This window comes from Panthera leo, chromosome A1, assembly GCF_018350215.1.
Source record: "Panthera leo isolate Ple1 chromosome A1, P.leo_Ple1_pat1.1, whole genome shotgun sequence".
Taxonomy (NCBI): domain Eukaryota; kingdom Metazoa; phylum Chordata; class Mammalia; order Carnivora; family Felidae; genus Panthera; species Panthera leo.
The window spans coordinates 150,314,702-150,458,880 of NC_056679.1; positions in this window are offsets into that span (position 1 = coordinate 150,314,702).

A 144,179-nucleotide genomic window follows, 5' to 3' on the forward strand; every position below is an offset into this window, starting at 1 on the left:
ACAATGCACTGCCCTAAGTATTTAATCTGTGACTGAGGTCGAGTAGTTCAAGCCCAGAGTAAGAGCACAACCTCCATCAGCTTCATAACTTTTAGCTTTTCATCAGTTTTCAGCTATGTTTCCACTTCTACTGAGTACAATAGTCAACAAATAAAACAAAGCAAAACAAAACCACAGATAGTTGAATAATGTTGGGCCCCTCTATTTGTTTACACCAAGACTAGTATGTCACTTTGCTCCTTTTCTGATTTGCTGACTGAATGAATTGTTTACAAAACATGTAACATTCTGAGATGAACTGGGGAGGGAACAGAATGAGAGAGAGAGAGAGGGAAAGAGACAGAAAGAGAGAGAGAGTGAAAGGGAGATGAAGGAAGAAAAGGTTCAGTTCAACTGGAATCTAGAAATCTAAGCAGGAAATACAGTATGAAGGCCTATCATTCTTCCAGTGGTTCACTTGAGTTAACAACGTACAACTTCGTAAAACACTTTTCTCTGCCTCGGTCTCTATGTCTTTCTCTCTCATATATAGACAGGTGTGCACACATACACTCAAACAGACCTCTACTCCAAACTGAAATAAAGGGGGACGTGTGCTGCCAATCTTTATGAATGACCATTTGCACCTGGCATTGGCGATAGCAACAAATGCCAACTGCTTTTTCAGTTATTTTCCATGTTAAAATGCCACCAAGAAGAGGCTCACATGAAATAAAAACACACCCTGATCCTGAAGAAGACTGAAGGTAACCAGGCCCACACAAACCTTTGCCCCAGTTTGACTGAAACCCCAAATGCATAAATGTAAATCTGCAGCTGAGTGGGCTCAGACGAAATAGAAAAACAGCCGGAAGCATAGAAACATCATGTGGAAAAGAATATGAGCAATTAACCCGGTAGAAATTTGAGATACATTTTGAAGTCACCAAGATGTTTTCCAGTTTTTGTTATCAGTTCTCCAAATCCCCAGTGTTTATTAAATGATCACATGAGAGGCCAAGTATATAACATGTGGATATATTGTTGCAACCACTTTTGCCACTTTCCAGAAAGAGAGAGAGAGAAATGAAAATACTTGCTAATAACTTCACCAGGCATCCAATGGCTTAGGTAGAATTAGAATTCAAGACATCAAAAACCTCAATACCCAATTTAATCCTTTAACCACCAGTCCACACTCTCTTTCAAAATTGTTAATAGAAACAACATTGCCCTTTTTGTACAGCTGTAGATGCCCTATTGATCTGTATCACATACCATTTAACACTGGATGATTTGGCTAGGAAAAGCAATGTTCACTGTTCCATGGCAAATCAGACAACAATGCTAAGATAGGCTATAGAACCAGGAAAATAGTATAGGAGATGGGGAAACAAACAACCACAAAGAACAAACCTCATCTGCATGGTTTTCACAGCTATTTTTTACTCAGCAAGACAGCAAAGTGGTCGAGTGCAAGTGTATTAAAAGTAAAACTATTTTTGCCTAACGCAGATGTGGATCATGGGAATGGAAACCTAATAAACCAACAGCTGAGGGCCACATTATTGCCCTATCCTCCTCCCCTAGCTCATTTAGAAAATGACATGTTTTTCTTCACAATGTTTTCCCCCTCCTCTCTCTTTAGTGGCAGTAATGCTGAATGCTCTTGACATAATTCTTCGCTCACCCCTGACAGTCATTTTTTTGAATACTATCCCAGTAATAAAACACCTGACCTCAACTCTTTCAAACGGCCATTGGCTTGGGTTACCCCAATTAGCTAGGCTCATTTGGAAATATCCCGAGGAGTCGGGTGTCTCACTCTTCTCTAAACTCAGCATTAAGAGAGAATACATTGTTTTATTCAGGTCAATTTCTGTTTCTAGTGGATTTCTTTATTCTTCTATGATCTAAACATAGCAAAATAACAAATTTAAAAAATAATCTACAAGTATGTAGAATTCTGATACTAAATATTTCTGCCTTGGAAGTCACACAGGACAACATTTCTCGTTCTCCAAGTGTTACTTTTCAATATTCAAAGATAATTGAAAGAACTGTGTGTAAAAGGTTCGATGAAGAGCTCTTTTATTTACATATAAGGTAGCTACAATTCTGCATAACTCAATGAAAATACATATGCACTGCTTGCAGAGGGCACATCTGTGAATATGTGAGTATCTAGGTCAATATATTTGGGGGTACACAGCACCCAAATCAATAGCTCTTTATAAAAAAAACCCATAAATGGAGAAGAAAAAAGAAAACATGTACCTCTAGAGATAAAAGTATGTTTATTACATGTTTGTGGGTTAACTAAATTTAAGATTTTTGCCTCAAGAATAAAGTTGGGAGTTACTGTAAATAATAACACTGAGGTTTCTCAGAGAACTTTGATAAAGGAATATGGGCATTTTCAACATAAATGAGACATAAAGGAAATCAAAAGAGTATATTTAAATTATACACTAAAGTAAGGGCCCTTTAATTTTTAAATTATTGTGAACTAAAATGCATCTTTGTGTATCTTATATAACAATCTCTTGGCCCCCTTTATTTCATATTTAATATTTACCAGTAAGTGTAAGGCTTCTCAACAATGGTACAATTTTTCTTCACAAATCCTAACAGGTTTGTGTGTGCTATAAATTTTATCGCGGGTTCCATTTTTATTCCTTCCTAAACAGGGCAAACTCTAGGATTTCTTGATAGACAATACTTGAAATAGACTATGAAGTGCACACAACTGAAGGCGAACAAATAATGCACACTGAAATGAGTGCACGTGTCTTCCAAAGACTACAAGCCTCCTTTTGACATTCAAGCGACTCAGTAAGGAGGGAAGAAGAAATTGAATTTAGCTGATGCAAATGAAATTAAAACTAAATTGGTTGTCACATCAAACTGATGTTAACTATGTAAATGTTTTCTGTTTATAAAACTACAGTTTAGAGTGTCTCGTGCTGTAAAAATAAGAATATTTTCATGTTCGTTTAAAATAAAAATTACAAAACAGAGTGGGAAATTGTTTCAAATCTTTTCCACTTACCCATGTACTATTTAAGGGACTATGAACCATGAAAACTGTGTTCATGGAGGATTGAGGTAAATGTGCACATACACACATACACACGTCAATGCACATGCATGCTTTCCTGGCCAGGCAGTATCCCATTACATCATTGCTTCAGATGCATTCATTCTCCTCAATATTGTTGGCTGTTTCAGGTTAACTACCAAAATCATTTGCCTGAGAAGCGAGATTTAATTGTCTTACAACTACCTCTGTGAGGTACAATAGGGATTACAAGTACCCATTGATTATACTATTGGGTAGAATAAGGGACTCTTATTCTAGCATTTCTCATTCATTTTGTCATTGCATTCTCTTTGAAAGAGACCAAATGGGTCCCAGCAGGTGAAAGCAAAGAAACCTGAAAGGCCCCCTTTGATGAATGACAATACCACAACCACCCTCCCCCACCATTTTTGGAGATTATAAAACCTTATTAAATCATGCCCTGTTAGATATTGATTGAGAGGGAGCTAAACTAAAACCAACAATAGCAGCATGGATCACAGAACACTGCTTTCATCAATGGGCACTAAACACAGCTAAGCTTTCCAATCCTTTGGGGGGGGGGGGGGGGCTTTTGGTTTTTTTTTTGTTTTTTTTTTTTTTGTTTTTTTTTTTTTTACTATTTACTTTTGTTTAAACCATTATCCCAGAAAGTCATACAATTACAGCAGCTTTGTCAGTCAAGAATAGATCGTAGTTGTCGAGCACTTCATCTTTTTTAATGTAGTAGTGTATTGCACAAACAATGTTATACTTGGTTAAGATTCAGGATTATTATTATGATTATTGGGGGGGTGCAATTCTGAGTAATTATCATAATTATTCTTGACTCTGGGACCCCTGTGATGACAAGGCTGCTTTAAAGTAAACCACTTGGACATAACAACCCAAGATATTTGAAAAGAGGCTGCTGCCAGGATCAGAGTTGAAAACTCACCCATATTTTAAGGCTATCGTGATTATCAGGCTGTTTGCGTTCCTGGGCTGTCTTTTCTGCCATCTGTGAGCGCCACAGCAAACAACCCCTTTATGACAATCACCTCAGTATAAGTTGAATATGTCTGCTTTAGAGGAGACTTCTGCAATAAGACTCTGTGCTAATTAACTGTCAGCTTTTTTTTTTTTAATCAGCATAGTGCATTTCAGAAAGTAAAGACATTTCACCAAAAACTCCTAAACAAGAATTAAGCTTATGTGCTAGACTCCGACAACTTCTCCTTGTTCTCAGGCCTTATTCTACGTAAATCTGCTTGCTTTAATGACTTCTCCTGTGATAAAGATTTTCATTTGTCTTGCCAGTTGACTATGGGTAATAACATTTGCTCCTTCTAGACAGCTACTTGATTCAATAACTTCAACGAAAGAAAGAAAGAAAGGAAGAAAGAAAGAAAGAAAGAAAGAAAGAAAGAAAGAAAAGAAAGAAAAGAAAAGAAAAGAAAAGAAAAGAAAAGGAGAATAAAAGGAAAGGAGAGGAAAAGGAGAGGAGAGTGAGAGGAGAGGGAGAGGGAGTGAAGAAGAAGAGGGAGAGGGGGAGGGAGAAGGAGTAGACAGAAGAGGAGGGGAGAGGAAAGGAGGGGAGGGGAGAGAAGAGGAGAAGAGGGTGTAGGGAAGGGAGGGAAGGGGAGAGAGAAAATATGCAGGCGTAAAGGCAACTTTTTTGTGCTGGAAATAGTAGTTACACGGTTAGGAAAAAGGCAGCTAGTATTGCTATTGAAAATCATAGTTAAAAGCACTAGATACTGAAATTGTTAGTGTGCTGTCAAAGATGAGTAATTTCCTATTCAAGAGAAATAATTATTTGTAGAAACAGCATCATATGCCATGAAAATGACATCTGAAAAAAATATCGCTAGTAACTATCATTGTCTTAGAAGACTAGAAATCAAGGTTTGTGCAAAATGAAAACAAATTTAAAAACAAATTTATTTTGGTGAATTCTTTTCTAGTTGATGGATAATAACAGTAGTAACTATTTGAAATAAAGCATTAATAACATTTCCTTTAAAAATAAAACTTAGGAATTTATGCAAAGGTTTTTATTTTGTTAAAATCACCTCTGAATTATGGATTTCCAAAATAAACACAGGAATTTTACATTTTAATTTGGTACAATAACCATAGAAAATGAGAACGGTATGAAATTAATTTGTTTTAGGCAAATTTTTGTTTCTTTTCACACAATTTGCAAAATTTTAATTTGCATTTATAAATTAAATTTTTATTGAATGATTTAAAATCTACTCAAACTTCTTCTTATTGCTAATCAGTATTTTCCATTTCTGGAGTCCCCTGGATTAGTTAGCTTAAACTTTGAAATTAGGCATTACATTCTTTTAAAATGTTTAAACATTTGGCATCAAATATTATAATTCATAAATTTTATTTTCCTATTTTTATTTCTACACCTTTCTAAGGCTATACTCTAAATAAAAAAAATTAAAGTATTAACTATGCCTAACACTTTGAAATCAATATGTCTAATGAGTATTTTAAAACATTTTTTAAAAGAATAGTTAACAAACAAAAAAGTTGCCAAGCTATAAAATGGACCATAGTCTCTTTTTAAAGCATTATGGTGTGTATACATTGTTATAAATGCTGTAAGCCAGTTTAAAAACTTTGAAGTTCCATGTGGTAACTGATACAGATAATTAAATGACAAAATCTGTTGCTAATATTATTTCCATTAGATTTGATTTTCTTCAAGTGAGTGTTACCTGTGTTATGCTGATTAGTTCAGTTCCTTTGCTGATTTCTATTTCCTAAAAGAAACCTGAGAATTATTCTTTTAATGTACAATAAAGTTTTAATTCAGTCATCAGTTAGCAATCTTAGATTGCCCTCTATCATAGGCAAGTCGCTAGAAGGTAAAATAACTGACCATTTAAGTTGCAATAATAGGACTTTTTAAATGCTCGTAAAGTACCTTTTTATTTTCCATTTTTTTAATGCCATAATTTTAACTCTTCTTTAAGTTGTCTGGGAAAATTACACTGAAACAATTCTATTTAATAATAAATCATTATAGTAAGAAAATTACCAAAATTTTGTTCAGTACTCTCCATACGTGACAAATAGTGATAATACTGATAATATTTAGCTTGCAAAAAATTCATATTGTCATTTTTTAGAGGTACCTTTCCTGAGTTTTTTCTCTTCCATCACATTTAAAGATTGCAAGCAAGATTGCAAAGACTGTGCCCCCCAAAAATAACTTATTTAACAGTTTTAACAGTACTGTAAAATTATTTCAATCTGTATTAGAACTGTAGCTAAAAAAAGAAATGTGCCACATATTTTGCTTAAGTTCTTTTTAACTGTTAAGAACACAGAAAGAAGTCTATTTCATACCATTTTACTCTTTTATGCAGGATCACATATACTTTTTTTTCTAAAATATTTATCGAAGTGTCAGAGAAAAATAAGAGATTTTTTCATATACCTTCTAAAGATTCTCCTAAAGCCAGGATTATATTGATGTATAGACAAAACAGTACTCCCTTCTACCTTACAAAAACATTACCTCAAACAGTCCCATGCACCTGACGTACAGCAAAAATTGAATAAATTGTTTAAAAGAATAACTGTGCTGAAAATATCCTAAATGCTGCAGCACATACCCTGCAAAACAGTTTCTTCTGTTGGGTCAAATACGATATATTTTTCCTAGTGAGAAGTGTCATACTCACTTTATTATTGGGGGAAGGGTAGCAGAGCTAATTTTCACTTAAGTTGAACAACATTGTTACTATGAGAAAGAACAGCTCAATGAAATAGACATTGGATTTTTAAAATTAAGTTGGTAGGGACCTTTTAATTATTTTTTGTTTCAGACACATCTAACTCATGGTGATGTTTATTTGTGGTAGATTCAGTGGAATGAACTTTGTCCAAATGTTTCAGCTGTCATTTCTGAAGTGGGTAAGTACCTGACAGTGCTTTCTACACATGAAGATTCTTCCCTTTCAGAATCTTAAATTTTCTCTATATTTGATTACTGAAAAACTCAAGTAAATTTAATTTCCCAGGACAGGAAATTATATAGTATTTTTCACACAGAACTTTGTAAAACTATAAGATTGCATGCCTTTTTTCCTGGAGCTTTCACATAAAGGTATTTGGATGGACTCTGCTATAGTTTTCTTTCGATCTATTGGGGGTGAAAATACTATCACTAGCACTTTCTTCAATTTCAGCAGGATAGCCAAGAGATGTTTGCATATAGAAGCTAAAGGCTTTCTTTTGACCTGACAGAGGCCTTCCAGTCCATGCTCAGCGCATATTCACAAAGTACATGCATTAATTTTCTCATTCAGCATAGGGAACTTGGAAACATCTGTAAAGACAATGCTTAGAAGCCAAACTCCTTCGAGGGCAAATCTAAGAAGCAAAGTCAAGTCTCCTTACTTTCAGGCTAAATGTTTAAGTCCCAGGTCCCATTGGGAGGTTTCATTGGAAAGTCAGTCAGCAAAACTCTTGTTTTGTCTCTTCTTACCAAGTATGACTATTATGATCCAAGGAGACATTTGGCTTGTCTTTACAGCAGCTACCCCGAGAGTCTATATACATGTTTCATGTAAGCCAGTACCCTCCCCACTCCCCATTGCTCAAACCATTTATCAAACACTTCTTTTGGAATTGTTCGACTATCAGCTACTAGAAAAATATTCTTATATATTCTTATATATTTCTCATATATTCTTAATAGTGAGATTGCACGTTTAAACCCAAGGTATAGATATCTATGTTTACCACACTTGACTCCATATAAGTTTCCCAAAGTCAGTCTTCTTTTATTGGAGAAAGATTTTCCATTATGAAAAATGTTCAAAGGGGTGGGCAGTAGCCTCTAAAGGCAATTATCAAGAGAACATCCAATACTGGTTTCAGCAATGGTAGCATCACTGAAATGAGTATTTAATACCTACAAGATGACCACTTTGAAGCATTTGATTTTGATGAATGTTTGGTTATATTAATTAAAATCATCAGTCATCTGCCCTCAAATATCTGCCTGTCACTCCTTTACAAGATCACAGTCTCTTAGAGCTCTGCACAAAGCATGACTTGAAAACATACACTTCATAGTCACAGTCCCTTTGGATGTAAGCCTTCTGAGTGACAAGCCTTCTTTGTTTATTTGTACAGTGGGTAAAAATTTAAGACAAATCTTAACATATAGTCTAGTATTTAACATACTTTAAGACACCACTGAATCACCACACATGTAAATTTGTTAATTTGGGTAAGTTTAAATTAAAAAATATATATATATTGGATCCGAAAAGACACAAATTTAGAATATAGTAATATGAGCATTTAGTTAATGCACCAATACATATGTAGCCAAATTTAAAATTTTGTTTTTAAAATAAAGTATACATACCAGTGCTTAAATGTTTCCAAAGGGTTTGATAAAAACCACATGATAATTTTAATAACAGTTGTTTTACATATGTATTTTTTAAATTAAGAACATTTTCAATTATGTAGAATTATGTGTCAAATTATGAATTTCTAATTTTCTTTTATAGTTACCTTCTCTATTTTCAACAAAGACCATATATACATGATATACACTTTTCTGTTCTGAAAACTCTGTTACTGTTTTGTGAGTGCAATTTACCACTAAAAAATAGCTATATGATGTACTTGATATGTGAGAATTCCTAGTCATGCCTAGCAGTGTAGGTGGACTCTAGTATCTTTGTGTAACTTGGTGTTTCTGGCCACTATCAACTAATTATTCCAGTAAAAAAAAGATGAAAGTGAATTCAGGTTTCTCTATCTTAATTCAGCAATGGAACCTTCTCAGTGTTAAGTTGGATGCAATTTCTTAAATTTCGGCAACATTTACCACTCCCACCTCTAGAAGATGCCAAAAGAGAAATCATAAACATCGTGACCATGAGACCCTATATTAAACACATGGTGGGAACTTTATTGTCTCTGGCTGATGAATGCGTTGTCTTTTGTGTGGCCAATTCATTGTTTTCTGGTATGTCATACTATGTTATTAAGGATTTTTAAGATGGGCTAAAGGCTTTTATTCACTCACTCATTTTCTGTCTTAGGAGAAATCATTATTTTTTTTTTATTTATGTGGCTCTAAAATTATTCTTTGAGATTTTTTTTTTACGACCTAGTTAGTATGTAGCACTTTATTTGTATATATCGTGGTTTAGAAGTTAGAAATCAATCCTTCTGGGGCACCTGGCTGGCTCAGCAGTTAAGCAGCTGACTTCGGCTGAGGTCATGGTTTCATAGTTTGTGGGTTTGAACCCCACATCGAGATTTTTGCTGTCAGCACAGAGCCCACCTTGGATCCTCTGTCTTGTCTCTTTCTCTGCCCCTCCCCCACTGGCATGCACACTCTCTCTCAAAAAATAAAAAATAAACGTAAAAAACAAAACAAAAATAAAGCAATCAATCCTTCCTAGCCTTGCTAGTTAAACAATGAGTTTCATGAGCTCCTCCTTCAGTTTTGACTCTAAGAAACCATGCCATCCTCTTAAGTTACTTTATTTCTCTGTTGACTTAGATAAGAATCTAATGCTGAATCTTTTTAATAGCTTAGGGAAAAAATCATAAAACTTCATTTTTATTACTGCAATTTATAGGTTTCTGTGACACATTCAGTTTAGAAAAAGAAAGCTGGATCATTTGAGAAAATGTTCAAAATCAAAATGAGATAGATCTAGATAACTGCTTTGGTAAAATACTGAAATAGCAGGCACACTTACTTAGTGATTAAGACAAAACATGAGAACAAGGAGTAAGAATCTGGAAACATATTTCCCTTAGTATAATGGAATTACCCTGGGGGCAATTATCCTTACATCCTCACCCAATCCTCTGTGGTTCTTCTGCAGGCTGTGTAGAGAGCAATTTCCTATGCTTCTCATAGGTCTGATCTTAGTTTCTCTACTTACCCACTTTTGGCTTCCTTTACTTTTTCCTTCTCATTCATTGGTCGGTTTCTTATTTTTACAATAGTTTAGGAACTATTTTTGCAATAGTTTAGGAACATCATTACATTGAAATATGGCTTGTCGTATTGTATGTTGGTGTTGGGTGGGTTCTTAGAGCCAAGGGCTGGATGATCTTTCTGATATTATGGCTCTGAAGCTATTATTTCCGATAAAGTAAGAAATTTTCAGCTCCAGCATCTAACATCTGTTATTAGTTCTCAGCTTCCACTACATGCAGTACTGCTTTCTTCATAAGTATTAGATTTTAAATTTCTGGAGGGCAGAGATGCTTTCATTTGCTTTTCCTCTTAATTATCCTTTCCTTGTGGCTAATGGAAATTTGGTTTTGCATAAAGTAGGTGCTAAGAAACTTACTGAAGGACTTGTCTGCCATTAATACTTCCTCTGAAGTGAAACTTGTATAGTCTATGAGAAAATCCAATTAAGGTATCAAATGAACACAAGACAGTTGCTTGCAGAGTAGTTGGTGAAAATCTTCTCTTTTTCACCATCAGGGTACTTCTGAGCATATTTTTGAGACTTCCAGACTCTTTCCAGAGATCGAGTCATTTGATTGTACCTGTAACTTCCTGGTCCAGTCTGAACCAAGAGGTGGAAAATGGAGTGGATTCAAGAAGTTTCAGCTCACTCCTCTGGCAACTCACATTTGCCATACCAGCTCTGACCTTCAACCCCAGTTTAGTGAAGTGGCTTCTGCCTTATTTCTTTTGCCTGGACAATTATCTTTGTCATTGCCCATAGCATTTTTTTTTTCTAGAGCCAGACCATTCCTTGTTCTTATTAATGCCCCTTGAGGCTGGAGTCAGTCTGTGAACAAATGTCAAAATTCACCTCATGCAGACGGACTGTATACCCTTTGAGGATAAATGCCAAGATACAGAATTTCCTGGCAGACTTAGCCGTTGTGCTTTTTAAGACCACACTCATCTTTTGCTAGATTCCCTATCCAGACCTCCTCTCATGAATAGAGACCCATCACTACATCATAGTGGGTCTGTGCCACGTGCTGCAGAGGAGACAGCTTGCAGGTTTTCTGTTGAGTCAGTGCCCAACCATGGCTACCCTGGTCCAGGTAAAGGTATAGTACAAAGCCCAGGCCCTGCAAGTCTGCTCTGTCTCACCATTGCTATTGTTAACCTGTCTCTGTAGGCCTCTATCTACAATGAAGTTGGGTCACTAGCTGCCTGTATTTCTATCAGAGCTAAACTCAAGAGTTTAGGGTATAAAAGATTAGGAAATTCTGATTTTTACCTACACCTCAATCTAGTAACAGGCAAAGTGATAGCAAAAACCTCAATGAGTAAAAGCCAACAGACTTTCTTAAAATAATGATTCCAGGATCATAATCACACAAGCAGATTTGAATATATTCTACATCTTGCCATTACATATAAGCATGTTGAAGCAGTAATGAGCAACACAAATGATGGTGTTTTGTCTCTTTATGCCTCCATGCATGAATATATAAAATCGTTATTGAAAAAAGTAGATGTGAGTCACCTGGGTGGCTCAGTCAGTTAAGTGTCCGACTTCGGCTCAAGTCATGATCTCGCAGTTCGTGGGTTCCAGCCCTGCATTGGGCTTTGTGCTGGCAGCTCAGAGCCTGGGAGTCTGTTTTGGATTCTGTCTCCCTCTCTCTCTGTCGTTCCCCCACTTGTGCTCTCTCTCTCTCAAAAATAAATAAACATTTTTTAAAAAGTAGATGTCTTTTTTTAAAAGAAATGAGGCACAGGGCACCTGAGTGGCTCAGTCGGTTAAGCATCCGACTTCTGCTCGGGTCATGATCTCATGGTTTGTGAGTTTGAGCCCTACATCGGGCTCTGGGCTGACAGCTCAGAGCCTGGAGCCTGCTTCAGATTCCGCATCTCCCTCTGTCTGCCCTTCTGCTGCTTACACTCTGTCTCTCACATTTTCTCAAAAATAAATAAACGTTAAAAATGTTTTTAAATAAAATAAAAAAGAAATGAGGCACAAAACACATCTTTATATGCCAATCATTGATTATGTTACCAATAATAACTTTAAGCACCTGGACACTTGAGAGCGATTTACATCAAACTGGTGGTTTTCTGGAGAAACATTTACCATCTGCGTAATGTAGGATGAGATTTCCAGCTAATACCTAGTTCATATTTGGGGGACATAGTAAGAATGAAAAAGATGTTGCTTACAAAAGGCCTGTTTCTTGACAGTATATGAATAGTGTAACCATTAGTTTGTGTTCCATTGAAATGATCAATAGAGAGCCAAATTTTTTCTACTTATAATTGCCAGCAAGCAGAAATTATGGGCATTATTATTTCTGTCTGAAAATAAAACCTATTTCTGCTGTTCTGTGATTCTGGTTTCTTCATGCTATGTATTAAGTGCTTCCAATCACAACACATAAAAAGGACCATCTTATATCTTATGTTTTCCAAATAAAGTTTGTGTTTGATACAAAATGGACCTTATCAAGAAAATATAGATGTCAGAGATTTTTCCAATGGGACAATGTTTGATCAGAGGCTTCAAAGCAATTTCATGTGATGTGGGAAATTATTATACAAAATGGCAAAGTACTAAGCTATTAATGGCTCAAACAATAATTTTTATTGACTCCACACGAGTAAAACCTATCACCGTGACTGCCACCTGAACCTAAGTTTTCACCCGGCACTCTTTATCTCAGACAAATTTAAAGCATGTTATGTAAGTCGGTCCTGTCTTAGCTTAGTGAGTGTTTTCCAAAATGGTGAACTGACACTAGTATTTGTTTCGTGACCAGGAGAGTCATGCTCACTCACTTCATCATTACGTTTCTCCAGATGGTTTTAATTTTTTTTACTTTTTTTAACGTTTATTTATTTTTGAGACAGAGAGAGACAGAGCATGAATGGGGGAGGGGCAGAGAGAGAGGGAGACACAGAATCTGAAACAGGCTCCAGGCTCTGAGCTGTCAGCACAGAGCCCGACGGGGGGCTCGAACTCATGGACCGCGAGATCGTGACCTGAGCTGAAGTCAGACGCTTAACTGACTGAGCCACCCAGGTGCCCCTCCAGATGGTTTTAAACAGAAAAACTCTGGTGAAGAAAGAGACAAGCTACCAGGGTCCATCTGCTTTGGTTCCCAGCTCGCTTATTTTTATTGATTTTACATTATGACCAATTAATGTGTTTCGTTTATAATGTTCTCTTTTTTATTCAGGAGGATGCCTGTACCCATTGTAGCTTCTCTGGCACTCACACTCCAAATGACAGCAGCTGGTAGGGGGTCACCAAAGCAACGTGCTAATTCCAATTGTCATGATGCGTTGAGTTCTTAGAGCTTCAAGCCAGTTCCCCTTTTCCTCAGGAGGAGAAAGAAAGAATGAAAGAGAGAAAGAGAGAAAGACAGACACAGAGTTCCTTTTCCTTGAACTGTTGTTATGCCAAAATAGGAAGTTAAGAACAAGGGAGGCTTCTGGGTTCATGCTGTGATTTAAGAAAAGGAAATAGTTCCCACAGGAAAATCACATACTATTATGTTTGGGCATTGCATGTTAGGAAACAAAGAGGCTAGATATTTTTTTTCCAGAGAGGCAAATGGAACAGTAAAGGGATACAGCTATAGTTTCTATTCTCTAGTCTCTTCAGAGAGAAAAGAACTGTGTGTAGTTTTGTGAGTGTTCACATGTATTTGTATCTTCTTAGTGGCACTGACATGCACACTTCTAGTTTTTGTATTTAATTTCTGTATTTGTGTCCAAAACTGATTTTTTTTGAAAGATCAGTTAGTTGTTAAATAAAGCTTAGAATAATTTACTTGTTTATTGTGATGGCTATGGAGTGTAGTTTTCAAGTTTGGGTATTTGAATTCATTTTAGAAAAAATTTACAAAATATTGTTATCAAGCGTAGCTATTTAATCTAGTTGTTTTAAAGGGTTAACTGTGTACCAAAAAAATGTCTTTTACTTTATTTTTTTTCATCAGTCATTAACATAGCTGCCATGCTGTGATTTTCTCCTTTATGACTTTCTTTAAATAGACGTACCAAAAGAAATGTTATGTGAGTCAGTCAGTCGAAAGCCTTCTTTCTTGTTCCATAATTAAACAATGCCATTCTTAAAGACAGAAAAATATCTATTTTAGGAATTTGCTCTTAAAAAAAATACCTTTTATTTGAACAAAATGCAATCAATGCAAAAAATGGCAGTTTGAGACTTTATTGTATGGATGATTGTCTCTTTTTTTTTTATTTCCTTAGTGTAAGAGTGGCTTCTTTCACTGATCTACCTCAAAATCCTGAATAAAACATAACCTGTTTTATTTTTCTAATCTCTAAATAAAGATAATACTTATCATATAGGCTATTTTGAAGAATAAAATGTTAATGATATTCAATTATTTCAATTAAAGTACAGCGGCTCTCTGAAATAAGGATATTCACATATCAGCTGTTCTGCACTCCAAATCATGTTTTGTCTTGCTTTTCAATTATTTACTCTGTTTTTGATAAAAATGAAGAGTCCGTGATGATTTACTAGATGCAAAGATCCAATTATTAGTTCACTGTAATAGAAATGTCTGGATGTACTAAATTCTTATGTAAGTGACTTGAAATTTTTTCATTGTACTGATATTGTAAAAGCTCATTTAAAAACAAATATTGACAAATGTTTCTAAGCAATAGAAACAACACACCTAAAGAGTAGAATTTAAAACTCTAATAGGAAAAGCTGGCCAAGCCCCATTCATGTAGCAGTTAGAGATTTGTCCTGATCTTTTCTGTCCTATATTCAATTCTGTCTTTTCAAACTCACCCTCACCTAAACTGACTTGCCTGTCTTAGATCATACACATGAACAATTATTCAAGAGTGGGTCTGTGTTGATACCTTCACCATGTAGTGAAGGATGAAGGTGGGATAGAAAAAGAGCTGTAATAATCCCCATAATTAAAAAACCAGACTCCATCTCCTTCTTACCACCCCTGACGGTGTCATCTGAATAACACAAGCACCTCCCCACTCCCACTCCCCCATCTAGGCTTCCTTTCTTGACTCTTCTGGAAAGTTATAAGAAAAGAATATAGGGGCGCCTGGGTGGCTCAGTCGGTTAAGCATCCGACTTCGGCTCAGGTCATGATCTCGTGGTCCGTGAGTTCGAGCCCCGCGTCGGGCTCTGGGCTGATGGCTCAGAGCCTGGAGCCTTCTTCTGATTCTGTGTCTCCCTCTCTCTCTGCCCCTCTCCCATTCATGCTCTGTCTCTCTCTGTCTCAAAAATAAATAAACGTTAAAAAAAATTAAAAAAAAAAAGAAAAGAATATAAAGGACAATAAGAAAATGAGAAGAAAAGTAGAGCAGAGAATTAAGGCAAAAGATGGAAAGCTGTCTCTTGAGGAGTTCTTACCCACTGGAAGTGTGGGCAGCAGAATGAGGACAACCAAAAGAATTCAAAGGTGGCTTTGTCACTGTAGCTACAGAGACCAGGTGTAGAGGCAGACCACATGGTTTCTAACCCTGGATTTACCGCTCCAGCTCTGCCACCTCCAGCAAATTATCTAACCTCATCCGCAAATTAGTGACAATAATAGTCCGACCTCAGAGAGCTGCGAGGCTTAAATGAGATAATATATATAAAGCACCTATCAGAGCGCAATTAGTAAATGCTACCCTTATTATTGTACCTCAGTCCACAAGCATTGTACAAATCACAAAACTACCTATCTCCAAATATTGATGACTTCCCTCAAAAGCCTAAGTTACCAAAGGAGAGCCTGACTCCAAAAGTAAAAACCTGTTTTCATCATGTTTCAATGGCGACTGCATCTCAAAAGGCCACAATAAGCCAACTCGGACATATCACTGGCACAAGGTTAGTCTTTCAACCTAAGGTAACAGTGGTAGCCATCTAGAGGCAAGGATTCTTATTCTGAGGTTCAGAGACCTTCCAACACTCAGGCCTTCAGGAACTTGTGATTTTCTTCGAGAGAGGGGCGTTAGCCTTTAACCAATTTCCAATGATATCCAGAATGTTAATAAATTTGTCTGCCATCTTTACTTTAAAGAATTTACAAAGGAAATTAGCTATGTTACCATATCCAATAGGCAGGCATGAATACCAGTTGGTACATGCAGCAGGGTTTCTCTGGCCGCACTCCAGGTTCCCACCTTGATTCTGAAAACCCTAGAGTTAGCTAGGGAGGTAAGAACAGGTGATCTGCTCTGGTTTGAATAGGTCTGATCTTGGAATGTTTCTTTTTCCCTCAAATAACCCTTTCCATCTACAGCGTCTATATCTTTCTCCCTGGGATTAACTGTTCAAATTTGCCCTTGAGTTTCCACTAATAGACCAGCATCTCCAGGCCTAAACGTGCTTTTTACAGGTTCCCTTGATAAAGGAGTTCTGGCCACTGTGTTATGGGTACTCACATAGCGTAGGTATCCAGGCATAGGTATTCAGGCCCCATGCAAAATCTGCATGCTCCAGCTGTGAAATGGGCTGTGCGACTTGCCAGGTCCACCACAGGTACAAAGAAGTATAGGGCCAGCTACCCAAATGCCTGATTTGCCATTTTAAGAAAGAGCTAGTATAATTTAATCCATAATTACTACCTAGGATTCAGAAAAGGGTTTCTCCACTTGCCACCTGCTTTTTGATCCTGGAACAATTGTCATATAGTTTTCCAAGTACTTCATCCTGAAGTAAAAGCCAGTCATGTCTAAATTTACATATGTTGGATTATTTGCAAATGGCACCTCAAGAAATCCTATTTTATAAGCTATTTGAGATGTAAGAATCCCTTCACTCTTTGGTATAATCTCTTCGAAGCCATTTTTTTTTCTTCTTAAAATAAGGATGTTTTCTTCTTAAAAAAGAAAAATCTGAAAAGAAATTAAACTCCTTCACATTGAATCCAGTACTATCACCCAAGAGATTTAAATAAATCCTGAATTTGACAAAATTCATTTTTACTATTATCAGTGATCATCATGTAAAACGTGGCAGCGAACCCAGTGCTGGGACTAGTTAAAACATTTTCTTAAATAAGTTTTTGCTATACTTCCTATATATTTTTCTGGTAGCAAGTTACAAAGGTTTTGATTAAAAAGTATTTCCAGGCTTTCGTATAACACAGAAGTTATTAAAATTACACATTTGTCTGGGTACTTCCTAAAGTTAACGTATATGTGCACAAGAGCATCATATGGAATATGTGTATTTTTAAATACAAGACAATTCCATTAAAAGGTGAGAGGAATATGTAACATCTGGGATACAACAAAGCGCAGGACATGTGCGCGCTATTTCTGGTGCTCCCGCTTCTAAAAGTATAACGTGAGGGCTGCAGTTAGACTACGTCAATCTCAGTTTCATTCACGACCTCCAGGACCATAACCTCATCCCTATCTTTCCAATTGGCTTCACTGACCTGAGCTCAGATACGCTGTCGGAAATCGGGGCATGCCGATGCTGAGTGAGCTGTGTGTGGGGTCTACAATTTATCCAAACCAGGTGACTTAGGAAATTTGGATTCTTTAACAAATGCAAAAGTCCAGTTCATTCTCTTTTTCCTCTTTGATTGTTTAGTGTTTTGTTAATAGTGCTTGACACAGTAAGATCTACACTACACCTTCACGTTATTTTCTCTTGCAAGTCTTCAGCCCCTACTGTTTCGTCTGTCAGCTAATTAAACACATGAACCTGTGAGGAAGCTACTGTGAAATCCACCCTGCTCACAAAGAGGATTTCTCAATAGGCCTGATGTCGAATGCGTTTAAGGTGCACAGCATAACATCCTCAGGAAGAAAAATACATCTACTCACAAGCTGCCAACTGATATTCATGATTGCTTCCAACTGGACGCTGGCATTTTAATCATTTATCACAGACATTTGTGGGGAAAAAAGCTTGGGTTTCCCAGAACAGGTTGAACAATCCACTAAAATATTGTATCCCCGAAAGATGTGTGCATGGGTTTTTATTTTTAATTTTTTTAATGTTTTATTATTTATTTTTGAGAGTGAGAGAGACAGAGCACAAGCAGGAGAGGGGCAGAAAGAGAGGGAGACGCAGAATCCAAAGTGGGCTCCAGGCTCTGAGCTGTCAGCACAGAGCCCGACATGGGGCATTAACTCGTGAACCGTGAGATCGTGATCTGAGCTGAAGTCGGCCACTTAACTGCCTGAGCCACCCAGGTCCCCCTGAGCATAAGTTTTTTTAAAGTGGGAACTGACTTCTTAATACAAACAAACAAACAAACAAAAACAACTAAACTAAAAATGCTACTATGTAAAATTGAAGCAGAAAATATATATTCAAATTATATCTTTAACATAAATATTTATTTATATCTTTAACATAAATACTTGTTTTTCATGTCTTTCCAAAAAACGTATGTGGTTAACTCCATGACCTAACTTTATTAACAGTGTCCTTTTTGGCTCTGCTATTAAAACCAATCTATGTGCTTTCAGGTGTAAGAGTGAAAGTATGATTAGTATGTACATAAATATTTACTCTCTGCTACAAATGTAATTAATTAGATCTAGTACACAAATTTTTTTGCATGCTATAAATCACCTTTGATTTCAACACACTGTACTACACAAACCTTAGTAAACTAAATGCTATTTGACTTATCATTGCTAAATAATTGAATAAAGAGAAGAGCTAGGTAAATGGTGTGGAAAAAATATCTAACATCACTCTTATCAAAATGAAAGTTGTTTTGAAAATGAAACACAATTTCAGCTTTTGTAGCTAGTGCAATCATTTTCTTACCTTTATTTCAGTAAAACACTTTCCCCCTACAATCTACACATATACACAATCTGCAGTGTAACTGTCCTTGTGATGCCTCAATTCCCACAAATGATTTTTTTTTCTTTTAATTATCTAGCTTTACTTTTGGACATAGAACAATTGATTCTACATGTCATCAGCCAAGCTCAAAGCACATGTGCATGTCTTATTATATAATATCATGAATTTGGGAAGTGCCTGGGAGTTAAGTACTAAAAGGTAAAATTACTCTTGTTGATACTAATAACAAATCTATCATTGAAAATTACAAGTATATAGTACTGTGTTTTGGGTCTTGGGGCATCAGATCTATGAGGGTTTTTGTAATACCTTATTTTACTCAATAATATATCCTGAATATGCTTCAGTATAGATCGGAAAGCTTTCAGATCTGGGGCGTAGAGTGAATCTTTCATTTGTTTGTGTTGGAAACAGTTAAGACACTGTTAGGGATTATAAATTTTGAGTTTTCGTTTTCAGTTTCTTGGACATTTGGGAGATGTACTGTCCTTTTTAATTGAAATTCCCATCATGTCTCATGCAGAGTTGAACTACACCCTGCAAGATCTCAATACATTCTAGAGGAGTGGTTATTAATGAAAGAAATCACTCCCCAGGCATACATATTATGGGAAAATCATAAAGAAATAGGGGGGAATCTCCTTGTTTGTATTACATTTCACAGTGAATATTTTCACTGTTGAATAGTCTTACCTTGTGAATTGATTGATTTTTAGGTGATCATGGGATTTTTCCCACTTCTATTACTGACCTATATTACCTGGTACGTTATGAAAATAAAGTGTGACTTGACTAGAGTCTGTTAATAGGAACCTAATATCCCAGATGAGCTTTTAGGGACTTGTACCTTAAGTTCACCCGAGGCATTTTTTACAGAATTATAACTTAATACGGCAAGCAAAGATTCCTAGTTAAGTATAGGAAAACTAGCTCTTTCCTAATACTAATATTCCCGCACCTCTCTATCTGCTATTAACCAAGCTTTGGCGCCATCCAAGGAAATGAAAGGAAATAAGATGAGTTATAAGTGCCTAGGTGCCTACAGAAAAGATTCACTCGAGTCTCACAATATTATGAAGAAATCTTCTAAACTGAACACCCCCAAGTGACTCATTTTCTTGACGAAAATACTTTGTATGACTCCTGTAGTTAAACTCAGCCCACTTTCCAGTTATTCTCACTTGCCTATCTTTCCATTGTGATTCTAATCCCCAATTACTTACATTTACATCTGCTAATAGAAAACTTCTAATTTCCTAAACTCTTAGTAATTTAACAGTCATTAGAGATGACTCTGGGTTAAGGTAACAGGAAATTCTAGAGAGGAGGTATAAATTATCACTGTGTAAAGGCAAGCAACAAATTGTCTTTTGTGTGCATGTATATCTCGCCTCAAGAAAATATATTTTACATAATATTTATAATATTTAAGCATCCACTATATGTAACTACTGAATTACATGCTTTGAATGCATTATTTCATTGAGTCTCATACAACCCAGTGAGTTAAGAATAACCATTTTTCCCATTTTGCAGACGAGGAAACTGATACTCTACATTTACCTGTGGATTAATCCCAGTAGAATCATCTGGAGGGCAATGATGGAATCCAGAATCTCTTAGGTACAAGCCAGCTTCCCAGATGATTGTGATACATACTAAATTAAGAATCACCCATGTAATGGATTTTAAATTTAATATCTTATTATAGGGGCGCCTGGGTGGCGCAGTCGGTTAAGCGTCCGACTTCAGCCGGGTCACGATCTCGCGGTCCGTGAGTTCGAGCCCCGCGTCAGGCTCTGGGCTGATGGCTCGGAGCCTGGAGCCTGTTTCCGATTCTGTGTCTCCCTCTCTCTCTGCCCCTCCCCCGTTCATGCTCTGTCTCTCTCTGTCCCAAAAATAAAAAAAAAATGTTAAAAAAAAAAAATATTATATATCTATACATATCTTCATACTAATTCCAATACATATTTATAGTGACCTGTATTGCCATCATTGAAAGCTGAGTAAATAGCGCTCATCTGGTGATCTTTTAAAGCCAACACATCATTGGAGATGATTTGATATTCTCCTTGTGAAAAGCAATGATACCAAAGCCAGTGCTTGGTTTATAAGGCATTCTATGAGGCTAGGAGGCACAGATGTTCCATGAATGACTCACTCAAGTGGAAAGCCTCCAATTTGTGGCAAGCGCAGAAACTCTTTAACTAAAATAAATAGATTAGATAGATAGATAGGTGATAGATAGATAGATAGATAGATAGATAGATAGATAGATAATAGATCTACTTCCCACAGAACCGCCTATGTTTCAGATACTGTACTAGATCTAGATCTCAGGAGTACATGTTGATAAGAACAATCCCTGGGAGAAGCAGGTTGAGTGCAGTGGACTCCATGAGTTGACAATGTGCTGCTGACAATCTGGGAAGACCAATGAGGCTAGATTATGAAAGACAGAATACCAGAGAGGAAAAAGCTTCACAGAGAAATTACTCAAAAGATCTTCAGAGGGCCCCCCTTGAGTATTAACTGGAGGACTAATCGCCACTTGTATGTAAAGAAACTGCCCAAGGTTAAAGAGAGACCCACCTGAAAGGATTAGAGGAAGCAATATTCAGCACTCACACCAGGCCAGAAATAGTGCCTGTTCTTACCAGTCAAATGGGAAAGCTTCATAATTCATGAAGTGTTGAATGGACACTATTGTCTCAATCGTGAGGAATAAAGAGCACTAAGCTTGCTTTAATTATGAATCTTAAACTAGACCCAAAAGACCAAACTGGCTCCAAGTAATATCAGCACATGCAATAGCAAAGCTCTAGAATACAGGGCTGTTGTATTCTATAGGAATACAACAATATTCAGCACTCAGCAAGGTCGAATTCACAATGTCTGGAACTGATTAAACATTTCCAGGTATGCAAAGAAGTAGGCAAATATAATCCATAATATGGAGGAAAATAAATCAATCCAAACTGAACAAGAACTGACACAGACGTTAGAATTACCAGACAAAGACATTGAACAGTTGTGTCTTACATTACTGTACCATAGCTGTATCCCATAACTGGAATACCATACAGTTACCATGACTGTATTCCATGTATTCGATAGCTAGAGGAACACGTGCGTGGTTAAATACAAACATAGAAGAAACAAAAGGAGATCCAAACTGAACTTATAGACATGAAAATTCAATATGTACAATGAAAACCATACTGAACAGAATAACAGCAGATGATACACTACAGAAGGAAAAACTAGTATGCTTAGTGCATACAGAAACTGTCCAAACTGAAGCAGAGAGAGGAAAAAAAAGACTAAGAAAAATTTAACAGACCACTGGTGGCCTGTGGAAAAAAATAAAGCACCCTAATAAACATTCAATCGGAGTTCTCAAAGGAGGGAAGGAGAATGGTAAGTAATATTAAAAGAAACAATAGCTGTTCCAAAAAACTGTTCCAAATTTGATGAAAATTATAAGATAGCAGATTAGAAAGCTCAATGAACTCCAAGCAAAAGAAACATGAAGATAACTACAGCAGGGTACATCATAATCAAACAGCTCAAGATCAGTGATAAAAAACCAGAGAGAAAAGATATATACAAAGGAACAAACATAAGATGGCAGATTTCTTGTCAGAAACAATGTAAACAAGAAGATAATGGAGCTATATCATCAAAGCGATGAGAAAAAACTTTAAAAAAAATTTTTGTGCACGTTTATTTATTTTTGAGAGACAGAGAAACAGAGCGTGAGCAGGGGAGGGGCAGAGACAGAGAGTGACACAGAATCTGAAGCAGGTTCCAGGCTCCAAGCTGTCAGCACAGAGCCTGAACCAGGGCTTGAGCTCATGAACCGTGAGATCATGACCTGAGCTGAAGTCAGCTGCTTTACTGACTGAGACACGCAGTTGCCCCAGAAAAAAACTTTTAATGTCAATCTAGAATTCTACACCCAGTGAAACTGTCTTTCAAAAAAGAAGGTAGAATAAAGATTGTTTTCAGTTATACAAAAGCTAAAAAATTCATCGGCAGCAGATATGCACCACAAGAAATGTTAAAGGAAGTCTTTCAGACAAAAGGAAAAGAGTTTTACAGTATAGGAAGCAGAAAACTAATAGAACTACAAGAAATAGACTAATCCATAATTATAGTCAGAAATTTAAACATCCCTCTGTGAATAATTGTAAGGTGAGGAAGCAGTAAATCAATAAAGATTTAGAAGACTTGAAATATACTGTCAGTGAGCTTGACCTATGGATATTTATAAAATACTCCACTCAAAAACAACAGAATACACATTATTTTCTAATGAACACATAACATTTACCAAGATAGAGCATTTTCTAGGCCATAAGACAAGTCTCAATAAATTTTATTTTATTTTTAATTTTTTAAATGTTTATTTATTTTTGAGAGTGATAGAGCATGAACAGGGTAGGGACAAACAGAGGGGGAGACACAGAATCTGAAGCAGGCTCTAGGCTCTGAGCCATCAGCACAAAGCCCGACACGGGACTTGAACCCACAAACAACGAGATCATGACCTGAACCGAAGTTGGATGCTTAACCGAATGAGCCAATCAGGTGCCCATCAATAAATTTTAAATAATTCAAATGAAAGTATTTGTCTGACCACAATGGAATTAATTTAGATATCAATAGCTAAAAGATATCTTTAAAATCTCGAAACATTTGAAAACTAAATAACACACTTTTAACAAAACCATGGAGGGCCAAAGAAAACATGAAAAGTAAAATTAGCATTTCTAACTACAAAGGAAAACATGCCATATCAAAACCTATGGGATGCAGCTAGAGTAGTTGGCAAACTATAGTTTGTGAGCCAAATTCTGCCCATCAGCTAAATTTGTGAATAAAGTTTTACTGGAACACTACACTAAATTTACAACTACACTAAATTTTTACATACTATCTATGGCCACTTAAGCTACAGTGGAAGAATTGAGTAAATGAGGTTGAGACCATAGAGCATGCAATGGCTAAAATACTGACTATCCAATATTATTATGAAAAAAAATTGCTGAATCCTGACTTAGAGAAAATTTATAGAATTAAATGTCTATATGGGGACAGTCTCGTAGACCAGAAATGAACTTTGTGAACATTTTCATACAGGGCGCCTGGGTGGCTCAGTTGATTAAGTGTCAGACTCTTGATTTCAATTCAGATTTCTCGTGATTTGTGAGATCAAGGTCTGTGTCAGGCTCTGTGCTGACAGTGCACAGCCTGCTTGGGATTCTCTCTCAGATATAGATATAGATATAGATATAGATATAGATATAGATATAGATATAGATATAGATATAGATATAGATATAGATATAGATATAGATGATATAGATGATATAGATAGACATAGACATAGACATATATGTCTATCTATATGTCCCTCTCTCTCTCTCTCTCACTATATATATATATATATATATATGTGTCTCTCTCTCTTTCTGCCCCTCCCTCAGTCATGTGCTCCCTCTCTCTCTCTCAAAATAAATAAATAAACATTTAAACAAACGCCATTTCCTCTACACTATATTGGTCATTTTTGGTACATATATTATTTTTACAAAATTGGAATCACACTATACATATGTATGTACATACATATATATTTTTGAAATGTTTACTTTGAAATGTTTTTTGAAAGCTATATAGAATTCCATCATATAGATGTATCATTGCATTTTTTAATTCCTTATTCTTGATTATAACCTCCACTGAAGACAACAATGATCTTTTGATGATAGTTTGGAATTGTGATAAAATCAAACGTCATTCATGGTCAAAACTGAACTAAGAAACATCAAACAAATAAATTCTTTTGTATGTGAAACAGTGTGGTCTATCTGAAAGAGCACTAGACTAAGAAAAGGTAAATCCAGATTTTATTTCTAATTTTGACAGCCAGCATCTCCCTGCATGTATCTGGTATCTGAAAGCCACTTTCCCTAACCAAAATATAGTCAATGTCTCCTCATCAGAATCCCTTTTGTCAGAGATATCTGGGCCATACCCTACAGATTCTGATTCAATTACTCTAAGGCAGGTGAGTCTCAGGAGTTTGCATTTTCAATGTCCTCTATGTTTTAAATGTTTTGTGGCAATAAACTTGTGGGCAGGTATTGGGTACAATTGGAATAAGTAGTCTTCAGGATTATTTCTAAGTCTGAAGTCCTATGATTCTGTAAAGGCAATGAAGAAAAATGAATATTCCACATCACTTCTAATCAGTTTCTAATGATTACAGCTACAGCTGATTAGAGTAAAAAGATTCATTTCAAATTAAGAAATAATTGAAATAATGAAAATAAGAGTCCTCAATATCAAGTAGTTAGTGCAAGCAGCAATAAATAAAAGAGAATTCCATTGTCCACTGCTCTACAATTCTTTAGAATATAGATAATTTTCCATTCTTTCCTTTAGGAAAGAAGAAAAAGAAAAAGATGAACTTGTTCGGAATTCTGTGTACTTTGCCCTTTAGAACTAGATGGTGTTACTGAAAGTAATAGGGATCCCAGCACATTACAATATATAAATATCAGAACCTGAATATAAATGTGCAGCGTATCTTTGGCCTTTGGGATATTAAAATGCTTGATGAGCCATGGACACACATTAAGTTAAAAAAAAAAAAGGTGGCCCTTCTAAGTTATGTTATGAAACCACCAAGAAAGAACAATGTCTTATTTGATGTTCTCTATAGCACATAGTATACGTTGAAGTTCAATAGTCATCCAATAAAAAACGCTAATAACATTTATGATCATGAATTAAATTATGCTGAAAGCTAATACTTCAGTGGTAGGTAATAATAGGAAAGTAGACATAACTTTGATAATATACAATATTCTGTATAAATCTTTTTGCATCTCATGTTTTTATTTGTACTTTATGTTATATAATGAACTCATTTAATCTGCGAAATGAGTTTTTATCTATATTTTCTTTAACTTGCTAAACTTATACATCAGTTCATGTACAAACTCATTTGTTCATGCATTTATTTAGTAATCACTATGTGAAAAGTACTTCCAGACACACACACATCAAAAAAACAAGCCTACCCTTTTCCCACAGATTGTCTTCACTTCTTTTTTCTCTTTCCTTCAAACATCCAAAATGTTTTTAAAAAATGTACTTCCCACCCCTTGTCCCATTGGCCATTTTTCTATACATGCTAAGAAACTTCTACATCTCCAGGCCACAAGGCATTGCTTTCACTATCTTACCTGTGACCATCACACTTCCATCTTCTTTCCCAAAACAGTTTTATTATCTCCTGCTACAGACCTGTCTACTCTGACGTCCAAGATAATCCCCATGGACATTCACCCTTTCCCTGGTGTCAGGCTTCTCATAAACTAGTATTCTGTTATGGACAGCCTTATTTATCCCCACTTCCTTTTATTCAACGCTCACTTCCATCAAGAAAACTTCCCCAAGTGGACACTTGCAAATGCAGTCACATCTCTTCCAGGTCTTTCTCCACTCTGACAGATTGGTGTGTCCTATAGCCTTCAGTAAGTGCGATAATGATATGGATATGACCATGCTTATTAATACATTGAGAGCCTACTTTGTATAGGACGTCATGAGAATCTTAGGATATCAAGAGGTAAAACACAACCTTTGAGAAAAACCTCAAAATCTACTTGGGGGGTATGACAAGAGATGGATAACAATACTACAGCTAAGTCCAATATAGTAGAATAGAAAGAAATGCACAGGAGAGTCAAAATTTACTCAGATACACTGCACTGTGCATTCATGTGCAGACACACACACGCACACATCTTTTCTTTAGCTGATTTCATCATGTTCTAGTACTTCTGTTTTCACTCAGTAGCAAAAATGTTTTTCTTTTTTTTTTTTAATTTTTTTTTAAACGTTTTTATTTATTTTTGAGACAGAGAGAGACAGAGCATGAACGGGGGAGGGTCACAGAGAGAGGGAGACACAGAATCTGAAACAGGCTCCAGGCTCTGAGCTGTCAGCACAGAGCCCGACGCGGGGCTCGAACTCACGGACTGTGAGATCATGACCTGAGCCGAAGTCAGACACTCAACCGACCGAGCCACCCAGGCGCCCCCAAAAATGTTTTTCAAAATTAACTTGCCAATTTAATGTAACTCAGTCTTTTCCGATTTCACACTAGGTAAGCGTTGTTCGGGTAGACTTACTATTCAGATGCGAGAGTGTTGTCTTCTTTTCATGCCTCCCCCATGGTATCTGATCACAGAAGAAGGTTTTGCAATCCCTCGGCAGCAGGAGAGGGGCTCATGCTTCCATGTAAATGTCACGCCTGGCTTTCTGACCTATCGCTGAGCTCAGCTTCTGGTTTAGAGGACTTGGCCTGGCTCCTGTGGCAGTGACTAAGAGCAACATTGCCATGGAGTGGGCAATGCTAACAATTGGTTCTAGAGAGCTGGTTTCTTCTTCCTCACTGACGAGACACCCACCCTGACTCATGATGACACAGCTGACACTGAGACTCATCAAAGTCCTCCTTCTGTCCCCCACTTTAAGTGGTTGCCTTAAGGTTTCTTAAGGTCTTTCACCCTGAGGTGATCCCTTCATAGGGACCCTGATTCAATATCAGATTCCTTTTGCTCACCCTATGGTGTCACAAACAAAATCCTGGGAAGCAATTACATTTACACAGGCCATGGACAGACAAGAGAGGAATCAAGGGGGAAGAGTTGGGGGAGAAAGCGGGAGGCTGACTGGGAGGTAATTAAGTTTGATTATTGTGGGGTTAGAAGAAGGAAGTTACAAGATTTAAGTAGGGGCCACATCATAAATAGCCCTGTATTCTTTGCTAAGGAGTTTAGAATTTATCCTAAATACCATGATTTCCAACAAAAAAGTAACCTGGCCCACAAGCACAAGGGGAAACTGAAGCTCAGGGTGAAAATTACAGGTTGTTAGTTAGTGAGAGAGGAGAGGCTGAAATGACACAGACAGGGAGATCCCTTGCTCCAGGACAGGACTAAGGTCGCATTACTCAATGGCCATTTACTTTATGGCCATTTTTCTATACATGCTAAGAAACTTCTATATCTCTGTAGAGATTATCACTGTATTATCAATACTTGAAACAGCAGATTTTTTTTTAATTTTCTTGAATGAGTGTCATAAGCGATGGAGGCAAAAAATTCCATCAAAAATCCTAAAGAGATTGCTCCTTCAGCCTTTCCCTGGGAAATCGGCTCTAGATCAGAGAAACAATGAACTTTATGAAAACAGGAATAAACTCAGATTCATGTTAAAGACTTATTAATTCTTCAATTCTTTCTATACTCCTTTCCAGTGTAAAAAGTCACATCATGGGGGCGCCTGGGTAGCTCAGTCGGTTAAACATCCCATGCTTGATTTTGGGTCAGGTCATGATCTCACAGTGGTGAGATGGAGCCCTGCACCAGGCTCCACACTGAGCTGAGTGTGGAGCCTGCTTAAGCTTCCCTCTCTCCCTCTCTCTCTCTCTCTCACTCCCTTTCTCTCTCTCTCTCAAAAAAAAAGTCACATCCTGTAATACTCTGGGTTTTCTGATTAAAGACCCGAATGGTTGCAGCACTAAGGAAAAAGGGCTTTATTCCACTGGTAGTTTTAGTCCTTTGGAAGATCCTTTGAATTGTTTGCTGTCAGCACATGTAACCTGTTGAAGCCACTTCAGAACACAGCTGCCTTGCTCAAGGATGGAATCAAACCTCTCTCCTCCTAAAGTATAATTTTAATTGTGTAGCAAGTGGAGCTTTCCAAAATGAGTGTGCAGAGAAGTCCCTCTACTGCCCATTAAGTCATGTTATTCTTAGTATCATCAGTTTTCATGCTGAGGGATTACAGGTTGAAACAACCTTATGAAACACTTTGGTTATTTTAGTAACAATGCACAGGGTCATGTAATTTCATTTGAATTTCTTTTGGGGCTTAATCATTAAATTTCAAATATTAAAAACATCTAGGGAAAATGTATGCTGAATCTCAGTGTCATCATTTAACCATTGAGGTATCTAAATCATGGTAGTGAAGTTTAGAGCTTAAACACTCCCCAAAATATTCCAAACTCCCTTTCTTCCTGAAACCAAATGTCTGGCGTTTTAGACACATCTTTTTGTTTCATTGTTGCAAGAGCCTATATGGTAGCTATTGTTAACTCCATTTTACAAGCAAGGAAGGCAAGGAAACAGTCTCAGAAGGTTTCCATAACCTATCCAAAGTAGCAGCCTCTAAGAAAACCCCCAGCATCACTGTTTTGGCAGCTCCACTATCCTGTGGAATAAATGGCACTTTATTGCTTACTTATTGTTATGAGCACTGCTGTTTTTCTGCTCTGAGCATCTATGCCCCAATGGGCATATTCTGTTTTACAGATGTGAATATGAAATGCTTCAAGAATGAGAGAAGATATACAGAGGAATAGAATTGGAGTGTGCATTCTTTGTCTTTGGGCAGGAGACCAATATTGCACTGGAGTATTTTTCCCTCAGCAGATTTCTTCTGGTATTTCCCTCAGACGTGAAACTCTGGTCCAAGGGTCAAGTGTTGAGATTTTTGTTGTCTCTGTATTATTGGATCAAAGTGATTCACAAAGACAGGTCAATCTTCTCCAAGCTCTTTCAAGTTGTTGCTCTGTGGGGGTAAAAAAAACCCACTAATTTTCAGAGGGTACAAATAAATAAACAAAATGGGATTGAAGAAAGGGAAACAGGCTAATAAACCACACCAAAAAAAGTCACCCTTCTCAGAGTTGAGTTGTAAATTTCACTGAATGTTCTGTGCTGGGCTGAATTCCCTATAAAAGCCATTAGATATGTAGGGGCAGCAAGGGCCCTCCAAATAAAATACGCCGGGAGTCTTTTACCCTTACAAAATCTTCTGAGTACCATTATCTTGGGGCATTCTCTACCTTAGTTAGAGACTATATATTTGCCCAGGAAAAAAAAAAAAAAAAAAAAAAACAGAACAAACACTTAGGCTGAATGGATAGTTTATCGGAGAGAACTGGGGATAGACCATAGAGCCTGCTATGGTTCTGACCAGGATAGAAACAGAACACCCATCTGAGCCAAAGTGTTCTCTCTTCCTTCTTTCTCTCTCTCCCTTTTCTCTGTTGCATTCTCCCATAGGCCAAATAGAGTCACCACAGGCCTGGCTGTCAGTCACTTTACACTTGAGGAATCCATCGCGTTCACCAGCCTCCCCCACATCCATTTCCAAATGCCAGAGAGAAGGAATCTGATTGGTCCAGTCCTCATCCAGTCAGCGGTGAGATGGTGGGCGGGGCCAGAACTGGCCACCCTGAGAAGAAGCATGACTCTTCCCATCAGGCTGGGGTGGCAGGGCACTTGCCCTAGACCTGAGGGTCCCTTCCTCCTCCCAACAGTCAGAGTACATCAAGCGTATTTCCTTTATCAGTGCATTCTGATTACAATGTTATAATTAATTTCCAATGTGCAGAGAGACTAGTTTTACCATCATATTTAACCAAATCCCTCACAACCACTACAAAGGAAAAGGATTTGTTTTGGCTTAGTTCCTCAAAACCTGCAAAGAACCTTTCAGTCCGCTCCTACCACCATCACTCATACGCCATCTCCCCATCTTCCCTTCCCATCTGCCACCTCCCCTGCAGCATACATCAGAGAGAACTGTAAACACAAAGAACATATTATTGGCCTGATAGCAAAGAGGATTAATAATGATTCCCTCTAGCTTTCTTCAAAAGGATGTTGTTGACAGCCAATATACTACTGTTTGTTGAGTCCTTTGAGTTTCTCAGAAGACAGTCATTGTATAAATCCAATGTACTATTACTATTATTACCACATTTAACATTCGGTTAATAGTGAGAAAGTTCTTTTACAGTCCTAGCTGTAAACTATAGCTGTAAATTCTTTCCTGCTTCTTTAAAGCTCTTCCAGACGCTTTGAACAACGATACCAAAGTAACAATTCAAGTACATCACTGTGCCTAATGAATAAAAGCACTCTTGATTAATGGCACTTGTTCAACATCACACTGACAGAAGTATGAAGTGTTAAAAAAATGGAGTTTCTGCCTACTGTGATTTTTTTCGCTATTAAAAAAAAACAGGCATCATCAGAGCTGATTTTTTTTAGAGCTAGATTTTTTTTTCTATTACCTTTTCGTCTATTCAACTGCTGTTGTATTTTTCATTCGACAAGTACTGTGCTTTTGTCTCATGCTGGTGCTTGCTATCAGAGTGTTATCACTCGAGAGGCCTGCTGCAGGATCCCCTAAGCATCTTCGCAATCAGCAAGCCTACCGCTACCCTAGCACCAGACCTCTGCCCAGGGTGGAAAAGGAGGGTGAGGGAGGGAAGGAGGATGGGCGTTGCTAAAAGGCATACACTGGTCAGAGCTGACAAGGAGCAGCCAGGTGCTGGGAATATCTATCATGAAGTCATTGGTGAATTGCAGGTGACTAGAGGCATACTTCACAGTGCTGTATCAGAGTTTATGTATTTTACTAACCTTATTTCATAGGGTTGAAGCTATACAGTTTTATGAGCCCCCCAATCCTCTACTAGTTGGAAATAAATTCCTCCTCAGTTATATATCAGAGGATGACATTGGCTGTTGGCCCATCTCTCCAGGCAAATGCTCTGCCTGTATTTCTTCTTTTTTCTTTCAGCCTGGGGATACGGTGCAGGGGTGCGGAGGTGGGAGTGTTTCTGTGTGACATGCCAGGAAGGAAAAAGCATGCAGTTCAAGGTGAGGGAGGTGGTGCAACCTGAATGCCAGCTTTAGCCTCTTGTTACATCCCTCTTGTTACATCCTGGTCTTGCAGATTGTTCAATCCGCTGGTGATTTGAATGGTTAGCACGATTGTCAGCTATCTCTGCACTCCAGCTTTTCTCTCTCCTGGCAGGAACATCTGGGACACAGACTTTACAAACAGTAATAATAACCCTACTTTAGCTTTCACATTTCTGCAGTTGTTATTATGTCATCATGGCAAATGACCATAATTGACCCCAGGATGAAATGTTGCCAACATTCGTATGAATAGCAACTGCAATCACACAGGCTAGCAGGCATGGGCTTTGCAAATAAAAATTTTGCTGAATAGCCGAAATCTCAGGTTCGTTTGGGGACCTGGGTATTTCTAGATTGTAATAGAAAACGATTTGTTTCTGAAACAGAAGAGTGCTGCATACAGGAACCTAAATAGGACAGGGGGATGTAAGCATTAGAGAAAGATTTCCAGGATTTGCAGGAACCCCTGTGTCTTTGGGAGCTGATTTGGATACAGAGGGATGAGTCATGAGACTCCACCTGAGCACAGAGATCATGTAATTCTGTTTCTCAGCTCCAGGGTGCATGCATGCGCACACGTGCTCATGCAAAATTCCACCATCTGTATCATCCCAAAGTTAACACTGACCTTTCCTGACTCTCTCCAGAACTGGCATGAAACAAGGCTATAACAAAACAGTGAAGAAAGAAACGACAAAGTCAAAACACATATCAATTCTCTTGACTATAACTGTGTGTTTTACTATTGTGCTCAGGAGGCAATTTCGGCTAAGTTAGCCTTGAAAATTTTCAGCTGATTTGGTTTAGAAATTAAGATCATCTCAGGGTGGTTGTTTCAATAAATTCATATTGAAACCTACATGCCCCTATTTTCTAAGGAACCTCTTTCTCTCAGAATGCCTATTTTTTATTGAACTTGTTTTCCCAAACTGGGCATGTTGCCCTAAAATAAAAAAACACCCAACCCAAGAAGCAAAGACCTTGAATTTAATTGAGTTCATTTAAAGGGACTCGTACAGGATTTTGAAACCTGCCCCCACAGTCTTCTCTCAATTCTTTCTCATGGTCCCAAACCAAGCTTCTCTCCAGTTCCACTTCTCTGCTTAATGAGAACACCTTTGGGGAGAATAACCAGCAGTCTCGCACCAGAAATTATAGAAGGTGTAGAAGGTATAGAATTTAAAGAAGATCATGAAGGGCGCCTGGGTGGCTCAGTCGGTTAAGCGGCCGACTTCGGCTCAGGTCATGATCTCGCGGTCCGTGAGTTCGAGCCCCACGTCGGGCTCTATGCTGACAGCTCAGAGCCTGGAGCCTGTTTCAGATTCTGTGTCTCCCTCTCTCTGTGACCCTCCCCCGTTCATGCTCTGTCTCTCCCTGTCTCAAAAATAAATAAACGTTAAAAAAAAAAAAAAAAGATCATGAATCTCTTATTATAAACAGAAGATAATGGAATTTCCTCAGTTATTCCTATGACTTCCATATTATAGGGAAACTGAGAAAGAACTTTGCCTGGGCAGTTTCTAGCATTTTAGATAAACTATTTGCAAGAGTGTTTTCTGTGGATTCCTGTGACGTAAAGAGTTATCTGCCTGCAGATGGCCCAGGACAACCACTGAATAGAGCCCAATTGTCTTTGGACCACTTCACCCTCCCTAAAAATTCTCCTGTCTCCTAGTTCTCCTACTGACCAATAGCTCCACTGGATCAGTGACCCCTAGGAGCAGGTCAAAGCCCCATAATATCCACCACTCCTCCCTACTCCCCACCACAAACAGATATATTCCTTTATTCCTATCTATCACCTCAATCAAAATTCTCCCATTATGCTAGTGTAGCAACGCTAGATATCACCAGAAAACATATTAGTCTCATGCTTTTTTTTAAGGTCAGTGAACATGTGTAATTCTCCTAATAAATATTTTCTATGTTTAAAATGATCTTATTGTTTTAATGTTTATTTATTTTTGAGAGAGAGAGAGAGAGAGAGAGAGAGAGCATAAGCAGGTGGGAGGGGCAGAGAGAGAGACACACAGAATCTGAAGCAGGCTCCAGGCTCCTAGCTGTCAGCACAGAGCTCGACGCAGGGCTCGAACCCATGAACGCTGAGATCATGACCTGAGCCAAAGTCAGATGCTCAACTGACTGAGTCACCCAGGCGCACCTGAAAGGAGCTTATTAACACAAATGAATCTCTTATTTGTGAAATGGAGAGGCAGATTTTGTTTAGGGAGAATTTCTCTACAGTACTCTCCTGATTCTGCTCTGACATGCTAAAAGTCAGCAACTTGATACCCTATTTCTGAAAAGTTCTCTGATTTGGATTTGAATTTCAAAGATCAAATTCAAGTGTCTTAACCTTCTTCTTAGTTTTACTCTAAGACAAGTTAAACACAAGCAGAATAAAGACAGAGATTATAACTTTTCCTAAATTGTGTTTATTGTTTGTTTCTTTCCCTTCTTATTTTTACCATAACAGAAGAGAGCTAGGTAAAAACTATAAGACATTAAGACACAAACTATAAGACATAAAACCATAAGATGAAAGAAACTGAAGATGATACAAATAACTGAAAAGATATTCCAATGCTCATGGGTTGGGAGAATTAATATTGTTAAAATGTTCATTGGACCCCAAGTGATCTATAAATTCAATACAATTCCTATAAAAATACCAAGAGCATTTTTCACAGAACTGGAATAATCCCAAAATCTGTACAGAATCAGAAAAGACTTCAAATAGTCAAAGCAATCTTGACAAAGAACAAAGCTGGAGGTATTATAATCTCAGACTTCAAGATATAGTCTAAAGCTATACTAATCAAAACTGTATGGAACTGGCACAAAAATAGACACAAAGATCAACAGAACAGAATAGAGATCCCAGAAACAAACCCACGCTTATATGGTCAACTTATATGATCAACTGCAACAAGGAAAGCAGTATACAATGGGGAAAAGACAGTCTCTTCAATAAATAGTGCTGGAGAAACTGGAGAGCTATATGCAAAGAATGAAATTGGACCATTTTTAAACCATACACAAAAGTAAACCCAAAATAGATGACTTAAATGTGAGACCTGAAACTATAATACTCCTAACAGAAAAGATAGGCAGTAATCTCTTGGACATTGGCCTCAGCAACATATTTATGGGTGTGCCCCCCCAGGCAAGCAAAACAAAAGCAAAATTAAACTATTGTCACTACAACAAACTAAAAAGCTTTTACAAAGCAAAGGAAACCATCAACAACAACAAAAAGGCAACATAGTGAACGGGAGAAGATATTGCAAATGATATATCTGATAAGGAGTTAATTATCCAAAATATATAAAGAATAATATAATAAACTCAACATCAAAAGAAAAAGCTGATTAAAAAAATGGACAGATAGGGGCGCCTGGGTGGCTCAGTCGGTTAAGCGGCCAACTTCGGCTCAGGTCATGATCTCGCGGTCCGTGAGTTCGAGCCCCGCGTCGGGCTCTGTGCTGACAGCTCAGAGCCTGGCGCCTGCTTCAGATTCTGTGTCTCCCTCTCTCTCTGACCCTCCCCCATTCATGCTCTGTCTCTCTCTGTCTCAAAAATAAACATTAAAAAAAAAAATTTAAAAAAAAATGGACAGAGAACCTGAATAGACATTTTCCCAAAGAAGACATACAGATGACCAACAGTCACATGAAAACCTGTTCATCATCACTAAACGTTAAAGAAATGCAAATTCGAACCACAATAAGATATCACCTCACACCAGCTGGAATGTCTAGTATTTGTTTAACTATTTTTTAAATGTTTATTTATTTATTTTGAGAGAAAGAAAGAGTGTGCACACACAAGTGAGGGAGGAGCAGAGGGAGAGAAAGAATCCCAAACAGGCTCTACGCTCAGCAAGGAGCACACGTGGGACTCCATCTCATGACCTCAGGATCACAACCTCGGAATCATGACCTGAGCTGAAATCGAGTTAGACCCTTAACTGACCGGGCCACCCAGGTGCCCCTGGAAGGGCTAGAATTAAAACAATCAGAAATAACAAGGGATTGGCGAGGATGTGAAGAAAAAGAAAGCCTTGTGCACTGTTGGTAAGAATGTAAGTTGGTGCAACCATTGTGGGAAACAGTTTGGAGTTGTCTCCAAAATTTAAAATTAGAAATACCATACAATCCAATAATTCTAGGTATTTAGCCAAAGAAAACAAAGACACTAATTCAAAAAGGTATGCACTTCTATGTTTATTGCAGGATTATTTACAATAGCCGAGATATGGAAGCAACCTTAGTGTCCCCTAATGGATGATGATGGACAAGGAAGATGTGGTAAATACATACAATGACTGATTATTCAGCCATAAAAAAGAATGAAATCTTAGCATTTATGACAACATAGATATCCCTTGAGAGCAAAATGCTAAGTGAAGTTAGAGAAAGACAAGTACCATATGATTTCACTCATATGTGATGTCTAAAAACAAAAAACAAAATAAATGAACAAACAAAGAAAAACTCAAGCAAGCCAACTCCTAAATATAGAGAACAACCTGGTGGTTGTGAGAGGGGAAGCAGGTTAGGAGATGGGCGAAGTAGGTGAAGGAGATTAAGAGGTAAAAGCTTCCAGTAATAAAATAAATAAGTCACACAGATGAGAAGTGCAACATAGGGAATATAGTCCATAATATTGTAATAACCTTGTATGGTGACAAATGTTGACTATGCTTATCATGGTGAGCAGGGAGTAATGTATAGAGTTGTCAACTGAATATAAGCCGAAACTAACATAACACTGTATGTCAATTATAGTTCAATAATAAAAATTAAATTAAAAATAATAATTAAAAAAATAAATACACAAAAAAGAAGGGAGCTAGAAGTGAGGCAGGGGGCAGACAACCACTTGCTGGTTTGGGACTGACTTACTGTTGTCGTTGATCATGCAAAGCCTGGATCATCTCCAGCTGGATTAGTTGGCCACTGAGAGCAGCAGAGATGCTCCTCATGCGTGGAATCTGCAAGTGGAGAGAAGTAGATGACACTGTTGCTTATACGAATTTTTTGAAGTTTGTGGATTCCATTATTAATTCACCTGGGTGTAGTTTTTTTTTTTTAATTTTTTTTTTTTAACGTTTATTTATTTTTGAGACAGAGAGAGACATAGCATGAACAGGGGAGGGTCACAGAGAGAGGGAGACACAGAATCTGAAACAGGCTCCAGGCTCTGAGCTGTCAGCACAGAGCCTGACGCGGGGCTGGAACCCACGGACCGTGAGATCATGACCTGAGCCGAAGTCAGACGCTTAACCGACCGAGCCACCCAGGCGCCCCTGTAGTTTTTTTTTTAAAGCATAATATTATGGGCACCTGGGTGGCTCAGTCAGTTAGGTATCCGACTTCAGCTTGAGTCATGATCTCACCATTCCTGAGTTTGAGCCCCACGTTGGCTCCGTGCTCACACCTCCGAGCCTGGAGCCCATTTCGGATTCTTTGTCTCCCTCTCTCTCTACTCCTCCCCCATTCGCACTCTGTCTCTCTCTCAAAAATAAATAAACATTAAAAAAAAAAGCATATTATGGATGTGTTTGGTTTAAATACTTCCTTTCACATAAATTAAGTCACACCACATATGTTGTTTTGTACTTCGCTTTTTCCACTTACTATATTGTGCACATTTTCACATATCAATATATATAATTGGATGTCATTTTGACCAGTAACATATTAGCCACAAGCGTGGACCATCAGTGTCTGTGGTCACCTGGCATTCCAAGTGGAAAGACTTCCCTTTCTCATTATTTGTCCATGGGCTATCCTGTCCTCCTTCTCTGTGTTCTGAGTCTCCTTCCTTGACTAGTGTCTTTTACTTAATAGATAGGTACAAATGCACAAAGAAAGTTAAATTTTTCATTTTATGTGTTTAAAAGATGCTCATTAACCCAAATGACTAATGTATTTTTGATATGTATAGTCATTTTCCATAATTGAGTAAATCTTACTTTTGAACACCCACCCCGTTAAGTTAAATATGTGAGAAATCGTATCTCTTACTATCTTCCTGTTTAACACTGTCTCTCATTTTAATGTGGTCTATTTGAGGAAACATGCTCAGGCTTTCAGAGTTCTTTTTTTATGCCTGAATCATCCCAGGGTAGAACTAGGGTATATATAAAGTAAATTAGGTTCCTTTGTGGGGATTGGGGAAGAGAGGGGAAAGTAATGGATTTGCTCTTATGGGCCCCTGTGCTGTACTCTGGATCTTGAAAGGATTCAGTTAAGAAGTGGCTTATCTGGGGTAATCTGGTTGAGTTTATAGGGTCCTTTGCAGTATCTCCTGAGGCACAGGAAACATCATGTTCCCAAGGGTGATATTTACGGTCCTATCCATTTGCTTCAGGTGTCAAATACTCTATACTTTATTACCTCTTCTTTCAAGCCCCACATCTCTCCTCACCAAGGCCCACGGATACTTCTGAATTACCTACATGCTATGTGCAGCTATGAGAAACCTGGACTGAATCTACTGTCTTTTTAAATAAATATGCCTTCTACCATGCCTGTGGTTGAAAATGGTTCTGAATCAATGTTTGGCTTCTAAAGCTCTGTACCTTCTCCTTGGCCAGTTCTAAGAAAACAGGCCACTAGTACAGATATACGGAGATGTCTTCATTTCTCTCTGGATGTTTCCAGCTCCCCACCCCACTCAATGTTGCTCCCAAAGTTTGGTCTGGAGTGGAGAGCCTGGATGCATGTATCCCCCTGCGTGCTTCAATTTCTCTCTCTCGTAGCCTTTCCAATTATCTGTGAGCTGGATTTTCACCTTGTATCAGTACCTTTTCTTACATCATATTAATGGCACATGGTAAAGCTGGGAGCTCAATGAATTTAGAAAATCTTTTTTTTTCCTCCCAAGGCTTTTCTGGCCTTTAAGGTTGTTTTTGCAACTAGTTGCTCACAAGTTCTTCTTTGACGGAGAAAATCTGAATGTTGGCTCTTTATTTCTCTTCACATTCTGCATATTTCATGCCTAATATTTCCAATAAAAATCCGTGTTTCTGGATGACTAGAAGGATAGTCTTATATATGAAAATGCAAATGAGGAAAAATGCAGTGATACTTTAAAACAATATTATCCCTGTTACATAGGCTTAACATTTCTAGCTAAGGCCTTTTCTGCCATCCTTTCAGGTTGCTTTTCAGTGGTGATATCCTTACAAAATAGGATGAATAAGAATTTTCCCCTACCCATCTCTGAGTCATAGTTCCTGACCTAAGTTTTAGAATACTTTTATTGAGTTAGAGAACAGCTTGACACTTTTGTCTTGTCTTTAGACTGTAAGTTCCCAAAATACTGGGACATCTCTTGTTCATATTGAATCTTCAGGATCTAGCATAAACATTAGTTATGGCTGAAATTTACTGGATTGGAGTCAATAGGATGCAAGTGGCAATGATGTATATAAATTCTAAATTGTTTCTGAGTTGAAGACAAGCTGCTTTCTTGGACTTTGGTTTGTATTTCCACAAGCAGGACTGTTTATAAGCCAGCAACCCAGACTTCACCTTTGTAAATGACGGTGGGATTTCATCCTAAAGTGAAAGGAATCTAAGTTTCTAAAAGTTTGTGGAACACAGCTACCCCACTGTTGTAACCCGGCCTGTTACATTAGAGATTAAGCTTCTATTTATTTAAGATTGTTGGATAGGAACTTGGCGCTCACCCTAATTAATATGTTCAGTTTTCTGAGGTACAATGAGAGCAGCATTAACTGGGCACATGTAGAATTTTAATCTATCTATTTTTATCTATCATTTTATCATTTTCTACCTAACTATCTATGCATCTGGGGAGCTCTTTGTCAATCAGGTTCTTGCCTCTACCTTCTGTCTTCAATTCCCACCCCAGCTGAAGAAAAGTGGTATTCACGGTGATATTATCAGTTGTAGGCACAGCACATGACGCATGATGCATCTAGCACATTCCAATAATGATCACTGTTAACAGTTTTATCACTCAATTTCTAGAGCAAAGCTACGTATTCCAACTTTTCCATTAATTTTCATTCTCTCATCCCAACTATGAAAAGTGGACTACAGTTTGCCAGTCAGTGCTTACAGCCCTCACTAATAAAGGATATTTTTGCCTCATTAGCTTTCTCTCTTTGTTCCTCTTGTGCTATGTTGCAAAGAACAACCTGTGATAAGTTGCTCCCACTTCACGACCAAAAATAAAACCTTCTTTTAAAATTAAATACTTTCATTTCAACTTTGATAAGGCCGGATTTGGCACAAAACTATAATAATTTAACTATTTCAACCTCAAAATCTCTCAAAAGCAGTGGATTCAAAAAGAATGCTTAAAATCCAGGCAACAATCTTCTAGGGAAAACATTCATAGAGTTAGGAAGACCCTAACAAGTAGGGAGTTAGAGCCCCCTTTCCCATCTCTACGGCTACCACCCCACTCTCAATGCCTAATCACCCCAGCTCTCAGCAATCTGTCCTTCCATGACTTTTCATAGCTCTTATTAGCCTTATTCATTTGCAACTCAGCATGTGATTACATTATAGTTGTTTATCTTTCTTGCACGTAGGCTGTCTCCATATTTTGCTTATAAGACGGGAGCTATGGCATTTAATCTGATGGAGCTCCAGCTTTTAGCATAGCTACTGCATGAAAAAAGTGTGCTCAGAAAAAACGGGCTGGTGATGATGCATGTAAATGCTGTTTTTCTACTGGAGCCCAGTGTTTCCAAGAGGCAGGGGTGGGAAGGGAGATTTGAAAGAGGAAAACTTTTTCCACTAAATGTATATACACAAACACATACATATATACATAAATTCATTATTTAGTGATTAATAAAAGTTAAGGAGGCCCACAATAGTTTGTTTTTTCTGATGAACCAGTGTTTAAATTTATGCTGGTCCCCGTGGGACATCTCTTGAATCGTAATTCTCAATTGAATAGGCAGTACTTGAATATAATGATCTCAAGAGGATCAATACCCAATATCTAATAAGGTATGAGGAGTATTTTATGAGTATTAGCATAGATAAGGTTCTCATTTCTACCTATTTTTTAAGGTTATTTATTTATTTTTGAGAGAGACAGAGACAGCATGAGCAGGGGAGGGGCAGAATGCCAAGCAGGCGCCATGCTGTCAGCACAGAGCCCTACGTGGGGCCCCATATCACGAAACCATGAGATCATGACCTGAACCAAGAGTTAGAGGCTTAAATGACTGAGCCACCCAGATGTCCCCCATTTCTACCTATGTTTAGGCAGAAAATATTTTAAAACTTCTTTTCCCATGTACTTTGCTGATAATTAATTGTCAGGTTTATTATTATTTTTTGGTTTATTTTGTCAAAAGTCTTTTTATGGTATTCATCTCTGTGAAAAATATGGCAAATGATAATAACACAATGCATCTCTAAGAACTTGGAAAGGGCATGTATCAACACGACATTGTCAACAGATGTCAATTTTATGTAAATATCATTGTAGAGGCAGAAGTGAAAAGAATTCAAACAAACAAAAAATAAATCTGCAATTAAAAACCCATCCGAAGGACATTTTTTAATTTTAGTGTAGTGGTTCAGAGCAGTCTCTTTAAAGTTCTCAGAAAGGCAACATGGCAAATGGGTTAAGGAAATAGACTAAGGGACCAGACTGCCTGCATTTGGATCCCAGGTCTACCACTCAGCTATTAAAACTAGGGCATATCATTTCTCTGTGTTTCTATTCCTTCAACTGAGAAAAATTAGAGAGGAATAGCATCTATCTCACAGGGAAGTTCTGAGGATTGAGCAAATAAACACACACAAAACATGGAGCACATGGCCCAACACATGATAAGTATTCAAAGGATATTAGCTGTTATTTGTAGATAGCAAGTATTCTAAATACATAAGTGCTGAAATCTCCATTCAACTTTTCATTTTCTGATGAGAGGATGTAAACCAACATTTTCTACATATTTAATTCCCTCTTGTCCTCTCCAGGTGAGTTCCACTTTAAGAGGAAAATAACCTCAATAAGCAAAAATACACTGAAAGATAGAAAAAAAAACTTCAGTAATTCTTCTTTTTATAAAAGTATTCACCAAGGGTTTAAAAAATATATCCATACCTAATATTGTATTGAATTGCCTACACCTTCATAGTTTTCAGGAGGACTAAATCCAGGAAAAATCCTAGGGTTAATTGTAAAACAGGAAAAATAGTCCTATCTCCTATAGGGACAACACCTCCCCTTTTCTGGGTGTCCATCCTGGGTCTTATTTCCACTGTCTCAAAGTTTATCCAAGCCTGAAGAGGGCCCATTAAAATGTCAAGTTAGTGTTACTCCTTTAAGTATGGTCTCATTTAACAGAAAACCCTTAAAAGGCAAAATGCTGGACTGGCTTAGTAGGAACCTACTGTTTTGTCCACCTATCACATTCCTTTCTTAAGGCAAGTGCCTTCCCTCCTACTCCACCCACACTTCCCATGCCCTCCGTGATCCTGCCTTCTGGTCCAGGAGTTGGCATTAGTCCTTCATTAGACCAATATCCCATCCTTGAGATTTTTAAGCTTGGGACACAGAGAGGCAGAGTAGTTTCTCCTGAATTAATGATGTAAGATATTAAACTTGGAAAGCGTTGAGGGTCACATTTAGATCATATGAAGAAAGAGAGCCTACCAGGAGAAAGAAGAATGATACTGATAGATAGAGACTAGAGACATAAAGAGTTTGGGAAACATTAGAGATGGGGATTCTACAAGACTTATTTTGAGGAGCAGTGAAGAAGGGGGACCAAGCAGTTTTCCTGCTCTTCTCACAGCAGTTTTTAGTTCTTCTGGAGAATGCAGAAGACACCTCTTAAGTTGTGCTTCAGAATTCTCCTGACCTAACTTCTTTAGCTAGGCATGCTGTGCCCACTAGTCTGATGCAGGCTTCCATCAACTCTCTGATGGTACATTTAGAGAGCAACTCACAGGAGGCCCAGACTCTGCACTTCCCATTTCCTACCTAGGGCCTTCTGCAGTGCCTTTCTATTCCATACTCCTTTATACACAATATGGAACCCCAAAAGACTTATTGCTCATGGAATCACCATTGACCAATGGAAGCCAATGGATGAGGTTTTCTTCTTTTGTGCCCGTATTTCACAAGGGTTTCAGAGAGATTCAGCACCAGTCACCTGATCTCCTGGTGCAGGTTAGGGTGGTTAAGCTCTTCCTTGAATTGGCTTTACCTCCTTCCTTGTTTCTCTCCCTCTGCCCATACCCCTGTTCTCTGGCATCATATTCCCAGATAAATTGCAAAGAATCCTCTGTTCAGGCTCTGCTTTTGAGGCAACTCAGGCTAAGATACTCAGGATTCTTTTGACAAATTTCCTTTGGGTTAGATTTCAGTTTTAACCAACTGTAATGGCTTTAAAAAGAATTCATCTCTGGTCCCTGATAAGAAGCTAACACATTAATTGTGACTTTGAACAAACTGGCTATTCTATACCTCAATTTATTCATCTATAAAACAGTGGATTTGGGGAATCTACGCGGCTCAGTCAGTTGAGCGTCTGGCTTTTGATTTCATCTCAGGTCATGATCCCAGGGTCATGGGATTGAGCCCTGAATCCACCCCCACATAGGGCTCCATGCTGAGTGTAGAGCCTACTTGAGATTCTCTTTCTCTCTCCCTCTACCCTTCTCCCAGATTCATGCTCTCTCTCCACCTCTCTGTCTGTCTCTCTGTCTCTAAAATAAAATTTAAAAAAAAAACAGTTGAATTGGTCTTATTTCTAAGATTCCTTTCATTTATAATATTCTAGGATTTGAAAACAAGTCTTATGTATCAGAGAAATAAGTCTCTAGTGATGGCAGTGCAGACCCTGGGATAGTTAGTTCCTCTTTTTCTGGTCCCTCAGTGCTCATGTCCCTGGTAACACCATGAAAGAATTAGCCCTTGATTCTCATGTTTCCCCTAATGGTCATAATGATTATATGTGGGAGTGGAATTTAAAAATTATTTCCCTAGAATATCTGGATCCTTTAAGCTGCTCCAAAAGAATCTTTGGATTACTCTTGGTCAGAAACTAATTATATTCTCATGTACAAAAAGGTCAATTCACAAAAAAGAAATTCTGTGAGAAGTTCTTGGAAAGCTTTTTAATCTGTGAAAATTTGTGTTTCATAGCATTCTGGAAAGTTCTTTCAGCTTCTCTCGGTTCCAAGATTCTCAAACTTGGGTTTGTTACCTCAGTGCATTTCCCTGTCTTCCTTTCATATCACACATCAGATTGTCTTCTCAGGGCCTTCATTTGTTAAAGTGCCCACATTCTCTGTGACTCCTGGCTAACTATTCACGGTGCTTCGGTCATCTTTAAAACTCCGTACTTTGAATTCATATCTGACTTTCTTGTGTTTCATGAGGACCGAATGCTCCTCCAGTTCTTCTTTCCACTTTGATATCTCTCCCAAGATATGACCAGGGAAAGTAGAGAGTGAAAAAAAATTATAGTATTAAAACAAAACAAGACTATTCTTAAAATTTCTACATATTTTGTGTTGAAAAAAAAAATGGATTTAATGGCCTAAAAAAATAAATAAATAAATAACTAGAAATGTCACTGAGTGTCAATTTCTACTATCCCAAGCTATTTTGAAGAGTGAAAGTATTTGGCATGCAGTAAGAATTGACACAGCAAAATCACACCAAGGATCTGAGTTCAGGAAGTAAAACACATGTGTAGATCCACCTAGTGCACCTGGGCAAAGGAAAGGGGAAATGATGGAGTATTTAATAGGAGGGCAGAGAAAATGACTTTGGAATAAAGGGTATCTAGATGATTAAGGTTTTTGGACAATAATAAATCCCAAATTTCTTGTTCGATTCCCCCTAAAACCAGAGAAACTTATAAAATCCTTTCTACTTTGTGGCATTGAGAAGGCACTGATGTGTGGCAAACATTTTTGTGGAGCCCATTATATTAAAGGAATATTGTGTTGCCAAGTTTTGCATGAACTTGTACAGTAGAAAATAAAAACAGAAATGACCAGAAAAATTAAAATGCAGGTGAGGCATGTGTTTGCTTTAGAAACTAAACTGAGTAACTGCAAAAAGAGAAACAAAGAAATTTTTGCAAAGCATATGTCAGCTTTGATTTTTTAAAAAATGGCTCTGGGATCTAGAAGAAGATCAAAGGAAAATGCAACAGAAGCTGCTGTGCATAAGGCCTGTGCTGGCTTTCCCAACAGGCAGACTAGCCACAGGTCTCAACAAAGCAGGGAGATGGAGAATGAAACAAAAAAACAGGCCAGTTCTTCTTTGATGAATGTATCCAGAAGTTTGCAAGGTGAAAAGCATCTACAAGGAAACTATTTCCATTTCCACCTCATTTTAAGTGGTGTCCTTTTGAAAACAAAATTTTTATTTTGAATTACATATAAAGGTAGGGGTAGGGTCCAATCTCTCCACTGATAGCTTCTGTGAAGCCCTTCCCAGGACCAACATGGAATACCAGTGGACACAGTGAAACCTCTAAACTGGAGAGAAGATGGGATCAAAGTGGCGCCAACCCAATTCTGTACTCAATTCTGCCAAACTAGCATTGCCTCTAAAAAAGTGAGGGCTCCATTTTCTAGAACTTTACATTTACTGTTGTTGTTGCTATTTATTTCCCCCTTCCTTCCTTCCTTCCTTCCTTCCTTCCTTCCTTCCTTCCTTCCTTCCCTCCTTCTTTCCTTCCTTTCCTAATTGTGGTAAGAACATTTAACATGATATCCACCCTTTAAAATTTTAAGTGTACAATATAGCATTGTTAACTACAGACACAATGTTGTACAGAAGATATCTAGCTCTTATTTATCTTGTGTAACAAGCTTTATGCCCACTGAATAGCAACTCCCCATTACATTTTAATAGCTGATGGAAATGGAGAGGCATTTTCTATTGAAATATTTCCTGAAATTATGGGGGGAAATAGAGTGATAATTTCTATATCTAAAAACAACTGGGGACTTGGCCATTCCTTGCCCTAATATTCATAGCCATAAAAACTAAAAATCAGCAAATGATGGGGAGTTAATGACTCATCATTTTTTTTCCACTTGCCTCTCCATGTTCTCACCCCAAAATTTTTTCAAACAGTCTTTTCTCTTTAAGGAAACAACTGGTAGAATATATCCTGAGATATATCCTGAGGGCTTCCTATTTTCTTACAGAACACTAGGCATTTCCCTCAGGAGAAAGAATGGTGGGACCAGTGCATCCAATTCACTGTGACTAATCCTGTGTTCTTTTATTGCTGGGTTCAGTTCCCAAGAAATCCTTTTATGTGTTAGTCTGGAGAAACTTTGACTATCTCATTCCTCTTGGTGATTGCTCTCTTGACTTCCTGTTGAGTTACACATCAGCTATAAATTGTCCCTCACCAGAAAGGTGATCTTTTAAAACAGGGACTTTCCTTAAAGTTATTGAAATAATTATAGGAAACGTTTAAATGGTATTAATAACATTTCAGAGGACTTTACATCACGTACTCTACACAACAAATGGTCATTCCAAAGGCCAAAATATCAAGTACTAAAATCACAATGACATTCTGGTAGTGAACTAAATCCTCTGAGAAACAATGGAACTGGCTTAGTCTACAGCCCACAGAATTTATCACACTCCAGGGTGTAAAGCAAGGCAAAGAACTTTATTTTCTGTGTTATGTATTTCAGTAAATATGTCTATGTCCCTAAAAGGATATTACTTTTAAAGGCCCTAAAGACTTTGAATTCCCTGAGACTGTGACATTTTGGGATGACTGCAAGTTGCCTACACAAGCAGAACGAGACCTATATTTTGCACAGAACTGATAATCTATTACTTCATCAGTTTCTCAAATTCACGTTAACAGCATTTACGATAACAGGGCAAAGTGAAAAAATAGATGGGAAAACAGGGGGTTTTGAAGAAGTAGTAAAGAGCATTCTTCTTGAAAGAAATTTGATTAAAATAAGCTTTGGGATTCTATTTATTTAATTTTTTTTGACATTTATTCATTTTTGAGAGACAGAGCACAGGCAGAGGTGGGGCAGAGAAAGAGGGAGACACAGAATCTGAAGAAGGCTCAAGGCCCTGCGCTTTCAGTGCAGAGCCCGATTTGGGGCTCAGACCCACAAACCACAAGATCATAACCTGAGCCCAAGTCTGACGCTTAACTGACTGAGCCACCGAGGAGCCCTGGGATTCTATTTATTTTATAGACTCCCCCATCCCTGCTTCAGTGTCAACTCAGAAACTTAGATGTAAGAAGGAGATTGTTAAATATAAAAGAATCCATTCTGATCTTTCTGAAGCCCCTGCTGTCATTGTTTAGTCACTCAATTTGAATCTTGCCCGACGTGGTTCCTGAGAAGCAAGGTGAGAGATGGCTGGAAAAAATGACCAAGCAGTTCAGCCTCTCCCAGCTCTGCTGGGCAACATGTAAGAACAGTAGCAAGATTCCTCTCTTGCCATTCAGAATCGAGGTGGGACCACCTGGGGTTTCCAGTTTTAGAATATAACTCTTTGGGCAATTAGAAAATCTCTGAGCATCTGTCTCCCCTGGCATTTAGGTAAATTAATAATATTAAGCATTTCTAAAATAAGAAGTGGGTTATAAGATATGCCAATGTACCACGAACATAATTTGCTCAGTTACCTTTTCCCCAAAGGAGACTTATCAAGGTACAGTCCTACAGCATTAATGCTTATGAGCTCATAGCCCTGGAATATCTATTTCCCACAGATTCAAGACAATGAAACTTCATTATCATGACCCCTTATTTAACTCCAATGCCCAGGACAACGATTTGTTTTAATGTCCCAGTCTAAACCTCCTACGGCAATATTTTTTCAGGTAATAGCTTCCATTCATAATGCTAACAGCTCTTGAATCCTCCAGTCGATTTGCTTGTTAGGATCCTCCCTTTTCTTTGACTTTCTAAGCTTTACACCTTGCCATATGCAGTTCATGTTTAAAAAACAGGTACAAATGTTACATGTAACATTTGGGATGACTAGATAATTCCAAAATCAACAGGAACATTACTCTCAAGGTACATATACTTCCGAGTTTTCCATAAACAAGAATAAAAGAACCTTTTTAAAGTTTTCAAAAACTCAAGTAAAACTCTTCGTATTTATGATTGATAAGATTTTTGGTTTCTGGAAGAGAAAGTTATCTTTTTATCATTTCAAGACTTTTAAGCTTCCCACCAGGTTCTTTTATAACGTGAAAGTTATGGAAGACAGATATTAACATCCTTTCCTGGTCTAGATTAGAGAACCTTATATACGCTTAATTTATGCTGCACAGGCGGTATACCAAAATAGAATGACTTCGAGGTACAAAGTTAGAATGACCTGGATTTCATTCTCAAATCACTACTTATAAGCTATTCATCCTTGGGAAATTGTTCTCATCAGAAAAATGGGACAACAATATAACCTAATTCACAAGGTTGCTATGTAGATTAAAGATTTTAAACAGGTACTTTTCCTTCTCTGGAACTCATTAATCATTTCCGCCTTGCTAATGCAATGATTGTAGTACCTGCATGATTCCAGGGAAGATGATCCTACCCTCTGGCATGTGAACTAAACTAAGCAACCAACATATGTACCCCATGGCCACAGAGATAGTTTCATGGGGGTTTGAACCATTCAAATCTTAGGATTTGAATCTTTCAATTTACTTTTGTGGAATACATCAGGACAAAGAAGTTATCTTTTCAGCTAGACAGGAAACAAAAAGAATGCAGCTTTGGGTACTTTTGGCAAACATCTTAAGACCACAAGGGAACCAATGGAAGGAACTGAATGCTCAAGCCTTAGCTGATGTCAACCCAATCTCTGGATTGTCCAGTCACATAACCCAGGCTTTGTTTAAGCCCATTAGAGAAAGGTTTTTATTTTTATTACTTTCTAACCTACATGTTAAACACACATGGGATATGATTAAATATGATTTTATGTTGTTTTCTATATCCCTGGACATATTATTTAGTGGATGGAAATGAATTGCATAAAAATTCCAGCAGCCCCCTGATTGCTCTGCTCACAGTGAGGCAATAGAAAATCCTAGTCATTGTAAGTCATCAAACACGGTCGCACTTCAGCTATGTAGAGTCTCCAAGTTCAAGATATTAAGCAATCATTCAATTTTTATTCAAAAGGAAATCGCCTTCTCTTCAGCCAATAATTGGCAACACCCGCCTTCTCCACTCACCTCCTCCTCTTCTTCTTATCTGCTCTCATTTATCTCATCATGGTCACATGTAATGGGAGGAAAAAGATCAAGGGAATGAATGAAATGGCTTTTACTTGCCTGGTAAGTGGTAAAATTATATTCTGGCTTCCCACTCTCTGGACCAGACATATGTTGACTCTTTTTTTTGTGAACACATCCATGAGCCCCTCAGAAACCCCCATTGGCCCTCTCTGATCACAGCTGCTCTGAGTCATGAAAGCACATTTTCTGTGGCTCACTCTTTTCCATTCCTCATCACCTTCTCTTCATCAGCCATCCATATCACAGAGATTTCACTGATGGGATTCCCTCATTCTGTGGTAGGAAACTTATTGACCCTGTTCAAAAAAATTCTAATGGTGTAAGATCATCATAAGTATACAAAAGTTGTAAGAATATAAACTCATCTTGGGAAACATTCATCTCACTAATTCTTAATTTCTTTAAAAACTCACAGTCTCAGCGGCCTGAAAATTAATTAGGAAAAAATAACCTGAAACACCACGATTGAGAAAACAGGTAACTAAAACTGAAACCAGACCAAACTGCTTAGCTACTCATGAAACGTGGGGAAACTGCTTTCATCGTCCACCCAGATTAGCAAAGCAAAAAACAAATACAAAACCTAATAGCTGGGAATATTCATTTGTTTTACTACAGCTCAGTTTGCTTTTGACGAAATCGCCTAGCACCACCCATAGACTGAAGATGGCTACGGACCTCTGTGCTGTGCTCTCCCCGACTTCACAAAGCTCCTACTGGACCTGGGCTTTGATTTCTTCTGTAGTTTTACCCTCCCTAGAGACATGCCTTCCTCTGAGCCACTACTTGTACAAGTCATTATGGAATCCCAATTTACTTCCCCAAACTCATGCTGCTGTGTACAGCAGACTCTCAGCAAATACTGTTATCATGCCATCTCAAATTTCTCCAGTGCAACAGCTACAGTTTTCTACTTTCAATGTCAATATTTCCTTGCTTCTACTTGTTTGTCAGGTTATTCCTAAAGTGTATTTTTAATGTTGCCTTTGGCTACCATGACTTCTTTGGGACAGCAAGAGCATGGCATTCTGGCTTACATCAATTTTTATCATGTGGCTTAATGATGTTCAGCATGGCACCAAGGAACTAAAACACTCCTGGAAGCACACATAAGCAAACAGCTCCCTTATTCTGCCAGTCCTAGTGTGGTATAGAGCAGCAGTAAGCCAAGTATGGCCCTATTCCTAATTATTTGTCATATGAATAAACAACGAGTCCCAAGTAAAATATTCATTCGTCTACCCCCCAACACTAGCTAATTTGAAGTCAGGATAGGGTGCAAAGTGTATATGCAAATTTTCCATGGGTGATTCCTTTCTAATCACAAATAGTATAATTTTCCTAGGACAAGGGAGGAAAGGGAACTAAGTACTAGCTCTCCCCAGGGACTTTATATTCTTAGAAATACACTTGCTAAAGTCTTCTTACCACCTTGCACTTTGTAGCCCACCTACTATCTCTATCCCACAGCTCCCATCTGACCGGGAGAAACCTTCTCAAAGAAATATCTATAAAACACATGGGCCTTTTGAAGCCACCCTTCCCCTGTCCTCTGTTACCCATGCATCAGCGTCTATACTCTCTTGGCAGATTTCACAAAGGGCTGCACACCAGGAGAGGGAAAGGTAATGATGTGTGTTTGTCTTACGGGTGCACTCACATTTCAAACTTGTCTACGATTCCAATAAGTGAAAGGAGTTGTGAAACCATAACAAAAGCTAAATAAAAAGAAACATTAAACTGTAAAATGAATAAAAACTGTCATTAGGTGTAACCTAAACAGTCTGTGTGTGGTTTCTCAGAATGACAAGTAAACAATAAACATTAAATGTTGTCAAGTAGCTTCAACAAAAAGTGTTTCCATGCATGTGCACATAGAGAGATGGGCTGCAGCCAGCGCCAGATCACAGGAGCTCTGTGGGCAATCACATGGGCACTGAGCAAAAAGCCCTCGACCCGCCGGATTTGCCCTTCTTTTCCCCCTCCTTCAGTAAGGTCGACAGGAATTCTCTTTCTCTCTAATTGAAAATCCAGTAGTCCCTTCCTCTCTTTTTGGCTGCTTACTAACAAAACCTTGAAGAAATTATTGGAAAAACTAGACCTATTTAGATTATTTTAGCTGCAAAAATTTTTAAAGGCAAAGAATGCACTACCAGTATTCATAGCATGTATTCACAATAAAAATGTAACTCTCTTTCCATGCTACAACGACAGCATAAAAATAAATACCTGGGTTATTCCTTATTTCCTCCTTTCCATGAACTAGAAGCCCCAAACTCCAATACCCACTGGGGTCAGGCAATTGACATAAATGAGTGAGGTGGCTGGGTGTAGGATGAGTGTGAGAAGGTGGAGATGTGGAGGCTTAGGATGGTGGGGAGTGTACACGTATCCAAGAGGTACGTCCATTCCCAAACAAAACTTGCCTCCAGCATAAATTCACTCCACAGACTAGATGTAGCATGCCATTTTTTATTTGGATGTAATGAAATTAAAAGTAATCAGAAGAGCTTGAGAAAACCAATAGTACACCAACCAGAGTTTTGGTTAAATGTCCAAGTCAGGCGTACCCCATATGAGATAAAGATCTCCCTACTTTCCACTTCCGACAAAATAAAGCAAACACTAATGGATAATAAAATCACTGAGTGTTTAAAATAAATAAATAATAACAAAATAAAATCACTGAGTGTTTTGCTGCCAAAATCACGTAATTGAACAAATGCTCTCATTTAGTTTGATCTTTACTGTAACTTCAATTATATGCTGTTTGCATGTACCAGTCATTTTGATTTAGAAAAAAAAAAGAACAACTTCGCAGAGGAAAAAGCAAATAATAATAATAATCTACATATATGTACTTTGAACATCTGTGATGGTAATGAACTTCCAACTTTATCCTTTAGTGAAAGCAATTTACATTTGCTCCACAGGAATCAACTGTGAAATAATGTCTTTGTCAAAGGAAAGCATCCTGCATTGACTTTAGCTGTTTACATGGATCTTAGGAACAGGTACCCAGCAAATATAACTTTCAGGGCCCAGGTCTAAAGATCTATGCTTTCTCAATGAAGAAATAGAGAAATATAATGAGCTATTTGCCTATAGCAGGTCACAGGCTATTCATATATATTACCTATTTTCATTTTAATGATTTGGTTGTTATAATGATTCTCTGAAGGTGGGTATTATTTACACTGACAAGGAGAATGATGCTCAGGAAGTCAAATGACTGCTGATAGAGAAGGCTCTAAAACTTCTCTCAGCCTCACAGGTTTTTACTTTCCATAAACTACACTGATTTTTTAAGTTTGAGGGGAGAATATATTGTGCTTGTGATAGTTCTTCAATGTTTCAGTTGCCATTTTCTGTTAACGTTATTTATAAATAAAAATTATAGTCACTGTCAATGCAGCAAGTCCAGCCTCCTATAGAAGCACTTAGATGTTGCCATTTCCTTGTGCTCCTTTATTAAATGTAAACAACACAACTAGTGAGTCAAGAGACAGACTGCTTTCAGTTTCCTTATGCCCCTTTGGCAGATATGAATCAATAGTTGTGGAAGAAGGGGTAGTAACCACTGAAGAGAAAGGGAAATGGAGGCTGGGGTCCAGCTGGTGAAGTTGGCACAGAAGGGTCTATGTGGACTGAAGGGAAAGAGTGGAGGCTGACTATCAGAGAACCTATCAGTTTCCACTTCCCCAGGGGTGCAGGTGGATAGTACTAAGAGTAACTGTACAAGGTTCTGGGCTCTTTCGTGCAAAATCCTTGCACTTCAGCTATTGGCCAAAAAAAAAAAAAAAAAAAAAAAAAAAAAAAGCAACCAGTCTCATGAGGAACCAAATAACACCTTTAATTCAGTAAGAAAAAGTGTTGTCACTTCAGAGACAAGAAAAATTAACATAGACCTCCTCAATGATTTCTGATTTTTTCCTCATTTTCCTTCATATTTCTGCCTTTCCTTCCATCTTCCTATATTATACTTAAATGCTCTGTTTGGTTTCATTTTTTTTTTTTTTTTGCAGTGTGAATTTTAGTTTCATTTATTTCATGATGCTTAAAATTTTAACCTTGCATAAATTAAAATCTCCATTAATATTCTTGGAAGGGATCTTTTCATAGAAGCTTGAAAGAAAAGCACCCCACATAAGTAGATGCTATTTCTGAGTAACTAAAACATGGGTTTTGGAGCAACATCAAGTTTGACTCATAGCCTATTTCTGACACTTCCTCTAAGTCCAAACTCTTGCCACTTAGTAGCCATGTGACCTTAGTTATGAAAACTTCCTGAGCCTCCTCCCTAACACGGTGATAATAATAATAAATAATTTTCTGAGCAATTAAAACTTAGAACATAAAGCATTTAGAACAATGCCTCAAAACACATTGTAAATTGCTGTAAAATGTCTGTTATTACTCGGAATATCTGTGTGATCTTATGCAAGTTACTCAAACTTTCTAAGGTTCCAATTTTTATGCGAACATTGGAATAAAATTACTTTCTTCATAGGTGTGTTATAAATTCTAACTGATGTAATCTGTATAAAGCAGAGTTGCTGACAAATGTGTTTACCTAGACAGTATGTTAGGTAAGTGGTACATTTCCCATGCAAACCCCAAACCTTGACCTCTTCATCTTAAGGTCTTCACCTCCACCTCATTTAACCAGCTTTCCTTTACCCTCATCCCTGGGACCTTGCCAACATTTGGAAGAAAGAGGTCTCTAAAATTTCATATTCTAACATTCCTACTCCCTAATCACACCTTTCTTTGCTCTGTTCAGTAAAACTCTAACTTTGGATATAGTTGTTAGCCTTCCTGCCCTCATACCAAGGCAGCCAAATGCTCATGACAAAGCCATACAATGGCAAAGGGTGATGCCACCAAAAAGTCATAATTTATAAATAATTGGGATCTTAACAGTGCCTGGTAGTCTTCATATTCTCCTAGTCAATGGTTTTGCCTTTTGGTGATTTTTCAAACCATCTCCATGGTCTTCAAACATTATTCATTTCTCTCAGATTATCACCTACTTAAAAAAAAAGTAGAAGTTTGCAAGCAAGAATTCCACCAGTATAAGCACAGGTAATTGGACAGGCACTTAAGTAGCTTTCTAGGGAAGGTAATATATCCATCTCCTCCTTCTACACTTGCCAATCCCTTTCTGAGAACCTAGAGTCTAGAGTCTGGGCTCCTGCTAGCTCTCAGACGCGAACTCTAACCCTACCTGAAATTGAGGAAACGCTGTCCCTCATCTAAGAATAAAGAAAGCTAACCTCTTAATTTGGGGTCTTAACCCCCCTTTCCTCTTTCGTCTCAAGGACTTTGCTCTACTTGTTGTCTTTTCTTACTACTGGCTCTTTCCCAACAGAGTTGAAATAGGTTTAGTTTTTGTTAATAATGACAGAAAAAGAAGTCCTTCTTTTGTACATTAAATATGGCCACAAATTCTGTTCCCCTTCATTCATTAAGTCCTGCTAACTCTACTTCATTAGCATCTCTTGATTTCAATCCAATCTGCCATCTTCATTGTAACCATATCTCATCATCTCTTCCTCATTTACTGTTTATAAGCTTGTCTCCAAACTGGTTTCCTGCTTCCAGAGTTGTCTCTCTGATATACATACTTTGCCTTCCGATGAAAATAATACTTCCAATAAAAAATATGGTCATATCACTCTTTTTTGGAAACCCACTAATGAGCTCCCATTGCTCAAGTATAAACCAAATTTCAAGCCAGGTTTTCTTTCTATGTCTTATGTTTATCTTACTAGACCTAAAGACAGACAGAACAAACTCTCCATAGCTAAATGTAGAGAAGAGGCTGCAATGAAGAGGATAGGAAGGTTGGACATGTGGGCAGGAGCTAAATGGACCCACAGAACTATCCATGAGAGGGAGGGATGCTGTGGGCAGGGAGAAGGGAGAGAAACAGGCTCATACCAAAAAGCCTGCACAGGGAAGATTAATTCCCTTAACATGTGGCTGCACAGGAAAGATGAATTCCTTTAACATGAGGAGCCAGATTTCATGAATTCTTATAATCAGTGGGGCTTAAAACATGGAACTTTAAAAATCAGCAGTCTCAGGGGACCTGGGTGGCTCAGTTGGTTAAGTGTATGACTTCAGCTCATATCATGATCTCGTGGTTCATGAGCTTGAGCACCATGTCAGGCTCTGTGCTGACAGCTCAGAGCCTGGAGTCTGCTTCAGATTCTGTGTCTCCCTCTCTCTGCTCCTCTCCTGCTCACTCTCTGTGTCTCTCTCTTTCTCTCCCTCGAAAATAAATAAACATTAAAATATTTTTTTTTAAAAAATCAGGCTAATGGGAGAGCTGGGGGGGGGGGGTGGTGCAGAGGAAACTGACAGTCCTTAAAAAGAAAGCACAATAGGAAGGTCCAGCTTTATTGCAGCCCTGGGTAAGGTAGGTGGGAGAGATCTGGTTTATTGCTCAAAGATAGGACAGGCCATTGATACAGTGGATGATATTCCCTTCCCAGATCAGCACACCTCTTATGTTCACATATGGAGAATTCAGAAAGCCTCTTATACATCAGATTTACTCCTCACACGTTGACTTCACTAATCCAATGAAAAGAAATATTAAGCAGATCCTAAAATTTTTATGGAAATGCAAGGAATCCAGAATACATAAAACAATCTTGAAAAAGGAGAACAAAGTTGGAAACTCACACTACCCAACTTGAAAAGTTACTACAAAGCTACAGTAATCAAGACAGTGTGATACTGGCTTAAGGAAAGATTGATAGGTAAATGGCATAGAATTGAGAGACCAGAAATAAACCTTTACATTCATGATCAACTGATTTGCCTGAAAAAAGAGCACCAAGATAATTCCATAGAGAAAAAATAGTCTTTTCCAACAAATGGTGCTGGCAAACAAGGAAGTTGGACCCTCACCTAACCCCACATTCAAAATTTAGTTCAAAATAGATCAAAGGTGTAACTATAAGTACCAAAACAAAACTCTTAGAAGAGAACATAGGTATAAATCTTTATCACCTTGGATTAGGCAATGGTTTCTTAGTTATAACACCAAAGACACAAGCAACAAAACAAAAGATAAGTAAACTGGACTTCATCAAAATTAAAAGCATGAGTACGTCAAAGGACACCATCAAGAAAATGAAAAGACATAGACCAGGAGGAATATTAACAAATAATATATCTTATAAAGGAAGTGAATTCAGAATATATAAAGAACTCTTACCATTCAGCAATACAAAAAGGATAATCTAACTTAAAAATGGGCAAAAGACTTATATAGACATTTCTTCACATAAGATATACAAATGGTTAATAACAAGCACGTTTTAACATCATTAGTCATTAGAGAAATGCAAACCAAAACCACAAAGTGATACCACTTTGCACCCATTTGGGTGGCTATAATAAAACAAACAAATAAACAAACAATCAAACACAGAGGCTAAGTGTTGGCAAGGCTGTGAAGAAAATTAAACCCTCATATTCATGGTAACATGAAATGCTACAACACAAATGGACCTTGAAAATTGTGTGCTAAGTGAAAGAAGCCAGACACAAGAGGCCACATATTATATGATCTCATTTATATGAAATATCCAGAACAAGAGAATCCATAGAGACAAAAAGTAGATTAGTGGTTGCCTAAGGCTGGGAGGGAGGGGGAGTGAGTGTAGGGTTTCTTTTTGGGGTGATGAAAATGTTACAAAATTAGATTGAAGTAATAGTTGCAAAATAATGTGAATGTGCTAAAAACTGCTGAATTGTACATTTTAAAAAGGTGAGTTTAATATCAATTACATCTTCATAAAAGAAAGAATAGTATAAAAGAAAAAGAAAGAGAAACAACACAACAAATGACCCGGTGGAAATATAGCAGAGAAGCAGTAGTTTGAAAAAGGCCTGGGGTTTATGGGAGGCAGATATGTTTACTAATCTCCGAGCATGTGCTGGAGGCACAGAGATTATTGGGAGACTTCTCTAGGAACAGAGGATTTAGTGGGCACCATTTTATTCCCACACTGCCCAGCATAAACATACAAGACACCTGCAGGAAACAGCATGGCACTGACACTTGCTACTTAACTTTCCTAACAGCACACCCTACCCCATGTGTTCTCCTGCAGAAAGTCCCCTCCAATCTGGCCTCAAATCCAAGTGTCCTCCCAGAGCAGATCTGTAAAACTTGCTAAAACCACATGTCCCACCACCATGCACACACTTTGGAAGATTCTCACCCTCCAACCCAACTTGCCTTCATCCCCAGAAGCTGCAGGTCCCTTCCCACCTGTGAAGGCCTTGCTGGCACTGTGCACCCTGCCTCCATGTTCTCCTGCAGTTTTGTGCCACTGCATCTCTGGCAAATGACTGGGCCTCAAACTGGCTCACTAATCCCATAAGGACCAAACACTGCCCACAACAAGCAAAGAGAGCCATTTCAGACAATTAGACTGAAGGCAAATGCAGCTCCACCACCACAGCAGTATGATACAACACACATAGGAGACACCTCTGAAGTGCCAGGTTCTGGTGAACAGAAACATTGTTCTGCAGGGCACTACAGGACCTCTTCTTCATAAGGCCTTACTTTTAAGAGCAGAAAACACAGCTGACTTTCCTAACACATAAAAACAGATACAGAGAGTTAGACAAAATGAGGAGACAGAGGAATATGTCCTAAATGAAAGAACAGAACAAAATCACAGCAAAAGACTGAGATAAGACAGAGGTAAGTAATATGCCTAGTAGAAAATTTAAAGTAATGGTCATAAAGCTACTTACCGTACTTAGAAAAAAGTGGAGGGCCTTAGTGACACCCTCAACAAAGAGATAGAAAACATAAAAAAGAACTAATCAGAGGTAAAAAACTTAACAAATGAATTAATTTATTTCCAGTAGATGGAATTAATAGTAGACAAGATGAAGTAGGACGCATCAGTGAGCCGGATGACAGAGTAATGGAAAGCAGTCAAGCTCAACAGGAAGGAGAAAAATAATTATGATAATTAAAATAAATTTAGACAACTCCATGACAGCATCAAGTGTAATAACATTTGGATTATAAGGAATCCCAGAAAGAAACAAAAGAGAAAAATAAGAGAAAATTATATGAAGAAATTGTAGCTGAAAATTTTCCAAATCTGAGTAAAGAAAACAAATCCAGATCCAGGAGGTACAGAGACCCCCAACAAAAACAACCCAAGAAGGTCCACACCAGGACACATAGTAATTAAAATCACAAAACGTCATTTTTGATAAAGAGAGAATTTTAAAAGCAGCAATAGAAAAGAAAAGTTACATACAAAGGAAACCCTATAAGACTATCAGCTGATTATTTAGCAAAAACTTTGCAGGATAGAATGAACTGTCATGATATATTCAATGTGCTGAAAGAAAAAAACGTGCAGCCAAGAAGACTCTCCAGCAAGGCTATCATTCAGTATAGAAGAACAGATAAAGAGCTTCTCAAGCAAGCAAAAGTTAAAGGAATTACTCACCACTAAGTCAGTGCTACAAAAATTGTTAAAAGGGATCCTTTGAGTAGAAAGGAAAGACCATGAGTAAGAGTAAGAAAAGTAGGAAATACAAAAGCAGTAAAATAAGTATATCTATAAAAACCAGTCAAGGGATTCACTAAATAAAAGGTTGTAAAGTATGACACCATAACCTAAAATGTGACGGGGGGGGTAGGGGCAAAAGTAAAGAATGGGTTCAAACTTAAGTGACCGTCAACTTAATATAGATCACTGTATGTAGAAGATGTTATATACAAACCTAATGGTAACCACAAACCAAAACCAGTAAAAGATATGCAAGAAAAGAAAAAGAGAAAGGAATCAAATATGTCACTAAAGGTCAACAAAACATGAGAGAAGAGAGCAAGAGAAAAAAAGCAACAGAGAAGAACTATAAAAACAACCATAAAACAAATTACAAAATGGCAATAAGTACATACCTATCAATAATTACTTTGGAGGTGCCTTGGTGGCTCAGTTCGTTAAGCATCCACCTCTTGATACAAGCTCAGGTCATGATCCCAGGGTCGTGGGAATGAGCCCCACATCAGGCTCTATGGTAACAGCATGAAGCCTGGTTGGGATTCTCTCTCTCCTTCTCTCTCTCCCTATCTCTCTCTCTCTCTCTCTGTCCCTCCCCTACTTGTGCTCACTTGCTTGTACTCTCACTCAAAATAAATAAACAAACTTAAAAAAAAAGAGTGTAACCAATCAAAAGATAAGGTGACTAAATGGATAAAAAAAGCAAGACCCATCTGTATGCTGCCTACAAGAGACTCCTTTCAAACCTAAGGACACAAGCATAATTATAAGTGGAAAGAAAGTCAGGGTAACAATACTTATACCAGAAAAAATAGAAGACTTAAAACAAAGACTGTACCAAGAGACAAATAAGAACACTACATAATATACAAGGAACAATCCAACAAGAAGATATAGCAATTGTAAATACTTGTACACCCAACATTAAAGCACCCAAATATATAACACAGCCAATAACAAAGATAAAAAAGAAGTAATTGTAGTGGACTTTAACACCCCATTTATATCAGTGAATAGATCATCCAGACAGAAAATTAAGGAAACGGTAGCATTGAATGACACATTGGACCAGATGGATCTAACAGGTATATTCAGAACATGCCATCCTAAAACAGAATACACATTCTTTTCAAGTGCACATGGAACATTCTCCAGAATAGACCATGTATTAGGCCACAAAACAAGCCTCAAAAAATTTAAAAAGACTGAAGTCATTTCATGCATCTTTTCCAACCACAACACTTTGAAACTTAAAGTCAACCACAAGAAAAAATCTGGAAAGAGCAAAAATACATGGAAGTTATATAATATGCTACTAACCAATAAATGGGTCAGCCAGGAAATCAAAGAAGAAATCAAAATATACACAGAAACAAATGAAAATGAAAACACAATAGTCCAAAATCTTTGGGATGCAGCAAAAGCCTTAAAGAGGGAAGTTTATAGAAAGAAGAATATAATAAAGATTAGAGCAAAAATAAATGGAATAGAAACTAAAAAACCAACCAAACAAACAAACAAAAACAATAGAACACATCAATGAAACCAGGAGCTGGGTCTTTGAAAAGTTCAACAAAATTGATAAACCTTTAGCCAGACTCATCAAAAAAAGAGAAAGAGAGGGAACTCAAATAATCAAATCAGAAATGAAGAGAAATAACAAACAACACCACAGAAATACAAAGGATTGTAAGAGAATATTATGAAAAGTTATATGTCAACAAATTGGACAACCTAAAAGAAATGGATAAATTTCTAGAAACATCTAACCTCCCAAAACTGGATCAGGATGAAACAGAAAATTTGAATAGACCAATTACCAGCAATGAAATTGAATGAGTAATCAATAAAACTCCCAACAAACAAAAGTCCAGGTCCAGATGGCTTCACAGATGAATTCTACCAAAAACTTAAAGAAGACTTAATAACTATTCTTCTTAAACTATTCCAAAAAATGGAAGAGAAAGGAGAACTTCCGAATTCATTCTATGAGGCCACCATTACTGTGACACCAAAACCAGGTAAAGACACTACAAAATAAGAGAACTAAAGGCCAATATCTCTGATGAATATAGATGCAAAAATACTCAACAAAATATTAGCAAACCAAACACAATAATACATTTAAAAAATCATTCACCACGATCAAGTGGGATTCATTCCCGGGATGCAAAGGTGGTTCAATACTCACCAATCAAGAAATGTGATATATCACATCAACAAGAGAAAGGATAAAAACCATGTGATCATTGCAACAGAGGCAAACAAAGCATTTGACAAAGTATAACACCCATTCATGATAAAAACCCTCAAGAAAGTAGGGTGAGAGGAAACATAACTCAATATAATAAAGCCCATAAATGAAAAATCCACAGCTAATATCATACTCAATGGGAAAAACTGAGTGTTTTTCCCCTAACGTCAGGAACAACACAAGGATGTCCATTCTGACCACTTCCATTCAACACAGTATTGAAAATCCTAGCCGCAGCAACCAGAAAGAAAAAGGAATAAAAGGGCATCCAAATTGGTAAGGAAAGACTCCACTAAAAATCTACTAGCACTTATAAATGAATTCAATAAAGTTGCAGGATACAAAATCAATATATAGAAATCCATTGCATTTCTATACACTAATAATGAGGTAGCAGAAAAAGAAATTAAGAAAACAATCCCAGAGGTGCCAGGGTGGCTCAGTCGGTTAAGCGTCCAATTCTTTAACATTTCTTTATTTTTGAGAGAGAGTGTGAGTGGGATAGGGACAGAGAGAGAGGGAGACACATAATCTGAAGCAGGCTCCAAACTATGAGCTGTCAGCATAGAGCCCAATGCAGGGCTCTAACTCACAAACTGTGAGATTATGGCCTGAGCCAAAGTCAGATGCTTAACTGACTGAGCCACCCAGGTGTCCCTAAGTGTCCAACTCTTGATCTAAGCTCAGGTCATGATCTCACAGTTCATGAGATGTGTCCCTGCTTCTGTCTCTGCACTGACAGTGTGGAGTGTGCTTAGGATTCTCTCTCTCTGCCACTCCCCTATTTGCATGCTCTCTCTCTCTCTCTCAAAATAAATAAATAAACCTAAAAAATAAAACAGTCCCACTTACAACTGTACAAAAATTAAGGAAAAAAAAAAACTTAACCAAGGAGGTAAAACACCTGTATTCTGAAAACTATAAAACATTGATGAAAGTAATTAAAGACAACACCAAAAAAAATGGAAAGGTATTCCATGCTCATGGACTGAAAGAACAAATATTGTTAAAATGTCCATACTACCCAAAGCAACCTACAGATTTAATGCGATCCCTATCAAAATACCAACAGCATTTTTCACAGTACTAAAATAATCCTAAAATGTATATGAAACCATAAAAAGACCCCCAACAGCCAAAGCAATCTTGAAAAAGAACAAACTGGAGGCACCACAATCCCAGATTTCAAGATATACTACAAAGCTGTAGTAATCAAAACAGTATGGTACTGGCACAAAGATAAACACATCGATCAATGGAACAGAATAGAACACCCAGAAATAAACTCACAATCATATGGTTAATTAATTTTTGACAAAGGAGGCAAGCATATGTAACAGGAAAAAGACAATCTCTTCGACAAATGGTGTTGAAAAACTGGACATCTACATGCAAAAGAATGCAACTGGACCATTTACTTATACCCTAAGACATGCATATGGTCAACAGACATGAAAACATGCTAAACTTCACTCATCATCAGGAAAATGTAAACCCAAACCACAATGAGATAGCCCCTCACATCTGTCAGAATGGCTGAAGTCAACAACACAAGAAACAACAAGTGAAAAGGAACCCTCCTGCACTGTTGGTGGGAATGCAAATTGGTGCAGCCACTGTGGAAGACAGCATGAAGGCTCCTCAAAAAATTAAAAATGGAACTAACATATGATTCAGTAATTCTACTACTGGGTATTCATCTAAAGAATACAAAAACACTAATTCAAAAAGATATATGCCCCTCTGTGTTTATAGCAGCATTATTTACATTAGCCAAAATATGGAAGCAGCCCAAGAATCCATGAATAGATGAATGGATTAAGATGTGGTATATACATATACAAATGAATATTATTCAGTCATAAAGAATGAAATCTTGCCATTTGCAACAACATGGACGGAACTAGATAGTATAATGTTAAGCAAAAAAGTCAGAGACAGAGAAATACCATATGATTTCACTCATATGTGGAATTTAAGAAACAAAGCAGAATATCAAAAAAATAAAATAAAGAGAGAGAGAGAGAGAAACCAAAAAACAGACTCTTAACTATAGAGAACAAACAGATGGTTGCCAAAGGGGAGATGGGAGGGGAGATGGGTGAAATAGGTGAAGGGGATTAAGAGTACAGTTATGTGGAGGCACCTGGGTGGCTCAGTCAGTTAAGCGTCTGACTTGGGCTCAGGTCATGATCTCACTGGGTTTGTGAGTTCGAGCCCCGCGTCAGGCTCTGTGCTAACAGCTCAGAGCCTGGAGCCTCCTTCAGATTCTGTGTCTCCTCCTCTCTCTGCTCCTCCCATGCTCATGCTCTGTCTCTCTCTGTCTCTCAATAATAAATAAATGTTAAAAGAGCACAGTTATGTGATGAGCACTGAGCAATGTATGGAATTGTTAAATCACTATATTACACACCTGAAACTAATATAACACTGTATATTGGGGTGCCTGAGCAATTTAGGTGGTTAAGCAGCCAACTCTTGATTTCGGCTCAGGTCATGATCTCAAGGTTCATGAGCTCCACATCAGGCTCTGCACTGACAGCACAGGGCCTGCTTGGGGGTCTCTCTCTCTCTCTCTCTCTCTCTCTCTCTCTCTCTCTCTCTCCCCCTCACACTAAATAAACAAACTTAAATATATATATATAACATTATATGTTAACTATAGTGGACTTTTTCTTAAAAAGACAGTAACAAGTTTTCATGAAGATGGTAGAAAAATCTGAAACCCTGTAAATTACTAGTACAATTGCAAATCAGTGTAGTCATTTGGGAAAACAGTTTGACAATTTCTCAAAACATAAAACAAAGAATTATCATATGACTTAGAAATTTTACTCCTAGGCATATACCCAAGAGAAATGAAAATGTATGTTTATATAAAAGCTTGGACACAAATGTTCATAGCGACATTGTTCCTAACTGAAAAGTAGAAGCAACCTGAATTTCCACGAACGATTGAATGAACAAACAAAATGTGGTAGAGCCACATAATGGAATATTATTCAGCAATGAAAAGAATAAAGTACTGATTGAACCTTGAAAACATAATGTTAAGTCAAAGAAGCTAGATACAAAAGGCCATGTATTGTAGGATTCCATTTATATGAAATGTCCAGAAAAGGCAAATTTATAGAGACAGAGTAGATCAGTGATTGTTTAGAGCTGGGACGAGATGATGGGCATTGACTGCCAACAGGAGTGGAATTTCTTTTAGGAGGTAGAAAATGTCCTAAAATTGGATTGTCATGATGGTTTCACAACTGTGTGAATGCACTAAAAAACAGTGAATTGTACACTTTAAATGGGCAAATCATATAAAGCTGTTTTTAACAAAGAAAGTCATGTAATAGTGCACTTAACAGAGAAACATTACAATTGCACTACATAACAATTAGGAAGTTCAAAAATATGATAGTTTAGTCTCCTTGCCAGATATTTCTTAGTAAATCCTTTGAGAGGATCTCTTTTTTTGATATCTTCCCATCTCCCCATTGAAGACAAATGACCATATAAATTCTTCTATCAATCTTATATATCCTGCTGTAACAAATTTTGGCTTGAAACAACATAAATCTACCATCTTTCAGTTCCGTAGGTCAGAAGTCTGTTAGAGTTCTCACTAGACTAGAATCAATTTTGTGGGTGAAGCTGTGTTCCCCTTTGAAGACTCTAAAGTCTGTTTCCTCACTTTTTATAGCTTCTTCAGGCTGCTCTAACTCCTTGACTCAAGGCCAAGAGAAGGCCCCCTTCTCTCATCTTCAAAGCCAGCAATGTCACATCTTTCTGACCCTGCTTCCAATATCACAGCCCTCTCTCTGGCTATAGCCAAGAAAGACTCCTCCTAAGGATTTATGAGATTATATAGGCCCCATCCATATAGTCCAGGATACTCTACCCATCTCTGGGTCCTTAACTTTAATCCAATCTGCAAAATCCTTTTTGCCATGTAAAGCAACAGATTAGATTACATTAGAACATGAACATCTTTGGCATTATCCTACCTACCATTTTGCCAGATGAAGCTCTGTGTTTTGGATACTCTGGATCCCTAAATTTTAGAATAACTTCATGAATACAACTAGCTACCAAAAGACATTAGATACAATATGGAAGGAGAGCGGTAAAAGATTCCTCTAGAGTCAAACAGTTGTCTCTGAGCAGCCCACTCAATACACAAAAAATTCCTTTTGAAAACTCCAATCCAGGTTGGTGTAAAACACCATAAAATCACTTTATCCTTTTTTTTTTAATGTTTATTTATTTTTGAGACAGAGAGAAGCAGAGCACGAGTGATGGAGGGCGGGGCAGAGAGAGAGGGAGACACAGAATCCAAAACAGCTTCCAGGCTCTGAGCTGTCAGCACAGAGCCCGATGCGGGGCTTGAACCCATGAACAGTGAGATCATGACCTGAGCCAAAGTCAGATGTTCAACAGACTGAACCACCCAGGCGCCCCAATCACTTTATCCTCTTAATGAGACTCTGAATTTTCAGAAATGCTCTGGATATAAATATAACCTGAATCAGGTTTCTGTTTTTGAGATTAGGTGTGATGTAATTCAGTGACCTAAAAGTTTCCTCTTACTTAAATATGGGAATTATGGCTCATATAGCCATGAGTCCAGCTGACAGTGATTAGTCATCCCTACATCACTGCCTTTTATGTGTCTCCTGAGTCTTCCTATGAATAAGACATATATCAGATAAAATTTTATTGGTTCCTAAATCATATCCTTTACTTTTCAGCATTATTGTTGTAGACACTGGATACGAGAAGTGGTGAAGGACACTAGAAATTTCATGGCGGAAAGAGCTCCATGGAATAGGAATAATGAAATTATGTTCCATTACTCTTGGAGATTATTCTTTTCTCAACCCACTTCAGTCATTTTTTTGATCAACATGTCTTCATATGATGTAAAAGAAGGAAATATGACTTCATGAAATTCAAGTTGGAAGTTAATAAAACAAATGCTTTTAAGAAGTTCAGGAGTATAGTGTTTAATAGACACATATGGCCACACTTTTCTTTGGCAATATTTTCCTCTACAGATGAAAAAAAGCAATTTCCATCTTGAATTTTGATGCCAGGCTAGTTGTCATATTCTTAGTGTTCTTATTTCTTGGATGTTCACAGTTTATGCCAATTATATTTATTTTAAATTTGTTCAGATTTCACTTGTCATCCACTAGCAATCCTTGGCTGTCTTGTCAACCTTTTAGTGTATATTTAACCAAGAAGAATTGAATTAGAGGCAATATCATTTTGATGCCAGAAAAGCTAAATAATAGAAACTAACCTTTGGCAATCATCTCTGTATATTTAATATTCAGTACAATTGAAAATTCCATTTCTGCTCCTTTTTATCCCACTATTACAACTTTTTATGGTTCACTGGAGCTCAGTGCCATTACTGGTAAGCAAACTTAGATGTCCTGAAAAAGTTTATAAATACTCTAAATTACTATGTGATCGGTTTAGAGTGTAAATTTTCTACATTATGTTTGTTCTATTCCCCATTAATTCCTTTATTACAATGAAGTAAGGCAAAGTTGTACTCTGTCATAGTCAACCCATTCTATAAGTAAAAGCAAGGAAATATCAATGCGCAAGAAGTCATATTTAGTGCATATGAGCAAATGACTAAAGCAGATTTTTTTTCATATAAAAAATAGAGGAAATAATATTTTTGAATATTTAAGAACTATTTTATTTATTATTTTTAAAAGTTTTTTTAATTTTTTTTTTTTTGAGAGAGAAAGAGACAAAGCACAAGTGGGGGAGAGGCAGAGAGAGAGAGAGAGGGAGACAGAATCTGAAGCAGACCCAAGACTCCAAGCTGTCAGCACAGAGCCCAACATGGGGCTCAAACCCACAAACCTGTGAGATCATAACCTGAACTGAAGTTGGATGTCTAACCTACCTGACTGAACCACCCAGGAGCCCCTTAAGAACTACTTTTATTATTTATTTATTTATTTATTTATTTATTTATTTATTTATTTATAAATATAATTTATTGTTAAGTTAGCTAACATACAGTGTATATACAGTGTGCTATGGGTTTTGGGGCGTTGGGGGTTGGGGGGTTTTAGATCCCCATGATTCATCACTTATATACAACACCCAGTTCTCATCCCAACAAGTGCCCTCCTCAATGCCCATCACTCATTCCCCCCCTTCATCAACCCTCAGTTTGTTCTCTTTATTTAAGAGTCTCTTATGGTTTGCCTCCCTCCCTCTCTGTTTGAAATTATTTTTCCCCTCCCCTTCTCCCATGGTCTTCTGTTAAGTTTCTCAAGTTCCACATAAGACTGAAAACATATGATATCTCTCTTTCTCTGAGTGACTTATTTCACTTAGCATAATACTGTCCAGTTCCATCCATGTTGTTGCAAATGGCAGGATTTCATTCTTTCTCATGAGGCAATAATATTTAAAAAGAGTTTTTGTTATATGATAATGAGCCTTGATTACCAGGGTCAGGAATACAGAGTTTAGTTTGTAAATTAGTGATTCATTAGAATGACTTATTTGAAATCTTAAAAAAGTATGGCAGAGCTGACAATTTGCTGGTATTGAGAGCCATTCTGTCTTTTTGCAGTCAGTGCCTAAGCTGGTTGGTCAGCAAAGCAGTTCTGATTTGGATGGTGTTCTGTCATGTCACTTGTCAAATTCTTGGAACATTAGCCCTTAATGCTTGGCCCCTCCCCTGCCCCGAAAGTCTGTTTCAGTTGGGCTGGGTGAGGCTGGGCATAGGAGGCTCTAAAAACTCCCCACGTGATTCTAATGTGAAGTCAGGACTGGGAAACCCTGTTGTAGGTTTTCCAATATGAGAGTGACATGATGAATTCATGGCTTTAAAGGAACAATTAATCTGGAATATATTGGATGGGTGAAGAAATTGAGACAGGGAAGTTATTCATTCACTAATTTGACAAGTAATTATTATGTGTAGGTCTGGGCACTGAGCTACAGTGCCAATCCAGATGAATAAATGGGAAAGGTAGAGCCATAGGAAAGAATGGACTTTGCAGATATCAAGAAGATCAAACAGGCAGTACTATATGGGGTCCAGAAAGGAGAGGAATCAAAGGAGACACTGAAGTTTGTTTTCCATTAAATGGGAAGAAGAATGCAAGAACATCAAGAAGCAGAGATAATTTCAGGGACACAATGAGTTCAGTTCAAAATACATTAGATTTCAGGTAAAGGGAGGTCATCCAAGATCAACTAGCAGGACTTTGGAAGAGCACTAATTGGAATTTTAGAGTAATTTTGAAGGCAGAGGTGTAAATTTAAGAGTCATCCATGTAGAGATACTAATTAAAAACACTTGAGTGACTGAGATGAAATATTGCAAGTTATAAAGAAAATATAATGGAGGGCTAAGAACTAAGGTTTGGAAAAAGGGTAAGGGAAGACATAAGCAGAGAACCTAGAAAGGGTAGAGTCAAGGAAATTAAGAGAAGGGAGATTTTTACATGTTAAGAGAAGTCAACAAAAATTCAACTGAGGAGGCCATTGAACATTCCTACAAGGAGCCTCAGATTTATTTCAAAACTCATAGAGTGGCATCAAAGTTCAATCATCTACATGTGATCTGTAGTGAATATTAAGTATTCAGATACGGTCGCCAAAATTAGTTTCTATTATTTAGCTTTGAGGGCATCAAAATGATACTGCCTATAATTCGATTCTTGGTTAACTATCCACTAAAAAGTTGACAAGACAGCCAAGGATTACAAGTGAAATTTGAACAAATTTAATCTAAATATAATTGGCATAAACTGTAAATCGCCAAGAAATAAGAACACCATGAATATGACAACTAGCCCGGCATCAAAATTCAAGACTAAAGCTGCTGTTTTTCATCCAAGGCTGAAGGCATAACAACATATCTAAAATGCTGAGTTGCAATAATATATTGTTATATATGTTTTCTAATATCAGTCACTCACAGCAATTAGGAATAATCTAATTATCTGTCTAATTTCTAACACCACTTAGACTAACAAGTCTGTAGACTGAACCATTCTGGATAATCCTTTTCTCAACTTGATCCATGGTGTGGTAGATATAAGGTGCTCTGGAGGGAGCACCAAAAAACAAAGGTTCTGGCACTAATTCCGCTTAACTTATTGTGGGATTCTTTGGGTCCAGTTTCCTTGCTTGTAAATGTATTTTAAATATGTGAAGTAAATTGGAAAATGACTCAGGGGCCCATATTTATGATTTCAACTCATGAAAATCTACCTTGATGTTGGAGGTTATAGTTTTTTATTTTTATCTCTGATATTTTTCAGTATTGTATTCCTCTTAAACTTTTTTCTTTTGAGTTATTGTTACTAGTTTTGCAGAGAGACTGAAAAGAAAGACATCAAATGACTTTATTAAATCCTATTCAATAGAATTTATTGAATTAATTGAAACAGAATTTACTTTTGGTTCAGCTCCACAGGAGACATGAAAGAAAAATCTGTCCCTGTCCTTAATAAGCTATCCATATATTTGGAGGAGATGAGATCAATATATCAGCAAATATTATTTTACAAAATATATCAGTGAATGATTAAGGACCCAAAAATAGCAAATGTAAAAGATATAGTTCATTGAAAAAACAAAACAAAACAAAAAAACCCAGTAAGCCCAAAGCATGTTTAAAAGGCATCAGAGAGAATTTGATCCTGACTCTTAATGAATACGTTTTGAGTAAATAGGAGAAAAAGGTACACAAGAGAAGGAGAATCAAATAAGCGAAGGCTTAGAGGCTCAAAAGGGCTAGGGGAATTCTGAACAGATCATTCCAGAAGGACAATCTAATTCCTGCCCCAGAGATTTCCATGCTAGTGAGATTTCTGGTCCTTGACTACTTTCTTTTCTTTTCTTAATTTTTTCTTTTCTTTTCTTTTCTTTTCTTTTCTTTTCTTTCTTTCTTTCTTTCTTTCTTTCTCTTTCTTTCTTTCTTTCTTTCTTTCTTTCTTTCTTTCTTTCTAGAACGAGGCGAGGAGAGAGGCAGAGGTGGGGGTTGGGGGCAGAGTGAGACAGAATGAATGAGAATCTCAAGCAGGCTCCATGCTCAGCATGGAGCCCAATGCGGGGTTCAATCCCACGACCTTGGGATCATGACCTGAGCGGAAATCAAGAATCCAACGCTCAATTGACTAAGCCACCGGGCACCCAGACTACTTCCATTTCTGACCTTATAAAGAATGTTTAGTGGGTGGAAGACCATAAGCTGAGAGTCAGAGAGGGAAAGAAGCAGAACTCGCACTGTAGTTAAGCGTTTATGCAGTGCTGTTCTCACCAGGCACTAGGCATGATTCTAGGAGTGCTCACATATTAACTCATTTAATCTTTATAACAACCACATAATGTAGGCACTCTTTTAGTTCCCATTTTACAGAGGGGAGAACAGAGGCAAACAGAGAGTAAGTAACTTGTGTGAGGTGACACAGCTCATAACTGAAGGGGCCGGAATCTGAATTGAGATTCTGGCCTCAGAACCCTGACGTTCATGCAGAACTGGACGTGCAGGGTGGACTCATATTCAAGGGAGCTTTGAAACAAATGTGGGAGTTGCGCACGAAGGTTTCAACATTTGAATAATATGATAAAATTAATCTGGCACTGATGTGGAATTAACTATAGAGGAGAAACTACTGCCATATTGTTTTTCTCTCTTTTTTCTAACGTGCAGTTTCAAAGGTGCTATGTAGTTGACAGACGTGAATCTGGCCCACAGCTATGGCTTAGCTGAGGTAGACTAGCTTTGAATGGCACTTTTCTCCTTGTTCCAATGTTTTAAGTTAAACCATAGAAACATAACACAAGTGCAAGGTAGCGATTAGTCAAGTTTAGTTTTTCTGTACAGCTCAAAGCACCCACACCAAAGCTACTTTGAAAGGAATCTTGCCGCTTGCCTGTCTGCCTGCCCTCTTCTCGGCTTACACAAAGTGTTATTTTTCCCCAACTGCCAAGGCCTTTTCAAGCTGAGCTTGCGTACGACACTTCCATGAGACAATATGGGCAACTGATCAGGAAAGGTCTTGGTACATCCAATTAAAAATTGTTCAATAAACAAAAATTGAAGCAGTCTAGGACTAGAATCAAGTCCCTGGAGGACTGTTGATAGACTTGTTATTAAAGGTTTGCCAAGCTTTAATAAGACTGATAACAAGAAACCGCAAATCTCTTCAAACTAGTCTGTAAACATTTGGATAGGATTGAAATTAAGAATACGGAGTACATGCATTTCACTGATCTGTTCTTTTTAGCTGGCTTTCATGTTACAAAATCAGCAACATATGTCGGCAGATCCAATTGACCTTCAAGCCAGAGTTTGAATATCTTAGGTGTATGTCACCTCATCTCTGGCTTTGATCTGTTGTAAGAAAAAGAAATATAATTATTAGCACATTGTTCCGCGCAGCTGACAGAGCATCTGGTATTTTAGAAATGCTTTTGAGATGCCTAAATTGATTTGAAATTCGGTTATAAAGAAGCTTGGAAAAGATGCAACATCTTTACCGCATCAGTAATTAAGAGAAATCAGAAGCAGGTTTGATCAGCACGAAGTTATAGCTGAAAATAAAACACCTAAGCATGATTAAGGAAAGAATTAAAGAAGTGAAAGCACATAAGTCTCCGTAAGAGTGATTAGTCAAGTATCTTCCTGATATAGATGATTTAATTACATTTCCTTATAGCAATACCACCACCCATCTGACCATGGTGACTGAATCTCCATCATGGACTATTATGTCTGAGTTTCCATTATAAACAGTTAATTTTTGAGGTTTAAAATCTCAGTCATTTCAAATTGCTTCAGATTTTGACTTGGCATATGGGCTGTTAGTCCAGCTGCCATTATGTAAAAGAAAAAAAAAAAGTATTTGAAGTCTTTCAAGACAGTTTTGAATAAAAAATAAAAGTATACAATTTTCATGCTTCTTTCCTCAATCTCTAGTCTAAAAGAAATGTGAAAAGAGTTAGTCTAAAAATGTTTCAATACTGGTTTTGATCCAAATGAATGAAAAATATCTCTATTCATTTGAATGGGGATTACTGTCATAACAAATATTTGAAAGGGGAGAAGAAGTGCAATGTTCTTTCAAAAAAGAAGACAAAAATACCTGTAACATGTCTAGTTAGAAATGCTGGTTTTGATCCACTGTTGAGCATCAGAATTGTTCCTAGTATGCTTCCAATATTACTAATCATTTCCTTAGGCAATTTTGCATTCATTTTTAGAAATTTTAGGAGTAAATTTAAAATTTTGCACTAAATTTAAAATGCTGAAATCTTATATGTATTTCCTCCTTATGCAATCTTTTTCACTGACACTGTACTTATTGGCAAACTGAGGCATATTTCTGATTTGGTGATTCTTAAGGACCACTTATTTTTTGTTATGAAAATAATGCCAAGTTCCAACATCACAAACATCACAGTACTGTTCACTTTGCTTAGTAAAGCATTTCCATATTTGTGGTTAAAAAGGAATTATGGTTTTGGTCAACCATTGGTTTTGTATCTGCCTATTATCCACATTGTGACATATATGAAGTAAACACTTTAATTCTCTTATGGCCATTGTCTGCCTTCCTTTCCCCAACTATGACTGATGTGTTTATAGGAAATGCAAAGTAATACTGAGACTGATTCTCTTCTTTCAAGAACACATCTGTCTATAAACTTGTAAGGGTTTTTAAAACTGGATAATCTCTGATGTTGACTTAGGTACTCTACATTCTATACTGTGAATATATATATATATATATATATATATATCACTTAAAATATAACACTTTAACCTTGGGGATATTACTTGTGTCACAAAGGCAAACAACATGCAGTAGCAACCTTTAAACTATAAAATTAAAAGGTCCAACTACTTGAAAAAATTATGCAAAACTAAGGAGTTAGTGCTGGTTCCAAATGTAGCCTTTATGAACTGTGAAGTGTAGCTTTTGTGAACTCATGAGGGATAAAACTAGGTGAATCTCAGAGCTGTTTTTTTTTCTTTTGCTTTCTGTAGTATCACATGAATTGATTCATACTCATCAACAAAATGTCCAAGTTCAATCAATCTTTGGGGGGGAAGGGTTCTTCACCTAATTGCCTATCTACCCACCCCACACCTGCCACCTACATACCCATATTTACACACTAAGTGGAGTACAGAGAATCAGATAAAAATTTTACGAAGAAGCCCAGAAAGAATCATTGATGCTCTGCAACTCAGTATTTGTGGGGTAGATGTTTGAGATGGTAAGAAGAGGTGTGAGTTGTGGCCTCCACTCTCCAAGTTACAATTTAAAAACTTAGAATGTATAGCTCAGACTAATGTATGGCCTGGTGTATATTACAGATGCTCTCGGGCACCTTGGCTCCTATTTGACAATACAAATAGCCATGATTTTCATAGACCATGACCATCTCCTATATTCAACCATATGTATTGAATATTTATTTTTTTCAAAGACCAGATATATAAAGACGCAGATGTATCAAATAGAGTCTTACTCTCAAGTCATTAGCAATTCAAAACTGGACAGAGTAAAAGTTAGGAGAGAGGTGTTCCAAGGAATTAAATTCCCCTGACACTTGGGGGGGGGGCGGGGAGGGCGTTTCTTAACCTGAATGCTGTATCACTCATGGTTTATTGTATGGGGCAAAAATAAACAGCAAATACAAAGAGCAACGTTTTGAAGTCTGGTGGCACTTTTATCCTCATTAGATGTGATCATTCTTGTAATTTGATACAGAGGTAGAAATAAGGCTTGCTGACATATGTCTAAGAGAACTGCCCCAAAAAGGGATGGAGAAGGATGGGAGAAAAAGATAAATCTGATAGAAAAATAATAGATTCTATTTTCTAAACAAATATAAATCATTTATCTGCCATACACTATTTTTGGATAAACCTCCCAATTAGCATGGATAATCAGAAACAAGATTTGTATATTTTATTTCAAAATATAAATTGTAGTTTACAAACCTAATATCCCAGCAAAGTATATCCAATCTAACTTTTTAAATATTGTAAAGCCTTCTCTAGCAAAAGTTTCTATTATGGTCAGATACTCAGAGCTGTATTCTGCAACAGTCTAGTGAATTAGAAGATATTTGGGGAAGTCTATTTGGCTGTTTATATAACCCCAACTCAACATAAATGTGTTAAGGTTGTTAGACCCACAAAAGACAAAAAAAAATGCTAAGATCATTCTTATCTGACAATTATTTGCCAGGTTTACACAGATGACTTCTTCAAGCTTTCTTTGACACCACTTTTTCATAAATATGGTGATCATCTCTCCAACTCCAGTACTCGCATGAATTGTTCTCTTTGCACACATCACAATTTCAATATGGAAATTCAACTGTTTATTAAAAGAAAGAGCAACCAAATTTCAGAAAGCCATTTTAAAATAAATGATTGACCCCACACTACATTAATATTTAGTATGTTTTGTATTGCTTGAAAGAAGATATGATGGTATTTTTCATTTTCCTTCCATTTTAACGAGTTTCTTTAAGCTCTTAGCTTTAAGGGAGAAAAATATCCAAGCTCTTTTCTCAGCAAAAGAGCCTAAATGGTGAGTGTGGTACCAAGAGTTGATGGAATCAAGTTACCAAAGTGACTAGTGAATGAAAGGAAGGAAAAGAAAAGGAACATTTTAGCTTCCACCTCTGTTCCATATCATGCCAGTGTTCTCACATGTCAGCACATCAGATTTAATTCAAACCTTTCAGATGAGGCATGATTCTCCTCAGGAGTCTGAGATGAGGAGACTGAGAGTCAGGTCAAAATGCACCCAAGATCACACAGCTAAAACAAAGTAAAACAAAACAAAACAACGAACAAAAAACCTAGGGTCAAAATCCTGGATAAACCTCAGGAGGAATCCACCTGAGCACAAGCCAAAACAAGGTGATTCTGAATCTGAAAGCTTGGAATTTTTTTTAATATAATTTACTGTAAAATTGGTTTCTATACAACACCCAGTGTGAGAGCTTGGAAACTAAAGGGATGGTTATACATCGTAAAGAGCGGCATGAACAAGGACATCTGGCTGAAGGCAGCAAACAACAAAGAGGCCACTGTAGAGTCCTCAGAATTATTTTCTAGAGAACAAATACAGAGTCTATACCTATTTTCCCCTTGACAATCTTCACATTCCTTCCATTCACCAGCTGCAAATTTAGGGATGGTTTTGAAAACTGCCTCAAAGCAGTCTTAAAATTAGATGTATCTGATTGGTTCCTTGGAGTATTTATAGGGTTCTGCTGTAATCTGATGATGTCAGGTTCACTAGAGTTTTGTGGGACTTGCTTCCATGGAGACAATCTCTAAAATCCTCAATTCCAAAAATGAACTTCTCTTTGACAATGTGGATCCCTTACCCACCATTCCCCCACCCTTAATCCAAAGGTTTCTTTGGTTCAGTCCCTATTTTGCATACTAAGTATATCTGAACCCTATATTCCTACCAGTTCTTTCTCTGAGTGTCAGTGCCATGAGGAGGAATTTCTACTAATCTTTCTAGAAAATTCTGTGGAAATAAAGGGACAGAGAAAGGAGCTGACCAGTTCTTCATCATCCAATAATGCAGCTATACAGTAACAGCCTGTAAGTGATACTCATATCATTGGGATCAAGGTTAAAGTTACCTAGGTAGCTTGAAGGCTCTGAGTGTTAATAAAGGAAAACATCAGCATTTCACAAGAGATGAGAATTTAAGTGTCATTCAGGTAAGTATTTTACAAAATTCTGCTTCCTATAGTGCAATTATGGTATATATACTTAAATGACTAGGCATTTAATCCAATAACAAATTACGTGTCCTATAAAATTGTGTGGTTCCTTTATAGGTGAAGAAATTGCTAAGTTGCAAATAATATTATCATGTATCTGTTGGGCTCATGTAAGTTCTTCTCAGACTAGAAAAGATCCCAATTATGAACCTAAGATTAATCCCATTCTTTCTACCCAGTGCTTGTTGTAGTGTCCACAGATGCATGTCATAGCTGCCATCTTAGATAAAATGCTCCTTCTGAACAATGCCCAAATATGCCTAAAATTGCAGACGACAGTTGTGAGCTTTTTTGCTTGCTTATCTGTCTGCCTTCGATGTGACCCTAAATTAGGCCTCAGAAGGTATAGTGTTTAATACAGATTCCGGGCACAATATACCTTCTCACAATTAGTTGAAAGTGCTGTTTTGTAATTAAAGGGTGAAGTGGGGCATGATGAACATATGGAAAAGGAGACCCTTAATAAGTGATGGAGCCTTCAAAAGAAATTGCTAATTAGTATGCATTTGATGTGCACTATACCAATTTTAAGACTTTGCCTTGAATAAATTGCTATGTTGGGTGTTCGAAGGAGTGGTGAGATTAGCATTTACAAAGGGGGCAATTTTCTGTCTTCTTGACTCTGTTAAATGGAGGAAATAACTTCCAAGACTGGAGCAGTAGTTAGCCCATCAATCACTCTCACAGCTGGAAACTGGGGATCCCAAATGCGGAGATCAGTTAATCCGTCAGCTAATAAGTTCATAGTGGCACCATATGGCGCAGGGCCACTCCACACTGGGACAAGGACAGAACTGTTTACATAGGCATGCTGCTTTCTCAGGTAGCTCCCTGCTGACAGAACCCTTTGTTCTGAAGGATCAATTTACTTTGCACAGTAAATTGACTGAATTGGTCAGTTCAGAGCATATAATTGTTGGCTAATCCTGTGGAATCATGTCCCATCCATGTGAGAGGGACAAAGAGGTGCTGCCCATGGTCTGGTCTAGGTTATCATCCTGGGGCTATTCTCACAGGACAGGTTGGACACTGATTAAAGGACCAGGGGATGGTAGATATGTGTTGAGCAATGACTTCAAACACCAAAAGAAAGAGAAACCCTGCCATGCTCAGAAGGACTTTTCTGACTGTCTTTACCCAACTAGTACCACAACTTAACCTGGAATAAAAACAGTCAGTCCAAGCAATTGAGGTGCAGACCCTTTTCCACATACTCACCTAGAAGATGGAAAAGGTACTGTTCCATCTCCAAATGTAATAAGTAACTACACTCATGCTCCTTTCTAAGTTTACCTTCTGTTTAAAAAAAGGAAACGAAAGGAACTAAGAAAGAAAAAGAAGTTTAAGAGATATGTCCAAAAAAGCATGGATACTGCAAGTTAAGCGAGAAACACATTTCTTAGGCATTGTGCCAGTGGCAGAGGCCTCCACTGTTAACGCCTATGTATGGGAAAATGCATCAGGGCTTTTGAGAGCAAACGAGAGCAGAATCTTCCCATCCTTGCACATTGGTGTGAACCCTGTCACTTTGTTCTATAGATGTGTTTGATCTGACTTTGTTTTTTCCTTCTCACATACAAAAATAAAAGAAGAATAAATAAAATGAAAAAATTCCACCAAGAGAGATAAATGTTGGACATAGTTCCCTCCAACCAAAGGTTGTCTTCAATAGCTAGTGTCAATAGAATCATTTCACATCAATGGTTTGAAAAGAGAATTGTGTTCAATAGGGACTGAAGCCATTTGGAGTTGCTGAGAGGACATTTGCTTATTAAATGTCTGAACAGTAATGAACTTTATACAACCACACCGAAGTTTCCACCAATTAGGGGGCTATTGATTTCTTTACTTATTTTATTGAGGATTCTGAGATAAGTGTAACAATGAAAATTGCAGCAAGTTTTTGGCTAGACAATATGTGTGATCTTAGGGGTTATCTCGATTTTTTCCTTTAAAGCAATTTATAGGAAGGGGCATATAGTTTAATGGCGGTTGACATATTCTACCATAGAAAATCTAAAATTAACAATTCTCAAATATTGCCAGTGTATCTTCTGAAATTCCTATGTATCTGCGATGTTTTTCCTCTCACGGAATTTTTCGTCTATTACCACATCCACAGTATTCAGCATTCTGCAGCATTAAAAAAAATGCAAAACCAAGAGCATTTGTATATTTTATTTTAGGAACTGCCATAATGAGAATAAGATAAAATAGAAATAATGCTGTAGAAGCGCTTTTAAGTTGAGCAGAAAATGCAAATTGTATAAAGAAAACATCTAAGCAGGAGTCTTATGTGAAAGCAGGCACTTTGCCAAAAGAAGTCTTTTTACAGAGCAAAAGGCCCTTTGTGATTTTTGGTAAAATTTTCTCTCTCAAATGTTGTTATCAAATTGGATTCTCCCTCTCCATAGACTGCATATGAGGCAAGCTTAAACCCTTTCTAAGCCATTCATGTGCCAATTTCTCATTTATTTAAATAAAACTTGCCCAAGTACATACTCTGAAGTCGACTTGAATTCCCAGGCCCTGAATTACCAAGATCAAATCCATCCCCTTTGCCCTATGCTGAATCTCCACGAATCTCCACCCTACCCCCATCTTCGCATTTACCATCCTGTAGAGGTAATGCCAATGTTTTTGCATTCAAAACTAAAAGATAGGGCTCAGTCATTGAAATGTATGTTGTATTTTGCATATTGTACATGTGTGGCATACTGTATAATTGGAATGAAGTAAACTTTATACATTTAATAACTTTCAATCTTTAATGATCTTTAAGTATAGGAGTAGGTTTAAAGAGATTATAATAATTACATTTCACCAAAATACTGTCAAAGCTTCTACCCATTTCTTTATTTTATGTGCACTCATGCCCTTCCTCTGCTGTCTAAACTCTCTATAGTAGTTACACTGGAAATATCTGAAGTTTTTTTTTAAATGAAGTATGCTCTTCACAGTGAGTGGCAGTATGTCTTAACTTTTAAGAGTGATTTTTGAATTCATTATCTCAAAATCTTACACAAAATCTTCCATGTTTAACTTTTTTTTAAAAATGTGCAAAAAATAAGAAACCAAGGGAAAAATATATGCGTTTTCTCCCTTTTGTTACTGCTGACCTCCTCCTCCCTGGGCCTTTCTCATTGAAGACAAAGAAAACTTCTCTCCCGTCTCATTGTAGTATGTCGCCTTACAGGCTCTATCTCTTAAATACATCATTAGATGTGTTTTCTTTATTCTGTAGTTTCAGACTAAAGAAATGCCTATTCAAGGGCTTTAGAAATTTGCTGTTTTTCAGAACTAGCTTTGGGCACATGGGTTGGTCAGTAGAGTTCGTCATAGACAAACACAAGGCAAAGGTCAAGACCATGGGTGATTTCTCCTTATGGTGGCAGCAATTTCTCCACCTACCCACCTAAAATTTTAATTTCAAATTTATAATATTTCCCTTCCTTACTTTATCTCCTTAGCAATGAGCCCTATTTAACATATTATATTTTTTGTTTATTGATGTTTTCCATTGTCCCCTCCTGCAAATGTAAGTAAGCCACATGAGGGTAAAGATTTTTTTCTCTTTTGTTCACTTCTGTGTCCTAGTATCTTGAAGGGCACCTAGCACATAGTAGGCCCTCAAAAACTAATGTCAAATGAATGAAAGAAACAATATGACCTGAAATCTTGGACAAAAATTATATTATCCGCAAGTGGAATAAAATATACTAATTTTCCCTCAATGAAATGAACTATTATAAAAGATTATTTCAAGTCCTTTTGCAGATAAGCTTTACTATCAATCCTGTAAATGCTTGTTTTTCAAATTGTGGATAACATGTGACTTTTAGGCATTGTTGTGGATAAGGATGGAAACAGAAAAAGGTGATATCCTTTCTCTTGCTACTTGTTTGATATTTTAAGTAAAGATTTGATATAATATGGAAACTGAAGCCTAACGATAAGGTTTGGATATATCCACGCATTTAACTTCTTCCATATACTAGTCTCTGTTTCTTCACTATGAATTGCTGGAAATTAATTGACTTGGTAGAGAAGCTTTAAAGTTTTAAATTCCCAACTTTTAATAAAGGCCATGTACCAAATTTATTACAGTTACATATAATAGGTTACACAAAATCCCTTTCTTCTAAAAGTCTGTATTCTAGCCTCTGGTGTGCTAGAGCCAGCTTTTACAAGCTCGTGAGAATGGACTTAACGCCTCTCTTCCAGACTTCATGCTCAGTAACATCATATTGGTATCTTGAAGCTGGGCGTGGGTGAAGTACCTCAACAATGGGTAGATGTTGCAAAGAGACACTGTTAACACTTATCAGTACACTACCAGTACTATCTGAGTCTGATGAAACCAAAAGCTAGCGAGTATACTACAAAACAAAAGGGAGATACAAGTTCCCGACATAAAATGCTTTGGTTCACACTAACCTGGAAAACAACAGATTTCCCAACTCTCTTCCCAATGCCTTGCTCATTTATTGCCTGTTTTCCTATCAAGCCATAAAGAATGCTTTCAAGTATTATTCTTCAGATGAAGAGATTTGCCATAGCAACTATTTTTCTACGTGTCCAGGGAATACTTATTATATGATGAATGATGATGGTATACAGATAATAAATCTTAACTCAAGGGAAGAAAAAAAAAAGCTGTTTTATTACTCCCTTTGAAACACAGGATGTCAGACTGCAATGGGGTACTTTATGCCACACCCTTCTTCCTGGTACTTCTGTACAGAATTATTCAGAAACAGGAAGTTGATTCTGATTCATTTGCAACAGTAGTCTGAGTAATACACTTGTGTAAAATGTACTAGAGGAAACCATGAGAGTCTGACAAATTCGGGAGGGGGGAACTTTAGTAGGGCAAAGAAGGCTGGAATATTTAAAAATGATTTTAAAAAGCCACGAAGTTCCAAGTTTCGGTGGTTCACTTGTGAGACGTGCTCGAGTGAACTGCATAATACCTTGAACAAAAGACAAATCATATGTTTGAATCACTTCACTTTTGTTTATGGATGTTCATATGTTAATGTTGTTGGCTTCTTGAAATGCCTTTATGTGTTGGTGGTTTGTGTTTATTTATTTATTTATTTTTTTTAACGTTTATTTATTTTTGAGACAGAGAGAGACAGAGCATGAACGGGGGAGGGTCAGAGAGAGAGGGAGACGCAGAATCTGAAACAGGCTTCAGGCTCTAAGCTGTCAGCACAGAGCCCGACACGGGGCTCGAACTCACGGACCGCGAAATCATGACCTGAGCCGAAGTCGGCCGCTTAACCGACTGAGCCACCCAGGCGCCCCGTGGTTTGTGTTTAAAAAAAGATCTGAGCAAAGTGGTATTTGTAAAGATAAAGACACTGTATAGTAAAATCATATAGAGCATTGTCAATCTTTTAACTAAAAAATATCAAGAATGCTTCATTGATTTTTTTAAAATTAATCAAAGATTTAAAAGATAGACACTTATACAGTGAGATAACATAGAACCTTAAAGCTATAAAAGGCTTATAAATTATTTCATACTTGTGAATAAATGCAAAACACATATGTTAATACTCACCACCTCCTACCCTTTTGCAGATAAAACTAACTGACCAAGACATTCTTTGCCACTGTTCCCAAACTTAGTTTCACATCATGGGTAGCTCAAAGCTCTGGATGGCCACTACCAGTTATTAGGCATAGCATACAACATCAAACCAATTTACCAATCCTAATATTGGTAAACTCTTTTATTTTACAGTTTTCCTCCGTGGGCACACGGAGTGAAAGAAAGCTACTTTCTCATCCAGTGATAAATTCAGTTGCTGGATAAAATGTTTGAAAGAATTTTAAAATATATGCCTGTGCTCTAAGAAAGAAGTTAAGTCCTCAGACCCCAGGAATGAAGAAGAAACTTAAAGACAGACATGTACTTGTTAGTCAACACCATGCTAGGCCAGGGAAATATTCATTGTAAACTCTTATTGTTAAGTCCTCTGGTCTTAATACACAGACAGTCTCAAGACATGTGGCCTTGGACTTATCTGAAATGTGGTGCTGAAATGGAATGTGCTACATACACCTGGTATCCTGAAATTCCATTCTAGGGAAAGGAAGTTGTAAAACTCTATTCATAGTCCTAGGAAAGTGAAGGCAAAAAAAAAGTGCCATAAGAAATACTATCTCCAATTCTTCTCTACACATGGGTTTGCAGTTTGAATTATGCTTCTTGAGTTATTGCAAAATCCCATGAAAAGGTTACAGTAAAATCTAGTTAAAGACCAATAAAAACTATGGGGTACATAGGAAAGACTAATACAAGTATACTGAGTTAGGATACTTCCAAAATCAAGAGCACAGAAATGCTCCCTTAAAACACAATTACAGCTGAAGAAAAGTATACAATCAAACAGTTCATGATTTACCATGAGAGAAAGTGGGCAGAGCCAAAATAGGAAGAGGAGCTCTTCAAGACCTTGAGATAATAAAATAATCTGAAAGAGACCATGGAAAAAAGTAGGTTTAAAAACAACACATTTTTTAAAATAGAAACTATAATAAAAATAACACACTATGAAAAAAGAAGAGTTGAAATTGAAAAAGACTCAAGTCAACTTCCAGAAATGAAAAATAGTCACTTAAGTTAAAAACTCAGTTGATGGGTTGAAATATGAAAACTAAACAGACGATATGTGAAGCAAAGTATACAGATCTGAGGAAATTACTCAAAATTACAATACAGAGTCAAAGAGAATGAAAAGAGACTAAGAAGCATGGAGCAAAGACCGAAGAAGCCCAATATACATCTCATAGAAATTCTATAAGAAGAGAATAGGGAAAAAACAAAAGAAAGGTAATATCCAAAGATTATGGCTAAGAATTTCAAATATATATGAAAACCATAAATATTTGGAATAAGGAAGTACAATTAATCCCAAGTATAATAAAATACATATACATACACACGCAAACACACACACACATACACACACATACATATATACACATACATACACACACACATACACTTGAAACATCAAAGAGAAAGGGAAATTTAAAAGCAATTGGAGTACAAAAGATTATGCACATATGAAACATTTAGACTGAGAATAGATTTCTTATCAGTATGATACATGCTAGAAAACAATGGAGTAATATCTTTAAAGAGCAAAAGAAAATAGCTGCTAATCTAAAACTATCATTCAAGAGTGCAAAATGAAGATATTTCCTTCTCAAAAAACTGAGAGAATTTACCGTTCTTAGATTCTGAATACTATAAGCTATTTTAAGTGGAAAATCAAAACCAGAAGGAAGCAATATGAGCAACATATAGGGAAATATGAATGTATGGCTGAAAAAGCATTGTCTATAAAATAACACACTGTGTATTTTATAAATTTAAAGACTATGGGGGAGCCTGGGTGGCTCAGTCGGTTAAGCATCAGACTTCGGCTCAGAACATAATCTCACAGCTTGTGAGTTCAATCCCCACATCTGGCTCTGTGCTGACAGCTCAGAGTCTGGAGCATGCTTTGGATTCTGCGTCTCCCTCTCTCTCTGCCCCTCCTCCGCTCACTCTCTGTCTCTCTCTCAAAAATAAAAAAAAAACATTAAAAAAAATTTAAAGACAATGGACAATAACAACGGAAGCTAGGAAAAATGAGTAATCAGAGTTAAAGCATGCAAAGGTCCTATTGGTAAAAGTGGAAAAATATTACTTATAGACTTAGTTAAATCTAGCACATATGTAAATTATTTTATAGCCATCCAATTAAAAAAATGAATCAGAATGCAAACATACAACCTACTAGAAGACAAAAGGGAATATAGAGAGAATAAACAGGAGAAAAGGGGGAAAGAAATTTTGAAAAAGCAAGGTAAAGAGAAAATGTATTTATAGCTAGAATATAAATAAGGGTAAATCAGATATTCTCAGAGTGGATGAAAAAAGAATCCAATCATAAACAGTTAGCATAAGCCGTCCTAAAGCTTGATAGGTAACACTTTTTGCACACCACACTAGGCCATCTTAAAGCTCTTTATATTTGATACTTTATGTATCATAATAGCCCATCCCCTGAGGTAGGATTTATTATTAGGAAGAGGTGGAAAGGGACTCAAATTCAGGCAGTCTGTCCCCCAAATCTGTGTTTAATCAACTACTATCATTAGAGTAAGAACAAAATAACTAGCACTTGTTGAGTACTTAATAAAATACAGTTCTAAGTGATTTTCCCACACTAACGTATTTAATACTCACAATAAACCTATGAAGTATTCCTATTTTGCAGATGAAGACAGTGAAGCATAGAGAGGTTGTGTATCTAATCCCAGATACACAGCTATAGGTAACAGTCTTGTTCTGGAGGCCATGTTCTTAATCCCAGTGCTAAACTACCTTACATTCATGATGGCATAAGAAGTTTGACAGTAAAGGAGAGAAAAGGGGTTGGAAAAGAGTGTATTCCAAAGAGAATACTAGTCTAAGAAAGCTGGTGTCACAATACACATACTAGACAAAATAGACTTTAAGTAAAAAGCAGGATTAAAAATAGAATCACCATAGGCGGGTGCCTGGGTGGCTCAGTCGGCTAGATGACCGACTTCGGCTCAGGTCATGATCGCGGGGTTCATGGGTTCAAGCCCCGCAACGGGCTCTGTGCTGAACACTTGCTCAGAGCCTGGAGCTTGCTTCAGATTCTGTGTCTTCTTCTCTCTCTGCCCCTCCCCCGCTTGTGCTCTGTCTCACTCTGTCTCTCAAAAATAAATAAATGTAAAAAAAAATTTTTTTAAATAGTTACCATATAATGGTAAACACACATTCACTTCTAAGATTTAACAATCCTGAATTTGCATGTGCTTAACATAGCATCAAAACATAGTCAACAAAGTCAACAGAACAACAAGGAGAAATTGGCAAATTTATAATAGCAACAGGAGAATTAAGGAAACTTTCTCAGAAACTAAGAGATCAAGAAACAAAAATTAGTAGAAGGAAAACAATTATAGTTCCAAGAGATGAAGTACAGAGTTCAGGGCCCCACTTCTGGGTAGCAGTGATCCAGTTAGTAAACCAGAAACAGAGTAACAATTCTTCTTGAGTAATTTCTTTTATTTAAAAAATGATTTCACAAATAACATTCATTTTTTTAACCACTCTACAACAGAGTTTCCTCAATACCACAAAGTAAACAGGTTCTAAGAAATTAAAGGATCTGTACTGAGGGAACAAGAGTTTTCTTCATGTTTGTTGGCAGAAAGGAGATGAAAATTGGAAAAGTAGGTGATAATAAAGAGTAATATGTACTCTTGTTGCAGAGTCATCTCCATCGACAAGCTACGCTCACAAACACTGACTAAAGACAATTTTAATCTAAACATCCAGACAACAGTTTTTACATGAGCAACATACGAGGGAAACCTTTCCTTTGCTTGATTAGTTAGAAAGTTCTTTGATACCTTGACCATGGGGTTTTTGTTATATGGGATGGACTCTGGGTCTTTCAGGTGCAATGAAGTTATCACAGGTAACGAAAGGAATGACACACAACCTCCTCTTGAGGAACCTGGACAACAATCATTTCAGATTTATATCAGCTCTAGGGATCATGGCAGCCAGATCCTATGGAATTTTACCTCAGTGTGGACCATTACATAACATAGTTCTATCTGAGTTTTTGGTTGCTTTCTTGTGTTCACCTCTCCCTTTCTCACCCTCTGGATTTACCCTGCATCGCTTCTCCATCTCACAGCTTCTCCTTCATTATAACTCTAGACCATATATCATGGTGACTATGATTAGCTGCCAACTGTGTGATACTCTCCATATTTCCTAAGTATCTATAAAAGTGAGCATCAGATCAGTCTAGGCATTTTCTTTTTCAGAATATTTTTTCACCCCAGGCTACCTCATAGGCAGTTGTTGGGCCTGTTGATGATTATACTAAGGTCAGGCACCCATTGTCAGTTGTGGCCAAGAAAGACATAGTCTAGAACCAAAACATGTCTAAAACATGCCCAGTTCATATGGGTTGTTCCTTTTTTCTGTGAAGAAACTATGGGTTTAGCATGAATATGACTTTCAATTAAACATTTTAGATATACAAGTTTATCTGAACTCCTAAATATAATAGAAGACTAATATTTTACATTCAGAAATCTTTCTCATGTTACTACTACTGTCATGAATTCTTCTTTTTTTCCATAGTTATTTCTCAGGCAATAATATGCATTACCATATTATCTTTATACAAGACTATTAGAAGTAGATTGCAGCCTGCAATGAAAATGAAGATTCCCAAATTTCAAGGTAGATAGAGTGATTCGAAAGTTCTGCTATGTTTCTATTTCCATTAAACTCACAGAACCAAACAAAATAATCAAAATTACCAAGTTGTAATATTTTCCATATATCTAGAGTTTGAAAGAATAATTCAGATTGATGTTTTGAACTAATTTTACTCAGAACTCAAAAATTTTTAATGCAAGTTTATAAGAGTAAAAGTTGAGATGAAATATGAATGCGTAACGGGAAGAAAAACCAACAGCATAATAATTCCTGCCAAAAGACCACATTGGGTGTTTCTTTTCATGTTAGAGTCCCTAGAGGGCAACAGATACACAGAAAATGGGTTTGAGTGAATGACACAATGTGTCACCAACTTGAAGCAGACTCCACAATGGTGATGCTATGGATGAGTCATGAGTTCAAAAGACTCCCAACGTTCTAGGAACATTTCCCAAAGTTTACTTGACAGCATTTTGTGAGAACATAAACACATGAATTTTTTAAAAATTCTAAACTCGCATAAAGTCAACCAAAACGGTAACCAGCTGTATATCTTTGAGAATTCTACATAGGTATGTACATTCTGCAAAATTCACTCAAACCTGCCACTGATAACTAGAAGGAATAAGGCTTCTGTTTCATACACTGTCTTCTGGATTTTCTGTTTCTGTTTTACCAAGCCCATTCTTCAAAGAATAGTTCCTTCATTAAACAAAGAAGGCCCTTGCCTGGTGCAGCACAGCTGAACTGTCAGACTCTGACAGATTGAAAAGCTACAAATCTGCAATGAACCAACAATAGGGCTCCATGACCTTTAGCACCTCCCTGAGTTGTCTGACCCCATTCTTTTGTCTGCTCACTTTTCGTTTTGGATATGTTACCTACAGCTTTTTCAAAGATCCATTATCATCTTAACATGTTTCTGCAGAAGTTAATTTCTCAATTTCGGGTCCTTTCAGTAACAGTTAAATTGACTTTTTTAACTTATTATTTCACCCTTATGAAGACATACACATATATATACACACTTAAAGTATATATTTTTTGATTTCTGAGAATTTGTCTCCAATGGATAGTCTCAATTCCTCCTTACTGAAATAGAAAAAAAAATTATATATATATATATATATATATATATATATATATATATTTCAGAGTGGCAGGCTCACTAAAAATTTTTAGTTTGCATAGTACATAGCAACAAGTGACCTGTTAAATGATGACAAATCCTTTAGATTATGGCTTTAGACCTTTAACCTTTTGACTTTAGGTTGTATCCAGGGAGCAGTCTGAGAGGAAGAATGCAATAAACTGCTTGTAATCTAGTGGTCTCAAAAGAAATTACATCAAAACCAGCTGTTACACCACTAGTCATTAAAGACTGACAACATGTTAACTAAAATACGGCCATTACATTGAAAAAGACTCTTCTCCCCTCCCTGCTGCTGAACTGCTAGAGGTCTCCTGACTCACTTAACAGCATCAGAAAATGTGGATGCAACAAAGAAAATTCAACACTTACACTGAAACTTGCAAGAAGTAAGTTGCATTTGATTGAGATGTGACCTCTTTCTTTTAAATGTGTTTGAGGGGCCTCACCAATTTTGAACAGTGTGGTCTCACAGACTGCTGGCAGATACTTGGGATGTTACATGCCTTGACAGCTAGCATAACTTTTCTTTGGATTGTTTAAGAAAAAGTGTGTTTGTGTAAGACTGCACCTGTCTTTTTCCCCTCTTCTTTTGATGTGAAGAAAGTTGGTGCAGGGATTTTAATCATAAAGTACAATTCCCCAGGTACCATTTTCCAGCTTCCTTCCACTTGAAACATTGAGGGACTTTGAGTTGGAAGTCATACTGGTCTATGGCTGACATCCAATGGCATGTCAAAGCCGTAGCATAAAAGCTTGAAATGTAGTGCACATCTTCCTGGGGACTGTCATCCAGCCACGCCAGCGTTTAAAACCCGGCAAACAGCATCAGTAGGCTTCAAAGATGAAAGTCAAAATCAGTGTGGGAAGCACACAGCAGTGGTTGAAAAACATGGACTGGAAAACATGTTGCTAAGTGCCTGTTACAAACACAACCTGTACAAAAGAGAGAGTGCCAAGGGCATCCAAAGAAGAGAAGATGCCTTTCCCCGCCTGGGAAACCAAGCATCTGAGCAAGAGGAAAAAGCCAGTGACACAGACAGAGTACAAATTCAGTAAGTGGCACCATTTTGTGGGCATCTTTATGACCTTGTTCTCTCTCATGCAGGGTTCAGTGAGTAATCCTTTTATTAGAAAAGGCTCCTTGTTGAAACGTACTCAATAATTTCAAGCTCTTTCTGCATTCTTGTTCTGAATTCTACAGCAATTTCAACTTGGATTTCTTTTTAGTAAAAAAAAAAAATAATAATATTTGTTTTGTACAAATAAAAAAAATAAATATGTGATCTTATAAAGCTAACTGTTTTTTAATCCACAGATTAAGGGCCAAGTCTTTACCCATTGAGAGAATCTGGGAGATTTCCTTTTACTTAGCCAAGTAGAATAAAAATCCAGCAAGCTTCTGTTTGTTCATCCATGGGTCACGTAAGTGCCACCCAGCCCCTACCTCAGCACCAGGCCTCGTCCAATCAAACACAAGGCCAGGATCTAAACTCTTGCTTGTTGCTTTTAAGTATTATGGAACTGAACAAAGGGTAGTGGAGTCAGGAGACCCACATATGAATCCTGGTTCAACTTCTTGCTCTGAGCTCTTGGCATAACTTCTCCAGGCCTCAGTTTTCACGTCTGGAAAATGGAGTTTGATGCAGCCAATGCTCTCAGATTTCACCAAATGGGTTTTTTGAGAGAAAATCCGATAAAATAATATGCATAAAAGGGTTCTACAAAAGGAGCTATACATATAAAAATGAATACTTTTATTATTTCTACTGTCACCTAATTCTCCAATAGTGTGAAGGGTGCCCATGCTTCCTGGGACCGTCTGCCTTTACTGTGTACAAAATCAATCCCACATAAACTCTCCAAATGCTGGCATCTCTGATGCTGATCCCTCCAAGGGACACAAATAAATTCACTAGTGAGTAAAATGTCACTGATGCCCACATGCCTGGTTGTCCTAATAGCTATAATAATAATACACTTAGCACTGTAAAGTTTACAAAATTCATTGTCTCACCCATAGTAAGTAGGGAAAAAGCAAAGTAAAATTCACTGCGATTCTAATTTTGCCTCCTATTGTTAATACACACACATATTCTAAAAGGGGTTTAATAACTGATATATACATACTTTAAGGCTGTTTTATACTCTTTTACCTTGTTAAGGAAAATCAATTTTCCATATACTGACTCTACTTAGGTCTTCTCTTTCCAGTGAAAATTCTCATTCTGACATGCTTCCTTTCATTTATATGTTTAGGAAGATTCCATATTGCATGTTACATGTGAATAAAAATAGTATAACTTTTTTTGTAATACTCTGCCCAATTTACAGGGACTCCTGATTTATCTTAAAACAACTTTCTAAATTCACAAAAATGAACCCGAAGGCAGTCATGCTTATATTCCATGACCATGGTTGATTGGGTCAGGGGTGGACACCTGACCTGGGTTCAACCAATCAGAACCTCTTACCCCAATTATGGAATTAGGATTTGGAGATTATTAGATTATGCCTACATGTTGCAAAAATCATAAGCTATAAATTCAAAGACTGTGTAAGACATGTTTGTTGAAGTAGGAAAAGCTGGACAGACACTTAAAAAGACACCAAAATGAGAGGCTTCTAACAGTTTCTGGATCACTTCATGATGTATGAGTGTAATGTAGCTCTTTGGTTTTGCAAGACATTCCTATATCATTACAATAAATTGCATTTTTTTGTTAGTGTTAACCTATATCAAACCGATTTACATTTTGTGCAAATTTCTAAAAAAAAAAAAAAATTGAGATTGTGTGCTCACTAAGCTGTTTAAGATATCTTAACAGCCTGAGGAAGGTGAGGAAAATTGAATGTACAAGTGGAGAAGACATCAATACGAAACTTTTTTACATTTATCCTAAGAACTAAAATACAAATGAAAATTTCCTGCAAGATTTGGTGATATTAAATCCATTATATTAGAGGTTCATTATATTTGTGGCTCAGATCCTTGTATCGTTGAAGAGTTAAATTTTGTCACCCTGTTGCCAGATTTTTCTCTTAGAGTTGACAAAAAAATTATCCATCCATCCATCCATCCATCCATCTATCTAACACCATGATGTTTGGATAATAAAAAGATTTTTTCACAGGGACAAGGAACAATGACACTCAAAATGTAATGAGCACATGTAGTCTCTCTAACACCAGAACTCCTCAAAGAAGTAGCTTATTCCAGGGCCAGGGCCAAAAACGTACAAGATGAGCATGGGCTATTTTGTTATGCCAGTAAATGTCAAGAAAATGATGGGTCATAGCACAAGAATAAAGAGTCTATTTAAAGGAACCCTCCCCCTCCCCATCCAGATCTGGGCTAATTTATTGACTAAAATAATGAAGAACAATACTGAATTTTAAAGGTATTGAAAAAATAGGAATCCAGGAGTCCATATCAATACTTTAATAATAAATAGGTAGATAAAAGGAAGGGCTCTTGCTTAAGGTTGAATGCCAATAAATGTGGAAGGAATGCTGAAGTTGGAAGATCAGCATTTTGCAACCACTATAGAAAAGATTGGGTCAGACAAAAATTATCAATAGATGCTAAATTTTGAGTTTTGACAAGGAGCACGATATTTGCATGGTCTTAAATCATGTCCACATAGACTGCTCATTAATGGTAAAGAAGAAAAAATAGCAATTATAGAGTGGAGAAATCAATAACACTTTGGTCACATGAACAAAAACACTATCACTGATGAGGAATAAATGAGCATCATACATCCCTATGTGGTACCCTCGGAAGGACACATTACCTATGTAGTGCTTGGCCAAGAATAAATAACCTGAATTTGAAGTTTCATGAAGAAGCAATCAGACAAGCCCAAATTGAGACATGCTCTATTTCAAAAAGAAGGGAAATATCAGTGTCATTAACGGGAGAAAAAGGCTGTGAAGATGTTACAGATTAGAGGAGGCTAAAGAGACATGATAATTAAATGCATTATCTGACCTACATCCTATACTGGAGGGAAACATGCTATAAAGGATCAACTTTAAAAATTAGAAAATGGATGATAATTCAAGTGCTGTATCCATATTAAATTTACTGAAGTTTGTCATTGCACCATGGATATGTTAGAGAATATTCCCATTAGGAAATACACACTGAAGTAGTTAGGGATGAAGAGCCATGTGACAGAGAGAATGAGAAAATGATAAAACAAATGGGGCAAATGTTCACATAGGTGAATTCAGGCAAAAATTTTATGAAAATCCTTTGAATTAATTCTATTCTTGCTTTTTTTCCTATAACTTTGAATTATTTCCAAGTAAAAAGTGTCATTTTTTTTTTAATTTTTTTTTTTTTTTTAACATTTATTTATTTTTGAGACAGAGAGAGACAGAGCATGAACGGGGGAGGGTCAGAGAGAGAGGGAGACACAGAATCTGAAACGGGCTCCAGGCTCTGAGCAGTCAGCACAGAGCCCGATGCGGGGCTCGAACTCACATACCGCGAGATCGTGACCTGAGCCGAAGTCGGACGCTTAACCAACTGAGCCACCCAGGCGCCCCAAGTGTCATTTTTTAAAAAGATCCTTTTATAGACCAGAATGAGACTATGGAAAATCCCTAATCCATAGAACTCAAACTATTCTAATTGGTGTTTTGAAACTTATTTTAATAGGTGTTTTCAAAAATATAAGTATTTCATGTATAAACACAGTTTAAAATGTTAGGTTAAAAAAAATAAAGAGCTCTTTACTGAAGGGCTTCTCTGAGCCTTCCTTAAGTTATGGTTGGAGGCTATGAACCTCCAGAAAAGGGCTTTAGCTTGAAGTGCTTACAGAATAGATTTGAGTATTGAACATTTTTGTCAATATCCATTTATTACCTTTTATCTTCTTGTCTAGTCTCCGAACTTTATAGATAAAGAAGTAGACTTTATGAATGATAAATGATTCTAGTTTTGCCCAAGGGGATGTAGCTTGTAAGTAAGAATGAAAGCATGTAACACCTCCAGAGTACTTACTATGTGTCAGTGCTTTAACTGTATTTTTCTTCATCTTGACCCCATAAGTAGAAGTTACTATCACCTGCATTTAATAGACAGCTCAGAGAGGTCATATGACTTGCCCAAGGGCACACATCTAACAAGTCAGGAGAGAGGCTTGAACGCAGGCTGCCTGCCTCTGAAGCCAGGAGTTTGATCTCCATGCTATCCTGTCAGATCAAGTTAGGGCCAAAACCTAGAGCTCTTCACTCCCAAACCAGACATCCCCCTCTGTGGGAATCACTAAACAAACTGGCCTAATTTATTTTCTATTTAATTTTTTTTTAGTTTATTTATTTTGAAAGAGAGAGAGCCCACTAATGGGGGGGGGGGGGTGGTTGCAGAGAGAGAGAGGGAGAGAGAGGATCCCAAGCAGGCTCCATGCTCAGCACAGAACTCAGTGCTGGGCTCCAACCCACAAACTGTGAGATCACGACCTAAGCCGAAGTCAAGAGTTGAAAACCTAACTGACTGAGCCACCCAGGAGTCCCTATTTTCTATTGAAATTTTAAGAGTCAGTTAAAGAGTTGAACAACTATTGAGAGTTTCTAATTATTGTGTTCTTCTGTTTATAGATCCTTTATTTTTGTTTTAAAATGAAAAATAAACTCCCTGTATTTCCTAGTATTCACGTATATAACAATTATCTCACTGAATATTAAAACACAATGTACATTAAATACTTTTAATTGCTGCACTGGTTGTGTATTGTTTCAAATTTCTAATATATGGTATTGGCCTTCCACTGCTAGGGACTACACAATATTGTGATTATTAGGTTGCTTTTACGTTGCACTTTGTATTGCCCAGTGTTATGCAGTCAGTTCTATCACATGTTCTTCCCACACCCTCTTCACACGGGACAGCAGTTTGCGAAATCCTCTGAACAGACCACAGATAAAAATTATTTCAAAATGTCAGGTGTAAGTCTTGTGGAATTTTGAGTTCCAGGATCACTCCTCCAGGTGGTACAATTAGCTATCCCGTCAAGGACCTGGTCTGAGAAGCATGGACAGTGACATCACCATCAATTCAAAGATGCTGATAGACCTAGAGAAGAAAGCTGCTGAATCATGTCTATGTGCAGAGAGAAATTGTGTCTAAAAGCATTTTTACTACTGATTAGTTTCTGAAGTTAGTTGCACATCAGCTTAATTTTCTTTCCACTTGTAATTTTCAAGTATCTTCACTATAGGCCAGCCTTCTAATTCCCACTTCAGAGGAAGTTCTGAGCAGCTCCTTATGTAATATGTGTTGCAATAACATTGTATGAGAAGAAGAACAAGGATCTGTGACTTAATAATGAAGAATTAGGGTACAGACAGTAGTGCTTGTCTTAGTGACCACTGATGTAGAAATCGACAGCTTTCAGGCTGCAGTCTCCTCTGCCCGACTTGGCTGATAACTGCTCCAACTAAATGACAGCTTGCCAGTGTGCAAAGCCACTAGACATGCACAGCTAACTGAGTGCCTACAAGAACAATGCTCTAGATCTCAGTTCCTGTTTATTTTACTAGCATAAGTTTATCAATCAAAATCCACCAGGACTAGAGCCAGTGGAAAAGCCAGGTAAACTGATGAATTCATAGATCAGCTGTTCATAAAGAACAAAATAAAGTGGAGACACTCCCATAAAGACTAAATTATCAAACCCTGACATGATTGCTGAAAATTACAACTGTGTCCAGTAATTAGACCAGCTTGTAAAAGGCGATCAGAACCAACATCTAATCCTGGGATACATTTTGTATGTCTCTCTCCAACCTTCATGTCCAGTGTCATTTTCAACTACAGTGGTTCCCCACCACCACCCCCTGCCAATCTGCAGTTTCACTTTCTGTAGTTTCAGTTACCCTTGCTCAAGTGCAGTCAGGAAACATACGACCCTCCTCTGACAAACCATCAGAAGGTCAGTGGTAGCCTAATGCACGTCACAATGCCTACGTCATTCACTTCACCTCATCTCATCACATAGGCATTTTATCATCACACGTCATCAAAAGAAGGGTGAGTAAAGTGAAATATTTTGCGAGAGATACCATATCACATAACTTTTATTACAGTATATTGTTGTAATTGTTCTATTTCACTGTTAGTTACTGCTAATCTCTTACTGTACTGAATCTATAAATTTAACTCTATTGTAGGTATATGTATATAAGAAAAAACACAGCTTATATAGGGTTTAGTACTCTCATGGTTTCAGGCATCCACTGGGGTCTTGGACCATGCCTCCCATAGATAGGTACAGTGAGTCTTATAGGTTCTCACTGCTACGTCTTGGCCAAACCTAATGCTCTCTCCTCCTCCTCCTCCCTCTCACACCACCTACCTCCCCATCTTCCTGAAAACTTCCTAACCTTTCTAATGATTTGTTTACAAGTATATTTCATGCACTAAACCATAAGCAACTAGAAAGTGGGGACAGACTGTGTTTTATTCTATCATACAAAGGCCTAATAGTGTACTCATGCATGTAGGCCATTGATAAGCACAAAAATGATCCGCTGAACTTTGGGGCCTAAGAAGGCCCATCTAGGAGACTTAACAGTAACTCACTTTTTTTTTTTTAATTTTTTTTTTTAACGTTTTATTTATCTTTGAGACAGAGAGAGACAGAGCATGAACGGGGGAGGGGCAGAGAGAGAGGGAGACACAGAATCGGAAGCAGGCTCCAGGCTCTGAGCTGTCAGCACAGAGCCCGACGCGGGGCTCGAACTCACGGACCGCGAGACCGTGACCTGAGCTGAAGTCGGATGCTTAACCGACTGAGCCACCCAGGCGCCCCAGTAACTCACTTTTTAAAAGCATGTTAAGATATTTACAAATGACATACATAATTTTATAGCATTTTTTAGTAAAATGATCTAGAATAATTTAAAATTTTTGAATAGTATAGAAAAGGCCAGGAAAAAAGTAACAAACCCCCAGGTTAACCAGTTACCCAGAGATACATCAGACATATACACATTTACAGATATTCATACATATAGGTATACAATTTTACAGAAATGGTATCATTTTTTGCAAGTTCTTGTGTAAACTGATTTTTAAACTCAATTATGTGCCAGAGATAGTTTTGTATGTCAAGAAATATCATCTAAATCTTATTCCAGCAGCAACAGTGCAGTTCTTAAAGTGGATATAACATACTTTAAAATATTGATGGACATTTAGACTATATTCAGTTTTCACTGTTGTAAATATTGGCACAATGAGTTTTGCTAGAAATGTGTATGTTCCAATTATTAGTAAAGCAGAACATCTTTTCATAGATTTATTGGCCATATGTATTTTCTCTTTTATAGGTTACTATTACAGCCTATTGTTCCAGTGTTCTGACAAGCATTTCACAAATGATTGTCAATGCTTTTAACATAACAAAGTCACTAATGTTGGAACTTCGGGTATGGAGTCAAGGAAAGGAGGAAGACTTTTTTTGATGAATCTGCCTTTAAGGGTCCATCAGATCATAGACATTTATGGGCCTTTGCCAGGAATAACAATGACACTGTGTAAGATGCCCAAACTGTAGAGATGGGAGCTTTTCCTTAAGTCGTATTTCATTGCGAGACAAGAACTTCAGAAAATCAGGATATTTGTCTATTAATTTTTTTGCCTTTCCCTCAAAGTACTCTCCCATAATATTCACTCAAAATACTTATGACTAATTTACTGACCTCAGGCATTTTATTTATGGTTTACATGTCACCACGCCATCTGTTTTTCCCACAGGAATTTTACATACACATGATAAAATAGAATTTATATATTTGAAATTACAGTTTTAAAACTAGTTTATTTTCTGAAGATTTATATGGCCTTTATTTAACTGGGACACCTGACACAATTTATTTACCAAACCACGCTCTGTCTTCCTGAAATCTTTAATCCTGCAAGGTAAAAATTAGACACTCGCAGGCTAAGATTTAAATATATACCTGTATATCCCTGTTGTGCCACAACTCACAGTGGCTTTGTTGATTTCAAAGGTACTAAAATAAATCTGATTATCATGCTATAAACACCATTATTCTAAGCTACTGAAAGACTAGTAGGTGAGAGTCTGGTTAATGTTGTTTCTAAGCAAAAACGGGAAAGCAAAGTTTCAGAATCGATTTTTGTCAGATACGTGAACACCCGTTCTATAGAATTCAGCTCCTGTTTTGACAGCTTATTGAATACTCTCCCAACTTTTCCCGCCTGCTAATGTCTCCCATTAATTAATACCCATTCTCTGTTCACAGTTTTGATAGAACAGCAGTAGTTGTTAACACAACACTCATAATCACAATTGTTCAGGTATGTTTTTGTCTGTGTCATGTATGAGCCTCAGATAGTAAATGATGCTCAACAAGGTAAGTAAGGTGGACTTTTTAGGAATAAAATTAAGTTTTGTAATAGGAATAACAATTCTGTGTTTGCATTTCACTTCTTCTCCCCCTTTCCTTATGGTGGTATCGAACTCCACAAAATATATTTTCCCTGTCTTTTCTTTTCTTTTTGTATGAATCCAAGGCTGTAAGAATTGGATTTTTTAAATTCTTTAAATATATTTAGAATACAGCATTTTTACTTGGTGGAAGTGAGGAGTAACTTTCCACTACAACAATGTACAATAATGGTCATCAAGAGAGTTCACATGTTCAAATATAATTTTTCCCTTAGAATGCAAAGTAATTTAGTGATATTACCTTTCCATGTTTTTGAAGTTTGCAAGACTTTGATGCAGTGTTCCTCCAAATCATTAGCCCACGAGGGAGCATCAGGATTCCTAAAAATAACTACATACAATGAAGTTTTCCTGGAGGAATTGACGATGGTGACCGGTATAAATCTTTGCATGCATTTGAAAAGGTTGTTATATGAACATTAATAAAAATTTGACAACACAAAAATTTTATGGAAAATACTTCTAATACAAATATTTTTGATAATTTTGTGTTTTTACTTCAAGGCTTTTTTCCTATGTATAAGTGGTAACATTGTAGCATCATAAGTATTTACCTGTGTTATTACCTCTTTTTCAAAACTATTATTTTAATGTCTGGATAAAATGCTTTGGGGTAGATTAAGTAATGAAATTTTACTTGTCATTTATGTATAGTCGAGCATTGATTTTTGTCTTTTTCTAAAAATGTACACAATATTCTGAAAAAACATCATAATGCCTATACCCCTGCCCCTAAACGTAGAATTGTTGCTTCAAGACACATTACCAAAAGTGCAATTATTGAAGGAAAGAATATAAATATGTCTATATGTAACGTGTGTATATATGTAATAGAGAAATAGAGATTGGTGATTTTGTTGCTATATGTTTACAGATTACAGTAGAGATTTAACTGGAACAAAATTTGTTCTACATTAGACCAATAAGATATGAATACTAAAATAACACAAGGCTTATTTATGAAGTATAATTGAAATGGCAATTAAAATTACTGAAACCTGTTAGCCTTGTCCATAAAGTAAATCAAACATTATCTCTATCCATAAAACAGTTTGAAGAATAATTTTTTAAATATCATTTTAAAACAACTGATTAGAAGTAAGTTTCTCCTGATTATCTGGGCAACTTGAGCTGCTTTTCTGCTAAATTCCATTTTGTTTTTATATTAAGATCAAGGAAATTTTCCTTTTTCTATCAATAGTTACTAAGAGAAAGAAAGAAATCAAGGTTTCATACACAAAAACTGATTTAAGTGTTTTTTAAGACAGCAAAAGAAAACACTGGCTTCACTGATTATAGATTATTAAAGAAGAGAAAATATAAACCTTCCTGTGGAGATTTACAGCAGTTATTTAAATATAATCTTTAATTCAACGTCACAATCAGTTGAGGAAAACAGATAAAGGTGAGGGGAAACAGGAAAGACTGAAAAAAAAACAGAAGAAAAAAAGACATGGGGAAAAAAAGAGAAAGAGGTGGGCAAGAGAAATAGAGGGAAAGCCACAGAAAAAGAGAAACAGAAATAACGAGCCACAAAGCAAGGAAAGAGGAAATGCATAAGTACTGCCAGAGACCCGGAGGGGAATGTTTGTTCAAACAAAAGCAAGCCACTTTGGTCACAGTGGGAGTGTGCTGGGACAGGGACCCCTGATTATTAGGTTTTATGATCATGTCCTTTCAAATACTGACTCAGGGGCAGAACAGTGATGAACCAACGAACATTCTAGACATCAGATCATAACTGAGTCTCCATTACTGACCTCGAATAGTTGGGAGAAGGAAGAGGAGAATGTGGATCCTCCAAGGGTGTCCAATTCACCTTGGGTTTACTATGGAAGATCCAACCTTAACAATTTCTCAAGAACTGTGATCAGGCCACCCAACACAGTTATCTGCACAAGTAGCCCTTGGGCCAAGTGTTGTCTAATTTCACTAACATAAGGAGAAATTATTTTTCCATCAGCTTGAAATAATGGCAAAGCTCAGCATCCTTTGTTCATTTTATTTTTGATTAGTTTTCATTAAGTATGTTTTTACATTATGTTTTTCTTCTTTCCAAAGGAAACCACCAGGGAGGCCTAATTTTCACTGCGTTAAATATGGTGTGCCATTCTTGGCAGGGAACTGTAGGTGTTGCTGAAGCTACACAGCTGAAAAGGCTAAACCAGGCCTCCAAATCTTTGGCTTATTACAGTTCTATTTTAGCCTTGTCCTCTTCCTCCCACTCAAATTCTGTACCCTACCATGTGTTTGGATATGCTGCAGCCTCCAGTTCTTCACACTAAATATACTCTCAGAAGCCGGAGCGAAACTTGAAGATGAATCATTCTTCTTGGAAGCCTCAGCTTTGTGGTGGACAGCTCGTAAACTGGAATAGAGTCAGTTGGATGGGGGGAGTAGAGACAACAGTAGTTGGTTCATCCTGTTCTGCAAAGGGAGCCAAGGGGGTGGGTGGGTGGGGGGTTCAGAGTAAATTGAAGCAAATGCTCATATTACACTTTAAAGAAAAGTTGGTTAAAAAGCTAACACTCTAAAGATAATGTGCTAAAGCTTAGCATTTTCTGTTCATCACTTGTTTTTTGGGTCAGCCAATTTTTTTCTTCTTTTTTTCTTTTCTTTTCTTTTCTTTTTTTTTTTTATTGTTATCCTTTGACTGGTTCTCAGAGCATAATTTGTTTCCAGTCTTTTTTGTTCTACAAGTGAAAAGGTCAATGCCCTTTGACATTGCATGAGCTGTTCAGTGCACCAGGGGAAACATCATCGGCACTGCTGGGCTTAAAACAACTTCAGGGCAACCAGAGTCAAACACAGGAAGTGTTGTTCAAACCCCCAGAGAATACTGGCTTTGTTTATTAGCCAACTTACATCTTGTTGAATTGCTAAGTGCTGCTATCTTGAATGAGCAGATATATCAGAGACTCCAAACCCAGATGAGGTATTTGTAAGCATGATATAACAACATCAGTCTCCTAAAGTGTCCCCTACAGGAATCTAAATACAGAGTGGCTATTTTCTTAAATGGGAAAAGTTCCATCTCAGGTCCCCATAGTCCAATACATGCTAAATGATTCTACAAATGAACAAACACTGCTTTGATGAGACAGTAAATTTAGTGGGAGAAATAATCAACAAGAAATGCAGAAAAAAAATGTGTATTTCTTTTATAAACAGTCTAATCAGGAAATGAATTACACATTCAATCTTGTACACACAAGACTTTTTCTTATTAATTTAGCCCAGAAAACACTGACCTGCTCAAAATAGCATCAGAAACATTTTTATTTACATTGCATATGTAAATCTCTAACTGTTCAATGAGTTATTAACCGTTACTTTACAGATATGAGATTATATTTTAATTCCATTTTACAGATTAATTGAGAAAGAAAGGTTAAGTGTTTTGCCTAAAGTAACTCAGCAAATATAAGCGAGAGACACATTTAGTTTCTTGAACTACTGATTCCTTTATATTTTAAATCAGTGAATCATTTTGCTTCTAAATATGTTGGAGGAGATTCAAGCACTATAGAAAAAATCACATTACAGAACATTCCATTTGGAAATAGAGGAAATGGACTTTTGGGACTTTTCCCAAAATAGGTGTAATAAGATGTGTCCTCCCCTGTGGAAAGTCATGAATATCAAATGGAAATATGGACACAAACGATTATTTTAAAGAATATTGTAGCTTATAAGGTGCTGTACAAATTCCATTAATGATTGTGGTAGCAGTGTTATTGTTCTATTCCAAAGGGAATGACAGAAAGCCAATGAATCAAATTGCCAAACATTAATGGTTCTTAACTGAAAATCCAATGAAAATCATGGACTCTGTTCAGAAAAATTCAAATTAGAAACATACCCAATATTTTAGTTATAATTTTGAGAGATTCAAAGATCATCTGAATTTTATGTGTTCACAGAACTCATATTAAGAACACTTGTAGGTTTTCCTGGGTGGCCCAGTCTGTTAAGTGTCTGGCTTCATCTCAGGTCATGATCTCGTGGTCTGTGGGTTTGAGTCCCATGTTGGGCTCTGTGGCGACAGCTCAGAGCCCAGAGCCTGCTTCAGATTCTGTGTCTCCCTCTCTCTCTTCTCCTCCCCACTGTGTTCTGTCTATCAAAAATAAATAAACATTAAAAAAACTTTTTTTTTTAAAGAACACTTGCAGAGGAAGAAGAGAAATGGCAGATTATCTGGAAAGAAAGGAGACATGGGAGTCAAATAGCAAAATGGACACATTGGTGACCCTAACAATCTTGTGATATAAAGCTGTAATAAGATGGGTTAGGGTCATTGGGAGGTGAGATGCAGACACACAGATTGCTGATTGAGGAATAGTGTCAACATTTTCTTGTCCAGGAGAGAAGGACATTCCTCATTTTTTTCCATAAAAATTCTAGAAGCATTCTCATAAAGCTGTAGTGAGAAACCCAGAAATGAGTGTTTGGGGGTGAGTGTGTAGTAATTGGATAAAGGAAGATGGCAGCCAGAGATTCTGATTGGGACAAATGTAGAAACTCAGACGTGGGAATGACATTCTTGCCTGGCAATCAACCCAGGTGGCACTGCCTCAGAAACTAACAGTAACTAAGAGAACCAGCCTCTGCATTCCTCTCCCACCTGTACGCTCAGCAGGAGGCCACACCAAACTAATTCTGGCTAGACCTCGGGGAATAAAAGGACCTGGCTATCAAGATCACTCTCCACAAAACCATCCTGTGGCTGATCTCGTTCTAGTTTTGGCTCCAGCCTCTCTCTGAATGAGTTTTATGACTTGCTGCTGCTGCTGCCTGAATCTCAGATATGACTCCAGATTTGCTCAGAGGGATTCCACAAGTCTGCCTAATGCTGACTCTGATCTACCTTCTAGATTCATATATCCTCTGATATATGGTATGTCCATATTCCCTAGTCCTGATTGGGCAGTAGATCTCCATCCCCTAATGAATTTTAATTCAGGAGAGATTCTGATTCTTGATCTGCCTTAACATTCTCTCTCCTGATCTGAACAGTATAGGGGAAAGGGGTCAGAGATTCACAATGATATTGCTTTATATAAAATTGCTAATTTGTATAACTCCAGCAAGTATGTGTGAATCTTTCTCCTCCCATAGATACCTCCCAAGCCATGGTGTCACCCCAGTAGGAGAGACCTCCCAAATCCAAACTGGTTTCTCCAGTTTGCCATACATTAGATGACTGAATTTACCTAAAGTATCTGAAAATAAAATTATCCAGAACAGATAGAAACTGGGTACTTAATAGTTGGGGCATCTTTTGCAATGAAATTACATATTGGTACTCTTGCTTATTATAAAGTGGATGTGCATGCACATGCACATGTTCTTCCATTTTATGATGATAAGTCACCTTGGAATATACTGTTCATCTTAATGTTAAGTTTTTGTACTCAGATTTACTGGGGTTTTTTTGTAGCCCACATAAAAATTTCTAACTGTGTGTTCTATTATAAAGACTTGGTTATATTCTTTTCAGTGCTCACCTCTGCAAAATTCTCAACTGGAAAAAAAAAAGATATGAATCTCAAAGGAGTTGGAGAGGTGGAATTAATAAGTAAGGCCAGACACCTCTGACTCCACTATACTTCCCCGAATGTGAGAAATGGCAATCTATTTTAGAAATCATAAATTTATTATCTGCAATTCCAAATAGAGAATTTTCTTTTAAGTGTGAGCTACAAGAACCTCAGTAAAATCTCTTGGTGATCTATACAGTAGTCCCTCCTTATCTGTGGTTTTCCTTTCCATGGTTTCAGCTACCCACAGTCAACCATGGTGGAGAAGCAGATGATCCTCCTTCTGACTATCCTCACAAGGTCATTAGTAGCCTACACTAGGCCAAAATGCCTACATCATTCACCTCACCCCATCTCATTATGTGGGTATTTTATCACCTCACATCATCATAAGAAAGGTGAGTATAGTACAACAAGATAGTTTGTGAGAAAGACCACATAGTATATTATTATAATTATTCTGTTTTCTTATTACTGTCATTAATCTCTTACCGCGCTTAATTTATAAATTAAACTTTATCTTAAGCATTATAGGGAAAAACATATGGGGTTTGATACTATCCATGGTTTTAGGCTTCTGCTAGGTATCTTGGAATGTATGCCCTGCAGATAAGGGGGACCACAGTTTTACATGATATTATTTAGAACTATACAAAGAATCTAGATTTTTGGCAAACATGTTATTTTATGAATCTGGAAAAACAAAAGATCATTTGACCTTACTATATTTTATGGAAATCAAAAAGATTAAACAACTTTCTGACCTCTGGTTGATAATCTACAGGACTATTTCTTTTGATACTTGATATATGCCCTCTGATTCTATTTCATTGTTTTGCTATATCACCTATGGCTTCAAAATAAAATTTATAATGCAGTGATAATAAAGCACTTAATTTTCTTATAATATCTGGTATTTGAATGTCTTTAGATAAGCATCTTTGAATGAAGCAAGTCTTGCTTTTTTTATTAACAAATATTGGAGGGAATATTAGCTGGTAACTTGAAAACTACTTTCTGGTGGTGCCTGGCTGGCTCAGTTCAAAGAGTATGCAACTCTTGATCTCAGGGTCATGAGTTCAAGCCCCACAATGGGCATAGAGATTACTTAAAATAAACGAATTTATTTTTTAATTAAAAAGGGGCACCTGGGTGACTCAGTAGGTTCAGCATCCAACTCTTGATTTTGGTTGAGGTCATGTTCTCAGGTTCATGGGATCGAGCCCCATGTGAGACTCCATGGTGAGTATGGAACCTGCTTATGATTCTCTCTCTCTGTGTGTCTCTCTCTGTCTTTCTCTCTCCACCCTCCATCCTTCTCTGCAGCTTGTGCACTGTGTCTAAAAAATTAATTTTAAAGTACTTTCTGGAAATAGTAGTAAATATTTTGCTAAATTTCAGCACTAAAAAAAATCCAAGTTCACTCTAAACCACGTTGCTTGAGAGTATAATTATAAATTTATATGGTTACAATATTTATATGGGATCAGAGTAGAATAGTATGTTTTTTAGGAAGGATACTGATTGGTATTTATTGATTCTAGAAAGCAAGTAACAAATTAATATCATGATGTTGATATTAATTTACACTTCTATTGTCAAACCTGAAAACAAGAAGATAGCTGTTGTGACAACAATCTTATTTGTCACTATTCATTTGGAGCAATCTAAGAAAAGCATGTGCTGTTCTAAAAATTTCCACTATGTAACCCATAGTGTAAGACAAGGAATGGGGACATTTGTTACCCAACAGCTACGATATAAGATCTGACCACATACTATTTACTCAGTTATTTGTTCATCTACCTAGTCATTCAGTGTCTCAACCCACAAGACACTGTGAAAAACTCTGGAAATATGGAGATGAGTAACACATGGCTCCTTCACTCAAAGAAATTGTGATTATCAGGAGAGGAAGACATTAAAAATTATTATAGGTTGAGTAATAATCCTTAATAATAAGTGCTCTTTTAGGAAGGATATTTATTGGTCAGTTCTACCTATGGAAAGGAAAAAGAGAAATTCTTGAAAAAGGAAATCATGGAACACAACCTTGAAGGTAATGTAAGTCTTTGTATGAGATAATAGTTTTTATTTTTAAGCCATTTTTAGTTGGATATTCTGTTACTGGAAGCCAAAAAAAATTTTAAGCAGTTATATTATGAAATTGCTTTTTCTGTAGGTCAAAACCCACTCAATACCAGCAATTTCATGTACTTCAACCTTGGAGCTAACATGAAGAGATCAGAGTTTTAAGCAAGGGATTAACATGGTCATAATTTGTACCTCAGAACGATCATACTGACAGCACAATATAGGATAGGTTTATGGGGATCCACGGCAGTAAGCAAGGGGATCAGTTCAAAGACTATTCCAATAGCTGAACTGAGAGTTAATCGGATACTAAATTAAGGGAAGAGCAGCAAGGATAGCAGGTGTAGGAGTAAAGATGGGAGAGATGATAGAGAAGTAGAATTGAAAACTTTAGTAACTTAATGGAATTAGAAAGTGAGAGATAAAAGGATACTTCTAGAAAGATTTTCTGGCTCAACTAATTCTACTGTTCATTGTAATTGATTCTAACTCTATTCTCACTTCTGTATCTTGATTCAAAATGCTCATTGGTCCAGACACTTTGGCCCTTCCACCTTAACAAAAAGCCCTCAATTTGCTCGTAGCCTTCTGAATGCACTAGCATCTTGTGACTTGTTCTTTGGAATAATCTACTGTCTACACATTTTGATACTCAAAAGGACACAACTTTGTCCTGTTTTTATTTGGAGGCAGGAGACAGATACAATGGCAGGCCTCCCCCATTGGAAGCATGAGCTCTTTACAAACAGGTACAGGACCCTGGATTCTATTTCTTGATTGAATTCATGACACCCGACATATATATGCACAAAGAAAACAAAATTGACTTCAATTATGGCAGACCAGATGCTTCCTTATGACAAAGTGTAAGGAAATTTAAAGAAACGTTGGTTAATTAGAAGAGGTAACAGCTGTAACATCCCAGCCTTAGCTGCCCAATCCTATCTGATCCCAAGTCATAGAACCATGTTCTTGCCTCATGGGGTATCAGAGACATCCGCCTCACTTCTACAATCCTTGTGCCTAGTCTATTTGGAAGATAAATAAGGAAATTTACAGGATCTGACATGCCCTGTAATTCTAAGAGTTTTATTATTTGTGTTAATAAATCTAAGAGCAGGAAAGGCTGTTAGGTAATTGAAATTTTAAATATTCTTACAAGTAACACATTTGTTTGCTTTCAAAAAAAAAAAAAAAAACTCTAGACAATGAAAACAACATCAAAATTCATCTGACTTTGAATATGATTTTTATATAGTTATTCAGAATTGACCATATGTACTTTATTGATGTATGATTTTCTTCTCACATTCATTATATTAAAAAATATTTTAGAAAAAAAAGTATATATATTATTCAACACAATTTAATGGATATTCTATTTTTTGTTGCAGATGGTTTGCCACAATTATACAAGATGTAACAGATACTTTAAATTTTTTTAGGAAAATAATGTAGATTTTTCTCTACACTTAAAAAAAAAAACAAATCTGGGGCGCCTGGGTGGCTCAGTCGATTGGGCGGCCGACTTTGGCTCAGGTCATGATCTCAGGGTCCGTGAGTTCGAGCCCCGCGTCGGGCTCTGTGCTGACAGCTCGGAGCCTGGAGCCTGTTTCAGATTCTGTGTTTCCCTCTCTCTGACCCTCCCCCGTTCATGCTCTGTCTCTCCCTGTCTCAAAAATAAATTAAAAAAAAAACGTTAAAAAAAAAATTTTTTTTTAAAAACAAATCTGTGATCTTAAAGATCTTTCTATAGTTCTCCTTATGTCTATTCACATCATTTTGCCATTTTGGTATAGTCAATCTATATTTCATACGAAACTGCAAAAATTGAAAGATGAAAATGATCTATTCAAATTATCTGCTATTATACAAACAGGTTAATAACAGTAATTAAAAGAATAATTATGCAACTACATGCCACTCAAAGGAGTCATTTAAATTATGCAAATCAAGCATAAGGTCATGTAACGCTAAGAGAAAAGAGCTAAAATATGCAAAATAGTGTACTCTCCGTTGGTGGTTTCAGTATTAAAAATATTCATATCACAAGCTTGTAGTGTGCATCTCATTTTTGAACCTTTGTACCATAAAATCGAATTAATTTTTCTTACCTTATTAGGTGCTCTGAAATTTGAGTAGTATAATATCTTATAGATGGGCTATTTGATCCAAGGGAAGAATGTTTATTTTTTATTCGAGGACTTTATTTTTAAAACATTGATTATTTTTTTACCCATAGAAACTTATTGCATTGTAAAAAAAAAAAAAGATTTAGAAAACACACAAAAGTATAAAATATACAATTAAAAACACCTATAATGTTACCATTTTGAAATTAGCATGATCTCATTATTGGTAAGATTCCTTTCCTTCTTTTTTAAATGGATCTTTTTTTTTTATCGTAACAGGTACCAGACTGTGTATTTATCTGTGTCATGTTTCTTTTTGTATTTTATTTACATTTCCCCGATGATTCTTGAAATCTGAGTTTTTCATGGTGGTATGAAATTTTCTACATATGTATATAATATTTAACTATTTATTTTTATATTCTTTTCATTGCCTACTTTTCTCTTATAAACCATGCTATAAGAAACATACATTAAATCGTATGAGAATTATTATTTTATCTGAATAGTGTGATAAAGTAGATTAGGATGTTGTGGTTATAGCTATGGATAGAATCAGATTTAGATGTAGGATTAGGATCAGGGAGGTAACAGATGTGAATTTTTAAATTTCTTACTGCATATTAACAAATATCTTCACAGAATATTTGTACCAGGTTGCACACCTATCAGCAATCCAGATCTCTGTAAAATTTCCAGTAATAATGAAGATAATCTCACATTATTAGTGTTTGATTATAAGTGAAGTTGAATTTTTTTCCATGTTTCTAGGCCCTTTATTTTTCTTTCTCTATTACATGGCTGTATATGATCTTTATTCATTTTTCCACTGGGTGGTTAATTTTAATATTTTAAATGTTTATTTATTTTTGAGAGAGAAAGAGACAGAGTGTGAGCAGGGAAGGGGCAGAGAGAGAGACACACAGAATGTGAAGCAACTCCAGGCTCTGAGCTGTCAACACAGAACCCAACGTGGGGCTGGAACTCACGAACTGGAAGATCATGACAGGAGCCTAAGTCGGACACTTAACTGACCCAGCCAACCAGGCGCCCATGGGTGGTTATTTTTAAATCATCTGCAATAACTCTACTCTTTTCATATTTGTTGTAAATATTTTCAAGTTCATTATTTGCATTTTATTTATATTGTGACATGCCTAAGCATTATGTTTTTATGTGGTCAAATCACTAAATATTTACCTTTATGTTTTTTCCATTGCTTTTATGCTTAAAAATTCTCTTGCCATTTTAAGAATTTTTCTTCTAGATCCAAATGAAAATCACATTAGTAAATGATACAATGAGTTTTCCCCAAAGAGTCAATTCTAACAGTTGTTGAATTAAATCTTTCTTATTTGTTTCATTTTATAAATTGGTTTACATATTAGCATTTGTTTTAAAGATTTATCTAACGTATTCCACTAAGCTCTCTGTTGATTCTTATATACATATTTCACTCTTTTGATGATTTTTATTCTGTGCTATGTTTTCATATTTGCAAGGTAAGGGACCTCCCACCACTTTTATTTGTCAGGTGTGATGCATTAATCTCTAAGAATGAATTTATCTGAAGAATTTCAGAACTTATTCTAAAAACATAAGCATTTATTCTTTTAAAAGCACTTCTTATTATTTTTGAGCACTTCAAAAAATCATATATGTGCACCTTATACAGAGGAAAGGAAAAAAAAATATGATAAAGTACCTCCTGTATTTTTTCCAAGGGCTTGCTAAACACATTTATAAACAGTATAGTTCACTTAACCCTCAAGCACTCCATGAAGTTAGGATTAGTTATCCTATTTTACACATAAAAAAATCTAAGATTTTAGCAAAATTTACGACTTACCCAGGGTTCCAGTAAAAATGCTGCTAAAATTACACCAAGCTAATACTCCTTTCATAATGTCACATCTATCTTATCCCATACTTTAAAAAACGAAACCCTTGAGTTCAAAGACTATCATTTTACCTAAAATGTATATAGCAAATGTTCTGTTATATGTAATTAGTGTGCATTTTTACTTTTTTATGTATTAGCCTAATGATATATTTTCAAGTAAAATATGCCAGAAAAAAAGACATGGAGTCTCTAAAGGCAATCACACAAACCCATGGTTTACTTTCAGGCCACAGTGGAGCTTCAGTTAAGTCACTTGACTTGAATTTGCTTGTGGGTAAATTCTTTGTCTTCTCAAAGTTAATAGTAACTAAAGACTACATATTTTTTTCACTACTTGAGTATGTACATGGAACACACTGAAACAAAGTTATGTTTTGGTATTCAAGAATTAAACGTGCAAAACATTTCAGTCTAATGGGAAGATCCCATGCTTTCAATTTCTTCCAAATCGAATCCATAGCTATTCCGTAAGTCCACTTTCAATCTAATCTTTCATGCAATCCCATTCCTACATCTTACACTTTCAGCTAAAATAAATTATTTTATGGTTCTCATATATCAAGATTAATCAGGACTCTTTGTTTGCAAGTGACAGGAAATTAAGAAAGCTTAGGCAAGAAAAGAAATGGGTTGGCTCATATAACTGAGAAGTATAGCAATTATCTGGACCTACACTTAATTTCCAGATATATATATAGATATCTATATATATATATATATATATATAGATATCTATATATATATAGTGACAAATCACTCTGTCTACATATCTTTCTAAAAAATCTCAATGTTGGTTTATCTGGAAAACATGAGGAAAATAAGGGTGTGAGATTTTATTCTGCTTATAAGCTAACAAGTTAACCTGCCTTGGTTACCTGAAACTGACAGAAGACAAGATTCCTGAACCAAAGACAAGGGTCTTGACTACTCATGGCCCAGACATCAGCATAAACATCAGTATGTTTCTGTGAATCCGCCTTGCCCCCAAAGACCACAGTGCTGACACAGACAAGCTCAAGGTGATGCCTCCACCAGCATGATACTTAAACCTTGAGTTTAAGGAACTTGAATCTTTTATAATGGGCAGTAAACATTCTTCTTTTCCTTTGCTCAGGATCTCTATCCTTCTCTTGGCACCGCTGTTTACTAAGCAAACATATTTGAAAATATAGTCTCGAATGAAGAGCAAACAGTATTTCGTCCACAGAATGTACAGAAACCTGAGAGACACATGGAGAATTATTTCCCAACAGAAGGCTTTCCCCATTAGGTAGCAGAGACTACCTGAGTAAGCTTGGCAGAAAGAAATACTGTGCTTTATTTCAGAAGTCTTAGATAACGTGCTATCCCTGGACCACAGCAACTCTATGTGACCAAGCCTGAGCACTGAGGTCCTCTGTGGTTCTCCCTCAAAACACATAAATAAATATTAGGGTAGTGTCAACAGAGGAAAGGCTATTGATGTGAAGCAAGCAAAATGCAGACAAGTTCTATATCGTATACCCTTTTCCCTGTCTGTATCTTTGCTCTCAATTTTCCCTTTGTTTCTGCATACTCCCTTCCTCCTTTATTTCTATGTGCCCCCATCTAAGACATCCTACAAAGCCACGCATAGCTGCACATTCCACCATTCCAGACTACAACATTCCCTTGTAAGCTACAGAATTTTCTAGATTCATTCAGCATTTTTTCTTCCTCAACTGTGGCACTTTTTACTTCCTACTTTGCATTACAGTAAACTGTTTGTATGCCTTAAGCTTCCCATCCAGACCTGGATCTCCTTCTGAGCAAAGTCGTGTCTTTACCTATCTGTTCCACCTATGGGTCAAAACATACTGCAGGTGCTTAATATATAAATACAGCATAAAGTGAAGAATATTAGACTGAATTTAAATAATTTGTATCTTTGAACTAACAATGATCAAACAATTACCAGTCCAAGAAACCACAGACTTTGCTTCTCTTCCTATGTTTACCACACTGGTTGGCTACTGTGAGCAAATCTATTAACCTCTCTAAGGCACAAATTCTCTCATTTGTACAAAGGTGAAAATATATACTCTTCCTCATAGTGTTATTGAGACAATCACATTAGGAAATGCACATGAAATGACTTTAGAAATGTAAAGCACTCTTGGGGCACATGGGTGGCTCAGTCGGTTAAGTGTCCAACTTCAGCTCAGGTCATGATCTCACAGTTCATGGGTTCGAGCCCCACATCAGGCTCTCCACTGACAGCTCAGAGCTTGGAGCCTGCTTGGATTCTGTGTCTCCATCTCTCTCTGCCCCTTCCCCCCTCACACTCTGTCTCTTTCTCTATCAAAAATAAACATTAAAAAAAAATTTTTTAAGAAATGTAAACCACTCTAATAATTAATGAATTCCATTTTCAAATAACAAGTTAACCATTTCTGTTATATGAATTCGATGTGTTTAATATTCGCAGACTAGTTATCATACAAAAGTAAATACATGTAATTTGAAAGATGCTTACAAAAATTCTGTCAGGACAAAAGTACATATTCCTTGGTAATTCTAATTTCACCATCACCTTTTAATTTCTCTGACTTAAGTTTTAAAATGCTTATCTCCAGAAGTCTTCATAAAGTATAAAGTTATCAATAGGGTTATTATCTTAGGGCATTATCTGTTGATACAACCTTATATTATTTTTACTGGCTTAGAGGCAAAGAGATATATACAGGTAAATTTTGAAGGAAGAGAGACAAATTAGAAAGAAAGTAAAACCTTGGCATGAGTTTGCCTAGAAGATAACAGGAAAAGGAACATATTGCCAAGAAGGGGAACGCATGTAAGAACCATTGGAGATGTTGCCAAATAAACCTAAAATTCCTAATTCATAGCTTTGTTTTGGACTGGCCTTGTCAAACAGGTCAATTTTCTGTACATCTATATATTTTTTTAATTCACAATATTTTGTTTCAAATTTGAACAGGAAAACAAAGTGGAGCCAAATAATTCATTTGTTCACATAATGTTCTCCCTTTACAGGAGCAATTCCATGACTTTTTGAGTTTTCTTTCTCCTATACTAACAGTCGGTTGGTTGCAAAGGCATATTTTTTCCTAAAATTTTTCCTAGGATTTTTTCCTAGAAGTTTTGGTTGAAATTTTGAATTGAATCTGCAAATACTCAAGCGTTGAAAATTACTTCTACCAAAGCTGTGTGGGTCTTCCATCTGTCAGAGAAATTAGTGTATTTCCATAAAGTGCCTTCCTAATTAATAATGAGCAAATGCCCAAGGAGTAAAATCATGACAACGTGATACAGAAATGTTTTCAGTTCCTTAAAAAATGCCAGAAGAACACAGTTACAAAAAGAAAAAGACGTGGACTCTAATACAGAAACCCCAAAGCAACTACATTTTTCCCAAAGAGTTGGGAACTGCATGGAAACAGTTCCAAACTATTTTCTCAGAAAGAAGCAGAAATGAAAATTTGAGACAGGAGTACTTCTAAGGTCCACAATGAATTCCAGGCATTCAATAGAGCACCATGATTTCCAGCATCAAAAGCTATAGCAGGGATCAAGAAAACTTAAAATTCTTTGTCAGAAAGAATCCACCTGCCCCCCTGCTCCTTTATTCCAGTGATCTCCTAGGCCCGATGTAAGGGTCTGTGTTGTGACTGAAATGCTTTTAACGAATGCATTATCAGGAAGATGAATGAGACAATGCTTACTACACTGTAGCCTGTAGATGTGAGACCCCTTGCCACAGCCGGCAGATTTCAGATTTCAGAGAACATTACAGGAACATATCACAAGAATCAAAATTAAAAAGTTAAGTGCCTTCCTTGCATTCAACAGATGAGGCACACCTCTGCATTAATTGTGCTGCAACTTTCAGCTCCCTTCCCTGCTTGCCAAGATCAGAGGCAAAACCTGGATGGACTCTTTAAAGGTTTAATTTTCTTTTTCTTTTCAAAATTCTCGTATAAATATTCCGTAATAAAATGCTGTGGTGTGAAATAAAAGCACCCTGAGTGCTTTTCAAAAGCTCTCAAATGTTGTTCATATCTGTGCAAAGTTTTAGCTATCTTTATAGTAATCCTTCAAGGAAAAGTAACTACTTAACGCCACGTGTATGTGGATGAAATGTAAGGGTCTAGGTTATTCATTAAAAATTATTTTGCTTAGATTTAAAAGTTGAGCACCTCCTATATGTTGAGGCTTCTGGAAGCAGCAGTTTTGAGCGTTCTATTAGCTCCTTCAGATCCCTGCAAACCAGAGAAAGTACATACCTCTCACATTATTATACTATGTGACTCTTGCTAGTTCTTATTATTCAAATGTGAGGAAGTATCTGCATTTAAAATTATATATTTTTATTTTATTTTTTATTTTTATTTTATTTTTTTATTTTAGAGATACAAAGCATGCACACAAGCAGAGGAGTGGGGCAGAGGAGGTGAGAGAAAGAAAAGGAGAGGGAGAGGTTGAGGGAGAGGAAGAGAGAGAGAGAGAGAGAGAGAGAGAGAGAGAGAGAGAGAGAAAGAGAGAATGAATCTTAAGCAGGATCCATGCTCAGTTCAAAGCCCAACATGGAGCTGGATCCCATGACCTCGGGATCATGACTTGTGCTGAAATCAAGAGTCAGATGCTCAACCGAATGAGCCACACAGGTGCCCCAAAATTAGGTTTTAAACATACATTTAAACAGACCTATGTGTACACATACATAAATTCTAAACAATGTTGTTTTAATGGATACATGAGAAATAATCAAAATAACAAGCACAAACAAAAAAAGTCCAGCCTAGGTAAAATGCATCCCAATCTAATTTTATGCAGAGGAAAATTTCCTAGCATCAGAAGTAAAGCTTTTATGATACATTCTATTCTTGGGAATTTGTGCCAAGAAGACAACCTTATCCAGAGTCTGAATCGTAACAACTCTTAAATTAAATTAGGATAAAAATTCAATAGTTCACCTGAAGACAATACTGGCTTTTAATCAATGGCAAAAATCATTAAAATGTTCAGCAGAAGAAAAGCTAAGGTAAATGCAAAAAAAATTTTTAAATACTAAAAATTCTATTTCCAAGGACTCACAATAAAAGACACTATGAAAGGTTTAGATAGAGAATAACACTCCCGAGTACACAAATGAGAATCAATAGACACTCTAGGTAAGAAACAACAACACAGAAGTAGGAACTATTCAAGAGATGTGTTCAGTTTTCTTAATTAAATAAGAATAATACATACACCTATTGATATTTCTCCCACAAATCTCAGGATTGCTACTTTCTATATTAAATTCATAAACAGGATTAAAATTTACAAATTCCAAATACACTTATCATATTAACAATTAGTGGTATTTTCAAGAAAATAAGAGTAATTTTAAATTGAGTGCTTAAAGACATAATTCTCTTATTCCTCAGAATCGGAAAATAAAAAGAACTCTGTAGATAAATGATCAAGCATAATATATGTTGCAACTTTACAGTACTGCGAATTATATATATATATATATATATATATATATATATACATTCATTCTCGTTCAGAATTAAATTAGGTTCAAACAAGTTCCTGCTATGTCAATTTTATATCTGGAAAATATGAAGCAGAGAGCCATACAATGTCTTTCCTGCCCCCAGATAAAAGATAAAAGAGGTGATCTCTCTTTCCAAGAACATTGTATTCACTCAGCTACATGTAGTGTTTATTGCACCTATAGATTAGCAGGAAGTGGAAGGGTAAAAATAGATGAAACAAATTAAATGAAAATAACTATAATAGACCAAAAGGGTATGATTTCAAGCACCTGAATTATGTATACAGATGCAAATAGGTTTAATTTTACTAAAAAACATGTGAAAAACTAAGGACAAAACTGAGGACAAAAGACTTTTAACCACTGGTATTAAATATGGCAGATAATGGTAGAATCTATCAGAGAAGAAATAAGAAACCAGAACACAAACAACTTTCTAATTAAGTCATAAAGTACAAACTTATACAAAGTTAGGAATGAAAGAAATTGTATTTTCTAGATGGTAAGTTTTTGGGGGTTAAAGGTTAGGGCAACTGTTTGTGAACTTAACACAAGTCTTGTGTAATGGAAGTAGGAGAATCTTTTATTATAATATACTATGATGGACAGAATTTTAAAACCTATCATCCTAACAAATCCTAATAAAGCTAAATACAAGAAAAGGCAAATCACATACCACAGCATGAAGTTAAAGAAAGAAGTCTAAGATGATTATTTATGTTCCCATGATAATATAATGATGAAAAGCTTGTTCTTAGGGTTAGTCCTTGTTAAAAATACAGATATGAAGGGAGAATAGCTAGTTCCTCCCATTCTCCCCACATCAAAACAATTCTGGTATACTTTAGACACTAAAAGTTATATAATGCTAATAGCTTGAATCATTACCTTTCCCAGAGGTATTTACATCTCAAGATATATCAAAGTGTTATGCAAATGAACTATCACTATTTAGTGGGTAGGAAAAGATTTGGGGCAAAGGATAATGGGCTTCCCAAGGATCCCAGAATTCATTCAGGAAGACACTTGGTCTCAAACTTGCCCAGTATGGAAAGTGAATTTAAACTCCTGGTGGCCTCCGACTGTAAGCCAAAGTGACCTATCATCCAGTTAACATTTTCTGAATATCTCAACACTTTAGCATAAAATATCATATGAATTTTGGACCTGACCTTACTGGATACATATTTGTTTTAAAATAAAAATGATGAGTTCCCCGATCTGGAGTAAAATTGGCACTCAAGAATGATTCAAAAAAAAACAGAAAGTCATGTTTGTAATTTTGAGTAGCCCGTATCCAATCCATTCTATCCTGGCATGCTGACATATGTAATATTTGTCTCAGAATAAGAAGAATGAATATGCTTTTTTTTTTACTAACCTGATAAGATAGACAGAAACATATTATCTATATGAATCAGTCAGCACCATAACAGAACAAACAGCATGATACCTAGAAACCACTTTTTATGGTTTGTTTAAATGAACTGTAGCCATGTGTACTGGGTATGTTTTACCTGAATCAAGATAGACCCTTGGAAAATATACTGGTCTGTTCTGTTCTAAGATGAGCCAATAATTGTGAATAAATATGACCACCAATAGTCTCTCCAAAGCAACAGAACTGACCAAAATAAAAAGTCACTTGAGATAATTCAGCCTCAAAAAATCCAAACAATATATTTGTGTGGTGGATGAGCTCAATTATCATTGCCCAAACTTCTAACATCTCTATGGAAAGACAAATTAAGAGTTTTAGAGGCAAAAAAAGAAAAAAAAGGCGGGGGGGTGGGGAGAACGTATAAGGCCATAGAATTGGATTTTGCCAGAAAAAAACAAAAGACAGTCATGTCAGTTAATATTTTTTCTTTGGATTTTCACTGAGTTTTATTTTTAAGGCACATATGATAGAAAAAACAAGAAAAGTACCCAAATAGCAGAATACCCTGCAAAAAGATCAAAGCCTGAGCACTAGCTTCTCAATAATAAAATTCCACACTCATCCTGTAAGATCACATTGAAATGTTTACCTATAGAAAAGCCAACTTCTTACAAGGAGAAAAACAAAGGAAATTCTAAATTATAACAGGAGTTGGTATGATATGAAGCAGTCATGATCATATCCATTGGAGTATTGATGCAAAATGAACAAACCTTTTTTTAAAATTTGAAAGAGAAAGGAAAAGGGTTTTATGCCAGCCAAAGTTAGGACAGCTGCCCAGGATACACAATTTTCACAAAGAAGAGAGTACCTCAGGGAAGGAATATTTGCTGCAGGGTCGTAGATGTTTTTTACATAAAGAGTTACAAATCATCATGACAAAGGACATTCCATAAAGTTACAGACTTTATCTTATGTTGTTAGTATGTGCAATCTATATGACTTTTTAGTCTTACGGCAACCAGCGAGGGTTTTTTTTCTTCTTATCTTTATGTTCAGAATGCTTTTTATTTCTCTTTTTGCTTTTGTTTTTTGTTTGTTTTTTTCTAATGAAGAAAATGTACAGTGTATGCTCAAGGCAGACAGACATAGAGCCCATGCTTTGAGGTTTTGCTGAGTCATTCTGACCTTGGTAAATGTTCAAATATGGCTTCCCAGAGAGCTCAGGAGCAGAGCCCACAAATATTAAAAGTTGAAAATTTCCTTTACGAGGAGCTGATATAAAATAAATGTTCAGATGCTAATGCACTTGCACTGTAACATCAGCATATCCAAGGTATTTGAAAAGCATCAAGCCAGTGGTGATTTTAGTTCCTCTTGTCTTTTTTCATTCTTGGATAAGATAATATTAAAATTACATTTTCTGACATATCCAAAAAAGGGCTAGTATCCCAAATATATAAAGAACTTATACAATTCAACAGCCAAAAATCAAATAATCCAATTTAAAAAATAGGCAAAAGACACAGACATTGCTCCAAAGACATACAGGTGGCCAACAGACAATAAAAAGATTCTCAACATCAGTTATCAGGGAAATGCAAATAAGAACCACAATGAGATGTCACCTCACACCTGTCAGAATGGCTAAAATCAAAAACACAAGAAAAAATAGGTATTGGTGAGGATATGGAGAAAAAGGAACCTTCATGTACTGTTGGTAGGAATGCAAACTGGTGTGGCCACTCTGGAAAACAGTGTGGAGTTTCCTCAAAAGTTAAAAATAGACTACCTTACGATCCAGCAATCACATTATTGGTATTTACCCAAAGAATACAAAAACACTAATTCAAAGGGATACATGCACCTCTATATGTTTATAACAGCATTATTTACAATAGCCAAAATATGGAAGCAGCCCAAGTGTCCCTCAACTGATAAATGGATAAAGAAGATGTGGAATATTATTTAGCCATAAAAAGAATGAAATCTTGCCATTTGCAATGACATGGATGGGGCTAGAGTATAATATGAAGCTAAATAAGTCAGACAGAGGAAGACAAACACCATATGATTTCACTCATATGTGGAATTTAAGAAACAAAACAAACAAGCAAAGGAAAAAAAAATGAAAGAGAGAGAGTCAATGCAAGAAATAAACTTTTAATTACAGAGAATAATCTGATGGTTACCAGAGGGGAAGGAGTTGGGAGGATAGGTTAAAATAGGTGATGGAAATCAAGGAATGCACTTGCGGTGAGCACCAAGGGATGTGTGGAACTTCTGAGTTACTATATCATACACCTGAAACTAATATAACACTGTGTATGTTACATTTCCAAGAGAAAGCAAAAACTAAGAAAGTAAAAACTAAAAATAAGTGCCCACTACCTGTCAAAAACAATCATATACCTCCATTATTATAAACTTGTCCTATAACGACACTATCACCATTCTTATGATGAGCTTTAGAGAGGTCAAATAATTCACCTAGCTTTGATGAGCAAGCAAGTGGCTGAGTCAGAAGTTGAAATGAACTTAAAACATGAAAGATTTTAATTCCACTTCACAAGCCATTGCCCATCTCTTACTCAAAGCTGCCCCTCAAAAAAAGGAAACTTATGAATTCCTCCACTAGGGAGAAGCTGTTGTTTTCTATCCAAAGAGTGGCAAATTTATCTGAAATTTATCTTCAATTCCAACTAATTTGTGGCTCAGTCACAAGAACAGCAGACAGATTATGGCAGGTCATTGGAGTTCTCTAAAGCAATTGCTAAGGGTTAGCATTCATTAAAATTACATACACTGTCTGTTTAACATACATACCCTTAGACCCCAACTCAGATCTACGATAAACAATTTCTTGTAGTGGGTACAGGCAGGTGCATTTTTATCAAAAGCTTCAGTGAAGCTTTACACATTATAAAAACCCTTGCCCTAACCAGAAGAAATAGCCCAATCCCAAATCAATCCCGACTGGTTAATCCTAAATGGGAAGCTGACAATATTCTGAGATAGGCTTAGAGCCAGACCCCAATCACTTCAAGTAGTTAAACTCTGTTTAAAGAAGTATGTTCCAGGGGTGTGTGGGTGGCTCAGTTGGTTAAGCATCTGACTTGATTTCGGCTCAGGTCATGGGATCAAGTCCAGTGTCAGGCTCCATGTTGACAGCATAGAACCTGCTTGTGATTCTCTCTCTCCCTCTTTCTGCCCCTCACCTGCTCACTCTTCTCTCTCTCTCAAAATAAATAAATAAACTGAAGAAGAAGAAGAAGAAGAAGAAGAAGAAGAAGAAGAAGAAGAAGAAGAAGAAGAAGCAGCAGCATGTTCTAGGAGTTAACTGTCCTCTGGAAAAAAAGAATCAGCGATAATAAGGCTTTCCAGTTCCCTTCAGACTGAAACTAATTCAAAAATGTTTAATCACAGAATTAAAACATCAAGTCATAAAAGGCTTTGTAAAATCATCAGGTAAACCTATTGGTTCAGTCCTACACTTAATGAACTATGAATATACAAACAAAATAACACATAACTAACCAGATGAACAAAGAGTAACTTCTTTGCAAACTACAAAACAATTTTTTCAAAAGGTGTGGGGGGCCTGGGTGGCTCCGTCGGTTAAAATCCAACTCTTGGTTTTGGCTCAGGTCATGATCTCATGGGTCATGGGATTGACACTTCTTGGGATTCTCTCTCCCTCTCTCTCTGCCGCTCCCCTGCTTGTTCGTTCTCTCTCTCTCCCTCCCTCCCTCCCTCTCCCTTTCTCCCTCCCTCCCTCTCTTTCTCTCTTCCTCTCAAAGTAAACTTTTTAAAAGTGCGACCTCCTTGGGATATTCTAATCAAATAAAATCAGAAGCTTTTGTGATGTCAGATAATTTCTCAAGTATATTATAATGAGAATATAAAAATTTAAAATACATTCTGAGCAATATAGAATCTCGTTTTTTTATGATATCAGTATAGAAATGTCAGGACAAAAACTTAGGAACTCTGCTACAAGCCAAAGAAGGCACATCCACAAACCATCCTCTACCAGAAGAACTCCATGAGAGATGGGCAGCTTCAAAAAAAGATCTTAACATGGCCCCCGGCGTTTCTGCCTTGAAAACCACATTCTGCCACACACATGCCCAATAGGATCCTGTTAACCTAACGGAATGGTGATGGATAATACAAACTATGAAGAAAGAGAGAGGGATCTGGGTCTTTCTCTTAGCTCCTACTCTGCCAGGTACAAACTTTGCTTCTTTGAACAGATCACTCAATTTGGCAAGACCTTGGTAATAACAGGAAATATACATGGAACTATTTACAGAGTATGAAGTAATGTGTTTGATTTCTTTAACCCTAAATGATGAGACTAGAAAGACTATGTTAATCATATAAACACCTTTGAGAAAACACACATAAAAAAGCAGAAGGGAAAGTGATGTTTTTAAATAAAAAGACCTTTAAAGATATATGTAAAAAAATAAAGATTGAGTAATACTATAAGTACAAAGTTTAATCAACGAACATCCAAAACACATTGCTAAGTATGCAATATTATAAGTAACATACATTCCTTTAATTTTTTACAAATTATCAAATATAATACTATCAGTAAAGTTACAGACATCTGCTATTTTATTTTGAATCATCTTATTTGCTCATGTACACTCTATTCCTAAAAGATTTGAATAAGCTAAGTAATTGGTTATGCACTTTTTAAAATCTTAATTGTTTGAAAGACAATGAACAATAATTAAAACTGCAAATTAAGAAAACAGGAAATGTATGAAATTTCTGAAATATTATTTTAAAAGACAGTCCAGAAACATAAAATTTCCAGGTCTTAAAATGCCAACATATATGCCCTGGGACCAGTTACAAAATTTTGTGTTCATATATACAGTATCATTTACAAACCTACCTTTCTCCCAACTGAGAGATAAGGGGTAGCCTAAAGCAGGCTTCTAGCATCTTAATAAAGACCAATACTTTATGGAGGTGGGAACTGTCTAAGCCCTTTGGATGCATTAATTGTTTCATCCTCTCAATAATTGTAAAAGGCAAGTACCATGTTATCCCCATTTTACAGAGAAAGAATCAAAGAATAAGGGGGCTAAGTACCTTGCCCAAAGTCAGACAAATATGAAACGAGAAAGCTAAAACATAAATACAACTTATTCTCTCTTTGCCCTCTTAATTACCTCCTTTTCATGCCTTTCACCTGATGTTGTGAGAGAAGATTGCTTCCTCCTTACACATACCTACAAGTATTCCCAAATACAGTCACTCTAATACAGGTATTTTATTTTCCATGATGCTCCAACAAAATGAAGAAATGCTACCACAACCCTTTCTGGTTTTGTATATCACCACTTCCTTATACCCACCCTGCTCACCAAGATAATCTCAGGTGGCACAGAGAACGTGCATGTAACATGGAACTTCTTAGGGCTGTCACAGTCAAGATGTGTGTAGAAAGATTGCTCCAGGATTCCCACAATTGGGACAAAATGTGGCAAAGGTGGATTATGACGGCTCTCTTCTGAATGTGAAAAGGGGAACAGTAAGCCTACTATTATGTTGCTTGTGCCCCAAGAACAATATTGCCACTACTGAAAAAAAGAATATTATTTTGTCTAGGAAACCAAGCATATTACATGTAAATAATTCATGTGCTCTTTAAAATATTTGCATGTTGATGAGCCCAAGATTTCTCATTTTCCTTCCATTTTTACAGTATCTCTCTGGTCATGGCTTAAAATCCATCACCAAAAATGCTAGTTGCCAATATTTCACTGTTAATTCTAAATATGCGTAAGTAGTATCTCCTATGCAAGGTCATGTCTGTGATGGAGATCATACATTTGGGTATGAGTCATCTAGCCCAAATGTGTAAAAAGGCAACATCTTATTGGTAATGTCTTATCACCTTACAGAGCACTTCATCCAAATATATTCTCTTGAAAACTGAAAGGGATAAATATGTCATATACTCGATTGGTCTGTAGGAGACGTATGTCCTACAATTCCTTTCCTACCATACTCCAGCAATATTCAGCATGAAAGAAGAGAATATAACAAGGTAGCACACTGGAATGTATGAGCACAGTGAGGACTATGTGGAAATACACTGAGTGTTCTTTGCCATAAGGTAGGACCCAGAGAATTTTCCACCACATGTCCAATTCCAAACTCAGCCTGCAAAGGAATTAGCTAATTTGTTTCCCAGTTCAACCTCTTCTAATGCCAGAATTAAAGTGTGGCTGCCCCTTGTGCCCACTGGACCTCAATGAGCAATGGATCCAAGAGTATTCCATAATGCTTTCATCATTTCTGCTTTTTTTAAAAAATTTTTCAAATAGGAACTTTTATGTAATTTTTGGTTCTTTCACATGTAATATTTTTGAAGAGAAAAAAACATACCACGTTAACTTTTACAGCATCAAAAAGAAAGTGATAAACCAAAAGCATAATTAACTTTGTTACTTTAACATAACACGGTTTTGATAGATCCCAGCTTACTAACATCTCCACAGGCCACTTTCTTCCTCAGTATGCACAGACGAATGAAGAGATTAAACAATTTTTGTGACTGACAGCAAGGTCAGACTTTAATTATCATGCTAACTTCATGTACTAGATTCCATAGATTTACTACTTTCCTACTTGTTAATAAAAGTACTTTATTTTTACAAAATTTTATTTGTAATACTTTATTTTTACAAAATTTTACCAGCCTTATGGTTTCTATGTCTTGTCTCTTGTAAATACTGCTGCTTTGAGTTAGTGTTTTAGTTACCTTTGGATATATTCCCAGAAGTGGAATTGCTGAATCTTATGATGGTTCTATTTTTTTAAATTTTTTTTTAGGATCTCTATACTGTTTTCCATACTAGCTGTACCAGTTTACAATCCCACCAATAGTGCACAAGAATTCCCTTTTCTCCATATTCAAACCAGTATTTGTAATCCGTTGTCTTTTTGAGGATAGCCATTTTAGCAGGCATAGGTGAGATGTCATTGTGGTTTTAATTAGCATTTCACTAATGACTAGTGATGTTGAACATCTTTTCATATTCCTGTTGGCCTTTCTTGTATCTTTTTTGGAAAAATAACTACTGAGGCCCTTTGCCCATTTTTTAATTGGGTTATTTGGGCTTGGGGGAGGAATGTTTGTTTACTACTGAGTTGTACAAGTTCTTTATGTTTGGGACATTAACTCCTTATCAGATAAATGGTTGGCAAATATTTTTTCCCATTCCATAAATTGTCTTTTTTGCTTTGTTGATGGTTTCCTTTGCTCTGCAGAAGCTTTTTAGTTTGATATAGTCCCACCTGTTAATTTTTTATTTTACTGCTGTATTTTAAGTGTCATATCCAAGAAAAAAATCACTTTGAAGACCCATGTCAAGGAGGGTTTTTTTCCTATGCTTTCTTCTAGGAATTTCATGATTTCAAGTCTTACATTTAAGTCTTTAATCCATTTTAAGTTAATTTTCATGAGTGATATAAGATGTGGGTCCACTTTCATTCTTTTACATAAGAATATCTAATTATCCCAGCACCATTTAATAGGGACTGTCTTTCTTCCATTGAGTTTTCTTGGCTCTCTTGTCAATAATAGTTGACCATATAGGTCTGGGCTTATTTCTGGGCTCGTGATTTTTTTCCTATTGGTCTATATGTCTGTTTTTATGCTAGTTCAATATAATTTTGATGATTATAGCTGCATAGTATAGCATGGAATCAGGAAGTGTAATAGCTCCTGCTTTGTTCTTCCACAGGATTTCTTTGGCTTTTTGGGGTCTTTTGTGACTCCATATAAATTTTAGTACTGCTATTTCTACTTCTGTAAAAATGCCATTGAAATGTTGATAGGGATTGCATTGAATCTATAGATGGATTTCAGCAGGATTGACATTTTCACAATATGAATACTTCCAATACATAGACACAGGATACCTTTCCATTTATATGTGTTTTAAAGTTATCACTGTAGACATCTTTGACCTTGTTAGTTAAATTTATTCCAAAGTATTTTATTGTTTTGGGATGATATTATAAATGAGATTGATTTCTTTTTTCCTTATCAGAAACTCCACTGTTGGTATATAGAAACGCTTCTGATTTTTTATGTTAGTTTTCTATCTTGCAATTTTACAGAATTCATTGATTAAATCCAACAGTTTCTTGGTTGAGTCTTTAGGATTTTCTAAATATAAAAACATGTAATCTGCAAATAGAATGTCATTTCTTCTTTTCCAATTATATATTTTATTTCTTTTTCTTGCCTTATTACTCTAGCTAGGATGTCCAGTACTATATTGAACAGAAGTTTGTCTTGTTCCTGAATTTAGAGGAAAAACTTTCATTCTGAATGGATGTTGAATTTAGTTTAATGCTTTTTCTGCATCTATTGAGATGATCACATGATTCTTTTCCTTCATTCTATTAATCTGATATATCACACTGTTTGATTTGCATATGTTGAATCATCCCTGCACTCTAGGAATAAATCCCACTTGATCATGGTGGATGATCATTTTAGTGTGCTGCTGAATTTGGTTTGCTAGTATTTTGTTGACAATTTTTGCATCTATATTTATCAGGGATATTGTCCTATAGTTTTCTTTTGTTTTGTTTCCAGTAGTGTCTTTTTTCTGGTTTCCATACCAGGATAATACTGGTCTTATAAATGAGTTTGGGAGTGTTTCCTCCTTTTTGACTTGTGAGAGAGTTTGAAAAGGATTGGTGTTAATTCTTTAAATGTTTGGTCACCAGTCAAGCCATATGATCCTGTGCTTTTCTTCACTGGGAGATTTCTTTTCTTCACTTCTCCTTACTAGTAATTGGTCTACTCAGATTTTCTATTTCTTCCTGATACAGTCTTAGTAAGTTGTATGTTTTAAAGAATTTTGCCATTTTTTCTAGGTTGTCCAGTTTGTTGGCATATAGTTGTTCAGAGTACCATCTTATAATCCTTTGAATATCTGTAGTGTCAGTTGTAATGTCTCCTTTTTCATTTATAATTTTGTTGATTCAAGTCCTTTCTCATTTTCTTTGTCTTTCTCATTTTCCTTGGTTTGTCAATTTTGTTTATCTTTTTAAAGAATCAACTCATAGTTTAGTTAATCTTTCCTATTGTTTTTCTCATCTCAATTTCATATATTCCTACTCTCATGTTTATTATTTTGTTTCTTCTGCAAACTTTGGGCTCAGTTTGTTCTTTTTCTAATTCTTTAAGGCATAGAGTTAGGTTGTTTATTTGGGAACTTTCTTGTTTCTTAATGTAGGCACTTATTACTATAAACTTTCCTTTTAGAACTGCTTTTGCTGCATCCCATAAGTTCTGGTATACTGTGTTTCCATTTTTGCTGTCTCAAGAAGCTTTTTTTATTTCCCCTTTAATTTCTTCTTTGAGTCATTTGTTGTTCAGGAGATTGTTGTTTAATCTCTGTATGTTCATGAATTTTCCAGTTTTCCTCTTGTAACTGATTTCTAGTTGCATGCCATTGTGGGCAGAAAAGATAGTTGATATGATTTCCATCTTCTTGAATTATATAAAGTTTTGTGACCTAACATGTGGTCTATCCTACAAAATGTTCCACGTAGGGATGCCTGAGTGGCTCAGTTGGCTGAATGTCTGACATCGGCTCAGGTCATGATCTCACAGTTTGTGGGTTCGAGGTGCGCAACAGGCTTGCTGCTGTCAGTGTAGAGCCTGCTTTGGATCTTCTGTTCCCTCTCTCTCTGTCCCTTCCCTGTTCACACACTCACTCTCAAAAATAAATTTAAAAGACATTTAAAAAATGTTTAAAAAATGTTCCATGTGTGTTTCAGAAGAATGTGTACTCTGCTGTTGTTGGACAAAATATCTGTTAGGTCTATTTGGTTTATAGTGCTGTTAAAATCTGTGGTTTCTTTGTTGATTTGCTAGATGTATGATCTATCCATTGTTGATAATGGGATATTAAATCCCAACTATCATTGTACTGCTGTTTATTTCTGCTTTTAACTCTGTTAGTTTTTGCTTTATATATTTAGGTGCTTCAATGTTGACTGCAGAAATACTCTTAAATACAGAGAACAAACTGAGGTTTGGTGGGGGTAGGGAGTTGGGTAAATGGGCATTGGGCATTGAGGAGGGCACTTGTTGGGATGAGCACTGGTTATTGTATGTAAGTGATGAATCATGGGAATCTACTCCTAAAGCCAAGACTATGCCATCTGTCATATAAAATAATAAAATAAAATTGCTACACCTTCTTGATGCATTGACTTTTTTATCATTATATAATGACTTTGTCTCTTTTTAATCTATTTTGTCTGATATAAATATAGTTACCCCTGATTTTTTGGTTACTATTTGCTTGAAATGTCTTTTTCCCTCCTTTCATTTTCAGTTCATGTGTGTCTTCAAGGCTAAAGTAAGGTAGCATATGGTTGGATCTTGTTTTTTATCCATTTTATTCATTCTATGTCTTTGGATTGGACAGTTTAATCTATTTACATTTAAAGTAATTATGGACAGGTAAGGATTTATGACTGCTGTTTTGTTCACTGTTTTCTAGTTATTTTGGAGATCCGTTTTTCCTTGTTTCTTAACCTGTTGTCTTTTTTTTTTGTTGGATGGGGGTTAGTGTCTTTTGGTATCAGTATGCTTTGACTTCTTTATCATGTTTTTGTGTAATTACTACAAGTTTTTCCCTTGTGGTTACTATAAGGCTTACACAAAATGTCTTAAATTTATTACACTATTTTTAAATTGATAACAAGTTCACTTTGATAGAATTGGTATACTTTATACTTTACTTCTCCTCCTCCTCATAGTTTAGGTTTTTGCTGTTATAATCTACATGTTTTTTTATATTGTGCAACTAATATCAGATTATTGTATTTATGGCTATTTTTGTAACATCCTTTTAACTGTTAAATTACAATTTTGAGTTATACACCACTATTACCATAATGCAGAATCTATGGCTATATATATATATATATATATATATATATATATATATATACCAATAACATTTATAATACCTTTTTATGTTTTTATAATGTAAATTAATGTTCTTCTACTTCCACTCTAAGAACTCCCTTTAGCATTCCTTATAAGCCAGGTCTGGTGGTAATGAACTTCCCTAACTTTTCTCTGTTTGGGAAAGCTGTTATACCTCCTTCATTTTGGAGGACAGCGTGGCTGGGTATGGAATTCTTGGTTGACAGTTATGTTCTTTTAATAATTTCAATATATCATTCCATTCTTTCCTGGTCTGAAAAGTTTCTGTTGAGAAATATTCTAGTAGTCTTATGTGGCTCCCTTGTACGTAACTTCTCTATTTTCTCTTGCTATTCTTAAAATTCCCTTTCACTTTTCAAAATTTAATTATAATGGGTCTTAGTATAGCTGTTTTCAGGTAGAACCTATTTGGAATTATTAGAGCCTCATGGATCTGGATGTCCATTTCTCTCCCCAAGAAGAGAGAGGAGCTGTCAGCCATTATTGCTTCAAATATACTTTCTGTCCCTTTCTCTTTCTCTTTTCTTTCTGAAAGTCCCATATGCAAATATTGTTTCTTTTCATTATGTCCCATAATTCCTGTAGGATTTCTTCACTCCTTATTCTTTTTTATTTTTACTCCTCTGAGTTGGTAATTGTTAATGTCCTATCCTCTAGGTTTTTGATTCTTCTGCATGGGCAAGTCTACTTTTGAAATTCTCTATTGAATTCTTCAGTTCAGTTATATTTTTCAACTCTAGGATTCTCTGTTGACTTGGGTTTTTTTTTTAATGATTCTTATTTCCTTGTCAAATTTCTCATTTTGTACATGCATTGTTTTCCTAATTTCATTTACTTGTCAGTTTGTGTTTTCTTGAAGTTCACTAAACTTCCTTATGAGGATTATTCTGAATTCTTTGTCTGATAGTTCAAAGATCTCCATTTCTTTAGGGTCAGTTCCTGGACCTTTATTGTTCTTTGATGGTGTCACATTTTCCTGATTTTTCATGATACTTGATTTCTTATGTTAGTATCTGTAGAGTAATGAGGTTCCTCTTCTCTACTTTACAGGTTTGTTTTGGCAGAAACAGCTTTTTACCAGTCAGCTCAGTTGGGTTTCTGGATGTGCCTGCTGGCAATGTTTTTGGACAGGAGAGGCCTGCTATTATGGTCTATGTTTGAGCAAGGCAACTATTCAAGCTCTGAGAATGGAGATGGGTGGGAAGGGCTGCCACTGGCTGAGAACAGCTGGATAGGACTGCTGGCTTGGTTCCCTATCTAAGTGAGACTATTGGATGGGCTCCACAGAAGCCTGGATTCTCTGGGCAGGTTTACTAGATGGTCATGACTTGTTACTATATTCAATAATAGTTGAGGTATAAATTAGTTTCCCTGCCCTGGCAGGGAACAGGCTGCAATTCAGGGCCTGTATAGCTCATTGTTTGGAAGCCTAAATCAGGACTGAATAAGCATTGAATTCCTTGGTCAGATGAGGCCACTGGTTTTGTTCTACAGATAGAAGCCATGGGCTATGCTCTCTGTGCCACTGTATGTAGGACTATTAAATGGGCTACGCAGCTTCCTGTGTACTCTGGTTAGTTCCCCTGGTCAGACAAACTGAAGGCTGTATTCAACAATAATAAGTACTACAAATGAGATTCCCTCTCCAGGTCCAGTGGGAAAGGCAGCTTTAAAACCAGTAAAACTTTGAGCATAAGAGACTCTTAAAAACTGAGAACAAACTGAGGGTTGATGGGGGTGGGAGGGAGGGGAGGGGAGGTGATGGGTATTGAAGAGGGCATCTTTTGGGATGAGCACTGGGTGTTGTATGGAAACCAATTTGACAATAAATTTCATATATTAAAAAAAAAAGTGATTTAAAACCAGTAAAACTTTGTTTGCTGTCTTAACCCAACTCACACCTCAAGTCTCTTGGCTGAACAGGGCCACTGTCTTTGCTCTGCAAACTATTAACTTTGTCTGCCCTTCTCTCAATTTAAGTGCTGCTGGCCCACACCGCTGTCAAGTGTTTTCACCAGCCCTTCTGGTTAGAAGGGGTTGGAAGACACTCTCTACAGTGAGTGAAGCTATGTCTCAGCCCTCTTTCCTGGGCAGAAAAGGGAAGGGCCACTCCAGACTACTCCTAATTTCCCAAATAGGATCTCCCTTGGAAAGGGAGATAGCCAGGAGCTACCCTCAGCCTTATCTATGAAGATATAGATATAGATATAGATATAGATATAGATATAGATATAGATATAGATATAGATTTTGATATATCTATATCTATATCTATATCTATATCTATATCTATATCTATATCTATATATATATATCAAAAGAAGGCTCTACACCCAGTACTGGCTTTGCTCTGAGGGCAATCTGCTCTGCCCATTTGTAGGCTTGAGTATTGCTGGTCCACAGAGCTTCCAAGAGTTATCACAGGCCTTCTAGTAAATGGGGCTGGAAGACACTCTTCACAGCAGGTGGGGCGTTGACTCAACACCTTGCCTGAGAGCGGGTAAACTAGGATCCAGGTCCAGCAAATCTCCTCATTTGAAGATCTGAATCAGGCAGATCTGCATCCCACCAAGTTCTTTGCTCAGAGTGTGCTCCCAACATGGCTCTGCAGATAAGCCAAGAGGTTAGGATTACTACTTGGGCTCTGTAGGTATGAACCTAGTCTGCTAAGATCCATGTGCTGGTTATTGCAAGCCCCTCCCCCTTTTCTCTGTCATAGTCAAATTGCCAGGGGCTGGACCCCAACGTTTCTCCTGCACTTCCCATGCTGCAAGATCAGAGTAGGGGTTTCCACAAAGCAACCCGCAATGCTAAGGGAGGCTGATGGAGGAACCTAAGACTCATGGGAGGCCTCTCCATGTGGTGCTGCACAGCCCTGAGGCAGGGCAAAGTGCTCAATGTGTAGCCACCTCTCTTACTCTGCTGATGCAGTCTCTCTTGGTCCCTGAGGTGCAGGGGGTGCTTCAGCCTCACTTCCATGTTCTAGGATTCTCACAGCAGTGTCTTGTTCATGAATAGTTATTGTTTGTTCTTCTTGTAAGGGGACATGAAGTCAGGAACAGCCTATATCACCATCTTGGTGGCATCACTTCTGTTAGTTTCTGCTTATAAGTCAAATGTGTATGAGTCTACCAGCATTAAGCTGGGTGAGTGGTTTATTCATTTACTAAACAAATATTTCTTGAATGGGTTGATGGCAGGCATCAAAGTAGGTGCTGAGAACACAACAGCAAATAAGATAAACCTAGTCCTGTGCTCTGCTCAGGCAGGCTACATTATAAGGGAAGACAGAAAATTAGCCAAGTAATTACAGGGGAAACAATTATAGACATACTTAACTTACTTTTTGTCAACTATATTCATTCAGATCAGAAAAAAAAAGAAATGAAGAAGAGTTGGCAGAGGGGAAAAGAGAAACATAAAAAATCTAAACTCTGCCCACCATTCTTCTCACTGATAACATGTCCTGACATAAACATGATCCAGAAAATATGAAATCTCAGTTACCACCTGCCATGCATAATGTGAACATCTCACCATGGGATGATCTAAGTGTTTTGAAGGTTTGACCACTAAATACAAGTCACTGCCTTCATCTTATCTTCAACTGAATTAATAGCAGTCTAGAAGACAAATAGGTTGTGCTGGATTTATTAAAGACAGGATAAATAAATATATCCTCCAATGTGGTAACTTCCTATAGGATTTTTCAAAGGTAACTTTGACCTTGTGTGAATCCTGTTTACTGAAGTGCATAAGCTATGTCTCTACTCTATTATAGTGTGGTATATGGCAGAAAAGAAAAGCTCCGGGCACATAGACCAAAATTTTTCCTGTTTGATTTTACAGATCACCATAAATGCAAATGAAGTGAAATGAATGATGAGAGGGTCATATTTCCTGCCAAACACTATAGAGTTCATGCTCTTTTCCTTTAGCAATGCCTGTTCAATACTGTTATCTTTAGTGTGCAAAGCAAATTTAAAAAGATCAAAGCGTTTTACCATTAGGACAAGATATTTTCTCACTTGAGAAGATGCTGTATTTAATCCCAGTGCAATTCTTCTTGATACAAATGAGATGGATCAAAAAACAAACAAGCAAGAGTGAATAGTGGAGTGTCTTCACTCTTCATTTCTATTAGTAGACCCTCGGGATGAGACATTTGACTATTTCCTTCCCGTCTGCTTCCTCAATGGGCAGTGCCAGCAACCCTGCTCAAATGAACTGGGCTTAAGGAAAGACTTTGGATGAACATACTCCATGTAATGAAAGAGAATCAGAGTAAAAAATGAAAGCAGTCACCTGCATAATTCAAGGCAAAAGCTCATTTTTATCTCTATTACCTGGATACTTGGAGTGAGAGGGAGGCAGTAAATTATCTCGATAATTGCATTATTTCTTTAACTCAATGCATCTTCATCCTCAACTACAAAAAGTTTCTTATTTTCTTTCTGCAATAGTCCAATTTCTAAACTTAATTGAAATAAATAGCAAAACCAAATGCAAGCATTATCATTCACACGAAGACTTGATGACCCAGAGAAGTATATTGGCCTTACAGCACTTAACTTTTGCATTACTGTTTCATTACAATATCACTTAATTGATATTCAAAAACATGCAAGCTCATGCAACTTTCCCATAAACCAAAGTAGAAAATGTTGAAATGGAGAAGAACAACAAGAATGCATAAATAAAATATGAAGAGTTTTGTCATGTTCTATTAGGGTTTTTCATGTTAGCATCCTATTATATTAGTATTTGTTTTCACTAATATGAAATGAAAATTGCTGAAATGATTGCATGGTCATATCTTGTTAGGCAATTCAAATTCTAAAATTATATGATTCTAATATAAGATGAAAGAAAATTGTTAATATTATAAAAAGTTTCTAATATGATGTGAAGGCCCATCTGGAAAAAAAAAAAAAAGTTTAAGTTACTTTAGAGTGATTTCTTGGAAATATTTTCTTCATAGGAACCAGGTGGTGACAAAGAATCAGAAATTGGGCATGAGGATATCACTAGTTGACTGGATACATAAACAGAAAATATTTCTCTCAAACAGTCAATATATTGCATGAATTTTTTTTATTCATTCTACAAGTGAATTTGTTTTTAAATGCAGAAAGTAACTGCAGTGATTTCATTTTGGGGGGTATTTTGTTTGTTTGTTTTTAAGAAAAGTCACTATTAGTAATATTACTCTTCATAATACGTTTTCATGTGGAAGTTAGTATTAATTACTAAACAATAAACTAATTGCTAAATAACACAGCTTGATGTCTTGTCTATGGTAATAAATGTAGGGTATTGCTTAAGTTAAGGTAATATTTTTTTAGCACTTACGGAGAGACCTGTTTAATTTAGTGCATATCTTAAATGTGATATTATATCATTTAGTGGTCTGATTTATTAAATAATTTGGGGTTAAATCTAAAGTTCACTTTCAATCTAGGCCTAAGTGTGATGCTTTGGGGTATCAGAAGCAGCAGCATGCCTAATGTAACTTTGAAGTCAAAGTACACCTTCTTTATCAAATTCATGTTTTATGTTACAGAAACCTGGCATAAGAATCGAGAGATGAAAGAAACACTAGAAGAATAGAATAATTGGTTGTAAAGGATGCTATTTACTCTTTTATAAATACCAATTTCCAAATTCTATATGATTCCCTAAAATATTCTATTTGAATGAAGACTGCCACATTTTAGCATTTATCTTAATGTCACATTTTATACACTGAAGAAAACTTTTCTCTCAAAGATAACATTATCAATAGTTTACAAAATGATTATGATTGCTTGAAGGGTGAGGTTTAGGAAATCTAGTCCTGACATATATTACTTTTAGGGAAAAATAAATTTATCTCAATTGGCTCTTGGCTCTTAATGTCAGCTAAACAGAAAAACCATTTAAAATTAGCTGTCAGACACAAAAATCATCTGTTGATTTTTGATGTTTGATGAGTTGAAATTAGATGTTTTATAAAGAAGAAAGGTGAAAAACTTGGCTTTAGGATAGGCCAACTTTCTTCACACAACGTATTTCATCTTAACTGTGGTGTGGATTGTGTTTGCCAGGACCAGGCTAGTCCTATCTCTCTCTCATTTCACCCAACTTGAACGGTTCAACCCCATGTCCATTCTTCAAAGATGTTTTGGGATAAGAACCATCCTGATAAAAACTTCTCCGGGGCCATTTGGATCTCTGTGGTGAACCAATAAAGCAAACTAACTAAAACAACAGCTGAGCTAACCATGAGAATGTTTAAAACGATAAGACTTGAATGACAGCTTTTCTAAATTCCAGTCAACTTTCCTAATTACCATATCTGTCCTGGTTTGAGCATCTAGGTCTTGTTACCAAGTCTTCTCTTGTCTGAGGAAAAGAAAATTCACTGGAAGAAGTTTCTGAGGGTAGTGATAAGAACTGGAACATCCATATCACTTCATGATCCCTTTCCAATCAACTATACGGTCAGAAGATCAGATACATCTTGGAACAGGAAACTTTACCATTAAAAAAAAAGACAAAAACAAGAACCACAGCTCCACTGTATATCTTCCATAAAGAATAGATTTTCCTATTTCTCTATAGTGAGGGATTTTTCAGTGTTGGAAACTGTATACTTATCTATGTTCTAATTAATCAAGATAACATGATTCATCCTCAAGTTAGACTTTATCCTAAGCAATTTTTCTAATGTTTTCACTAACTTTCTTTAAATTGCCAGCGTGGTGAAGATGTAATGTGTCACCAAGGCCCTTGTCTTTATTTCTGTCTAGTACTGGTGGAAGCTGCAAAACTTACACACTGTATTATCTATTGCAGTGAGAATACTGCCAGCCCCAAATCAAACGCCTTTCTTTCCTCAAAGCCCCAACAATGCTTCCCTCCCCACTCCCCCCCTCATAAATTAGCAGTGTTTAGAAGGAGACTTGCCAACGTTCTTTAGATTACTTTAAGGAAAAGCTCCATCATCCATAATACATTTGGGCCTCTTTTTTAGTTGAAGATTTATATTTTTTTTTATTGATGGGTTATGAATATTGACACAGGAGATATTCATTGTTTATTGAAGGCTTGTTTACATAAAAGATCTTCACAGGCTACCCCCTAAGTCTAGAGGTCCTAAACCAGTGTCAGGGAGCTGTCTGGGTATTTTTTCCCACGTATTGCACTGCCATTCTACCAACAATAGAGGCCCATTAACGTTTGGCCCTTCAAGTTACTGCAGCCCAAGCCTCAGTGGCAGGACGTCTGCCCAATATGTAAAATAACGGAATGAATGGATTCCTTGGAAACAATGATAACAAGACCTGGCTGAGCTAACTGTGACAGCATGTGGTAATTTTCCAGCCCGCTGGCCCTGTAAAGGAAACTGGAACACAAAGCGGAGACTGCAGGGCGGGCCGGCCTGAATAGCTGCAAACAAGTGCAGAATATCTGATGATGTCATACGCACAGTTTGACAGATGGGGCTGGACAATTTTTCCCCCTTCAAACGTGTTCTTCTTAACTATTTGTATTCCATCAGCTTCTCGCTTGGGAAGTTCGATCCTGAGATCACCTGCTTGAAAGACTAAACAAACCTTAACTGTCATGTGCTTGATTCGAGTACCACTAGTTTTATGAAGAAAAATGATATCCAGTCTTAGGGGCTGAAGGCTGAGGGGAGCAGCAGGGGAGAGAGCGTTGCTGTGGATTAATGCATCATCTCTGCTTTCAGCTGTGGGCCAGGTTTTGAGTCTCGCTCTGACTGAATCCTGCCATACACTCTGAATAGCATAATGAAGTATTGTTACTGCCCCAGTCTAGCCATTACATCAGGGAAACAGACATCCAAAGTTATCAACACTGATTACTAGCTGGGCTTTGTGTCTATAAAATAAATACATTAAAAGACGCCTTTTTCTCAGTCTTATGGGTGTTCCCTCAAGGTTGGATGCTTTCGTGTTTATAGTTCTAGGTGTCACTATATACAAGTGGGTGCTAGGGTATATCTGTAGACAGTGCTCACCCAAAACATGCTGGTGTGGAGATGCGCATTTGTACGTGTGTTCAAGTTGGTCCATGGGAGACAGAGAAAATGAAGATTGACAACATTTATAAAAATGAGACACAACTCAATTAAAATTCACCGAAAATAGTAAATGAACCGGCATACACGCTTTAATTATAACAACATAGGACTGTCTCTTCCTTCCTTCAAATAAGTAGTTGCTTTGGATCTCACATGTCTCCACCGTTTTATTCATGTGCTTCTTTTTATTTACTTTTCAAGGAATTTATGTAAATATATGGAGGCTACAGAATGGGTCTCAGATACAGCTTTATTCGCTAATCTTTTCATCCGATAGCTAACCAAAGTGGGATAGGCAAAGGATTCTGTTTGTGGGGAAGTGCTATCTGTCCCACAGAAAGGCATGGCACACTGCCTAGCCTGCAGAAACAAGAATAATAGCAATAGCATGATAATGAAAAGTAATGATGAAGATTTACAAAACACCTTTTCAACTAGCAAAGCACCATACACTAAATAAACCACTTTCTTCCGAGTCTCCTAGACTATAGAAGCTGTGTAGAAGCTATGCTCAACTTAACTTCCCCTGGTTGATCTAACATACTTGTTGGGTAAGGGGGGGAAGTGATAAATTTAAGCAAGGAGAATTCTCCCTTTCATCCTGAAGACTAGTTATAACCAACTCACCCTTGCTTTCACCTTCCACTCTCACCTTTTAGATGTAAAGGGAAAAACATGTCCCTGATATCCTCTACTATTACCAGCTCACCTAGGCACAATCGGACTATGCTTTGTCCCCTGTCTGTGCATTCGTTCCTGAGTGTCTACTACCTGCTTGTTACCAGGTCATCGCTTTATTCTGTGCAAATGCTCGAACTGAGATTGTGTCACTACTTTAAGGTCAGTGTAAGAGAATTATTTGCACAATGCACATTTGCAGCAGTCGCTACATTTGAACAGCAGAGCTGTGGTTCATAGGCAGCCACAATCTAGTCCTAGGTCATGTCCAAGTTCAAGACCTAAGTGTCAGCCACAGCCTATACTGAATGAGAACTCACTGGAGGGCACACGGTTTATGAAGAGAAGTTTGTCTCTGTTTCCCACATTTCCCACACACTATCACCAAGGGCATCCCTCTACATGTTTACACCAGATGGAGCTCCCTGTTACAAAAAGCCAAATTGTTTTATTAGTAGCTGTGGTGCTTACATCCCAACAGGATACTGAGAAGGTAAAAGCAAAGGAAAAAATGGGATCAGCAATAAGCACTTTCCACTATCACAAGTCATAATCTGAAGCTATCCACAAGCTGCTCTTGGAGACCTACTTCTGACCCATCTATGTTAGTCGCCTAGGTAGGGCTCTCTTAGAAAGCCTGGAGATCAGAGCCAAGGGGTTCGAATGAAGAACAGTGTGATACATGGTAGGAAGGAAAAACAGAGCCCTGCATTCGCATTCTTACCACTGAGGTAAAAGTTTGTTAATATGTTGGCTTTCTACAAGTACTCATCTGACCAAAAAGCCAAACTAGTGAGGTTAATCAAAGTAATATCAGCCAGAATGACAATCAGGATAATATTTTGTAATAACTATGACCTGCAGGATATTTGGAAGAAATTAATACATGAAGTTTCCATACTCATTTCGTACAACTTGTAAAAACGTTAGTAAAGATAATGTCATATTAAGTCAAACCAAGGATCTTCCAGTCCAATATGCCAAGAGGGATTCATTCTGTGGCAGGACATACTGTCATTCAGATTCACACCTCCAAAAGTAATTTATTTCTGCAAATATGACTAATACCTTAACAATAAACACGGGTGTGCCAGTATTTAACCTACCTAAATAAAGATTTCTTGAATCTGCTGAGAACTTAAATCTACCATCACTTCTCATAAATATATTAGCCACCTCATAAAACTGTGCTTCATGTTTACCTGAAACTTACAGTTGAGTTAAATTAAATAAATACCTATTAAGGACTTACCTAGTGAATGGTGCCATGCAAAAACAACCAGAAACACAAGGGTGGGCAAGAAGGCTTAGCAAACTTATAATCATCCAGAGGCAACTAGAAATAGACAAAAGTAGCTACAATAATCATGGAGTAAAGGCTATTCTAGGGAAAAGTACATGTAAGTGATATATAAATTCCAAAAGAAATATCCACGAGGGAGAGTACTGGGGTTTGGGGAACATATGCATGTTTACTTAGAAATTTACATAACAGTGTTTTAACTTTGAACAAGGTGTTGCCCATACTTAGAGCCTTCACCTTTCAAGACTGAAGCTGAACCTATTCTTTTAGTTTATCTGCCTTTGGAGAACACCTACTTCCACTTTTATCACTGCAGTCATTCTTCGCTGGACGTTTTCTAGTTACATCACTTGATTTTCACTTTCCATTAAGCATGTTTCAGTATAAATAGGCATTTGAACTTGGAATATGAAAATAAGAAGTGAAATCCAGTCAGATCTAAGTCCCAAGAAAGGTAGGCCAAACTTTTAAGTTAAAAACAAATACATAATTAAAAGCAATTCTCTCGGTCTGTTGATCCTATAGAGCAGTTCTAAAAAAAAAAAAAAAAAAAAAGAGGTTCAATTGAAAAAAGGGATTTGAAGATGGGGCAAGGAACTCCATGGAGTTCTTATCAATTATTGAGCAAAAGCATTGGCGTAGTGCTATAATCCATCCCAATGCCTGATTCTGTTGTTAACTGCTTGTGTAACTGTAGCTAATGCATGTCACGGCACAAGTTTGAACTGCTGTACCGGTTTTGGGTATAGCCAACCCACTTTTGTCATTTTCTAGGTGTGATGTTTGGCAAATTGCTGGTCCTTTTGCACTCTGTGTCCTTATTGATAGAATAGAAATAGCTTAGCAACCAGAATATAATGAGTTCAACAAATCCTATAACCTGCTGTTCTTAACAACAAGAAAAATAATAAAAGCTCTCCCTTTCTTAACTTTAAACTGAATAATTTTATGTCAGAAGTTTCGCAGTGCTTCTTAACTCTGAAATTCTGTGCCTCTGTAAAACAGAAGCTATAGTTTAAGATGACTGACACCATCTTTTGCTTATTTATTTTTAAAAAGAGGCATAACTTGGAAGACAAAAATGAGGCAGCAGGTATCACTGGAGAGAGGTGGCTCTCATAGTATGAGCCTCATGCTCAGCTTCAGCTCTGTTCTTTACTCATTTAATCATGCCAAGCAAGTCAGAGAACCTTTCTGAAGTTAGCCTTAGAAAGGGATTATTAATCCTTACCTCAATATGAAAACCCTTTGTGAACCTCAAAGCACTATAACATCATGAGTTCTCATTGTCTTATAATACTTTACAAACTTAGCTGCACCATGATTCTCATGCCCATAAGCCCCCAGTTCCTCTAGAGGTGTTTCAACATTTTTGTTACAAGTACAATTAAAGCCAAATGTCAGTAAGAACAAACTTTTAAAATACGTTATTCAGATGAGATCGGGTGTGTTCAGGGGAATGTGGCTATAGATGTAAAATATATTATTCAAAATATTTACCTAATTTTAAAAAAAAATCCAAAATCCTCTGAAATTTCTGCTTTGGATTTATTCACAATTGTTACTTATTCATTCTATTAAACTTTATGTCTATGGCAAAGTCTGCTTTCCAAGTGCACTCAACATCATAGAGCATTCAGATCTGTGTCTCAAGCTAATGAGAATATGTTGGGAGAGATTCTATTTCAATTTAAGATGTTTTGTTAAAATTATTCTTGAAATCCATTCACCAATATTCACTGAGTCCCTCCTACAAGAAAGACATTGAGATGGGGGCTGGAGTAAATACAAAATGAGTAAGATCAAGTTACCGACCTCAGGAAGTTGACAAACCTGATAAAGTACAAAACAGGTACACAAATGATTATTTCTGAGGATAAGATAAATGCCCTGAGAAAAATAGAAACAAAGTTTTATGAGAGAATCAAAAAAAGGAAAAGATACACTTCACCTGGAGAAGAATTCCATTTGCAATTAGAAAAGTTCTTTTCAGGACAGGTCTGCCAATAACTTGCAAATTAAATATCTGAAAAGACTATAATTATAATGCAGGGTGGCCCATTTACAGAAGTCCCACTTAACATAATGTGATTTCAACAGTAATAAGATAAAGAACACATAGTTGAAGCGCATATAGATCCTCTTTCTTAAGGGACACAAAGGATTTTTCCTGCCAACTTTTTTCTTAAATGGGTCATCCTATCTAATAGGATCACGACATTTTTTTTAATAAGATAAATTTGAAGAGCTGATACAAATTTTCTGGATGAAAACGAATCGTTTTTATTTGTGTTCATGGACGCTATGTGAAGTTCCATGCATGCAATGCCCTCTGGCATTTCCGCGGGGGGCGGTAACTCAGCCATCAGGGCACCACAGGGTCATGCAGACCTCCAGGGAAGGAGGCGGCTCCCAAAGAGGCCCCTCTCCACGATATCTTTCTTTGGAGTCTAGTGGCCCTCTCTAAAGGCTAGGGTCCCTCACCCTTACCCCTCTGCCCTCCCCCAGCCTGGGTCTGGGTACCATTAGTGCACTGGAGCAGTAATTTCACTAAATTGTACCTTAGTGGCCCCCTATTACGAAAGGAAGTGTGAATGCTGCCAAAGCCCTTTCCTAACTGGCAATGGAATCACAGGTCAGAAAACATCTTTAGCAAGCATAAATTATTAGGCTCACTATAAAAGAGAACTGACAGATGAAACAGGCATTTCCATGAGTGAACAATACAGCTTCAATTCAAAGACTGCTGATTGGGTGTTCAGCCTTCCAGCATAAACAGCTATTCAAATTTTAAACTGTAACCAAGTGAATAAAGAGAAGGAATGCCACGGCCACCTCGGGTTCTTCAGAACAATTCAACAAGGGATGTGATATAAATAAAATGTCAACCTATAGGTTGAGTATTTCTTCTTCTTCCCAAGGGTGCTTCACAGCCCATGAAACAGAAGGTCAGTGTTTCAGACCAGAGTCTGCTCTGGAAACCTGGAGAGCCAAGTTCCCCCCACTGGCTGTCCCAGAGCCTCGCCAGGAGATGGTCACTGAGCACATCAGCCTCTCTCTCCTCCTCCCCTGTCTGTCTGAGTCGTTCCCAGCCTCCCCTTTTGTAAGATGTTATCTGTATTCATGGGGTGAGGCTGTTGAGGATGAAGTCACAAACATGTAATTATGAACCTCGGAGCAATGCAAAGCATTCTACTCATAGGAAATGTAGACACTGTCAGTTTCTTGCTGAGATGCCACAAAGGAAGAGCGCCTCCCTGAGATAAACCTATACATAGGTAGCAGAATGAAAAGCATTTATCTCCACGGTTTGCCAAAAGACGCAAATCCCGGATGTTTAAAGTCTCCTAGCATTTCTCAGGATGTGATAAGAACCTAGGACCATCTGTGATCCTTGCTTGGATGTAAATATCTGGTTAAAATAGAAGCATGTAGCTGTGCATATCTGCTAACAGGAGACACATGAGTGCTTAGTGCTTGCTAAGAGAGAATGCTTGACTCTTTTACCAACAAAGTACATTTCTCACGAACGCCAAAATATTGGCCGCTTCCGTGTCAGGCTTACATCGGGTCCCCTTGAGTTTCAGAAGGTCACTAGCAGTAATTTGAGGCAGCAGTAACAAAGGATGTGAAGTGCACTTTCTTCCCTGAGCGACCTTGCCTCTGTGCCTTCTGAAGGACCTACCTACGGAGTGCTCTGCCCCCAGCCCTTGTCCCCATGAAATCAGTTTAGGTTGCTTTCCCTAAAAAGGGCACCTGTTACCGCAGAAACACTTGCTCATCAATGGTTGCTTTCAGGTTAATTTTTCAGTAGTTTCCAACGCAAGCTGGGAAGTCTTCCAACACTGAGGATATCCATCCAGAGAGCTCTCAGGTCAGTGGAGAGCTCTGATTGCTTTTAATGTGTTTTAATCAGAGCGCACAAATAGCTTCGTTTACATTGAAGATCTAGCAAAGTTAAGTTTTGTAATTGATATGTATTGTTTTCCATTTCGATATATTTGCATCAGGTCATAATTACTGAAGGCCTAGAAGTCACTATGAAAAAATCTGTTTGGGATGATGTTTCTTTACATTGACTGCAATTACACAAACAAATGGGCCTTCCTGCCCTAAAGAACTACTTTCCAAATTCCTTGCCTCCTGGAATATGCTGGTAACAGTGCTTTTAGATGCCAAGGACAGAGTCCTTAAAAATAAAGAAGTTCTACTGATGAGAAGAACTACTCTAAAATGTGCCATGAAATGAGACTAATGACTTTAAGAAAATTGCACATATGTGCCACTAGGTATGCCTTTGATAACCTCAGGTTGAGTTCTCATTCATGTAGTGTCCTCCCCGTAACTACCGTTTAAATAAGGGTACTGTTTGACCCATGTGATTTTAGGTAAGAGTATTTCCATGACCACCATCTAGCACTACTATAGAGAAACACAATGTGTAAGAGCATGTTGTTATCAAAAATAACTCTGCCAAAATAGTAGACATGCCTGTGTCATAATGTTGTCTAGAACCTGAACATCTCATGCAACCTGCCATCAACTGGAATGTGCTAAGCCTCCATCCAGTTACTGGGTTGTTGGCATATGTATTTTACTGACCAATGATTATCAATTTCCATAGCAATATTCCAAAGGATTCAAGTTGGCTTAGTTTTCCATACTCCAATCCAGTGATTTTGTTGTTACACTACAGCATATGGCAAGAAATATTCTTCCCTTTGTGTGATAGGAGGGTGCTTTATCAGATATTTTTCTGGGGATGCCTGGGTGGCTCAGTCAGTTAAGCATCCAAACTATTGATTTCGGCTCAGGTCATGATCTCACGGTTCGTGGGATCAAGCCCTGCATCCGGCTCTACACTGACAGTGTGGAGCCTGCTTGGGAGTCTCTCTCTCTCTCTTCTCTCTCTGCCCCTCCCTCTCCTTGCTCACACTTTCTCTCCAAAAAAATAATACTGATAAACTTAAAAATTTTTTTCTTCTGTCCTAATATATCTGAGTGAAGCAAGTTCATATATAGCCTGATTCAGGAAGTTTTCAGAGAAAACCTGTATATTGTCACCCACTAGTTATCTTACTACTGTCTTTATAGGCAAGGCAATTATGAGATGAATTGTATAACTAGATATAACCCCAATGATAAAAACCTTGATAAAAGCAGTAATCTTCAAACCTGCTACTTTTACTCTGTAAGTCTTAAAACATTTGCATCTCCTCTAGATAGATCTTTGTTCATGATATTACAAACTTCCATTGTGCCACATGTATTCCTTTATCATAACAATCTCTAGCTTGTGATCACATGTATTCAATATTTGTCTTTTATCTTAATCAGTGATTCTCAACTCTGGGTGCACATTTTAAAATTCTGGGAGCTTTTGAAAAATACTTTATAATAATTTAAAGGCCAATAAAAACTGAATCGCCATGTGTTTGTGCAAATGTTGAGGGCAGGGGAGGAAGACTTCTGTTGTCTTTTTTTCATTTCCAAGGTGATTTTCACACTCAGCTAGAGACAAAAACCACTGCCCAATATTGTTAGCTCTGAAGAAAAGGACTTCTTCCATATCTCGATTCTTGGAAAATAAGAGTACTCAAAAATTCACGTTAAATAAATAAATGAATATCACACTATTATCATGCACAACACATTCCTTTGTCAACAGCAGAAGCATGAATTTTAAGAACCTCCCATGTTTAAAACTAACCTTGGACAACTGGCCTCTGAGTGTTATTTCTGATGAAGCAGAAGTTGATGAAATTATGTACGATGAGTTATATGATGTTACTTCAGGTCTTCCTTTTTAAGCTTCAATTGTCACTCTGCAGTGGCCTCAGCTGCAGAATGCCATCCAGCACTGTTACATCAGCAACTCCCCACCCCTGGAGTACACAGCAGAAGGCGTGCTTCTGGAGTACACAGGCAGAAGACATACACTAGAGGGTAATCTGTACACTCTTCCCACACCTCCCCTACCTTTTCAGGTCCATGAGCACAGAGCTCCACATGAATGAAACTTGCTGCATTAGCAAAAGGAACGTTGACTTTTTCATTCCTTCATATCACAAGGTGTTAAAATTATTGATTTCCTACTTAGAATATAAAGACATATGCATATCTACAGTTAGTGACATTCCTGATCCATCCAGATTATGGGTCTGGTGGAAGCAGCAAGCGAGATGTTCTTGAAGGGCAGTATCTTCCCACCTTAATATCAAAGTCAAAAATACACACCTGAAGTGATTTCTGTAAAATTCAGGACAGTGATTACTTCTGGGGGAAGGAAGAGGTAAGATTAGAAAAAGGCACATACAGGGAAGGTGGCTGAAAGAATTCTAGTCTTGGCCTGGGTGGGGAGTGGTTATAAGATTTTCACTTAAAATAAGCCATTAAGCTACACATTCATCTGGTAGGTTTTTCTGGCTCTGTGTTTTATTTCATAATAATATAAAATTTAAAATTAAATTGCATTAATAGTCAACAGATAGTTTAAACCAATTTTAATTTAAAATAATTCATCTCACTGTAAAAGGTAAAATATAAGTATATGAAGCATCAAAAACTATATCTGAATTCAACTTGTCTTTTACATCTATTTACATATTCGTTCTTACCACTGGTTGGATTATTGAGCACTTGAAGTGTGTTCTTCCCCCCTTTCTCAGGCGTCAAGTGGAGTTCCCTTCAATTCAACTGTGGGTTCAGAGGGTAAGTTTATACTTTCTCAGTAGAAACCATCGGGGTTTCTACTAGTGACTTTTATCACGTGCCTGCTCTGCCTTCTCCTTTCCAGACAGAAGAGTGCAAGCTTTTCCACCTATCATCACAGGAAAGAACCCCCAGACCCTTAAGCACCTTAGTTCTCTTCTTTAGTCCTATAGATTTAGTTGGGGATATAGAATTCAAGAATAGTTTAAGTTGTTTTTCCCAGCTTTATATATCTTCCACCATCTTTTTCCTCCTAAGTAAAACTTTAGTTATAATTATGGAGTAATTCAGGTGGCTTTTTTTTTATTTCTCCCCAATTCCTTGATTTCTCCTTGAGTCTCTTTTGTGTCTGTCAGTCAGTTGACATTTCCTGAACATCCAAGTCTGTGCTTTGTGAATTTCGCCAATTTCTCAGAGTGATTCTGACGTCTCTGGGTTTTCTTCTTATTTTATACTTTTACAGTTCCTCTCTCTCCTCTCTTGGTAAATATGTCTTCCAACCCCTCCTTTTCCTCCCACTGTTTCCTGAAGGAATTAATGAATATCTATATACTTTCTTTGTTAGTCTTCCATCCTCATACCTACTTCTCACCCCTGCCACAGCTAACATATTTCCTGAAGTAAATTGGATTACTCACTGCATCCAATTGTCATTGACAGACATTCAAGTTCATATCCCCTCAAGCCTGCTTTAGTTTATTAGCTTGAATTCTAACTTTTAGGATTCTATTTGACAAAGAATATATTTAAATCCTTATTGAGGATAATAATCCTAATAATAATTCCTACTCAAAGCATATTTCACTCATGAAGTGTATTTTCTAAATTAAAAATATGCATTAATCTTCTTAATCCTCCAGTGAGCCAAGAAGAAAGTATAATTATTCCCATTTTGCATATGTAATCACTGAGGTAAAACAATGCATATTTCCCTAGTGGCTAAACAGAACAGGAAGGAAATAAGTACCTGACTCAAGTTATCAGGTGGGCCACAAAGAAAAAATTTCATGAAAAGTCAAGAAAATCCAGATGAACCCTCTGTGCCAATGACTTACCAGTGCCTCCCTTGAAATGATTATAGTGAATATTTATTCAGAAAATTCTAAGATAGCTCATGTATGTCATGCTACCCTGAATAGGAAATGTCAAAAGACAGGGAATAAGAGAAATGCCAGGAAGAACATGACCCACAGAGATGATTAATATGGAGTTTGCCCATTGAGATACAAAATTTAAATGAGTATCTTTGACTTAATGCAACCTGAGGATGAAGAATCCCTGGAGATTCTTCTAAGACCTGAAACAGTGCCTTTCCAG